This window comes from Solanum stenotomum, chromosome 12 (assembly GCF_019186545.1).
Source record: "Solanum stenotomum isolate F172 chromosome 12, ASM1918654v1, whole genome shotgun sequence".
Classification (NCBI taxonomy): Eukaryota; Viridiplantae; Streptophyta; class Magnoliopsida; order Solanales; family Solanaceae; genus Solanum; species Solanum stenotomum.
Genome location: NC_064293.1, coordinates 44426244 through 44569439, shown reverse-complemented (window position 1 = coordinate 44569439; position 143196 = coordinate 44426244). Strand labels below are relative to the sequence as shown.

Here is a 143196-nt window from a genome sequence, read left to right as displayed (position 1 = left end):
TTTTTCTTTTTAATACGCACTATAGTATGCCATTTGAAACTTGAAAGGTCCTCTTTTGCATTAATCATTACAAAAGATTCCTCAATTCTTGTTTCTGTAAGCCATTTAACCAATTAAAAATATATACAACTGTTAACTATTCTCTCCGTTTCATAAAGAATTACTTGATTTGACTTGACACGAGTTTAAGTAAATAAATAAGACTTTTGAATCTTGTGATTCTAAATTAAAGTTATGTCAAATGTACAAAATTGCCCTTTAATCTTGTGGTCTTAAACATGTCACGTGAAAAACTGAGATTAAAATGTTACCAAAAAAATAAATAAATCATTCTTTTTGAAACATATTAAAAAAATAATAATAATTTGCAATACTTCTTGTTAAAAGGGACAAAAAAAAAATATGTTTGACAAGTTCTGGTCAACACTTTTTGTGAACGGCAGATAAAGAAATGATGTGTGCACATGGAATTTTTGTGATAAATTAAGAGATAAAAGGTCCAAGCAAAAGATTTTTCAATGGAGAAAAAAAGAATATAAAGAAAACAGAGTTCCAACTCTACAGCAAAAAGGGCTAGCTGATACTCTAGATTTCAGATCTTCTACTATGATAATGGAGATTCAACACTCCAATTTTCCTATGATTATTGCCTTCTTTCTCTTTGTAGCTATAGCTCTGAAGCTATGGAAAAAATCCAAGATTCATTATAAACACCCTCCAGGTCCTAGAAAACTTCCACTTATTGGGAATTTGCATCAGTTATCTAGCTCATTACCTCACCATACTTTCAAGAATTTGTCAAACAAATATGGTCCCATGATGCACCTACAACTTGGTGAAGTTTCTGCTGTTATAGTATCATCACCACAAGTGGCAAAAGAGGTACTGAAGACTCATGACTTAATCTTTGCTAATAGGCCACAACTTCTTTCTGTACAGATTCTAAGCAACAGCAGCCCCACCCTTTCATTCTCTCCTTATGGTGCTAATTGGAGACAGCTTAGAAAAGTATGTGTCTTGGAGCTTTTAAGTGCAAAGCGCGTTCAATCATTTGAGTCAATCAGGGAAGAGGAAGTTGAGAATCTTATTGAAGCAATTTCATTTATACAGCCACAAGTTCCTATTGATATTAGTGAAATGATATTCTCGATGACGAATAACATAACTGCCAGGGCAGCCTTTGGTAAGAAATGCAAACACAAAGATGAGTTTATTAAAGCTATGAAAACAATTACAGAGCTATCAGGAGGTTTTGATATACCAGATTTATTTCCTTCCTTAAAAATTTTCCACTCATTAAGTGGAGTGAGGTCTGCACTTGAGAAAGTACACCAAAATGTAGATAAAATCTTTGAGGATATAATACAAGAGCACAAGGCAAATAAGAGAGACATGTTGTATAAGGAAGATTTGGTTGATGTTTTACTTAGGGTTCAAGAAAGTGGTGATTTAGAAATCCCCATATCAAGAAACACTCTCAAATCTGTCATTTTGGTATGCTCTTTCAACCTTATAATCCCCTTTTCTAAAACAAGAAGTGCTTTAGTTTTCAAAAAACCTTTTTTGGAACATCATATTATGTTTGTCTCTACTCAAATCACACAGAAAAATATCTGCTCACTACAAGGAAATCATACATGAGGACTATTACTTTACAATTGAATGCTTGATATGTCAAAATTATTATATTGATGTATCTATATGTTGCCTACTTATCATAGAGCATAGAGAAAATGTTTTTTATCATTTTGCCTAATTCTAAATAACTGCTGAGTGACTAACATCACCTCAATTCATTTGAACTAAAAGTTTGTCATATGGCTGTACACATTCAGGAAATGTTCATAGGGGGAACAGACACATCATCCACAGTTTTAGAGTGGGCTATTTCAGAAATGATGAAGAATCCACAAGTGATGGAAAAAGCACAAGCTGAGGTGAGACGGGTTTTCAAAGGGAAAAGTAAAATTACAGAATCGGAAATTCAAAAGTTGGATTATATGAAATTGGTTATCAAAGAGACACTACGAATGCATCCACCATTACCGTTGCTACTACCAAGAGAAACTATAGAAAAATGTGATATTGGTGGCTATGAAATACCTGCCAAAACCAAAGTCATCATCAATGCATGGGCAATAGGTAGACATCCAGAGCACTGGAAAAATGCTGAATGCTTTGAACCAGAAAGATTCCAAGATTCAGACTTGGATTTCATTGGGACTAATCTAGAGTACATACCATTTGGAGGTGGCAGAAGGATATGTCCAGGGACATTATTTGGAATTGCGAATGTTGAACTTCCACTTGCCAAATTACTATTTCATTTCGACTGGAAACTCCCTGATGGAATTGAAGCAAGTGACCTTGACATGACAGAGACTTTTGGTGCAACAGTAGGGAGGAAGAATGATTTGTATTTGGTTGCAAAACCTTATATTTCCAAATCCCAAAACTGATGACTTATGCACATGAAATAAGGTTTCTTCTATTCTTTTCTCTGTTATTTCACACTGTTATTGACTGTAACAGAATGAAAGCATCCCCGCAAATACATCTAAGTATCCATATTTCATAATATGCCCAAACAGATAGAAAAAAACTCTTGTCTAGTCTCAGCCTACTGCATGTGCTAAATCAAATCATAATATGATACTAATAAGTTGTCTATCTGCAGGAAAATTAATGTTGAACTAGTTTCTGAACGAGTCTTTGTGTACTAGGCAATGGTACCATTGCTAGTAAAAAAGGCTTTTACATTTTAATAACATGTTCTAAAACTGGGGAATTTAACTGCTGTTCGAAGCGTAGATCAAAATATTGCTCTAACATGAATTGAACAATCAAAACAGAATATGTAATATTGTCTAAAGGTCAACATATTTTTTAACACCATTTTCTTGAAATCAACCAATTTATTCAACAGAAGGAAGATGAACAATCAAGTTAGAGGAACTGATAGACATAAAACTATCTGACCTCGAAAATACTGCACCCGAAATAATGCACTATATATGCCAAAAGAATACTCGATCCAAACTCAACAAGAAATCGTAGTTAAGCTAATTTGTGAAAGCTAGACAAAGAACTTCAGTAGTCTCACACAAAAGCTGGAAAATCAGTAATAGAATCAAATGTTAAGAGCAAAAGTTAAGTCTCTATTGGATCATTTCAGCAGCTTACTATCTAAATCCATGGTCAAAGTAGGAAAGTAAAATACTATTTCCTGTAACTTTACCTTCTATTAGGCCTACTACATAGAGCATACAGATTAAGAATACTAAATTGAGACGCAAATGATTCATTATAATTCATAAGTAATACTTACTAGCTCCAAATTTACCAGAGTGTAAATCAATACATATTTTGTGTTAAATAGGAATATAACTTAGAACTCACAAGTTCTTTTCTTCTTTAGAGAGTGCAATAGACAGAAATGTAATTCACTTCCAAACCAGCTACCAAACGACCCCTTAAAACCCTAGGCTCTCTGCTCTGCCCCTCCTTCTTTTCAACCATTTTTCTTCATTTATCAGTCTTCTCCTCTATTTTGTTAATGATAAGATGGAACTTGAGGATGAATTGAAGAAGATGAAAAAAAAATTGAACACCCATAAATTTTTACAATAACCAGTTTCTTATTTTTATCCGAAAATATTACTTCCTTGATTTTTAACCTAATAATATTTAAATTCTACCATGGTGGGATTATTTTCTAGATCTCATTTTCAAATTAAAAAAAACAAGTGTGGTATGTGTACTAAGATATAAGTTGAGGTATATTTCAATAAATATTAATGATAGTTCAAATAGAAAAAATAAAACGAAACTCGGAAAAAAGTGTTGTGTTTTTTTGTATTATTACAAATCTACTACTTCTCTGTTATTAGCGTAAACATTATTGGCTTTTTGCTAGATGCACTTTGCTTTGTTAATACTTACAAAATTACAAATCAGTCAAGTTGGTTGTTAGCACGTGTGCAGTGTGTTTGATACCATTTGTCACTATTTTCATGTTTTTCTTGATATTAATTTTTTTTTTTTAGAGACGAGCAAAATTCAATAAGGATGAGTAAAAGTGAAGGAAGGGAGTAGCAGTCATTTCTTTTTTTTCTTTTATAGCTTGTGATCACATCTCGTTCTGTATTAACGAATAGAAGACAAGTTATAACTATGTGTTGGTGTTACGCAAATGCCAAGACATAAAGAACCCAATTTATGTTTCTATATTTTGAATATTATATTGGAGTATGAGTTACATAGTTAATAAATCTCTTTTAGATGGAATATCCTATCATAACCCCTAAAATTATGTATTTTAAAATCAAAATCCATATAATTCCCTCTAACTACTTAATTAGCTAAAACCAGAAAAAAGGATGTGGTATACTGATCAAATTGGGTTATAAAAGTAAAATGGGGTTATTTTAAGTTTATAGTAGCAAATGTGGGTCGCTAATTGAGTTAATTGGTCATTAATTTTTGACCCAGTATGAAATCAATTTGAATGACCGCATAGGAATTTACTGTTGAAGTTGCCCAACTAGTTGATAGCTTTTGCGAATGGAAACAAATGATAATTATAGGTAAGCTAAGACCAGTATGGTAATTATTTTAATTACGTGAAACTTGAAAATAAGCAGGTACTAAGTAGATGCAATTCTTCAGAGCGAATCCGTCAAACATTCATCTCCATTGTAGTACTTTTCTAAACTAATTACTAGTAGCTCGGGACAATTGAGTTGCTATCTTTTCTTATCCCTTTTGGAAAAGGTTTAGCCATGGTAGCTAGGGAAGTGTAGACGTGCTTTATGGTGGGTATAGGTCAAGTTCCAATCTCTGCAATACTCTGTAAGGCTGGTTTCCATTGCCCCCCACCACCATGATGTCTTCCCATACTTCTTTGCCCACTGCTGCTACTGCTACTGCTACTGCTACTGCTTCCATGTTGATAAGTTTCATGTTCCATCTGAACAAAAAAGTGCACAAAAGATGCATGAATATTGAGCTGCAGAAACACCAATAGTAGTAAAAAGCAATTGGATAAAAACGATTAGTCATCATGCTTTGAACAGAATCTCTCTCGTCACGACTTTGTCAGACGCACCATTACTACTTTTACTTTATCAAACAAATGATCTAATCACCCAAATTTCATCGCAATATTCCTTAACCTTGCAAAGTCAAAGGATTTGAAAATATTAGTAATTTTCATTATCTCCTTAAGTAATCAATCCTTTCGTTCACGCGACTAACGACAGTTTCTGATTAGGACTCTGGAACTAAAAAACGCTTGGAGATGGAGAAAAATCAGATTCAGTGTCTCTTCGCTATTTTAAAAAATCTTATACTGTACTACTAAACAATTAATCAGCATTAACAATTATTAACAACCACTTGATATTCTGGTAAACTCTTGTTTAATTCTTTAATTTCTGTTTCAACTCCCAAAATGAATAGGAAATACCCATGTGATTCCCTTTATGATCGACAGAGATAAAGCCCGCATAATTGGGAAATGGAATTAAAAACATATGCTATAATGATCAAGAGAGAGATTCTCATTACACATTTTAATGGCTTCTTATAGAGATTCCACTATACCTTTCCATAATTAACCAAGGAAAAGCACATGGTTTCCATTATTCATTTAACAAAACCAAGCAAGTAAATAATTGAAAAAAAAAACATAATTCTAGCCAGCCTTTCTCCGTATCCTTTTGATCTTTGCCGACCCTAATGTTGTCCCACTAATATTATACGTTGACAAATTTAACATCACAAGATTCAAAGTCTCTCTTTATTTTATAAATTTCTAACTAGCTTAATTATTGTACAGAAAAGATGGAAAAGGTTCATCCGCCCTAATTGATAGATCAATACATATTCCTTAAAAAGTGCACCAATAACAACCTCAATGTAATAGTATATTCAGAAAATAATTGACTAACGGAAAATAAAATAAGGAACCATTTTTTGGATGGTTACCTAACAAATTATTTACCCTGTTTATATATAAAGACAATTATTTCAGGGATATGTAAAATAATGTAGTTAAGACAAATAATACTAACAACCAAATATGTCATTTATTCCTATCAAATCTTCAGATAATCATGGCCTCATAGGTGCAATAATAATCTCACTTGCCATCATATGGAAAATAGACACACTTGAAAGCAGGCCCAATATCACTATCCGAGGTATTAAAGACGTCTCTGTTTATTACTTACTCCCTCCATCCCATACATCGTACACTTGTTGGTTGGATTCACGTCCATTAAGAAATCATGAAATGGATAGTTTTGCTAATTTATCTTTTATTCACTCTTGTAAAAATAATTTATTTTGGAAGTTATAAGCTTGCTTAGGCTTTTAAAAAATATTAATTGTAAGGGTGAAATTGGGAAGTTTTAATTAATTAATTTGAAATAACTATTTATAGTAAGGTGGACAATAATATGAGAAGGTGAAAGTATTTATAAGTTATAAGCTTCTTCTTCTTTTTTATGCACTCATCTTTTCGGAAGGGAAAGATGCTTTATAAGTTATCAAGATATCATCAAATCAACATAGATCAAATACAAAAGAATCCTTAATTGCAAGCCAATTTTTTACTTCAAAAATTTGAATAACAGAATCTTATAGCAGTAGTAGCCTTCAAAATGAATGCAAAAGAAGTGAAAAAAAATCCAAACAGTAATTTAAGTTTGTATTCAGTTGGCCGTTGGGTATATTTAAAAGGGTGAAAGTGACTTAACTTAGACCCGAGAATTTAAAACACATCTAAATCAAAAATGGTCCTAAAAGGATTTGTTGTAAAAATTAATTACCTTAGCTGGGATTCCATTCACCATTTTGGGCTTGTTTTTCACTGCTGAAGAATCGACGGAGATTTTCTTTGAATCGAGAACAAGGCCTCCACTTTCCCTGAGTAACTTGCCAAGTTTCACACACTTTTTTGCAGCAAACTCTTTTAGTACATCTGGAAAAAAAAAATGATCGATCAGATTAATGAACGAAAAATAAATTGAGATATTATTTTTTTTACCTTCGAAGCTGATGAGTCGATAAACTTGTCCAAGAAGCAAAGTATCACCGGGGCGGAGAAGCTTAAGCTGCCTGACGGGCGAACCATTGTGTGTTCTCTCAGTTGGAGAAGTGATAACAAGGGCGACGTAGTGGCCAGGATTCGAACTCATGACTTCATGTGCACTTATAGACCAATAAATCCTCTCAATTTTATTGCCTGGATGTTGAATCACTACTGTTGCTGCCTCTGCCGCTTGGCAATTCCCCATCTTAAACTCAGACACCCGCCGGTCGGTCGATCGATTGATAATACAGAGTGCAAACTAAATCAAAAAGCACAAAATTTAGTTTCAATTTTCTGCGTGAAGTTAAAGATGAATAGAAGAAGATGATTGATTACTCCAAAACTGACTTGTCAAGCAATAATAAAGGAATGAAAACAGAGAGAACTCTGACAGTCTACACACTCACCGATGCAGAAGATTCCACAGAGAAATTCAATCACCAATATGGGAAGAAAAATTGCGTACGCACGGTTTTCAGTTGTGTAATTTTTTTTGGAGTTTAAATGGGCTAAAGAAGTAGTAGTAACAGGGGAGAATAATGATGTAAGGAAGCGTGGCAGAAAATGAAGTAAATTTGGTGGTAAATGAAATTAAAGGGAGCGTGTGAAGAAAGCATGAGCGAGGGATTGTAGCTTTAAATAGAGAGACGTAAGAAAAAAGTATAGATCTGCCAAACCCACCCTCACCCCCCCACCCCCCGCACAACCTGAGCTTATATGGCCTATTGTTGTTTTGTCATACTACAAAACAGCGGTAATATGTATTATTTGATCTATGTTGATTTAATATGTTTTTAAAAGAATTTAATCAAAGATATCTATTATTGAATTAAATTTATTAATTATATTTTAAAATATTAAATTTAATTATTATTTTATATATTTATTTAATATTAAAGTAATATGAATTAATGAATTATTGTTTAATTTGCAAAAGAAATGAACCAATAAAATAAAACATCTACGCACGTCTGCAGGTGAGAGACTGAAAGTCAGAGAGTGGCATGTGGACCCTTCTTTTTGAGACTCTAATTTTTAACCTACAATTTTTCTTTTAAATTTGTCAATAAATTAATTTAGTGTATATATTTTGTTAGTACTATATTTTATGTTTATAAATTATAATAAAAATATGTTAAAATAAATATTATTTTATATGAAGATCATCACAGAAATCTTTAAAAAGAATAATTATGCTATTAGAAATCAAAAAATAAAATATGGACTTCTTTTATGCCAAATTTTAGGCCATGCTATTATGGGAAAATTCCTAATTTCCCCTGATATGATTCTATTTTGCTTTTCTATCTTTTGTGATGCATTTTAGAACTTCTTAATTATTAATTTTTTTAATATCTCTTATCATACATTTTCCTATTACTGTATTTTTAGGACTCCTTGTTTTTCCTCTTGTCATATAATTTTAGAATTCCTTGATTTTAGATAATATGAAGATAATTAAATAATGATTTGAGGAAAATAGTATCTGTCAATTTTTGTCTATTATAAACTCTTTTAATAAAAAAACAAAAAGTCCAATCAACATTTTTAAAGGATTTTTATGCTTTTAAAGTAATATAGATAGATTTTATTTAGACACTTAAATAATTATCAAAACACATGATAAAATATTTCTATTAGACATTTTCGATTCAAAATCTTCTTACAAATTTGGGCATGTTCTCATACACTCATTACGTAGATACATCAATCACTTAAAATATATCACTTTTTTAGTTGTCCTCAATAAGTTGTAAATAATCATATTTATTTCAATTGATGTTATTATGTATAATTAAAGAATGATATATAGCTTATGTGATTAACTTATATGGATGCTTAAAAACATGCACAATAATTTATTTTAAAAATTATGAATAAAAAGTGTCTAATAAGATTAATTTATCTAGTGTTTAAAGTGCTCAAATAAAATATATCATAATTAGAGCGTCCTAAATTATAAATTCATTGTCAAATTTTAAGAAAATTGTTGTTGCATTCCGTCATTTTTAATTCACGTGTACACTATAATTTAGCATGAAGTGAAGAAAAAAAAATCATAAATATTTATATTTATATAATTTTATTTTTTTAGGATAAAAAAAGTATTAAAATTAAATTATTTATAAATATAAAAAGTAGTATTCTCTTTCAAAAGCAAAATTAAAAACCGTCGTGCGTGTGCCTCAGCATCTCCGTCCATTACCTCTACAGTTCAACTGCTACGTTGTTAAAATATCACTTCTTTCGTTTTTTGGAATATGAATGTTCTTATTCTACGCAAAAATATGATCAAACACAATTTTATATTTAATTCTAATTTCACAATTTTAAAGTGAAAGATGTACTGTCAAACACCTAATAATTAAGTATAAGAGAAAAAGTATTTAGGAAGAATCAAACATTGTATTTCAAGCAAGGCGTTAATTTAATTTGATTTGGCGGAGGAGAAATAAATAAACTTATTCTTCAGAGTCCTAAAATATGGAGAGCCAAAGATGCTAAACAAAGACATTTTACTCCCTCCGATATAATAATTTATAGAACATAGCCTGATTTAATATGAGATTTTACAAAATAACTTTAGTACGAGACGTAACAATATTTAATTTTAAAATTGTAAACATCCAACTAATATTACATGTATTATTTTCTCTCATACCCTAAACGATATGTAGCTCCAAGAGTTAATCTTAATTAAGCTTGGATTTTGAACAAACTAGAAGCCTTATCGATAGTTTTTTTTTAATTGAAAAAACCTACGATCACTATTTTGTGAGTGCGCACAGGGTAAAAAAAACTCACTCCTATAGCCTTATCGAGTGCTAGGTAGTCTAGGACTTTATATTATGATGTGAATATATTAGTCAATGGCAAATTAAACTGGTGCATGTGATAGATTCATTTCAAATGGATGCTCCAGTAAGGGATTCCTATTTGCCTCCAAGTTCGTTAACCAACATTTATGTTTTGCCATGCTTAATAATGTACAAGTGTAACAAGTGTGATGAATTAAAGGGTCTATATGTTTTGTTTTTTTTTTTAATTTCTGAAAACGAGGGGCGTTAGCGCATGCGATGGTTAGTTAGTTGGTGACCATACTCTTCTCTTAATTTGGTACCACAAAAGATATGAGTAAAAAAATTTAAGTAGAAGAAGATAGAGCAGACTCCCAAGAGTCAAAAAGTTCCAGTATAGAGGAAAAAAACAAAAATAAAAATTAACTAGTGCAACTTGTGAGTTAACGTGGCGGCTCAATAAATCATACTAAAAGTAATGTTTTTATTGATATGGGACCAAACGCATAAAAATATATGTAAAGCATCTTTAAAACATGGTATTAAAATTTCAAAAATATCCTGTTATGAACTAAACATATGGACAAAGAAACTTGAAATTTCAAAAATACCCGCGATATAAATAAGACAAATCAATAAAAAGGTGAGTGCTTCTAGCGTCTTATTAGTATTAACGATGACAAAAAAAAAACTTTTTCTACCGAACATCATCCTTAGAAAAAAAGAAGGAAAAATATTTATTTATTTTTTTGTTCCTATTTGATGACCTTTGTGAATTTTAGTCTATCGTCTAATGTCTATTGTGACTCATCATGTATATATCTTTGGAAATCCACTTGCCTTAAATGGACTTCTCTGTATATATGTATGTCGTTCCACTTTTTACTTTGACCGATCGAGTGGAAGTGCTAAAACACACCGTTTACCAGCCACAAGTTGTTGTCATTTGTTGGCATGATGGCTAACTTTTCTGTTGTCAATAAGTAATTAACAATTAATATACTTTTCTTGTACTCCATATCTTTTAATTCTTTGTTTTTAAAATCTTAAGTGCAGATTAATTAAATTAAACTAATAGTGCTTGTGCTGTTTTCCAAAAGTAAAATAATGTCAAAACATCTCTTTTAGTATGATTTGGAGCTATGTGGCAGTAAGGGATTCAATCGAAATTCATTAGATGGAAAAGTACCTACATAATTCAAAATTAAAATTACTTGCTATGTATATATATATAATAATAGATGTCATCATCTTATCTTCTTTGGTACTTTACTTCTTTAAATAGAATAAATCTCTTTAGTGAAAATTCTGACTCTATCACAAGCCAGTGGAGTCCACGGATGAAGATTAGCGTAGTCAAACCATCCTCAAATTGCAATTAGCTAGTGTCCCTATTCTTAGTTCTCTGTATGTAAGCACTTCCGTGTAGTGGTCAGGTCAAACGAATTGGCCAAATTAATCACCAGATTTAATGTGATTTACTGTTAGGGTTTTGCCCTGATTTTCTTACCATAATTTAAGATTTATTTTTTCTTAAAGAAAAGACAAAACATTACCATAAATGTTTTTACTTTTCTTGAAAAGAAAAAATAATATTCTTTCATATTTGGTTTGTTCTCTCCTTTTAGGACTCCTTTTCTAGTAGGAAAGGTTTTAGAACTCTATAAATATAGGTTTCTTTCTTCTAACACAAAAATAATAACATCCACAATGTAGTCGTTTAAGAATCTTGTTTATGGGAAGATTTATTCTCTTTAAAGTTTCAATGTTTTTCTTTATATTAGTTTTGATATAATAATATTTTGATTTTTAGTATAAGTTTTTGATATCTGATTTATCAACTATATGATTTGCAAATAGTAAGCTTCCGCCTGACGCCCAATCACCCTTCAGAACCCAACAAGTGGTATCAGAGCACATAGTCCAACGATCCCATGGTCCGATGATCCTATGGTTCAACAAGATTGAAGAAAGGTTCAAGCTCGTGATTCTTCAAGGCACTCCACCACGTTGGTACTTCATGCTCCCACAATTGCACTCTGAATTGAGAAAAGGCCGTTTTGTGCTCTGTTTCTTTTTGTAGATTTTAACACACAAATTTGAAGTGCATGACTAATACGTAAATCTAATTCACATAATTAAAGGTATGACAAAAAAAAAGACCTTTCATTACTAAATTGATATTTTTACCCCCTCTATTTGATATTTTTCTTTGTATAGTTATTTGGACATGACAAAATTCAAATTTCGCACTAAATTGAGATTAATATTCTCTATGTCCCTAATTACTTGTCCATTTTGACAAATCAAGAAAGGATAAAAAAATTTTACCTAGTATATCCTCAATTAATTACTTTGAAAAAAGTAGAACTTCTTTTTAATTCATCACTTCATAATTAATATGTGTAAAATAGTAAACTCACTATGTCAATTATTGCTTTCTTAAAAGGTGTGTCAATTCAAAAGTGGACAAGTAATTAGGGACAAAGGAAATATGATTTATGAACTAATTACGTAGAAAATACTTTTTCCATTCATTTTATACGATACTATTGGACCTTACATATCAACTAAATGCATTGCACGATACTTGATAAATTGATCGTGATTTTACATGCACTCAAGATAATTACTTTACTACTGGAAAATACGAGATATTTGTTAGCTCTTTAGAATTCCGTGTGCCTATAATCTTCCAAGATATTTTAAGTGATTTTTGTACCAAATTTTGTTAAAGATGTCAATTTTTTCCCAAAAACAAAATAATTTTTCATGGCTCTAGAATTTTCACTTTTATGCAAGGCTCTTACATGGCAAAATATGTGACAAATGACATGATACGTGGTTGTTCATGACAATTAGGTCCAAAAGAATAATAAATCAACTGGGCTTGGAATATGCCAAGTTCCAATAACACATGGCCCATCATAAGGTTTGCAACTCTCAATCTTTGCTTATACTAATATCTTTCTCTCTCTTTTTTTTTTTTTTTTTGGTCTTGACTTTGCATATATAACCACTAATCGACTGTATATGCAACAATTTCAGATCCGTCAAAAAATAAAAAGTTATAAGAATCAGAATAATAGTATTTCAAAAGGTAAAAACAGTTTTACAGCAACAATGTTTAAAAGTTTCTTGAATTATTTTACAATAAACCCTTTGATTCATCATATTTATTAGAGTAAATTTTGGATTTAGCAAACATAAAAATCATATTTGTATGTTATAATTATAGTTTGCATAATTGCGCTCCATAGCAAATTTTATGTTTGCTATGGAACATCAGATTTGTATAAAAATCGCATGCAACTTTGATTTATATAAAATCACAGACATCTGATTTGTATAATCGCATCAATTTGTATAAATCGGGCGTCTATGTCTATGGAAATTGTGTTTGTATATATGTTTATGTTCTTTATGTTTGTATATCTGCATAAAATTTGAATGTATACACTTGAATCGAAATAAAATATTTGTATATCAAATCTCTCTCTCGCTTTATACAACACAAATTATACATAGTAATTAGTTTGAGTTGATGAGGTCACTCCTCAAATACCACTATACCAGTTTAGGTAATGAGGTGGGATGCTCTTAGATTGAAAGTTTTTTCTTGTTGGTTGATGAAAATATTCACATTGGTTGTCAATTTGTATAAAGCGAGAAAGAGAGAAATGCAAAAGAGAACTGATAGCGGAAGATCTGTTTTTGTATAATTATAAGTGTATAAGACGAAAATATATGTATTTGTATTTGTATATACAGTTTTCTCTCGTTTTGTACAAACAAAAACACAATTTATACATTTGTGTTTGTATAAAGTGAGAGAGTCGAGGGAGAGTGGCGAGCGAGATCTAGGAGAGTGACGAGCGAGATTTCTGGGGAGAGAAGCGATGACAAAGTGTTTGCTACATATTATAATAAAATGAAACTGTGGTTATAACATTTGATTTGAATTAATAGTTTGTTATTTTATACAATTTTTTCATTTTAATATCTAGATTTTATTTATATGAAGTTTATTTTCATAAATTTAATAATGAAAGATATTCAAATTTATTCTAAAAATTAAATGTGTTCCTTAATATTGCAAGCTCTAATAATACTTTTAGTACGTGAAATTATTTTTATTTGTTAAATAAAATGTCCAAATAAATCGCTATATAAAATAAAAGGAAAGGTGTATTTACCATTTGCTTAATGTAATCAAATTATATTAATTTATTATAAAAGTAATTAAATACTTAAATAACATGTGAATATACTAATTAGTTACAGTTAAATAATAATAATAATATAATAATAATAATAATAATAATAAAACTGTGTAGAACATGCAATATGCCATGCAATTTGTAAGCACCAAAAGACAAATAAATTTTGTAAGTATATGTTTGACAAATCTGGCATTGGCGCAATCGTGCCAAAACCACCAACAAACAAAATCACCTCAGCATCTCCGCATCTATTTTCAATCAAGGCATCTTATTGACTAGTGGCGAAGACATAATTTTTAATAAGGGATTCAAAAACTCTAGAAATAAAAATACAAAGTAGTCAAAGGGGGTTAATATTACTATATATATAAAAAAAAAAAATTATTTCAATCATGTATAAATAATATAATTTTCCGCCGAATGAGATTCGGATGAACCCCTTTACTAAGGTGGCTCCCCTAACGTCATCAGCCCCAACCTAATTTATGTATTTTCATAAGTGAGATCTAAAAAAGATAAAAAATTGATTTTAAAGAAAATTCGAAGCATTTTAGTCTTAATGGTTTTCTTAATGAAATTTTTAGTAGTTTAATTATTTAAGTATTTGAACTTTTATTTTAATTTATTGATGACAAAAAAATGTGATGAGTCGTTTTATCAATTTACTGTCCGCCTTTTGCGTCTTGTATATGTTGCACTTGCATCGACCACGTCGAAGTTTCTTGTGAAATTAAATTCCACCTAAATTTGGTTACATAAGAGCTTTTCTTCTCTTCTTCTTCTTCATGTCAAGAATCCCATCCCCTAATTTCGTCCAAAGATTAAGGGTTAGGGTTCTACGATCAAGAAACACGTCATCATCTCTGTTGGGTTCTTGAATTGTGTGTTGTATTAGCAACTTCTCTACGAAATTCTCATTTTGTTATTGTTAGGACTCGGATCTGTTTGTTTATTCACCTTAATCAGGATTTTGTGTTGACAGATAACGAATTGAATGTGAAGATGGATAAGGGCAAAGAGAAATTGACTGGTAATGAGGATAATCAATTATTGTCTCCTTCCAAGGAAGGGAAAGGAAAGAGATTATGGAAGAAAGTGAAGTACCAGCTTGTGGAGTATCATTCATTGCCTGGGTATTTGAAAGACAACGAATACATTCTGGGTCATTACAGGGCCGAATGGCCATTGAAGCAAGCATTGCTCAGCATCTTCACAATTCACAATGAGACCCTAAATGTTTGGACGTAAGAGTTACCGTTCTTCACTTTTAACAATCCTCTTATTACTCTGCTTTCATTTTTCATAGAGTAAAGTTCGACTTGATTCTTTTCTTTCTGTTACCTTCTTTGTTTAATTGGCTTGATTTTATGGTACTATAGATTAGAAAGGATGCTATGCTCTGCGATAACTTTTTTCCTTATAGAGGTTTGGATTAATTGAATTTTGGACTCAAAGTTCTTTTAACTTTCATTGTTGAGGGCAGTATTAGCCACTCTGCAGTCTAAGGTCCTTCAAGTTTTGTTGCAAAGAGGGTCAATCAGTCATTTAGCTGCTGTCTTAAGATGAGGATCTTTACAGGCTGAAAATGTACCATTTATTGTTCTTTGTTTGAAAGGGTTATTGGATCGATTACTATGATTAATAGAAATTTGATGATAATTACATCAAGTGTTTTATGAGTGCTACCGCGCGATCTGACCAAGGATAAGAATGCTTTTCTGGCTCAGGAAAACTGATCTATGCAATTGCCACAAAATTAAGAAATAACTTGCATCCTTGAGAAAATAATGAGAAATACTAGGTAAGTCATAATCAAATAGTAAACTATGCATTCTATGATTGTGCCTTAGAAGGTGTTTAGGTACTAGGCTGACCACTTGGTTTTACTCTTTGAATTTCCTTACTAAACCTTTACTGAAGCGGCAACTGCTGTCGTAGCACGTGAACAAATATACTACCTTCAGATCTTATTTCATGTTATTGCTGGTTCCTTTATGTTATTGGTTCATTGCTTTGCTAAATGTTCTGTCTATGTTATCCTGATCCTGACATTCTGATTGAGAAAAAGAAGCTATAAAAGATTACTGAACAGGATCTTGATTTTCCTACTTGTTATAGGCATTTGATAGGGTTCTTCCTCTTCCTTGCGCTGACCATTTATACTGCAACCAAAGTTCCCAAGGTTGTAGATTTACATTCCTTACAAAATCTGCCTGATGTGCTGAGGAAGGCTGATTTGCACAAATTACAAGCAGAACTTTTAACTTGTCTTCCTTCTTTGCCGCATATGCCTGATTTGCACAAACTTCGAGATGGTTTGCTACGTTCCCCCTCTAATTGGCATATTATTGACCTCCTGAACAACTGCCTGCCTGAGCGATTTTCCCACAGCAACCATACAGATGTCTGTGTACTGGTAAGAATGCCTTATTCAACTACTGGTTACTGTCTTCTTAGGCTGCACATGTATGAGTGATAACCATAACTATTCAGACACATTGTATTGCTTGTTTAGTTCGATTTCATCTTATTGTGATACCTATTCGATCTGTAATAAATGCCATCAAGATGAATTTGCTTGGCTAGGAATTCACAAGTCCATTATGGGGTGTGTATCTCATGGACCTGTTATGTATCCTTAGAAAAAGAAAGAAAAAGAGGACATGAAGCTGTTAGAAAGTTGGAGTTACTACTGATGCTTAAATATAAGAATTCTTCCAAATAATATTACTGCTTTTAATACTTCACCCTGTAAAATGTAAATCTAAAGTTTTCCTTGCTCTGATAATTATCGATAAGATTGTCTTTGGTTTGAGGTTTACTTCTACTCTTTCTGGGGATGTGTTTGTGGTATTTATAATTTATTTATTTTTTTCTTATGGGGCTGGGCTGGTTGCTACCCCACTCATTTTTCATATTACAGGAAGGTAAATGACCTCATCATAACTGAAAACATAGTAATGTAGTAATTCTTTTATTATTATAATTGACATAGTTAAGTAGTAATACTGTTAAGTCTAATGTGGTTCTTTCCACTAAGCCATAGCATATGAACTAGCTACTCTTAGGCTGCCTCTTAGTAAACTGATATTTCACTGTTGTTCAATTTTTGCAGCGGAGTGTAAAGGAAGATGTGGCAAATATATTAGCACCATTGCTGGTGAGACCAATAACGCGCTGGCCATTCTATGCCTTCCTTGGTGGGGCAATGCTTTGTTTGTTAGCAAGCAGCACATGTCATTTACTTTCTTGCCATTCAGAGCGTTTATCATACATCATGCTGAGGTTCGACTATGCCGGTATCGCTGCCCTGATATCAACTTCATTTTACCCTCCGGTCTATTATTCCTTCATGTGTTACCCCTTCTTTTGCAATTTGTATCTGGGATTTATTACCCTCCTGGGAATTGGCACAATCTTGGGTTCCCTACTTCCTGTGTTCCAGACTCCAGAATATCGAGTTATTCGAGCATCTCTATTTTTCGGAATGGGCCTGTCAGGTGCGGTACCTATTCTACACAAGCTGGTTTTGTTTTGGCACCAACCTGAGGCGCATCATACGACTGGATATGAACTTTTGATGGGCATATTTTACGGCATTGGAGCGCTGATATATGCCATGAGAGTTCCAGAAAGATGGATGCCTGGGAAGTTTGACATTGCTGGCCACAGCCACCAACTATTTCATGTACTCGTGGTGGCAGGGGCTTATACTCATTACCAGGCTGGATTGGTTTATCTGAGGTGGCGGGACCTGCAAGGGTGCTAAGAACCACTCAAGAACTGAAAAGTCAGTCAGAATCCTTAGTTCAATTGTATGTAAACGTAGAGAAGATGTTTCGTTTGCCCAGAATGGTTTACAAAAAAGGGCCTGAATTATCTTCGTTAATAAATGTAACATTTAGAAAGATTGATTCTCTAATATAGTATATGATCAGGCTCAATATGTACTAGTGTATTATGTTTGTTGGTATAATCTGTATTTAAGTATCTTAAAAAAAAAAGAGTTAAAAAGGAGTTGCGTTTTACGTACCTTATTTTAGCAAATCTGATCACTAAAAAATTGTTTTGCTTTGCTCTCGTTGAGAGTCGAACTCAAGACCTCCCGCTTACTAAACGGGTGCTCTAACCAACTGAGCTACGAGAGCTTGATGACTATGTTCTCTTGGATATTTAAATTGTCAAATTAAATTTTCTGCCAAGAAATACCTTAACGAAAATCACAAAGGAAAGGGAAGGGAGAAATTTTATTTTGTAATCTTTTATAAGCTTAGTTTTAGTTTTATGTATCTTGTTACAAGAAATTTTCATTTTTACATATAAAAGATTTTGGAGAATATTTCGGCTATTCAATTATTAGAGATAATTTTTGCCAAAGAAAATTTATTTTTAGTCAAATAAAAACGATCTAACACCTCACGCACTACCACGTGATGAACCAACTCTAGCTAAAATTAATCAAAAGAAAAGTATTATTCATGTTTGCGTATGCATTTAATTTATTTATTTTTCAAAAAGAGAGAAATTGTGGGTGGAGAATATTTACTTATATAATTGGTCAAAAATCACTTTACAACTATTCAAAATTTCTTTCAAATAATCAGTCCAACATATAACAAATTAATTTTTTTTTCTAATGGAAAAGAAATTCATATCCAATTGAATCTCTTATATATATAAATAATTTTTTCTTTATTAAAATAATAATAATAAAATATTTAAAAAGTTACAAAAAATCACATCTCCTCAACTATGCCTTTTGCGTCAAACTAAATTATGTGCCTAAGACCTTATTTAAGCAAACAAGCAGCTACATGTACATACATCATTTTCTTTAAGATATGAAGCAACAAAAGGTAAGGTATTTTACCATTGTTACGTTAAAACAACAAAGAATAAAAGGAAAGGCTTAGCCTCAAATATATATGCCTTCGAAATTACAAAACTGGTCATTCAATTCTCTGGATATAGAAATAACAGAATACCCGAAATTAGTACTTTAATTTGGATGAACAAAATTTTGAAAAAAATGAATTGAAGAAGATGAAAAAGATGTGGGAGGAATTTCTGACACAACATAAGAAGTCACATGGAAAATTAAAGGGAAGCCGGAAATAAATATGTAGGCCTTGAGTTTCCTCTCCTATCGAAACAAAGATCTACAGAGTATTAATGGAGTAGTACTTATTTTTAGCTGATACAATTATAAATGGGATTTTTTTTTTTTCCTTTTTCACTTAATTTTCTATACTCATATTAAAGCCCGATTATATCTTAATGAATATGCGACATACTTTTCCACTTTCCCAATTATAGGTAGGAAAGTTATTTTGAATATATAAATGTTAATCAACTAACTTATCGATACATATTTTATAAATTAATTTTTACGATAGTATAAGTTATCAAAAAGTTCACTTATACAAACATCTATATATTTAATTTACCCTCCTCACCCTTTGGACATATTTGCAACATGGAGTACATAGTTTTCGCTGAGTTACACAACATCGTCACCCATGTTAATCACTTATTTTTTTGGCAAGTCTTTTTATAATTTGCTTAATGTACATGAAGGTAATCGAATAATAACAATGTTTATACCACAAAATCAAAGCTAGTTAATGTGAACATCATTGAAATTCACCGTGAAGTAGTAAGTTTTTTTGTCAATCCACTAAACTCTCTTAGTTTATTTGGACTTGAAACACATTAATACAGATGAGGCTCGTAAAAGAAGCTAAAAAAATAAAATCAAATAATATTGATTTTTGTTTTACAATTAAACATTTTGATAGAGTGAGAGATAAGAGGTGGTTGGTGGTATTGTAGGTGAAAGGATGTGAATTTCACGGTTGAAGAAGTTAAAGGTTAGGGTTTTAGGAACTAATAAAAGAGGATCGATATGCTTCTGTCACGTTCCTATGTGAGATTCAACTAGAGGATTATAGTCTATTTAGATTAATTAATCAAAGCCAATTTAATATCAAAATCACTAGGTGGAAGTAAAAACAAATTCAAACCAATTTTAGAACCCTGTTTGGTATTGTCGTTGGGAGGTCAAAAATACTTTTTTGTTAAAAAAAAATCAATTGTTTGGTAACTTTACTCTTAAAAGCATTTTAAAAAAAATATTGATACTCATCATTTTTCGTAACTTTACTCTCAAAAATATATATTTTTTAAAATTAGTCAAACATAATTTATTTATCAAAAAACACTTTTCAAATGAATTAGTCAAATATATATTGTTTTTTTTCAAATGCACTTTTCTAAAAAGTCATTTAAAAAAATACTTTTAGAAATAAACAACATAATATATCAAGTAAAGTTTGAAAATAATAAAATGTACTAAGATATTATCTTTACTTTTAACACTCAGCCAGCTCAAGTGAAATCTATTATAATGAAACGGTAAAATGAAATGGTTAAAACACCAGACTCAATCTATGGTGGAAAAGATGTTCTTCCCTAATGTGGCTATTAACATCATTACTGTTGGAAAAAAGTGATTAAAGTTGGAATCAAAAGTAGTAAGTAGACCTGATTTGCGATAAAAGCCGACAATTACTCGGAATTAACGGGAAACTTTCCATTACCCCCAGAAGTATCGAGCATCATCCCCGTTCCATATTAATGCAATTTAATTAATAATTAATCAAAAAAAACCTAAAGTGTCGGTACATTTTCCACGTGTCACCTCTTTTTAGCACACCTCAAACAACAGAAACACCACATAAAGCCAATATTTGGGCCCCAAAAGGAAGAAAACCCCATTAAAAGGCGCACCAAACCGACTGAGGTCCAGTCAATGGCACCACAAAACAGCAAGTTTAGTGAGGTGATAAACACTTGCTTCAGCCATTGTTTCTAGTCACTACACTTCACCGACACTCATCTTCATATCTACTTTTCTATCGTCACCAAATTCACATTTTCCTATCTACATTAAAACGGAATTTGTATGCTAGCTTTCTTAGTTACTGCCAAAATTGCTCTTCTAACTATCTTAAACACACACAACCAAAGCTGGACACAATGTCCAGTAGATGGTGACAACTTTCTTATTGCTACTAGACGAAAAGCCAGCTTGCCTGGGTAACGTATGCACTCCCTCATAAAATGGTAACGCCTCAGTTGCCCCAAACTCATACATCTTACACATTAATGGCTAAGCAAAATTGTAGAAGTAAAATTTCTTCTATTTTCTCTGATGGATTTCTCTTTGCTGGTGCAAGTATTGTGGCTTTGCTAGTGGTCTGGGCCTTTTGGTCCTTTATGAGCACTAGTCCAAATGCCGACCCCAGTTTTTTAACCACTTCCGCCGACCAGAACTCCGCCTTGAAAACTCCGGTAGACCCGGTTTCATTAGGCTTCAATTTACGGTACGACCCCCCCGACCCGACTTTCTATGACGACCCGGATTTGAGTTACACTATGGAGAAGCCGATTAAGAAGTGGGACGAGAAACGAAGGCAATGGCTGAATTTGCACCCCTCATTCATCCCCGGAGCAGAGGAACGGATTCTGATGGTTTCCGGTTCACAGTCGACGCCGTGTAAGAACCCAATAGGCGACCATTTGCTGCTGAGGTTCTTCAAGAACAAAGTAGACTACTGCAGAATCCACGGGTACGATATTTTTTACAATAACATTTTACTTCAGCCTAAGATGTGGTCATTTTGGGCAAAAATGCCGGCGATTAAAGCTGCCATGATAGCTCATCCTGAAACTGAGTGGATCTGGTGGGTCGATTCAGATGCTGCCTTCACCGACATGGACTTCAAACTTCCATTGGATCGTTACAAAGACCATAATTTCGTTGTTCATGGTTGGGAAAAGTTATTATACGAGCAACAAAGCTGGACAAGCATCAATGCCGGAGTTTTCTTGATTCGGAACTGTCAATGGTCCATGGACTTAATGGAAGCTTGGGCCAAAATGGGGCCACAGTCACCGGAGTACGATAAATGGGGTGAAATCTTACGTACAACTTTTAAAGACAAGATATTCCAGGAATCCGATGACCAATCAGGTCTAGCATATCTACTGTTGAAGGAAAAGGAAAAATGGGGTAATAAAATATACGTCGAAGGCGGATATTACTTCGAGGGGTATTGGGTTGAAATCGTCGGAACGTATGATAACATCACCGACAAGTATTTAGCAATAGAGAAAAGTGAAGGGAGGTTAAGAAGAAGACACGCAGAGAGGGTGAGTGAGAGTTATGCTAGTGTATGGGAAGAACACCTTAAGGAGGCTGGGTATGGTAGATACAGTTGGAGAAGACCGTTCATCACACATTTCACAGGGTGTCAGCCATGTAGTGGAGATCATAATCAGATGTATTCTGGTGAAACTTGCTTTGATGCTATGCAGAAGGCATTGAATTTTGCTGATAATCAGGTGTTGAGGAAGTATGGGTATATGCATAAGGATCTGCTTGATTCTTCCTCTGTTTTTCCTGTTCCTTTTAACTTTCCTGCCTAATACTTCTTTCTTTATATAAGTTCTATGTATACACTGTATGTATGTACTTATTTTGTACTAGTTTGCTTTCGTATTTTTATGGTGCAAAATGCAATGTTGTAATATTGACCTAGTTGTAATATGGAGTTTTAACTTATATATAGTCACCACTTTAAGAATTTTTTACTTTTAAAACAGTGTATTAGTTTAATTTTTTTTCAGATTGTTAGGACAGAAGATTATTTTTTATTTTACACAAGAACTGCTCTATAAGAGAATGAGTGTAAGTTCATGAAGGACAAAAATGCACCGGTTGAAAGCAACTTGTATTGATAAAGGACATTGTCACATGTCTTTCCATTTAGAATTAGAAGTAGTGTGTTTTGTAGCATGGATCTGTTCATGAAATCAACACATTGTGATTGAAGAGTTTACGATCAGAGTGACTCCTTTTTTTCGTTTACCTGTTTGGTAGCAGTATTGGAATATGATTAATTTGAATTTGGACGGTGTATCTCACATTTGAGGAAATGCTCAGCTTCACAACAATCCTTTTCGTGGTAGAGCCGAGACTTACGGGTGTACATGATCGGATTGGTTTGGGTTTTTTAAATATTAAACCAAATCATCTGTGTCGAATTTTTAAATTTATAAATCAAATCAAACCAATAAAACTCGTATTTTTCAACCTTGAGTTTTTTCCGGTTTTTTTGATAAAGTATTCATACAAACATATAATTTACTTATACTTCAAATATTTCTTTGGTCCTATCAAAATACAACTATCTAAGGTGTTTGTTAAGAAAATAACGCAAAATATGATATGATTAATGACAATAAAATATCCAACAAAAAATATAATAATGAAATCGCGTAAAACAAATATTGCAAATTAACAAGTCATAATGAAAATGATCATAATTTAAAAGTACTAAATCATGCTAAAATAAGTTTAATAAGTATTAATTAAATAATTAAATATTAAAGGAAATTAAAATTAGATTATGTATTTTAATTGTCTAAACAAATGTAAAACGAAAGAGCAAATATTCAATATTATTGTCATTCTTAGTGTTGAATTGATTTTGTTTTTGCATTAGTATTAATTTGATTTTGATTTAAGCTTTATTATAATTACCAACATTTGTGAACCATAATCTTTATTGATCCATTCAGAATTCTGACCAATTTAAACTTGAAATACTATATTAAAAGATAAAAACAATGAAAAAGTATAAGAAATATTTAAAAAATATATCAAAAGTAAATATTTTTATGTATAAAATAAAATTTTAAAATTATATATATAATGTCGGGTTAGTTTTTTTTAGTTAAAACCAAATCAACCCAAATATAATCGTGTTTTTTTTCCCAATACCAAATCAAATCAAACCAAACCACTAGTCGAGTTTTTTTTCCGTTTTGACTCGATTTGCTATTTGATTCAATTTTCGATTCGATTTTATAGGCCCTAAGCCGAGTCCACATGAAATGGACACATTGTGATATTTTCTTCTTAACTTAATTTTCTGATTTAGTGAAGTATTCGTCTTATGTTCTTTTCTAATTAAAAAAACAAAAGCAAGAGGGACGATACGAAAAACGTGTTTTTTCCTTTATAATAATGAAGATAGAGAAATCCTTGTGTCTGGAAAACGAATCTTTTAGTGAGATCCGGCATGGTTATGTGTTGTTCGTTGGATAGAATACTTGCATTGTCATTTGTCTGTTTGCACTTCTGATTCATAAATCATAATAGTGTTCAGAATCAAAGAAACAAAATTATTACAACCCCACTCACTATTCCATATTATAATTATAAATCTGTGTAAACGACAAATCAACAAATGCTTTCAATCAAGAATCCCCTCTATAAGAAACAAGATGTGTGTATAATTTATATCTACTTCCTCCATTTCACTAAGCAATACATCCTACTTGATTAGACACAAGTTAAATTAACGTACTTTAGAACCTCATATAAAATTAGTTGAGATATGATTCAACGGTTGAATAACACTCATCATCAAAAAGTGATTTATCATTCCACCTTCTCAGAATCTAAAATCAATGTAACCAGAATCTTTTTTTTTTTTTTTCAAAACTGAATTTAAACACAATAGTCGGTCGGATGTAGCATAGTTGATGAGTTGTCCGCACCTTCACTCTAGTGACGAGAATTCAAATCCCACTAAATCCCCGTACAATATGGCACGTGTGAGAAAAATAATTAATGAGCAATAATATAAGGGTTGAAAGCAACTTGTATTGGTAAGAACATATCCACAAGGTGGCATGTGGTATTATGCTCAGAAACGTAACGCCAGCTGCTTAATCATGATGACCAATTTTATTGTGTAATACTACTAGATTAGGATGATTAAATTTATTAATTGATAATTATTGGTTACGATTATAAGATATGGGTCATCTTTAAAGCCACATTTTGACTAATACCCAATTAAAGAAATGGAGAATGGGGGAGGGGACCATAAACGTTATGAAATAAAATAGACAAAATTATCTGAGGAAAAATCAGACTCATTATTTTATTGAAACATAAAGGCATATAACTGCTCTAATCTCACAATTTTCTTACTAGCGATGTGCTTGAAATAGTATGGCTCTAATCAAACATTGGAATATATGTGATGAAGCAAACGTAAATAATAATAACAATATGTAACAATTGCGAGTACACAATTTTAGTTATATGTACGCATACTTTAGTCCTATCTGACTATCTTTGTGGGAGATGAGACACGGTTTTCCATAGATTCTCGACTCAAAAAGTGAAGTTATATGAGAAAGAATTACAAGAGAAAAAAAAATGACGCTAAAATGTCAAGCTGAGATAATAATACCAAAAAAAATATTCTTGCAAATGATTAAGGTAACAGTACGTTAAACAAATCTAGTTATTAAAAAGTTCCATAACTAGCATTTCTATTTTGTGGTTTATAATGCAATATACCCCATTTGTAGCACAACGGGCCTGTCCAACCACTAAAGGGCCATTTGGTTTGGGTTGGAGGAGGTATAATCTCCGCATAAAAAGTAGGGAAAATTATATGAAATAACAAACTATTAATTCAAATTAAATGTTATAATCATAGTTTATTTTATTTGTAATTCGCAGCAAACATTCAATTTTTTTTGCCATCTGATTCGGTATATAATTAGTCCTTTTGGGTATACAATTAGCCATTTTATTCATTTCGGTATAAAATGTTTGTATAAAGCGAGAGAAAAATGTATATACAAATATAAATATATATATTTTTTCGTCCCGTACACTTATAATTATACAAATACAGATCTTATTATACAAATTACAATGTATAAATGAATTTAAACAAAACTGAACAATTTTTATAAAATTGGATGTATCTAGCGAATTATACAAATCAAAAGCTCCATAACAAACATAAAATTTGCTATGGAGCGCAATTATGCAAACTATAGTTATAACATACAAATATGATTTTTATGTTTGCTATATGTGAAAGTTGCTCAAAAAAGTATAACTTACATAAATCTCATATAAAGAGTAAATTACATTTTATCCCCACTCCTTTTCTAATTACAATAATCCCTTAAAATTTGTACCTTCCGGATACATAAGTCACCATCCGGATACATTAATTCTAATACAAGAAGAATCTTTTTGTTGCGCTAAAAAGGGAATAAAATATGAAAATTTATTAAATCCCGTAAATTACGCTTGTGTTTCTTCTTACTCTCAATCATACATAGGAAAATCCTAACAGAATGAAGAAATTCAAAATTTCAAATTGCTCCCCCCATTCAACGAAGAAACCTTTCAGATTTGATTCAAAAACTTTTGTCGAAATTTTGGGTGAGCGAGATGAGTTATAAAGGATACAAAAGTGATGGAATTGTTGTTGGACAAACGATTTCCTTTTGAATCTTCAAGTTCATCGAAGATACTTTCAATTTTGATTCAAGATTGTCAAAAAAATTGAGATTCAAGATTCTTTCTTCTCCCGGTCCATCGAAGATCCTTTTAATTTTGATTCAAAATTGTTGAAAAATTTAACATTCAAATTTTTTCTCTCCTAGCTTATTGAACATCCTTTCAATTTTGATTCAAAATTGTCAAAATTTTTAAGAAGACACATCATGAATATCTTTTCTACTTAGCATTTTACTATTTATGTATTTTGTTTAAATTGATAAGTATTGTATTTATACTAGAAACATTAAAAAAAAAAAATTGTTGCTCATAAGACGCTAGATTTGAGATCGATACATTACCATGTGATAGTTGCTATGTAATTGATACATTTAATATTAATTCGAATTTACGTATCATATCTACAAAATTAGTGCATAGACATTACTATTTATGTATCTCGTTTAAATTGATAAGTATTGTATTTATATTAGATACATTAAATAAGTAATTATTGCCCATAAGATGTTAGATTTGAGATCGATACATTACCGTGTGGCAGTTGCTATGTAATTGATACATTTAATATAAATTCGAATTTACGTATCATATCTAAAAAAAATAGTGCATGATACATTAACTATTTATGTATCTCGTTTAAATGGATAAGTATTGTATTGTTACGGGATACATTAAACATGTAATTGTTGCTTATAAGTTGTTTGGTTTGAGATCAATACATGTAGTATAAATTAGTATTTATGTATCATGCCCATATAATTTGACGTAGCTATGTATCATATACAAAAAAAATAATTATGAATATGATAAAACAATGATTTAGTTATAAAATAGTACTGCACATACATAATAAACATATGATACATATATAGTCAATAAATTGAGACTACTGTTCGTGTTTTCCTATAAAAAAGAATTGGAAAGAAAAAAATAAATGAAGAACTATCTCTTGATTAACTTTAAATCATTAACTAGAGAGAGAAAACTATTTAAATTTCAAAATAAAGGAGTAATGAAGGTAACTGGTGATATAGTGGAGTGATTGTAGGCATGAAAAATGGAGAAAACAGTGGAGTTGGAAGATTGAAAATTATGTATCTGAAAATAAGAGAATTTGAGAGAAAAGAGGGATTTTGTAATTTTTTAAAATGGTAAGGAATAATAGAAAATAAGGTAAAAAAGGATGTGTAGTTAGATAATTTTTCCTAAATTCTTCCTAAAATTCATCATAAAATTGTATTACCTTGTTTTGAGGTAATTTAAATCAACATTAAGTTATATGATATTTGGTTGGTAGTTTTTATTTTTTCATAAATAATACATATATAAGTTATGATGAAATTAATGTATTATTTTATTTGCGGTAAAGTGAGTGGTATTAACAATAGATGAATTAACATCTAAAATGACATAACTAACTCTCACAATAGCTTGTAGTTTTTTTAAAAATAAGTAATTGCTTAAACTATACATTATATACTAATTTGTCATATAAAAATTATTGGACGATGAATAATCTCTGAATTACTAATAACTACATTACAACCTCATATTACTAATTCTCGTATTACCAATCACTGCATTTTCAAGCCAACTGCCACATTGGGGATGTGAAAGTGGGTTGCCCAATTCTATAAATCGGACTTGGGTAAAAGTTCGCCAGAACAAGGCCCAACTATGTCCTCTTCATGTGCAATCAATAGAATATGAGAGAATCCAAATGAAAATATGATGATTGATGCAAATTTTAAAAGTTGGGCTTGGTCAAAGATTTGAACCCACTCTTGTGACAAAAGAACAAGTTTTGTAGAGAGAGACAACAAACAAGCCGATTGATTTGCACAAATTATGGAGTGGACATTTCTTCTATTTTATTTAAGTTTGTTTTATCAAACTCATGAAGTCCAAATGACATTATTTTATAAACATATGTCTAGGTTCTTTCAAATGTATCGCTTTCAAAACAATATGAATGAATTGTCTTGTTTTATGCGTTTGTGTTTTATATCCGTGAAGCATTTCACCTGCTCAAGAAGAAAGAGTTTTATTGCTTCATACTTCAAAAGTATGTCGGTATTCTCCTATTTACTTTTGCAGCCCATTTTGGGAGTCCCAACCCACTTTGAGTCTCGTAATTTCATTCCCAAGGAAGGGTAAATGTGGATCGCTCAGTCAATAAATTTCTGGCGGACACCACAGGCTTCCCTTTTCTTTTTCCAGTTTCCACTCATAAGAAACAGAAAATTGAACTCAAATCTTCAAGCACAAGTATCTTTTTTAAAAATAACTTTTTTATGTTATAATAGACCATGAATTTAAACGATATTTATTCAATCAAATTACTTATAAGATCAATTGCACTTCAAAAAGATTAATATCTTGAAAACTCTATAATCAAATTCTTTTTTGAAGATTGAATGAAACAAAACATTTGTGGTCCTTTAGTTTCGGTCAGTTGTTATCTAGAGAGAGTAACATGACTAAAAAACATTGGCAGAAAAGGCACGAGTGAAGTTGGACTCAAAAAGGGGAAAATCATTTAGGGTTAAACAGCAAAATACAAGCAAACAAATTAGAAAAAAATAATTCCTTTTAAAGATTGGTGGAAGTTTGGTCTAGGTTATGTCACACAACTTTAGCGTGACAATTTTGACAAATCTGTAAAATGAAACACGCCACTAATTAAGGGGAGCTGCTAATCTTCTAATTCTTTTCTATTTATATAAATATAATGACCCTATCTTCCTCGATCCTCAGTCAATCAAGCCACTCTTTTTATATTTTTTGTCAAATGCATCTTTCGTTTGGAACTGGAAAATCATAGGTTGAATGATGACCCAGAAAGCACTGTCCATAAATTCTTAAAATATGAGAGGACTTTTGCCTTTTGAATTATTGGTTGTCTTATAAAGACGGATTAAGACACTTCTATTTTACATCATCAACCACAACATAACAATTGGAATTTCACAAATGAGGTTTGAAGAGGGTAGAATGTACAAGAGCTTTATCATTACATTAAAAATGACAATTACCATGAAAAAAGAAAATGAATGGTAAAAAAACTCCACAGTGACTGACAACTTATCCCATTGTTTTTCTGTATGGGATTATAAAACTTTGTTTACTATTACAATAACTATCAAATACATTGATACTGAATTAAAAAAACATCCAATTTCACAGGACTTGTGTCTAAGTAACCTCATTTTAATGCTACAGTAAAAACATGAGGTTATTCGTTTTTTTTCACACGAATTCTTCACTGTCTTCAGCTGGAAAATCGAAATTTAACGGAGAGACAGGGGAATTACTTTTGATATCATCATGCATGAATCCGAAGTTACGTAGCACCTGATTATCCGCAAAGTTCAACGCTCGTTCCATTCCCACCCAACATGAATCACCCACATACTCCGCCGCGTGGTCCCCACTACATGGCTGACACCCCGTGAAGTGCGTGATAAACGGCCGCCTCCATCCGCCCTTTCCGTCAGCGCCCTCCGCCAACAACGGCTCCCTCGCCGCCGCGTAGCTGTCGCTCACCGCCTCCGCGTGTCTCCTCCGTAACTTCGGTACATCTCTCTCTATCTTCGTGTAATTCTCTGTTATTTTGTCAAATCTGTTTACTATTCCTAGCCAGTAGCCGTGTAGAGAGTAATCAGTGATTGCGTGAATTTTGCTCCGCCATTTTCTTTCTCCTTTCAGTATTAAATAGCTCAGTGCTGATTGGTCGTCGGACTCCGGGAACGTTTTGTCCTTGAAAGTTGTCCGTAAGATTTTGCCCCATTGCTTGTATTCTGGGCTTTTCGGGCCCATATTAGCCCAAACATCTAAGAAATCCATAGACCATTGACAGTTTCGGATAAGAAAAATCCCAGCATTTATAGCGACCCAGCTTTTCTTCTTAAAAATCAAATCAGGCCAGCCATGGACGATGAAATTGTAGTCATTGTATTTGTGTAATGGAATTTTGAAATCCATATCAGTGAAAATTGCATCTGAATCAATCCATAGAATCCACTCGGATTCAGGATGAGCCAGCATGGCGGCCCGAACAAGCGGTATTTTGGCCCAATAAGAACGCATTTTAGGGTGAAAAAACGTGTTTCCGTAGAAAATATCGTAGCCATGGATTCTACAGTAATCAACTTTGTTTTTGAAAAACCTTAAGAGTAAATGATCACCTCTAGGGTTTTTGCATGGAGTGGGCTGTGATCCTGAGAGGAGGAGCACACGGTTAACTCTTCCGGCGGCGAACGAAGGATGAAGCTTCAGCCACTGAACTCTCTTTTCGTCCCAATTTTTGATTGGTTTGTTAATAGTGTAACTGAGTTCCGGTTCATCGTAGAATGTTTTCTCCGGCGGGTCGGAACTCCGGTCAACCGCTTCTCGTCCCGGTGGGCAATAATCCGGTGAACTAATACTCTGACTGTATAACAAACCTGATAAATTAGGCAAAGGATCAGTAAATGACCAAATAGCACAGACAAGTAAAACCGCAACTATGGCCGCCGCGAACAGAGATTTGTCTCTCGGAGAAGACGATTGCTGTTTGGCCCGAAACACGTTATGGGCCATGGCCCGTGTAAATGAAAAAGAAAGATACTGAAAATATGGTATGTGAGTGAGAGAGTGAGAAAGTCTCAAAGTCACAAGGAATGCAATGTGTGCTTTAAATGCTTTGTGAAATTTAATGTATGACTAGTAGTAGAAGAAATAACAATATGGAGGTAGTATTGTAAGTATATTAGTGAGCTGGATGAATCTGACTGGTCATTTAATTTAGGGGGTTGGGTAAGGAAAGTTACTGAAAATAAAAATATGGCAGAATCAAAGAGAAGGAATAATATTTAGTAATATAATAAAGTTGGGCCTAGCATCTCATAAGGAAGCTAAGATCTGTAATTAATTCCCTCATTTGCTTTGCTTATAAAAAAAATAAAAATTGACAAAATGGGCAGGGACTGATTGAATAAGAAGATTTTTAATGCCAAGAGGATAAGTAGGAGTTTTTAATCTATCTAGGGGTTGAGATTTGTGAACTGCTGAGACTGTTTCCATGTGCAACATGAATTTGTACGGGGAAGAGGAATTTTAGTAATATAGTTTCTAAATTCTTCCATTTTATGACTTTGGGTTGAGCAAATTGAGGAAGGAGACTTGATTCTCACGCCAATCTTTTTTTAAGAAATATTTTTCTTGTGATTTTCGAATATGTTGTTGCATATAAGTAAAAGATTGTGTGAGTAACTCAATCATACAAGCGAAAATCTTGTGAACAATATTTTTTCACGGTACTTTAATACCGCTATAATTATTGAGTCGTTTTATGTGATAGGCAGTGAAAATGAATTTTAGTGTTGAGCTAGACTACTTATTATGATATCATATTTAGGAGACTCTCATATTCAGACTCATCTCAATTATTAATCTATTGAGTGATGGACATTTTTTCACTTCTAAAACATTTGTACAAATTACAATATTCATACTTTTTCCTTTTCTAGATATAATCCTTTGAACAGACCAAGCAATTGTATCCCCNCCCCCCCCCCCCCCCCCCTGTTTTGTGTTTTTTCTTTATTACTACTATAATATGTTATTATTATCACTATTTTTACCTATAATTTTGCTCCTTATTGTTGACAATTTTTCTTGATAATTTGAAAAAGTGGTAGTTTCCACTTTCCACAAGAGCAATAGTGCATATATTACCTTAATACGGTGCAACTTTTCTTGTGGCGGCTAGCGATAGTAGGAACAATATGTTAATATTATTGACTAATGATAAGTAATAGAGCATTGATTTTTGGGGATAAGAAGAAAAACAATCTTAAATGGGTGCACACCCCACCTCTTAGTACAAAATAACAAGAAAAGGATCTGCCTCAGCAGTTTACGCCATACCTTACGCTAATCTAAGATCCTTAATTCCTGGAGTTGACTTCCTCTCTTGTGGAACTGCTTATCAACTATCCAAAAATAGTTATCTTTATCACTTAATATGATTTTGTGATAAAAAAATAAATATATGCAAGCATTTATTCGAAAATCACAATTTTGGCCTGTTTGGGCATCAAAGTTTAATTTCGATATTTTTAAATACAAGTTTAGTAATATTGAAATTAAGTTGTGAACTAGTGTGAGAAGCATTTAAGAGAAATTAATACTTTCAGTAGGCAGCTGCTCCTTTGGTGGAAAGATAAGGAACCAGTGAGGGTTGTGATGATGAATAAAATCCCTTCATTCTTAATTAGAAGATTTTATTTTGAGTCCTACAGATGGAAAAAATCCTATTACGATATGTTTCTCCTTTAAATGAACCTCACGCGGTCGAATTTGGATTAGCTAAAGCCACAAGTGGAGCTAGTAAGGGCCCATGGTTCATCCAAACCTGATGTTGAGGCCCCTTTGACTTCTTTGTATGTCTACCTTTTCATATTTTAAACCCCTTCAATGAAAAAATTCTGACTCCACCACTGATGGGTTTCCGATGAAGATAGCGGACAGTAGATAGAAATCCTAAAACCAGATAAGGAACAGTGGAGATCAATCCTCACAAATCTTACGAGTGGCTTTCCGTTTACACCCACCAAACAAACTGTCCCATTTACAGGCGGGGCGAATTGTGTCTGGACAAGGTTCTTCAATCACAATTCACAGCCCAGATAAATGCCCAATAGCCCAAACTAAGAGTGCATAATGTAATCCATGATAAGTTTTCATGATCAGCGGATCAGAAGTTCCCAACCTTCTTTATGGAGTAAAATTATTAGTTCGACTAACAACGTTTTCATACTTACAAATATTGAAATCCATGCTTCTTTTCTGTTTCCCGTCCTTCTAATGTTTTTGCCTCCAATAACATTTTGAACCTGAGGCCACGTGATTCTCAATCCGCTTCATTGAGTATCTGACCACACACATGTTGTCTTCAAACTCTGAAAATTCTTAAAACAAGATTTCTCCAACATTCATTAAGCTATATGTCATCAAAATAATATGAATATAAGTTAATTACAGTACTAGAAGATAACAAATCATTAAATTAACTACTATTAAGCGAACATTTGCAACTATATATAAGTATCCTAAACATGAACACACAGTTCAAAAAAAAAAAAAAAAACATGCCTCAGAGTTATGAAAAAATAACACAACCTCTTAAAATTTTTGTCAGCAGTTGTATCAAATCCGATTTCAAAATTTTCGCTTTGCAATGACCCTTCTTTAAGCAGTCAATCAAGTTTTCTTATCCCTCGGCAAAAGAAATGGAGCTTTCAAGTCTTGTTGCCATCCCCAGTTGACTTTGAGGTGCCACCAACCAACCGTTTAGCCATTCTTCTTTGTTTTTGTTTGTTTTGTTTCAAGCAAGAATCTGCATCATCTGAACAATGGACAACCACAATTATTGCTGCACTTCACTAGCTAAAAGTTCTATACATAGACGGTTAAAGTACACTAACAGGTGTAAAATTTTATTTCCACTTCCATTTAGTGGCAGAGCCAGGAATTCAAAAAAAATGTTCTCCTGTCAAGGAGATTCAACTACTTTCATATATATGCAAAAAAATCATTTTTTCCCTCTCTACATTGTGTAATTTTTCAACCAAGGGGAGGGGGTGTTCAATTGACCGCTTGCACCCCTCTGGCTCCACCCCTGCTTCAAATAGATATAAGTTACTATATTCAAAGTGAAATATAAGGAGCTAGACAAGAAAACTATAGCTATTGAGATTATTTTTATCTAACTCCTCAAAGCCTACCTGTCTCATTGGCATTTTGTCGAACACCTTGTGGTGGCGTACTCACATTTACATCCTCACGATCAATCTCTTCAGTAGGCAACAACGGCCCTATTATATTCTGGCGGCGTGAGGAGGCTTCCTTAAGTTTCTTCCGTCGAATCTTCTTCCTCTGTGCCCTTGTGAGCTTCTCAGGCCCATGATCAGTCTCCTCCTGGTTGCCAGAGGAGGAAGAACCACTATCCTTTTCCAGTTGATCTGCACATAATACCCAATTACTTCAAATACATTTGCCAATCAAAATTATACTCATGTTAGCAAGAAAACCTGGAATTGGATCGCCTTGTTCGAGAATGTCAAATGGTTCGTCGTCACTGTTTTCTTCCTACAATTGTAATACTAGAGTCAACTAGTATGAAAAAAAAGAAAAGAGTAAAGATGGAGAAAATTAATTACTTGGGAAGGAGGTGATGGTGGAGGAGGATAGAGCATCCTAAAGAGCCCTTCATGGAGCTTTTGCCGTTTCTCTTCTCTCTTCATACCTTTGCTAAATTTGGTTTTCGCACTTTTAATTTGTTCTTCACTTCCCAATTCAAATACTTATTCCTATATCCCAATAGAGACTCTTTTCTCTTCACAAAATTATACAAATATTAGAACTTGATACAATTAGATTCATTGATATATTTACATAATAATTATACATATACAATTATGTTGTAGATATACAAATATAATTTGTCTCACTCCTTTCTCTGCCCTCTCTTGTTGCTCGCCTCTCTCAATCTCGTTCATCTCTCTCCCTTTTAAACATATAGCTACGAATTGTAATTAAATAAATTATAGTTATTTTACCTGATTATATTTTTAGTCTTTAACGATTTTTGAAATCTTTATACTTGTTACAATTAAAGACCAACACAAAAAAGGAAGGGAATAGAAGTCCAAATGGACCCCTTTCCGTCAAATGAAGAAGCCCATTTCGTAGTCACTAGGGAGTACGAGTGCTTCATTCAGCCCATAAAAATTGATCGACCGTGTCCAACAAGATGTTCAAACAGTATAATCATAATTCATAAGATACTTCACCAAAAAGGAGATTGCTAAAATGCTTGTTGGATTAGTAAGGTTAAGGGGCTAACGATTATAAACTTAGACAATGTTGACAGTTGATATAATGCTAAGAGTAATCTTTTCTTACTTTTGCATTATAAGTTATTTCACGGAGAATGTCTTATATCTTTATGTACACGTTGAAATGTAACATGAAAACTTAGCAAGTATGCGTTTATTTATCTTTCATTTGGAAGTATGAATTTGAACTTTTGACCCCAAAGGACTCCTGATCCCGAAACAAAGAGTGTCCGGCTATCTTTTTTCGCTCATTCAGATGAAGAAATTCTATGAAGACGATGAGAGATGCCACCTACTCTTTCCGTTCCTTCTCTTTCGGAGTGGAGCACTCCTCTTTGTTATGTTCCTTTCTAATAAAAGTTTGGTACGTATTTTGAGCGAGCCTTCACGCGAGGTGACCGGTACCTGTGAAGTGGAATCTATTTGTCTTGGCTTCCAACTCATTAACTCACATAATTTTAACTTTTATGCATTAATCAATAACATAAATTTTAAAACTAACATGCCCTCATCGTTCACTATAAGTGAAATTAGTAATTTTAAAAAATAATATAAATGACATGTTTAATAGATATGTCTAATTTTTTTAAAAATAATTAAATTTATTGTTTTTTCGAGAAAAGACATAAAGTCACCACTGAAGTTGTCTCAAATTTTCAAAAAAACACTTTAACTTTGCGGACGTCTTATTACCTCATAAAAGTATTGAAATATTATTAATTTAGAATTAAAATATTATATTACATTTAAAAAGAATTACGAATATTAGAGATTTAATTCATGGCCTTCTATGAAAAATAATATGTTGATTACAAAATAATAGAAATAATAATAAAATAATGAAAAAGTGAAATAGAGAGTCATTATGATTTGCTGAATTACTTAGCTAATGCTGCAGTTAATATAGCAATTAAATGTGTCATGATTATATCAACCACAATACTTTTTATTTTAAAAGAACGGTTGTGCCCACAGCATATTGCGGCTGAGCAATTAACAAAATTAAATAAGAATATCATCAAAGCCTTCATTCTTAAATATTTTTTTTCCTCACTCGAAGTCTCATGTCCGCATCGAAGGTCCAACAATATTAGGGTCATGCACTACTCTTATTAAGAGTAGAGTAGTTTTACCATTGCATCAAATTCATATTGCCGTCTTTCTTGATTATTGTCTTCTATCATTATTAGATGATCATAACTGTCACATTTCGAGCCTACACCCTGGAAGGAACTGGCACTCGAGAATCATTGATGGTTCCAAGAGAACCCTTTGCCTGACTTACTTACTCAACGGAAAACTTAAACACAAGAAATAGTCTTAAATAATGAACTTATGAAATAAACTTAGAATGTCTTTAAAAAAAAATTCAAACTAGCCAAGATGGCTACTCAAGTCTCAAAACATAAGCCAATAATAAAGTAGTGACAAATGAACTAATTGACTGACTATCTATTAAGCCTCTAATAATTGAGATGGATGTCGGGACAAGACCCACGACATCCTAATGTACTAAATACTGAAAGCAATAAAAGGGATCATCCGGAAGCAAGGAGGCTCACCAACAACTCTGGAGCTCAACAAAAAAATGCGCTGGATGCTGATCCTGGTTACCTGTATCTGTATCATTAAAATGACATCAATACATTGAATGTACGAGTATGCAAGGGAAATTCTAAAATAAGACATACGCTTGAAAGGAACTAAAGAACAAACCTGGTCTCAACTGAACTCATTTCAATATAAAAGCAATAATAAACAAGTGCAATATAAAAAAATATTTTTTAAAACATGGATAACAACTCTGTGAATTTAGAAATACAATAGTGACTCTGTATGTATAGAAAGATACAATATAAACTCTGAAATGTATATAAAAATACAAAATATTGTTGTGGGATTTTCTCTAACCGACAACCATCACTTAAGAGCTATTGTGATGATACAACGTTTTGCCTCATGCTGCCAGGGTCGTCCTATACCTTGCCGAGGGTATAGAACCTTATTACTAAGTGGATCCACTAGTCTATGCTAAAAAACACTAAGGAATCATCTAAAAAAGTATGACCCTTTTTTACCCATGATGGCTACATAGTTTATGGGGGCAGGGAGTTGTCTGAACTCTCCCTCATATCGGTGTTCAGTACTACTCCCAAAATATATTACTAGCTCTTATGTTTAAAAACATATTTCTTTCTGTGGTTTGAGATAATTGCTCAAAACTTAGCTTAAAGGTTGTCTTAGAAAACAAAGTTTCCTCTCTTGCTTAATTGTGAATGCAATTACTTTTTTCTGAAAACTAGCTCAAATGTTCTTTGGAAATCTCAATTTCCTTTCTTATTTAAATGTGAAAACATTTTAAACTCTTTGAGAATACATAGTCCCCATATACTCTTTGAAGAAATGAACTTCAATCTTTACTCTTTACTCAACTTAAGTCTTAAAACAAAGTTGAAACGTTTGTAAAAGACTTTTGGAAGACTCTAAGAACTTCTCTTGACTTGACTCTTAACTTTCCTTGAAATGAATTATGGATTCAAGGTTCATGATCTCATGTTATGGATGATTTCATGTTTTTAAGACGTACCTTAAAGTGTAGAATTCAACTAGAAACATAGGTACGTTTCTAGGGAACTAGTACGGAAAGAAATGAGAAGAAGTAGAAGACTTGGCATCCCTGGCGCGGAACACCAGACCCAAACTTCAGAATTGAAGTTGGGGTGCGCTGGCTGGCGTGACGCCCCAGGATCAAAATTTCAGAGAACTTTGTGGGGCGCTCTGAGTGGCGCAGTGCCCCACCCCTCTGCTCAGGTGTTTGACGATTTTTCTTGCTTGTTTTTCAACTCTAAACCCTCTAAACTCAATTGGGTCTTTCCCCAAACACTTAGATTCGACTACATAATCAAAATATGCAAGAATCTACTTAAAACGACACCTAATTTCATGAATCAAAATCAAGAACTTCTCAACAACTCCAAAAATCAAAAACCTAATAAAACTTCAAACAAATCCATCAAGAACTCAATTTCTAACCTTTAAGAATCTAAATTCGCTAAAATAAATCATGATTGGCGCGTGGGTGAACTAACCCAACGCTATGTGATCTCACATACCTCCTAGGGATCACCCCTTGACGAAATCCATAAGCAATTCTTCAAGAACTTGGTGATTCCTTGCTTCTTCTTCTCTTCTTTTCTCTTCTCTCAAAACCCTAACTTGTTTTTCAAAAGCATAAACTGAATCCAATCAGTTTAGACCCCAACTTAATTAGCGAAAATGAAATTAATTAATTGGGTGGTGAAAAGACCATATTGCCCTTCAAAAATCCGGTTTTGACTTTCCTTATCTAGACAACCCAACTTCAAATGGGCATATCTCACTCATATGAACTCAAAACTGAGCAAACTCGGCGGCATTGGAAAGATAATTCAAAGATATTTTCTACGGTATCTTGTGGCACACCTAACTCATCCTGAGCTAGGGGTTATGGTCGTTTGAAGTGTACCCAAAACTCATTCTTAACTTAACTTTGTCAAATTTCCAGATTTTCATTATTTCCAAAAAATCACTCTTTCTAATTCTAGCTCTTTCTAGTTGATGTTACAACAACAAACTTGTTTTAGTAGGCCTTTCATGACAATAGAATTCAAATATTTTTCGTTTTATTTAAAATTTATAAAATTAAAGTCGAAAATAAAGTTATATTTAATTATAACTTTTTTTTTTCTTGCTAAAGAGAGAATATAGTAACACTTTATTTGAAATCTATAAAAATGGAGTTGGAAAGCTAGTGTAAAGCACTTTCTAAAAATTTCTCGAAGATTATAAAAATCACAATGAAATGAAAAAACATTCTAAAAGAAGGTGAATTAATTCTCATTTCTCTTGGCGCGACGGCACGTCAATCTATTATTTTCTCAAAGATTATAAATTAATTCGATTAATATTTAAAAATAGAATTAAGTCACCTAACAAGAGGTAGGCAAAAGTTTTTAAGCCAAGACATCAACTTGCCATACGTGGGACAACTGACAAGTACAAATCACTATTTTTCAAATTTCTCGTTAAAAAATATTTGATGGTTATTTTCATAAATATTTTAATTGATGAATTAATAAGAAGAAAATAGTAATATTTTCATACGAAAAATTAGAAAGCTTTTTAGTATTTCAGCGAATTTTTTTCCACCGTATTTTTTTCAATGACCTAGTTCAATGACAAATAAATAGAATAGTTATATTTTATGATACAAATTTTCTATTAATTTACGGTTGAGAAAACCACTGTTTCTATTTTAGTAGTGACAATACCTTATAGAATTTATTTTTTAAAAATAAAAAATCGGTTGGTTGGTTTAGCCCTGACGATTGAAGTGGACAACTAAAATCATTACTGTAATTTAAGAGAGGTTATTTGCACATAATTAAACTCGAACCACTTTTCACCTGTCACAATTTATTATGCTTACCTCCTCTCGTACCAAGTGGTTTAACTAATTTAACATTTTTTAATATCCACATTAACTATCCTTAAATCCTAATATCTATGTAAAACTTCATTGCCTGCTGGGTTTTTGTCAACATCACTTAAGATTGCCCTTGATTATCTTATTTAATTTAACTATAGTAATAAATGAGGAAATATAGTCCAACAAACATTTTTGAGGGGATTAACATAGTTCAAATTTCTTTACTACAATTCTCTGTGTCACAACATTGCTTAACACCTCCCAAATATTTCTTTCTTAAGTAAATGGCAATGGAGTACGAATTAAAAGGAAAAGATAATAGTACCAAACGAAATTAAACTTTGTTTGTTTAATCAAATATTGAGAAAAATTAAATCAACATTATATAGGCTCGGTTGGGAATGACATACTTATTCTTTTTTAATGATTCAAATAGAGTACTATAGTTTTTACACACACATTTTAAAAAAAATAATTAAGAACTGACATTTTAAAGGGAGTCTTAGAGTAACTAGTAAAGTTGTTGTCTTCCTTGCAGATACCGTCGCATAGTGACTACAGCTCAACAACAGTAAAAGTGCCTTAAGCATCATCCAAGAGTCAATGGATCATTTATTCATCGGGTGCTCTATGTTAATTTATACAAATACCTCTTAATTTCTACTTAGATATATATATTTCGAGACGAGATTAATGGGTGCTTGAGCACCCGACCGACTCTATGTAGGTCTGCCCCTAGCGACCATTTTAGTGCACCAGACTGCCCTTGTCATTAAGAACTTTTTGATAAGAAAACAGGAGAACATGAAAAAGAAGATTCATTACATTATCCGAATTAATTTCTGAGATAGTTATTCAACTAATAGTTTTTATCTCATAAATTCACTTTTTTTATTAAAGAAATTAAAATGAAGAAAAAAGTGAATTTGTGAGATACTAAAAATTGTATTAGTTGAGTAACCAACCGAGAAACCAAAGCCAACATTATACACAGAGAATTGAGTGCGAAGTGAAGATGTATATGCAACAACAGCGAAAGAGAAACCATAACAAAAACAATCCAAAGAAACAGTGTAGCAGATACTTAACAACAGCAAGCCTTGTTTCCTTCTTCCAAATTCTCTTCCTCTGTTTCAGAACAACCCTGTTTTTCTAGAAGAAACAGCACAGCTTCTACTTCTCAGAAACAAATCTGTATTCACTTTCACATCGTCACCAAAATCACACGGCTTATCTTCATCGATTCTTCCAAATGCAACAGATCGACTCCGAGGCACCAAATCAACATTCTTTGCAATTGATTTTTGCCTCAGAAACTCTGTTTCCATTTTGTTTACCAGACTTTTTCTGGAAGCAATTCGCACCAGCTCCCTGAAATCTTCGTCCCTACTACTTGATACAGATGAATTGACACTGAAACTTCTCGGCAAAGCAGAGATTTGTGGAACACCCATAACACTGCCATACCCAATTTTTCCAGAACAATCCATCAAGCTATGGACGTAACAGTCTCTTGCTTTAATTAAAACTCTAATTGGTGCTTTTATGCACCTCTTAATTCTGCTCTCTTTGTTACCCTTATTTGTGCTCATTTTCAAAATTTGATAAAGAAAATTTGAACCGTCGAATGTTGAGTATTATTGGCAGATATGCAAGAAAAAAGGACTGATAAGAAGAAAATAAACAAGTGGGGAGAAAACAGTTTAAAGCTTTAATGAATGAAGAGACTATACTGGTGCGAGTATTTATAATTTGTTCGTTGGCTATTAAAAGGGGTTCGAAAGGGGATTGGGCTGATAGAAAATATATAAAGATTAAGATACGACTACTTACCAACAAAGTGAAAGTTCAGATAATTAATTAAATAAGTTACTAAAATTTTCTTACTAAGATGATATATTTTACTCGAAATAAACAGGTTATGTGGGACGTGATGGCCAAAGAATTCATAATGACTAAGCGGAAAGGAAGAATAAAATTATGGCTGAAGTATGGACCATGTCAAATACAGTTTAATGTTCAATATATATTTAAAAAAGATACACGCCGTAATCGAGATGGCAATGATGATTAATTTAAGTAAATATTTTGTTAAACAGTACACGCATAGGTTGAATTTTCGTATTACTAATAATGTCAATGACGATTGACGACGGAGAGAGGAACATTATATAATACTAATAAGCAGACTTGGAATTGGATTTGCAAAATGAAAAAAACAAAACAATTTTCCTTTTTTCAAACTTCCCTTGTCAATGTGTGAAGAATACGTCTATTTCATATTTTCTTTAAGCTCACAATAGATAATAAAAATTAAAAGAAGATAATCATAACCATTTCTTGAGTGAGTTGTCGTTTAAATTTGGAAATCGACATTTTTGTTTTCTCACGTTGCTATTAGTAATAGTTTTGGACAAATTCTTGTAATTAGTTGTAGGATGGAGAGACAAGATTTTCTATTAGATAATTTTTCAAATATTATTTTTCACTTTTAAAATAAAGAACTTCTTTTAAAATTAAATTTTACAATAAAACACGATCAAACGCCCATGTCACTTAGGTCAAATATTCCAAGTGGCAAATTGATACAACTAGATATATGTGATGGAGAACTAGTTACTACAACTTAATCCATATTTAAATGTTGATGATTTTTGGTCATTTCTGGTGGATGATCTATGCAAATGACACATGGAGAACTAGTTACTACGACTTAATCCATAATCACCTTTGTTTTCATCCTTAATAATTGACTAATAATTGCGCAGCCAGATAAATACAAACCGGGCATGCTATTTACATGTCATTATATATGAAAAATAACTTAGTAATTTTGTAGTTGGCAAGTCTAACCTTAAAATATGAATGAAAAAAATTAACTTCACTTTGACCTGGCTAACTCTTCTTAATATTTTGTATAGCTCTAAATTATTTGTTTTAGAACTTTTTTTTTTTGTAAGTTCATATGTGGAGGTGTAACTCTTCTCTCTCCCTTTTCATTTTCTTGATAAGCTAGGGTGTAAAAATGAATTTCTCCTTCCTAGTTTTGTAGTGCAGAGGTCTAAAGTCAAACATAGCTCAATGCTCATGGCCTATTTATGAAATTTGGAAACTTTAATTTAACTAAAAAGTAGAAATATGTGAAAGCAACTAATTATGTAATGTATAAAAAAAATAGATGTTTTGATACAACTTGGAATAGCCTTATATAAATTGTAATTTAGCTTAGATTGAAAAGAAATGTTGATTGCTTCTTGATATGTGTTGTTATAAACTCATACATGATCTCTATGAATGAATTACAAATTCAGTTGGAGTATTCATTTGTAGTTTTCTAAAAAAAAATTTGCATAAAAAACATATGAAATGATTGACAGTGGGCTGGCCAACTCTGTCGAGATTTATTTAATTAGAAAGAGGACCAATATAATTAAGAGGAAAAGGGATCGCTTTCTAACTAATTGCTATTTATTTAAGGACATTCCAAAAAATTATTACTAGAGGCCTGGTAGACCTTAACTTAGCAGCGCAAGGCAAAGTCAGCAATCTTTGAAAATTAAACAATTTATATCTTTTAAATTTAATCGTGGTGGCTATTTGAACAATAGAGTAACATATATATATGTATGAATACGACATATATAATGTAAGAAGGGGTGAAGGGGTGTCCATGGAAAATCTCGATAAGTCAAATCCAATAGAATTTAATTGATTTTTTTTATAAAAAAAAATCATAAATTTTAACCAACAAGATTCAATTCAAATCGATTACTCAAATAGTACTAAATAAAAAATTATAATTTTACATATGCTCACACATCTAGTAAGTAGAGGCATATATTTGTTTTGTTCCTATTATTACTGGCAAGAAATTGTTAACTCATTTGTTCAATTGTGACATTTAATAATTAGAGATGTATATTGAAGTCATTTTATTGCAAAAGTTTGATGTTGAAAAAAAAAGTTTATTTGATTGGCATAGGTTTTTTATTTTGATATGTAGATTCTTTTATTTACAATTTAATCTCCTGTTTTAAAATGAGATCACTCCACAATTAAAAATTTCCTAAGAGATCGATCACATCATTATTTAATAAATTAATCAATCTTATTAAAAGAATCCGATAAACACAAAAATTGAAAGAAAAAAAGGGATAGAATTTGACTCAATAAAAAAAATAATTGTTGCATTTAAAAACCAACCTAATTGATTGGTCATAATTTAAATAAAATAGACTCCAACCAAATCATAAAACCCCCCATATAGGTGTAATAGAAGAATTAACATATTTATTCCCACGAAAACTGACCGAAAGATATATTATTACGGAGTAATAAAATTGTTACTTGTATCAATGAAATTTGATTTTAGGGCAAACTACATAAATCCCACTAGTTTAGGTCTTAATTACTAAGATTTCGGATAGTTTCAAATATTACTTTCTCTACCATATTTCATACTTAGGATATATGAGTTTGAATCCGCGAGATACATGTATCTGCCAAATTTTAAAACCGAGATACATATTTTATCTGTTTAAATTAATTAGTTGTAACTGATTTCCTTAATTAGAGGAGTAATTGAGGATTTTCATTACATGGACAATCAATTCTAGAAATTTAAATTAATCAAATCTCTTAATATAAGGCGGAAAGCAATGAGTGTATATATGTTTAATTAATTTTATTTTATTATTCTTTGAAATAATAAATTCATCAATATTATTAATAAAAGACGAAAACATGTATATCTTGATCATTTAACTTGATTAATCTCATTTTATTACTCTTAAAATAATAAATTCATTAATATGATGTCTCTATTATCAATATATGATGTATCCAACAAACTAAACACTTAGATACATGAGTATCATATAAGTACATTCATATGTATCATAGAAGTATCTAATATCAATTTCGTGTTTGTATTATATGTGTCTAGTATTAACTTAATGTATCTGTTTATATGATCTAATATTATTTTCATGTATTTGTTTATATGATCTAATTTTAATTTCATGTATCTTTATATGTATCTAGTATTAATTTGATATATCAAGTATTAGTTTCATACATTGTATTAAAAAATATGTATCTAGGATGCATAGTAAGCATATACATATACTTATGTGTATCTAAATATGTAATGTAATTGAAACACACAAATTTGGCATCTGAAATTATTTCTCATAGATACATATATTTTTAACTCAGATACATGAAGTCTTAACTAGATAAATATACACCTGATATGTATTCAACGTTGTTGCACTCGATGTGTATCTAATGATGTATTTGTTCTGTTAATTAAAGCTTGGCGAAATTCTTCCATCTTGATTAGATCGTTCCTATATTTAGATCTATTCTCGACTTAAATATTGGCGGATGAAGAGTCAGTCCCTGCAATGAGAAATTCATGAGTGAAAATAAACAAATAAAAGTTGTTTAATTTAGTATAGTATTGATAATGTGCAGTACCTTTAACAAGAATCATTCGATTTCAAGAATGTCTAGCCACAAAAGTGTTTGAGAAACAACAAAATTAAAAAATATAAAACTTAATTTGTAAAACTATTTAAAATTGAATTTCAGAGCGTTATGAACTTTAACTTAGATACAAAACCAAGATAAATGAGAATAATAAAATAATAGAAACAAACCTATATGTATAATGCTAATTTGAACATGCAAACATGTATTAAGAGAACGAGGGAAGAAAGAGAGAGAAGATAGAGGAATAAAGAGGGCTAGGTGGGGGGCAACGACACATGAAATGAAGAGGGAGAAGAAATTGGGGTGGGGGGCTACGGCAGATGGAAGAAAGAGGGAGTAAAAAAAAGGGTTGGTGGACTTTTGACAGGGGTGGGGGGATTTGAATTGTTAATGTATCATTAATTAAGAAGTTTAAATTTAAGATAATTATGAAATATCATATTTAAGGGATTTATGTATCTGATTAAATATTTCAAAATATATGGTATAAATATTAAAAGTGATAGTATGTGTAATTGTTTTAAACTAGAGGTAAATATAGTATATATGGTAGGAATGTATGTGTAGTTAAGTAGTTTTTCCTTGATTTTATCCCCACTTCGCCATCTCATATGCCAGGCTTGAAGTTAAAAGTCCAATAAACAAATTCTTAAATTAATTTTAATTTTATTTTGACATTTTAATTCACTTATTTTAATTAGATTTCTTAATTCATTTCAAAATGTATTACTTGGCTATTCTTGACTAATTAGTAAACAAAATAAAGTGTGTTATCTCCGCTCACAATAATTTAGCTAAAACATCTAATAAAATATGACACAAATTTGTGTTTCATCCTTAATTATTGACAACCTTAAAAATACATCTATGTTTGACTAACTGAACTTAAATACACTCTCGATTTGCAAAAAGATATAGCAAATGGTCTCAATCTTTTGTATGACATGTAACTCGTAATATAAAATCGAGGGGAGTGTTGACACCCCTAAACTTGGCGAGAATTTAAAAGTATATTTCACTCATGTTGTAAGATCGGGGTGTATTTAAGTTAAGTTATTCAAATAAAAAGGTGTTTTTAAGACTACCAATAGTTTGATGATGAAATTAATAATTCCATGTTTTCAAATACTTCTTCCAAAAAATATCTAGCCTCTTCCGTCACTTTCCTTCTCTAATTAAAAGGTGGCACATGACTCTATTATTTACTCTCCCACCCACTCTTTTTTTCTTTTTCTTGAAGTCTTCATATTTTTTAGGGATGGACATCGATAGTTTTAATTTTCATTTACTTATTTTGATTTAATTTTTCGATCGATAAAGGAGAGAATCAAAATTAAAACTTTTATGTTTTCTTTTGAAAATTTATTTTACTATTTCAATGAGTGTAGGTGTTAATTAATGTGATATTTAAGTGGATAGAGAGTATTATAGACACGCACTTTATGATTAATAAAAGAGTACTAAAGTTGCCTTTCTTAATTCTTATGATATACTTATGAGGGTGTATTTTAATTGTTGGACCTAGAAATCCTAAACAATTTAAATACCGAGATCCCAAAGTATTAAAATACTCTTAACCCGTTTAGTTTTAGAAAGATTAAGATGAAATCATAATTAGATATTTAAATAAATCAACATAATCAATAAATAAATGTATATCTACCAAATATTAATTTAATTGGGATTGTAAAGATTGTTTGTTTATCAACTACCTCTAAAAGTTTGCGACAGTGACAGTTGACAATTGACAATAGTGGTGATTAATGATGATAATTAAAAGGTAATGGATGATGGTGATCGTGATTGGTGAATCAAATTGATGACAATAGTTGTGAAATGGTGGATGCATTGAGTTGCAAGAGAGTTCAATTAAACCTTTTTATTAAAAAAATAAATTTGATGTATATAAGATAAAAATGAACCATTTCTTATCTACACAAGTTGTTGAATTTCCTTACTTAAATTTTTGGTTCCGTTACTGTTTGATGGTGATAGTTGACAATCAAAATTGTGCTATGAAGGCTAGCTAGTGGTGATAGATCATCAAATCAACATTAGTATATATATCGTAAGCATTAACATTTTGTCTTAACCTTGATTAATATTTTCTCCAAGATTATTATCAATAAAATTTACCTCCATGTAGAAAAATGAACATTAAGAGGAAGGGTAACCAGAGAATGAAAGAAGCAGTATATTACCTGGAGAACTGACGGCGCTAATTAATTGAACATGTTTATGCAAAAACAGATGACAACAACGGAAGAGAGAACACAAATTACAATCCAGGTGATTGAACAACTGATGCCAAGAGAAATTTTAATAGTTTAGTTGGTCGACTACTGCACTCTTCACCTTACCTTATTAGTGAGGATACGTTCCCATTGTAATCCCCTTCCCCTTCCCCTTCCCCTTCCCCCAATTAAAAAAACGATGCCAAATATTTTGATTTTTTTTTTACTTTGGATTCTGTTTCAAATTGACATCGTTGTCCATCCTGAAGAAACAGCATAACTTCTACTTTTTGGATAAACATCTGTGCTCACTCTGACTTCCTCACCAAAATCACAGGGCTCTTCTTCATCAATTCTTCCAATGGCAACGTAACGAGTCCGAGGCATAACATTCATCCCTTTTTTATCGATGGATTTTTGCCTCACGCTCTCCAATTCCACGTGATTTTTTCTCGAAGAAATTCGCATCAGCTCCCTGAAATCATCATCACCACTAGACGCAGATAAATTAGCACTGAAACTTCTGGGCGAAGAGGAGATTTGTGTAAAAGCAGGACATGAGCCAATGGCACTTCCGTAGCCCATTCTGCCTGAACAATTCGTCAGGCTCCGGACGTAGCAATCCCTGGCTTTAATTAGAATTCGGATTGGTGCTTTTATACACTTCTTAATTCTACTTTCTTTGTTGACCTTCGTGCTCATTTTCACGCTTATAACAATTGAGCCCTTATGAACAACGATATAATCAGAAGATGAACAAAATTTTACAAGTCAACTTGTGGATAAGTACAAAATTAGTATGTACGGAAAGAAATAGGTAAGTGGGGAGCAACTAATTAAAGATTATGGACATTGTCAAAAGTGGAATTAAGTTAATCAATTAGTACTCCCTCAATTTATAAAATAAAATGATTTACTTTCTTTTTAAGTCTGTTTAAAAAATAATGGTTATTTTCTTTTTCTGATAATATTTTAATTTCAATTTTCACGTGACATATTTAAAATTATAAGATTAAATGATATTTTGGTACATTTGATATAATTTTAATTTAGGATCATAAAATTAAAAAAAAATAATATATATTTTCATAAACTTCGTATCAAATTAAACTAGATCATTTTTTTCGAAACTATTGAATATTGAAGAGATTAATGTTGATGAAGTATTTATAATTTTCTTATTGAGGAAAAAAGAAAGGGCTCCAAAAGGATTGGGCTGACATAGGATATTTTCTGCAAGACCCACAAAAGGAAAAAAATTTATTGATAGAGAGTTATTTTTGTTCCTTATGAACTCAACATGGACAAAAAAATTTTTAATCAGGTAAGTGAATTTTTCCAATTTTTTTAAAAAAGAAAATAGAAAGGAAGGCATGAACAATGTACATACTCCATATACTGTATATACAACGAACTGTTCAATACATGATTATAAAAAAAATATGTCGTAATCGAGATGACAAAGGATAATCTATACTATTTCTCAAGTGTATATTTTTATTGGATTTAAATACTGAAAAATATTAGACACCAGTTTTGAATTCTCTTTTGTTTTACTAATATCTTAATTAGGGCTAACCCATCGGTGACCCCCTAAAGTCGGCATCAATTTTCACTTAGACATCTTAACTAGGTTTTGTTCATTTTAGACACCTCATGTAAGACCCTGATATGTCATTTTGACACTTTTTTTACATTCTGCAAAAATATGATGGTGAGTGTGTTCCACTCGCGGATGATGTGTAAAGTGTCAAATTAAATGAGGACACTTGTCATTTTGTTCAAAATAATTCATAAATAATAAACTATCAATTATTTTTAAAAAAAGATAGCCAATGGATCGATAACATGTGGCAATTTTTTTTCCAAATAATAACAAAAAAAGGATTAAATCACCTTAAAAATCTTTAGGAGAAGCATCTCCCACCCCACCCCACCCCATCGTCTTCTCCAACGTTGGAGAAACAAGCACAGTAGCACACACCCCTTAATCTTCAACCATATACCCGGAATTTTCTCTATCTCTTTTACTTAACTATTGTTCAATCCTTCTATGGTATAACTTTAGTGAACTTGTGTAACTCAATTTTTTTTCAAATAAATGCAGCTCCACAAATTTTATTTCTAAAAGAAAACTCTACAGATTTTATTGTTAAAAAATAATAATCTAAGATCCAATGAACTTTTAAAATACAAATGTGTACGTGTTCATATCACATTGTTGAGTTTCTTTTAATGGGATTATCTCATTTTTTTAGTGACTTTTTATTCATCTCCAACTTTTCATTTTTTTCCTTCAAATTTCAGTATTTTTTTCTCAAATTAAATTGAGGAAGAAAGGCATCATCCTTGGGAAAAGCTCTGACGTTTTGAATTAGATTCCTCGTTTGTGGTATCAACGAATATATTTCACCATGGAAGAAGTTCAAGTTTAAGAAAATGGTGGTTGAAAAAATGGGGAAGAAGAAGGAAATATAAAATAAAAGCTAAAAAAGAGCCTGACGCGCAATTAATGAGTGGGTCACACTCACTATGCCATATCAATAAAAAAATATCAAAATGACACATTAGGACCTTACATGAGGTGTCTAAAATGAATAAAGTCTAGTTCAGGTGTCTAAGTAAAAGTTGATGCCAACTTTAAGGGGCCATCGATTGGGACATAATAGGGAGTCTTGTCAATTTAATTGTATGGTATAAAGGATAAACACAAAACATAATCCGTACATTACTAATTTATGCATTACTAATTCTTACATTACTAATCCCTGCACTATTGATCTTTATACCAAACGGACCCTAAGTGTTTTTCATTTGAGAAGTGGGGATAAATTTGTTGTGGCTTGACAGGAAAACTGAGGCATCAGCCTTGTTGAATTACAAAAATGATCCATTCATTGAATTAGAAATTTGTTTCAAATCCTTGAGTACATGGGGCGCCTTGTATTCTCGCAAAGTAAAGATACTCAGATCCATTTTAGATTACTTGTCTATATTATTTAAAATGAGTAATCCTTATTGTGGAAGTAGATTTTGTCATTCTTCTCCTTCAATGCTAGTGGATAAGTACACTAGGGCTGGAATGTCCAGGATATGCAGTCCGAAACATTTCCATTATGTTACCTAGCCAAACCTGCCAGCTTATGTCCTAATGTAAAATGGTTGTTCTTTTTTCTCCACTTTTTTTTTTTTTTTTACATATGCGGCGGCGGGTTACCAGAGAAGGAGGGACAACTCCTTTCTCATTTGCATTGCTCAATCTTCCTTTTCTGATTGAAAGTAGCAAGTCACTTTACTATTGGTACAAAGGTCAGATAGAAGGTTGCTCATCCAACCCGAATTCAGCAGAGTGGGTTTTGACTTGCCCCTTTTCTATCTAATTAGTCAAACCTAAACATACTTATTTCAAAAACAACGCTAACACCCTATCTATAGTAAGAGGCCAACTAACCATTACTGGTGAAAAACGCAGGTCATCAGAACTTAGGTGCATCTAAACACATACACCCTTATGGTAAAATTCTAGAAATAGGAGGGTGGTCAGGAGGTAGCTTGTAGTTAGAGGATTGGTTGTCCTCTACTACAAACACTCAAGTGAAATCATTTTTTACTTGTTACAAGTATTTCGCCTTACTTCTCTAGTTATATTAGCTATCGTTATATTTTTTGACTCGTGGAAAGTGGAAAGGCAGCATTAGGTAGTTAGTCAAGGTGGAAGGACCATTCGATTCATTAAGGGGCATAACGACGCCCTCGTCCGACGCCATTTTCGGACCTAGCAGCAGACGAGCGGGTCGTGCCTGAATTCAAACCGGACCAAACTCTTCTTTGTTTGAGCTGCTCACAAGCTACCACTCTCTTCTTTGATGTGCGCTATATTATTATGTCTTGTTCCTTAAGGAGTGATCCGGGATTAAGCCACATGACGATACCCGCCAAAAGAAAGGGGACCTTGAGTACTCAAATGCGTACGAGGAAAGGACAATTATTTAGCGCACTTATATCTCAAATTGTTTGTTAATTTATATAATTAAGATAGAATTAATTAAAATGTTCTCATTTTGCACTTAAAGTTAATTTATTTAAAAATATAAATATCGTAAGATTCCAAGAAAGTTTTTTTTATTAATCTTGATATTGATAAATAACACATAAACAAGATACATTAAGGAAAACAAAAAATAAATAATAAATTAGAAAAAAATATTCTTCTTATTTATAATTTTGTAAGAGATGTAAAAAGGAAAATAGACCGGTAATATAAAATGGAGTGATTCAAAAGGTATGTAAAATAAGTTCATTATTTATATTAAATAAGAAATGTATGATATGTGTTTGAGTGTACATAATTATCACTTAATAATAGGAACTTGAATTGATATGATGTAAAACACCCCTACCGGTAATTATCAACTAGGTAGTTTGTTTTAAATTTTTTTGAAGAAAAGTTTTTGCAAAAGATGAAAAACAATGGTATTTTGCAAAAAGTATTTTTCAATCAAACGAAGAACATCTCATTCTAGAAAATTTACAGAGAAGTTTTGAAGCAACAAACACCAATTATTAGGCGTCCTCGAAACGACGACGTAGCTTTGTCTTGCTCGTCTGTCCTTGAGCTCATATTTGCTTGTCGATTGCGAAGTTCCCAACTGTCTTAACCAAATTAGTCTTCGCCGGCGAACTGTGAAACCTCCATCTTTTCTGTCACCGTCATCTTACAATGTCATGGTTTGCTCGATCCATTGCCAATACTCTCAGACTCGACGACGACGATAGGGACGATGACGTTTCAAGCAATCACGATCACTCTACTGAAAAACCTACTACGGAGAAGCAACAAACAGATGATGATGATTCACCGCCAGTATCACCATCACGCGGCGTCAAGGATGACTTCTCAGAGCTCACCAAAACCCTAACCCGTCAATTTTGGGGAGTGGCCTCTTTCCTGGCTCCACCACCCCAATCCGAGCCTGATAAGCTTTTACTGGATCCGAATTCAGGACCAGCTCGAGTTTCGGATGACGAAGAGTCTGATCCTGTGGGGATCGCGGGTTTGCGGAGCGATATTGCTGAAATTGGGGGCAGATTCAAGAGTGGGATATCTAAGCTTTCGAAGAATATTCCCGTGTCCGAAATCACCAAAATGGCGTCCAACCTACTGCAACTGGGACCAGAGGAGGAGGACGACGAAGAGGGTAAGAGGTTTGATTCCGGTAGAGGTGCAGTTGGTGTTACTGAGGAAGTAGTGGCTTTTGTGAGGGACATTGCTATGCATCCTGAGACTTGGTTGGATTTCCCTTTGTTTGATGATGAAGACGACGAAGGTGTCTTTTTATTGTTAATTTTACATGTTCACCTAATTTTGAGCCTGCACTGTGCTTTCATTTCGATTTTTCTTATTCATATCAATACTCACTACTTGTGCAAAAATGATTTTGGTTATTAGAATGATCAATAATGAACCTTTGAGATCAATATAATAGTTTGGACTGCTCAGTGCTTAGGCGCCACACAACATGACTTGAACATGAGAAGATTTTCCTCTCTTAACCGAGATGATATGAAACTAACTGTTGGATAACAAGCAGATTTCAAAGGTTAAATATACTCTTAGAGATTTGTAGCTTGGAAAAGATCACTCATCAATCCATAGTCCACACTGGCCTTAAACTGAAAGCACTTTAATTACTAGGTAGCAGCTTCAAAGATAGAAAAGATGGAAGCTTTATTTAGGTTTCAATTTGACTAATGTAGAATTCAAGGTAAAGAGTGAAATGCTTGTTTTGGATACTTGAAAGTAGAGGGGTAAAAGTTTCCAACTTTGTGCATATATCTTTTGAATGTGCAGAGTCAAACAGATGCTTGTTTATGTGCATTTCATGGTGAAATATAAACCTTTGGATGTTTCCGTCCCTTTTATTTACCGATGACTTAGTTCATATATGTAATTGTTCACCCTGAAGTGGATGAACAAGATGCTGAACTTCTATTAATATTCCTTTTTTGGGTTGTTGTAAGTTTTATTAATACTCCCATTAAGATGGTGACATGGAAATATGCCAACTCCCTTTATTTCTTATCTGTGTCCTGTTTTTCTGGATGATCTCGAAACCCTTACATAAACTATTGGTTATCATACATGACTGTAACTCTTTCTCACATATGTTACTATCACAACTTTATTGTGTAATGTATGCTTTGTGACACGTATATTTAAGGACGGAATATCTAACATTTAGCTCTATCTATTACAGTAGATTTTGACTTGTCTGATGCACAACAAGAGCATGCATTAGCTGTCGAGCGTCTTGCTCCAAGACTGGCTGCTTTGAGGATTGAGCTCTGCCCAGGTTACATGAGTGAGGCTCGCTTTTGGGAGATTTACTTTGTTCTTCTGCACCCTAGACTGGATAAACAAGATGTTGAACTTTTATCCACACCCCAGGTAAGGCAGTGCATGTAATGCTAGAAATGGTTCCATTTCTCATTCACATTCTATTTAGCACTTTAAACCAAGCTCTTTTTTTCTCCTTTATAAATGAAAAAAATGCTTTGTCTGCAAAAGTAGTAAAAGACAGTCCCTGCATAACTTGCTGTTTTTTGACTCATTAGCTCTGACAACAATTGGCACTATCTACTGGTTCCTAATGAGTAGAATGTAGTTTAATGAATATGTTGTTGGACCTGGAGAAAGGCTGATTAGGATTTAATGAATGGAAGGTCACTTGCTAAATCTTTCTTTTTTCAAGCTAGTCAAATCTTTCACGTCTTCTTTTTCTCCTTGATAAGGTTGCAATTCACTCATATAATCCCCATCAAGGTTATCTTTTGTCTGGGCTGATTATGAAATAAGTATTGAAGTTCTTTTATAGTAGAAGTGGGACTAAGATGTTCACAACTCTTACTGTAAAGTAGCTCTTGTGTAGTTGTATTACTATTTTTAACGGTTTATTGAGTAAGTATCAAAGAGCACAGGGAGAAATATCCTTATGAAAAATGGATACAGATGGGGCTATTCTAAACAGAAAAGTTAATGTGTGATTGAAAGAACACTACCAATCATAGTTATTTATGGGGTTTAGAGAATTGGTCTGGCCTATTCTGATTCTAGGGGAACAACTCTTAAACAGAAATGATTTTCTTTTTGGTCCGTGGAAGTAGTTCTCCTAATATGTATGAGTCAGAATAACTTGTTCGAGTGAGAAGCTTTTAAGCTTATTGTTATTTTTTGCTAAACCAATGCCAGTATTGCTGGAGCTAGTATTTGAACAAGCCATCAGAGCTTAGAGATTTTTCATTAACCCATTTCTGACTCATTGCTATTCTTGGGACTTCGCTCCTGTACATGTTCAGTATATTGATGCCATATTGGCACTTGGCTATTCAGGGGAGCTAGTCAAAACATCTTCCTACCTGTCTTTTTGCGACAAATCCTTCCATCCTTTTTTGTTTTGCTGCTTATGTTGCTACTTGGAAATTCTTCTTCTCCTCTATCATCTCCTCTCTTTGGCAGTTGAAAGCTTCAAGGTTGTATTTTTTATTGCATTACTTTTGGTTCACAATTTTTCTGGTGAGCGTTCTATGATATTTTTGGGCTTCTTATTAACCCCCTGGACCCCTAATGTGTGCCGTAAACGTGTACTATTCAGTAGTTGTGCGTGTGGATGAGTAGGGAGGGAAACTATAATCTAGCCATCTATATATAATGAGTACGAAACCTATAGTAAAACAGAGTGATTGCTCATACTTGGTTAGTTAGCATATGAACAAAGCATGCCTTTGTTAAAAAGTAGTCTACAGTTCACTAATCCTTTATTCCTTGTACTAGAGAATAGTTATTGGTAACCTTTGGTGCTGAAAATGCTAATCCTGTGTGCAGGTAGTCAAGGCCAGGGCATCATTGGCGCAAGAGTTACATAAACTAACCAAGCCAATAGAAGGAGATTGGTCAAAGGAGGAGACTTTTAAATCAACTGACATGGGTGGTTTTCAACAGGAGGAGATGCTTGCTGTCCCGTCCGCTGCTCTCTCTGCGGTTGTGGTTCAAGACATGTCTAGTGTGGATGTTGGCACTTCATCTATAGTAGCTAGCTGTGGTACCAATGTGCACCCTGTCATTAGTGAAAATCAAACAGTTGATAAACTTGTGGTTGAAGAAAGACCTACTACCCTAAGCAAAGATGAAAAATTGCAATCTGCATCGGCGACTAAGTTAGAGGAGAGTGACGAAGAGGATGCTGATGATTGGTTGAAGGAAGAAAACACGGAAATTACAGGTACCAGTAAAACCAGCATGTCCTTTGAGGATGATGAGGATGTGTCTTTCAGTGATCTTGAAGAGGATGATTCAGATACGTCTGCAAAATCAAAACTGGCAATTCACAGTTCTGATAAGGACTCACAAGATTGGGTCCAGTTGAGGAAAAGCTCCACTGACTTGTCTAGAGATACCAGCTCCGTCAATCAGATTGGTTCTGTTAAGGAAAATGTGCAGAATCCTGATAGCAAAGAATCAAATGATTGGCTGGATATTGATGACCTTGAGGTGGCATGAACTTATGTAAGATTTAAATATAGTTGTCGTTCCGCGCATTTCTTGTGAATAGCTATTCCTTATCCTCCAGTCTGTGCTCTCCGCTGAGAACTCCTAAACTGTATTGTTTGTACATAGAACGCATAATGAAAAACAATTGGGTTGCAATATTGTGTTCATGCTATTAATTGATGGTAACTTCCTACTTGTGTCACTATATGAGCATAACTCGAAGAGGATCCAATTCAAAATATAAGTCACTATATGAGCATAACTCATCCAATTCAAAATATAATTGTCAAGCTTAATAAATGTAAAGCTTTATACCGATGATAAATGAAGTTTATGAGATGTCACTTTCCCTTTCATCAGTTCCCTATTTAGATTATAGTTGATAGATTCATACGCCACCCATTAAACTTTGGAACTTCCAATGGTTTTACTCTGCAAAGATATGTACATTGTACCATGCCTCTATCATTATTTACCACTGTTGCTAATTATTTACAGATGGAAGTTGCTAAATATTTACAATCAACATGGCCTAAACACAGTAGGGTCTTCAGATCACCACTTGGAATCTTAGGATTTTATAGGTCTGAAATTGCTGGAAAGCCACTCAAGCTGAGACCAAAACATGCTTCCTAATGAGAAACCAGGCTTGTTGTCTTGCTTGCCATTGCTACTGCTACTGCTACTGCTAGTGCTTATGCTAGGGCTTGTATTTGACAAATTTGTTGGTTGAGAAGATGGCCTCTCTGAGGATTTATTTGCCACCAGGACAGTACCTCCAATTTCTCGTCTTACTATCTCCAAGGTTTCTGAAGTCACAGCTTGCCCTGAAGTATCTTTTACATAGAATGTGCCAACTGCTTGCTCTCCCTGTACCCCAACCTCAGTCCTGCTTATGGATAATCCGTTCTCCCGAAACACTCTTGTGACATCTGCTAACAGTCCTACCCTGTTTTGAGTAGTAACATTCAGCCTCAATTCCTGTACAGATCATATAGTCACTTAATATATCTCATTAGAGCACTTTGTTATAGGGAGGGGGAAAGTAGATTATAAAGATACAGTAAACGGTGTGCTAGTTAATCCATTTTGAAAACGTACATGAGATACTCTCCTCTCAGTAGCAGCCATCAGATTTTGGATCATTCTCCGTCTCTCACTTTCTGAATCCAAAGTCCATCCATTCTTGTGTCTCACATAGTATTCCTGTGTTTTTTCATGCATACGTAGAGAGTTAAAAACAAAAATTGAGTGTTTTTTTGGTACTGTCTGGACCTGAACCACTATGACTTTGCGGGAGCAGTTAGATAAAGAGGGCAAAAGTAAAAGATTACCTGAAAGGCAATGGATTCAAAAGAACTAATGGAGGCGTGGAACACAACATATTGCAAGTCTGTCAAGGTGCAGATAGTGTCAAATAGCAATTTGGGTCTGTCCATACTCCTCACAGTAACAATGGAGTAACCCTTCTCCTTGCAATTTTCTATCTTCACTTCTGTGCTATTAGATCCCTTCTTCTGCCTGTGAGCTACATCATCTCCACTTGAGTCATAACCACAGGAACAACATTGTTCATAGTCTCTGTCAGCAGCCATCAACTGATGAAGCCGTCTTTCGGTATGGGTCTGGCTAGCTGCAGGGGCTGCCAACCTCACACTCCGTCGCTCCCCTTCATAATGGTGGGCCTCAACAACATTCTCCAGCTGGGCCTGTATTTGTGCCACTCTATAGGGGTCCATGATTGGCCCATGCTTCAGATCATCTTCCATGTAAACAATGCAGGCTGCTCGCTTGTTATGTGTCCATGCCACGGCACCAGAGACATGGCATCCTAACTCAGTCAGCACAGCAGATATCTCGGACATTAACCCTGGTCTATCTGTTGCTGTCATCTCCATAGCTGTGTGCTCCATCGAGACATGCCTGGGCCTTACATTTCTACCAACACATGTTTGGACTTCCCTGGACCCTCTTCTACTTGCACAAATAGCCTGTCAGCATTAAGCTTGTATTTTTTAGTTTAATGTTAATTTGAAAAACGAAAAAGAAAAACATATTTTTGGATAACAGCTGCCAGCACCTAAAACCCACAAAATGGGTTTCTTGAAAGTACTAGTATAATTCAAGTGAATAAAGCATAGACTAACCTGTTCGATGTAGTGGATGAGGCTTTCGTCAGTGATTTTGTTCCCAAGTTGGTCAGTTACGTGGAAAACTGGAAAAAGAAATCTTATAGTTGTGAATGACTCAGCTATGGATCAGAAAGTTGTTACTTGCATCTTTTTTATATTGGATTAAACCAGCTGTAAGTGATTGGTGAGATAAGAAAAGGCATAGTTAAAAAAGAGAACTAACCATCCATTAACCAGCCACCATCAGAGCATATGTATGATCTTAGAATCAGTAGGTCCAGATCCGTCAGAACTTGGACCATCTCCAGCAATATACCATGTTTGTTCGCACTATCAACCTGTGGTCCAAAAAATAACAATAACTACACACTTCATGTTTGCACAATTTAAACATCTCAGTTCAATATTGCACAACAGAAATTGCAGCTTGCAGAGTTGAAACTGAGCAGAAATTAAATTCCAGTTTTCTCAATCATTTTCTGTTTAGCTTTTTGGTTACACAAGAATTGGGTAAGAATACTTAATGATAGTGGACCCTATTACAAGTATAATTAGCATTTTAATTAACAATCAATAAACAGCTGCAGTATTGTAATCTGATTTTTGTAAGTGGAAAGTAGGCATTCATAAACTTTTCCTGTGGTTCTCCGAAATTCCTTGTCACTACTAATACGAATTTAGTATGATTGTTTATCTTTTAAGAAATTGTTCAACTATATCAGCACATGGATTCATCTTAAAGAAAAATATATAAAATTATCGCCTAACTAAATTGATTACCGCCTAACTAAATGATGGTAATGCAGGTCTTTTTAGGCTAATATTCCTGTAAGTATATACTGTTGGAATCTAAGAGGGAATCCATTAACTGGTTAGGTACTCAAAACTTAAACCAAAACAAATCAAAGTCATTATCTAACTCATCGAAATCAGTATTTATAATTTGAAGGAAACATAAGAAAATGATAACGATTCTTCCTACCTTCACAATAGTACAGTTTCGGCAAGTATCATTATCAATGCACACCCTGAAAAGCCATAGCCAAAAACAAATTAAAAGAAGGGTTTAAATTCTATGCAGTATAAAAGTTACTTACACAATCGATTGGTATATATAACTTAAATCCAACAAGGTGGGTGTATCAATCAAAATTGTAAAAAAAAATTAGATAGTAGTATTGAAAAATTGAAGTTAAAACTAAACCTGGGAGGGTGAATTCTTTCAATGAGTGATTGAAATTCATGATCACCATAGGGTTTGTAAACAGCAATCTCCATTTGCTTTCTGTTCTGTGATTGATAAATGTACAACAACATGTGAGAAAAATCCACATTTATTTATAGTATACAAATATAATACAGCTGGCAGTTGTCTGTTCTGTTTTTGAATCAACAAGTTTGAAAAAGAACAAATTTTACTACTATTATCTGATTTCTTGGTTGTCAATCGATACAAGTTTTCTGTATTTTTAAGAAACACACGACAAGTAGTTCAAAAGAAGTAGTAATCCTCCTATAATAAGATTACTAAAAGTAGAAACCCATTACTTTCTTCGGAAAGCAAAAAAAAGCAGCAAAACGGCCAGTTAGGTTGAATGCAAATCAAGATTTTGACCAAGAATTGATCCATGGATGGATATAGAAAAATTTACCTGAGAAAAGTGGAATCTTGAAATTTCAATGTAAAATTCAGATTTTGATGAAAGAAAACAGATATATATATATATATATATATATATATATATATATAAAGGGATGGAGAGTAGGAGACAGAGTCAAAAGAGGGATCAAAAACTGGATGAGAGAGTTGTAAGTATATATGTGGCTCTCCTAAGTATATACAAATAGGGGAGAGAAATCCGTACTTACTCTTTCTTTTTTTCTTTTCCATCCACAAGAAAACTCCCTTTTTTCACATTTTTCTCATTTTCTTTTACCTTTTCTCTCACTAATAAATTTCTCTTTTATTTATTGGAAATATTTATTTACTCTATTTCTCTAATTTTCTGTTTTATTTATTGGAAACATTTTGTTTACTCCATTTCTCCGATTTATATGACGTAGTTTTAATTTAGAGAGTCAAATTTCTTTATTTTGACGGTAGATTCAGAGGATTTTAATACACGATTTTTAAGATTCTTGAAATATAATTTATATATTTAAAAATTACGTAAAAATATTATAAATCACAAAAAATAGTAATTAAAATATATGAATAAATTATGATAATTTTTTTATCTGACTTTTGGGTAAAACTTACCCGCACCGAATGTATACACCAAGTCAATACATGCATGTTATGTGTTTAAATTTATAGTTCAGTTTACCTAATCATAATTAATTAACATGTGTTTTACTTTATTAAATCACGTAATAATAAAAATTGCATTAATTTGATAAATACACCCGATACAAATAAGTTTTTTCCGACTTTTAAATTCAAAATATAAACTATAAATTCGCAAGAGGGAGTAATTCATTTTGGTAGTGCTTGTAGTTGTTGAGGAAGTGTACTAGGAAGTCACGACTCACCAATATGATTTATAATTGTGTGCTGAGATAGTAAACTCTTTTTTTCTTTTTTTTTTTTGGTTTTTCACCTCGTGTTCGGAGTCTACATTGGAGCTTCAACTAAATTCGGATCGCACTCTACAAGGCATATTTGGGGGTGGCGCTCCCAACAGGACTTTCTCCATACCCAATGCTCGAACCCGAGACTTCTGGTTAAGGGTGAAACACTCCCACCAGTGCACTACAACCCATGTTGACCCCTTAATATTATAAAATCAAAATTATCAGTAAAAATTTAAACTTCGATTTTGCTGAGATAGTAAACTGATAATTTTGATTTTATAGTATTAAGGGGTCGTTTGGTACGAAAATTGATAATGCATGGATTAGTAATGCATGAATTAGCAATGCAGGGATTAGTAGTGCAAGGATTAGTAATGCATGATTTATATTTATCAACTGTTTGGTTCATTATTTTCCACCTCATTTTGTGTTTGGATTAAAACTCTATAAAAAGATTCTTTCCAATTATACCCTTGAATTATTATGTAATTGGGTCAAGGTAAATAATTGTCGGACAATATTATTTTTTAATGGTCTTCTAACTAGCTATGAGAAGAACAATTTTATTGTCATGTTTGTATTTTTTTCAATTGAATTATTTGAGGATAAATAATTGTCATCTTAATAAGTTGATCACTCACAAAATGTCAATTTTCAAATTTTAAAAAAACAAATCAACTACTTTTAAAATTGAAAAGACGATCAACAATGACAAAATTATATAAACCATCTATATTTACACATAAAAATTGAAAGTTGTATTTTTAATTAGAAAGTTGTATTATTTATTTATATATATAGCCGTTGTTAAGACTACTCATATTTTGCTTCAATGGCATTCAGGTCTTCGGTAAGTAAAGTTAATTTATTAGTTTCTGGAGTTACATCTTCATTGTTCAAATGTGTGTGTTAAAACAGTCGGTGGAAATTTTTGTTTAACCTTAATGTAGAGTTTGTGGAAATCTATGGCTACTCGAGTTGGGCGTAAATTCTGCTTTTGCAAAATCAAACATTACCAGGTCATATGCTACTTGCTAGTGTGTATATATATATATATATATATATATATTCAATTAAGATCACAAACGTCATGTAGTGATATATATATTTGTCTTTTTAATTAGTAAATGTTAAATAACTCTCATTTCAAATTTGTATTGAATTTATTTAGGAGTAACTAACAACTCATAATGATTTGAGGGATATTATTAAAATGATTTGAGGGATATTATTGTCTTTACATAGACTTATCACATGATATTATATCCTATGTATTACTAATACCTCCAAATGGAAGGTATTAGTAATACATCATATAATACCATGTAGGATATATAACTAATCCATAGGTCCAAATTCCTACTAAACATAGTACTAAATAATACCATACATAATACATGGATTATTTATTCTAATGCGGCCTACCAAACGACCCCTAATTGTTTTCCTTTTTAGTTTTAATCACTTAATGAATCTGAATAATTTTTTTTAAAATACTCGATATAATGTTATGTATTACTAGTAAGAAGTTATTAGAAGATTTTGATAAAAATCGATCTTCATTATTAGAACTTTGGTCACGATTACCATCAACTATTTCATCATTATATAATCATCACTATGAGAAATAACGACAAATTATTTTTGCTATCAAAATTATCATTGTCGTTATTATAACACGTTTCCTTCACCATTATAGTTATTATCATAGTAAATTAATACTGCTATCAATATCATTACTATTACCAAGAACCAACATATTTACTAGCATTACTAGTGTACGTTAAGATCACAATAATCTCATTATCAATCACCATTATTACATGATCACCACGAGCCCACGACAATAAACCATCTCTAGCTATTATCACCAAATATATTTGTCATCAGGATATGATTACCGAAAACTATTGCAGTTGCCACCTCCCATAACAACTATTATTATCAGTTACCATGACAAAATCGCATCATTGATTCTACTTTATAATTTAAGAATTTGTTGATACAATACCCCCATTAATTTTAATATATGTAAACCTAATTTTCTAAAAAGACTATTAAAAAACATCATATCCCTTTTTCTAATTATTGAAATTATGCGATTTAATTTTTTTTATTCCTAATAATTATTTTTTTACTATTTTATAGATGTTAATAACATATTTAATATAACATGTCTCTACATATGTAAAAAGAATGACCTCTATCTAAGAACTTTAAATAACTTTTCATTTTATTTTTAGTGAAGAGTTTTTATATCCTTATAAATTTAACAACGTGTTTAAAATCATCCATTTTAAAGAAAGTTATCATTATATAAATATTATGACAGATTTAAATTTAAAGTTTGTGAATTCATTTCTTCGATGAAAATTATCATTGTTGTTATCATAACATGTTTCCTTCACCATTATAGCTATTATCATAGTAAACTATTACTGCTATCTACCAATAGCTAACACAAACACTAACATTATTACTATCAGTTACGATCACAACAATCTCATTATCAATATATCATCATTCTTGTATAATCGCCATAACGATAAATCATCTCCAACTACTATCACCAAATATATTTAACATCATCCCACAATTACTAACAACTATTGTTGTCAACACTCCTCTCCCATAACAACTATTAGCATCGACTATCATGACAAAATCACATCATTGATTCTACTTCATAATTTAAGAATTTGTTTATATAATATTCCCATGAATTTTAATATACTTGTTTAGAGTCCATGCGTTGCACGTGTGTTGTCAGGTCAATATTATTAACTTCAATATTTTTAATCTTTTTTTTTTTTGTAATAACTTGAATATTATAAATGTTAGTTAAGAATTTTTATATAATGTTACATTTTATTAAAAATTATTAGAAGATTTTTATTAAAAAAAATCATTATTAGTACTCTGCTCACAAAGTAATTTCCCTAGATAGTCACTCATATTTGGGAAATTACCTAGGAATATCACTTATGTTTGTTTTAGGACTATAATATCACCCAACTTTACCTATTTTCCTCAAAATATACTTGACACAATAAATACATTATCTCTTTCCTACTAGGATGCCATGTCATATTATTTCTTTTTTATTATTATTAACAATTTTTTTAAAAAAATTAGACAATCCATATATTATACCCAATAAAAAAAAATACATAAGGAACTCTAATATGAGCTCCTCCGATTCTTCAAGAAAATATGTGGCTTTCTCAGGTTCTTCAAGGAAGAAATTAACGAATTTACATTAGGAACTGTCTCTTGAGCCGATGTATACCTTTGATGACCAAAGAAATCGTCACGAGGTAAAATTCAAGTTTTCTTCTGATTCTTTTATTTTTGAAGTGTAAATTGTGAAATAATTTGAATACTTAACATGATATTGGAGTAATTTTCTTAAAATTTAGTTTTTGAATCGGATATTTCTATTGTTTGAATCTGCCTAAGCTTTGAACAAATGTTTATAGTTTGTGTAAAAATCTTTTTTTTTTACCATGAACAAGAAACCTTTGATTTTTTTACCATGAACAAGCAACGGATGTTTATAATTTGTGTAAAAATCAATGTTCCTAATATCTAGTTTATCTCTAAATATCCAACTAAATTTATTGTTTCCTCATCAGCTTCAAGTGACTAGTTTAATTTTTTCCTCGACAGCAAAACTAAATTTTTGTATGGATATAACAGCAAATACTCGTAAATGAAACATAGGATAAAGATTTTCGCTATAAAATTGAAGTAACTAGATTTTCATAGAGAATGGATTAATGCTCTCTTATAGATACATTAAACAAGCTGTCATTTAAAGAATTAAAAATATATTATTAATAAATCAAAAAATGTGACATGGCATCCTAGTAGGAGAGAGATAATGTATTTTTCGTGTCAAGTATATTTTGAGTAAAATAGGCAAAGTTCGGTGATATATTATAGTCCTAAAAAAACATAAGTGATATTCCTAAGTAATTTCCCAAATATGGGTAACTATCTAGGGAAATTACTCCTGCTCACAGTTATCATCAACGATTTAATCATTGTATAATTATCACTATTAATAATAACGATAAATCATCTCTGCTATCAAAATTATCACTGTCGTTATTAATAAGACATTTTCTTCACCATTACACCAATCATCATAGTAAACTAGTACCACCATCAATACCATTACTATTACCAACATCTAACATAATCACTAGCATTATTACTGTCAAGTACGATCACAACAATTTCATTCTTTATCACTATTAGTGTATGACTGCCACGACGATAAGCCATCTCCAACTACTATAACCAAATATATTTGTTATCATCCCACAATTATTGACAATTATTGTTGGACGTTTTAATTTTTTTTTTTTGCTTATTATTTTTGAAAAAAATTTACTATTTTTTTTTTGATCGAGTATTTTATTTCAAAAGATGATTCTGTGTGAAGCGGATCTTTCAAATGAAGGACAAAAAGTTTAAACAACATTATTAAGGACCTTCATGCTTTTAATATAATATATAGAGGTAAACCTAATTTTCTTAGTCGGTTTTAAAAACATCATATTCCTTTTCTAATTATTGAAATTATGCGATTTAATTTTTTTATTTTATTCTTAATAAAAAAGTTTTTACAATTTTATAGATGTTATAATCTCATATATTTAATATCACATGTCTCTACGTATGTAAAAAGAATGACCTCTATCTAATATTATTAACTTTGAAGTAAAAAGTTTTTATATCATTATAAATATTAAGACAGGTTTAAAATTGTAAATTTCAAAAAAAATTATTACTACTATATAAATATTATGACAAATTTAAATTCTATTTTTTCTTCCAAATTTTTATAAAATAATTCACGAATTGAAACCGATATGCATATATATTATTATCATTATTTTATTTTCATAAGAGTAAGAGCGAAGGAATTAGGAAATACATGAAAAAAAAGAAGGTAACGCTGGGGAGACATATGTGACACGGCACGAGTAGAGTCAAATATGGCGTGGCAAACTTATAGATCAACCGCGGCGGCTCAGGTCGTAGGTGTCAATTCGTAGCTGCCAAGCATAAATTGTAGCCGCGAACTTCTTTCTTTTATAGTTATGGGTCATGTGATCCTTTTTTCCCGGCTCTTACTAAAAAAACAACACAAGGACTGTAGTTGCATCACGTCACCTACTAATTAACTTTACTTTCGGAAAATATAATTGGCAAGACAGATTTTTTGAGCAACAAAAATCAGGTATTTTCGTAATTTTGGTGAAAAGTTAAAGGCATTTGAATAAATTCACTTATTTCGTGTATCTAAATTACCCTCAAAAGTAAAATTACTTTATTTTGCCAGGTGGAAATCGGGTTCCACTAAAAAGAAGCTACAAGGCTCTATTGCTTTATAATTTTTCTTCAATTCCATATCTTCTTCTTCTTTTCCGTTTCTTTTTGTAATTTTATTATTTTTCGTATTCATTAGTTTATTTGTCAAATGCTGAAATTTAATTATTTTTAGTAGAATTAGCCGTGATTTAGTTTGGATAATTTTTTTATTAAATAAATTAATTTGATTTTTGAAATGTTGAAATTAAGTCGATTTTTTATCACTTTATTTTTATTTTTTTTTCTATTTGGTTTTGGTCGATAATTTGATTTTTTCAACGTTGAAATTAAGTCAATTTTTTTATCACTTTAATTTTTTCATTTTTTTTTCTATTTGGTTTTGGTCGATTAGAATATATATGATAATGTAAGAAATTGATCTAATTATATATAGGATCCTTCAAAAAATGTATGCATTATCTAAGAATTTAATTATTTCTAAGAAATATGATAAATTCGTTTCAACGATTTTATTTTTTTTACAAAAATTTAAAAATTTAGTTGCGATATACTATGTCTTGATGATGCTTGATTTAAATAAAAATAATCAATTAAAAAGACATAAGTTATTTTGAACATGAAAATTCATTCTTGACATTCTTAAAATAAAAATATAAATTAAAATACGAAGTAAATGCAAATAACTTGATTGTTATAAAGAGAAATACATGAATAGAACAAAGAATTTTAAAAAAAATATATTTATAACATTTTTTTAATTTTAAAAAAATTTATATATGATGAAAAAAGTTATATTAAAAAATCAATGTATAATCTTTTATAAACAAACACAAAACAAAATATCTAAATTCTCATATTTCGTATATATCATTCTATAAAATACGTATAGAAAAATAAAAGGTTCAAGAAATTAATAGGCAAAATTTTACGATTTTTTTATTTGTAATTTCATTACCTTCAATTTCTTCCATTTCATTCAAAAATTAATTCGAAATTTTCTCGCCACATTCACTTTATTTTTTCTCTCAAATAAATAATACCGTAAAATATGCATATTAGACATTATGGGCAAGTCTTAAAAATTCTTTATAACTCTGACAAATGAAGTAACGTAGAGGAGGAAAAAAGAAAGTCGAAGGAATTTTTTTAAAAATGAATGAAAAAGAGTAAGAAGATGAAAGAAAATGAAATAGTTAGGGTATGGGTCCATTCGTACATTTGACAGCCAACAAAAGCCTCATACAAGTGGTTTTCTTTTTTGGAAGGAAATACAAGTGGTTTTGGAGTCAAAGAGACATTTTTGTCATTTACCCGTGTCTTGGCAATTCGTGCCAAAATTCTGTCTTGCCAATTAGCACTACTAATTAACTTTTTAGTATTACTACTACACAATGATTAATAAGTTGATTAAACAAAACAATTATTATTGTGAAAAGCCGTCATTCACATTTGTCTAATCTGAAAATCAAATGATCAGCTAGCTAATGACGAAACCTTGGCTATAATTGAATTACTAATCAAAATGCTCTTCATTTAGAGGCTTGTCGTTATGTTTTAGCTGGCATGTAGTGAGAAAGGATTCAGTTAAGTTTTATATGATTATGAGAGTATTCAACGATTACTCAACAAAAATAATAGTATATAATACATATTAATTATGTATTCCGAGCGTGTGTTTTTTTGTAGTTGCTATTTTTTAAACATGTAATGTGTAAATTTGCTCTTATACACTTTTAAATCACACAGAATATATAAATTACATTAAACAATGTAATGCGACGAGCTCTATGGAAGCAAACCGAATCAGAGCATTCTATTTCTAATAAATCATCTTTCCTCCGAGATTGTATGGGTTCACATCTGATATAGGTTGCAAGGTACGTACTGTTATAATGAAAAGAAGTTCGGTTGTAGACTTGTCGTTTTTATTGGCTTTAAATCTCTTATATCAAAACGGAATACGTCTTTAGTCTTATGTATATCATGTATGTATGGTGGGTGATTATTCTTTTGTATCATAATTAATCACATTAGCGTAATTACTATTTTTCATCCATGCATTTTGAAGGAGCTAGTACGTGTTATTATATGAGAGAATCTTTCAACTTTAGAAAAATTCATCTAATTAAGGGGTTGTTTGATATCTCAGATAAGATGGTATATCTCAGAATTAAATTTGAAATATCATCTATTAAACGTAATATAAATTTAATTCCATAATTAATCATGATTATCCATCTCCTAAAGGGGATAAATATAATTCTAGGACCATAATAACAGGATAATTTATTCTGCATATCAAACTACTCCTAAAAATATTTATACTTCTTCTATACGTATGATTGTTGTTGGGCTTTTCCCAAACTTTTTGAAGGCAATTGCCAAACATAATCCAATTCCTTTAGTTGTGAATTGGACTTCTTTGGTCCTAATTATCTATAGTATAAATTATAGGAACCACATATTATAAGTACTAAATAACATCATATTCCTTCTAGTTTTCCATTTACCAAAAATCCCTTAAAAATGATGTTTGCGGGATACATAGCGTTGTGCACGGGATACATTTCACATAGCAGATACATAGCGTTGTGCACGGGATACATTAGGTTTGATACATTCCACATATCGGGATACATAGCATTGTGCACGGGATACATGTGGGATACATAGCGTTGTGCACGGGATACATAGCGTTTGATACATTCCACATAGCGGGATACATAGCGTTGTGCATGGGATACATGCGGGATACATAGGTAAATAAGAGATTTTTGAAATTTTTGAAATAAGTAGGGATAAATGGATATTAAGGTAAGTAAAGGAGTGTAGTTAAGTAATTTGTCCTTATCTATATTTCTGTTGGGTAACCCAGGCCTGCATCGGCAAGGCAAACAATCTTATACAGGTCATTTGCACTTTTTGCTGATCTTAAATTTATGTTCCAAAGAGTAATATTATTTTTGAGGTATACATTTATATGAAGATATCCCACAAGTTATGTCATATACGATTTCAGTAAAAAAAACTTAAATCCCACTGGGCATAAATTTGATTGCTAAAGAGCAAAAATTAAAGATTAATCTTAAATTAACGCATGTTTCAAGCTTACCTGATCAGTTTTAATAATCAAAAAGATAAATATACGACTCTGATTTGCATAAACTTCAATTTGTCGAGCTCAACATGAAGCATAAATAACGATATGTCTTTGTTAATTTTTAAAAAAGTTGTCGTTCAAATGCTATCACAAAATCGAATAAGACCCTTACCTTACTTTAGAAAAAGTATATGGAGTTTTTTAGTAACAAAAATAACAAATTGAAACGGAGGAAATAATAAATACTCGGACCACGAGGAGCCAGTTGGTTGCAAACACTTGGCAAGAGAAGACAAAGCCAGGTCATCAAAGTTAGTAGCTAATTATGTACACCGCTTTTTGACTGTGGACCATCTCTAAAGATAACAGTGGGTCCGGTCCATAAACTTCCATCATCTATATCCTTTCCAATATCATTTTTCTTGCATTTAACAGAATACCTAACTTATTAATTTCCAGAATTCTCCTTATACGAAGTTATATCCATATCCATTTAGCCCCACACAATTATCATTCAATCATATTATATAAAAAATAAAAATATCTATGAAATAACAATAAATAAATAAATGCAGACAACAACGACCTAGCGTGAAAGCTGAAATTGAGTAGGCCTAGTTATAGCTGTCCTATTTTAAGTCGTTCTTATCAGTTTACTATTCATAATTTATACAGTATTTCTATAGTGGATCAGCTTCTTTTTTTTGTTTCCCCATTTTTTCTTCTCCTTTTTTCTCTGTTGCTGATGCCCAACTGCACCAGAATCTAGATAGTCAAAAACTGATTCTACGTCAGCCTTGAGCATTTTCAAGTTGGTATACATCTTTCCACCTTAACTCTATAAGCAAATTGCCTGAATTTTGGATGTATTGAATATTTTCTAAAACCCCTTTTGAGAATTGAAGTCCAGAATCCCAGATTTTTGGAGATTTATGGCTTTGAATTATGCGGATTTAAAGCTATTAAGTAAGGGTTTGGATTATACTCGGAGAAATAGGAACTGGGTTGTTGCTTTAGGAGCTCTTGGTGTTACTGGTTATGGCGCTTATAGGGCTTATTACTCACCCTCTATGGTTAGAAAGAGGAAAAGATTTTTGAAGCTTATAAGTGCTTTTGTTTCTTTAGCTGAGATGGTGGCTGATTCTGCTGATGTAATTGGGATTGTTTCGAAAGATCTGAAGGAATTCATTTCCTCCGACTCTGATCAAATTCCTAGAAGTTTGAAACAGATTTCTAAGATTGCTAAATCAGATGAGTTTTCACAATCTATTGTTAAGGTCACTAGTGCGTTGACCGTAGGAGTTGTGCGAGGCTACCAGCAAGAAACTGCGGAAAATGGTGTTTCTGGGGCTGCAAATTCTGGGCTTTTTGACCAGGTCTTAGATAAACTGTTTACTGATGCAGGGTCTGGTTTTGCTTCTGTAATTGTTGGGAGCTTCGCGAGGAATTTGGTTCTTGCTTATTGTTCGGACAAAAAAGGCAATGCTACTGATTCTGATATTGAACACTCTGTTCCAGGATGGGCTGATGTTCTATGCCAGGACAAGTGCAGAGAACTTATAGGAAATTGTATACAATTGTTTGTGAGCACTGCAGTTGCTGTTTATCTTGACAGAACAATGAACATCAACACCTACAATGAAATCTTTTCTGGGTTGACTAATCCCAAGCATGAAACCAAAATGAGAGATATGTTAGTAGCCATATGTAGTGGTGCCATTGGAACTTTTGTTAAAACTTCTCATCAAGTTTTGACAAATAGTGATATGGATACAACTTCGGAAATGTATTCTTCTTTGCCACTTAGTTTCAAAGCCAAGAAATTTTTGGACGAAGACGAGAACATGTACACCGGGTGGACCAATAGAGTATCTTCTACTTTGGCAGTGCCAAGAAATAGGAGGTTTATTCTTGATTTGACTGGGAGGGTCACCTTTGAGAGTGTTAGATCTTTCTTGGAGTTTCTGCTGGAAAAGTTGTACGAGTGTGTGCGAAAAAGCATAGATGTCGTCCAGGAGGAAGTTGTGACTCTGAGAAGAAGTGTAGATGTTATACAAGAGGAAGTGGTTGATAGGAGTAGTGAAGCTTGCAGGTATGTGAGTGGGAAATCTTCTACTGCTGTTAGTGTATGCCTCGCTTTGTGTTTGCACATACTTAATGGTCCTTGGATCTTGGTTCCAAATTAGGAAGTTTTGAATAGAATCTGGGGAAGATAACTTTTTATTTGTTAAGCTTCCTAGTGTATTACATTCTTTTCCCAAGGCAATCTTGGATAGTACACAACTGTATATGATTTGTCTGTTCTTGTTGAATGTTTGTATTTCAATTCAAGTTTGTCAAAGTGAATGTAATTATGCCTGTAATTTTTCTCTGTCTCCTGGCAACGGTTCTTTTGCTTTTCTTCATTCAGTTGAGGTGATTATAGTTCTAGTAAGTAAAGAAAATATTAAAAGCTATGTGATCAATGATTAACAGTTGAAGTTCTTGAACTCGAGTCAGGTGTTTCGTAAGGGCATTTGTTGTATGAGCCAGTGGTAAAAAGGACTATCAGAATAGCTTGTGATAATGGCATGTTCCATTATCAACAAGAAAATTGGCAAAAACAGAGTCTTACGAGGTACTGAATTTATTTTTGTAAAAAAGCATAATTAGCTAATAGGAACCACTCAAAAAGCACCAAGATGCAGTAAGGAGAGAAAGGGAAAAAAAATTAAGAGAGACGTAAAGTAACATGGGCACAATTTTATTCCAATTGACATATGATATTGCCCTGAACCCTAATGCCACAGTGGTTGCTTTTGCGTGTCTATTTTCAACCAGAAAAAAACCAGATAATTTTGATGGGCAATCTCATACAAGCAACTGAAGGATGAAATTTCCAAATCATCCATGGCGTAAACTATTTGGATGAGGATGCGTCTGCAGAAAGCATTTCTAAAGAGTAACTGCCAACAGAAAAACACTAGCATGATATTAGGCTCAGATATGCATCTGATCGTTCTATGAGGTGCTTAAATCATTTTCTTTTGCGGCTGGTTTCTCCTGAAGTTTCTTCTTCCAATATTCATCAAGTGGTTGTGCAAATATAGCTTTCCCAGATACAACTCCAATTCTACAGATTGGCCAAGTAAAAGATCAAGCAAATGGAAATAAAAACACAATGCTAGTATACGTATTAATTATTGACTGAGGTCTAGAGGATGTAAGTTGTAACTTCTGAACTGTAGAGAATAAACATGCAGATGTCAATGCCGTGTCAGCAACTGCTCTGGTCAAGAAAGAAATGAAGCTGGTATACTGGAAAAATACAATATATCTAATCTCCCATAATTGTTACTTCTACTATGAACTATATACTCTAGAGATTTAACTTAGGTTACAACAAATTCAGCGCATACACATTCTGTTCATCTGCATAGTAATTTTTAATTAACTAGGCTAATTATGCCTCACAAACACCAAGCTGAAGAAAGGTGACAAGTTTATCAAAGGTAATGATTGAAGAAAAGGCAGGCTAGCAATATTTTCAAGAGATCAGAATGACAAGAAGTATCAGTAAAGCAATTACTTAACAGGAAGAAGAGGAATAGAAAGGGCATATGCAGCAGTTATTTGTTAGTGCTACAAGAGAGTACTACAAATGCACTCTTAAGTATCTTGAAGGGCTAAAAGAGGCAGCAATCACTCTTAAGAAACATAAGACAGCCTTCTCTTTAACAAGGCAACTCACAATCAAAATGTTGGCAAAGAAAAAGAGGAAAATGAAACACGGTGTTTGACAAATTAAAGGATCTCTATTCAGGTTGAGCATACGAGCAGCTTGGCTTTCTTAGAGTAATGTTCATTGATAGTTCAACAGAAAAGAGTGAAAATACTACCGGGATTATACACTGAGTGTCTATGTGAAAGCGGATTTTCCTACTCTTCCCTTGAAGAAAAGAGGAATCCATCTGCCTTTTAATATTTCACCTGAACCTAAGTTTAACAAACCACTGTTCCAAACTAAGCAACCCGACCCCCTCCTACCTGCATGCATGCGCCATAACACACAGCGCCTATTAGTGATTCTTCTAATTTTTTCTTTGATAAACCCCTTCTCTTATCTCTAGCTTGTCATTATGTCAAAATGCACGCCCCCAAGGCCTAGCTCAAGTGGCAAAAGGGGAAGGATTTGTGGCTTAGGTCGCAGGTTCAAGCCCCACACCATGCAAAGCGAAGCCCGGTATTTAAGTGGAGAAGGGTAGAGGGGCGGGCCAATTATCCACCGAGTTTAGAAGGCTGTGATTGGTCCAGAGGGCGTCTCACAGATGGATTTCTCGATTATCAAAAAAAAATATGCCAAAATGCACAAAAGTGAATGCACCATGGATGGCACAAAAAATGGATAATTTGCAACCATACACCAAATATAACAAAAGGTGCATCATTGCATTGTCTGATAACCATAGCAGCAGAAACATGTCAAAAGATACATATAGCAGAAGCTAGGAAGACAAAGGGGTAAATGAGAGAAGGAAAATAGGTCATTTTTTTGCTTTTTGTCTTTTTAACTCTCTATTTTGTTGGTGAGGAGCTTGAGATCGAGGATGTTCTCCAACTCACTTTCAGCCAATGGTCAAAGGAAATCCATTGATCCACTGGTTGTGGCCATCTGCTTATAGGGAAGGAGGAGCTAGATGTTAAATTAGGTCTTAGGCCTAACTCACACTCCAAAAGCTAGATCAAAGGGAGGAGGATTGCCCAAGCTTTATAAGGAGTCCACCCATCTCATTAACCACAGATGTGGGACTTTTGTCATTCTTTAACACCCTACCTCACGCCCAGTGCTTAGCATCTGGTGCATGGACAATTTTTATTTTGGGGGCCCCAACATCGAGTGAGACGGGCCCTGCTCTGATACCATGTTAAATTAGGTCTTAGGCCTAACTCACACCCCAAAAACTAGCTCAAAGGGAGGAGGATTGCCCAAACCTTATAAGGAGTCCACCCATCTCATCAACCACCAATGTGGGACTTTTATCATTCTTTAACACTAGATCTAATGGATTGTCTCATACTCCTTACTTTCCCGAGGAAAAAATTGGTAGTCGGATCAGTATTGATCCCCAAAAGTGCTTAGATACTTCACTGAGGTTTTAGGCTCAGTTTTAGTTGCTATACAGGGTAGATTGTGCACACAGAGTTGCCTATCAAATTGTAGTATCTTCAGGAAGTCCAAAATTTTGTCTAGGCAGGTGAAACAAGCTTAAACAGAGGCTTCATTGTTGGAGAACAATAGGAACCACAGAAATCAAGAGAAAACAAACAGCAAGCTAGATTTAGGACAAGTCAAGGATGGTGTCTACAATTTTTGAGACTTGAACCTATACCATAATAACAGAACATAAATAATTGAAGGACTAATCAAAGAAATTTCATTCTCTTAATCATTAGGTTAACGGGAACTTCTAGTCTATCTCGCGCTAAATGAAACCATTATTACTACATTACTTTGATCAATTCCTCTTCAATTGATGACTTAGGAGAGGGGAAGAGGGCGGTTCATTTGGGCATTCCTTCAAACACCTTTGCTCCAATTCATGATTAATTTTTTAAAAACCTAGATTACGCAGTATAATGGGTTCTTTTCTGGTTTTCCTCTTTGCTGTTTGGGGACTGCGATAGGTCAGTAATGAATCCAAACTGAAGCATATCATATGTTAATCTTGAGCAACACTAGTATGGAGGAATGGTAATAAGGAACTTACATAACTGCGCCAATTACCAGCGGAAACGACAAAAATCTTCTCCTGAACATCTTCCCTGTATCTTCTTCTAATCTTCTCTCAGTTCAGTAGTTCCCGTCTTGAGAAGCAAAGAGATCGGCGCTTCCGGGCATCGGCTGTGGAGCTAATGTTTTGATCAATCACATTCACGTCTCCTATTCCTTAAGAAAATTACACAACTCCCCTTCTACTTTTGGAAATTACATTCAACTACCATCCAATTTAGTATACTCCTATATAAGTTTCATTAAGTTATCTTAATTTCTTTGTATTGAATATGATTAATGGCATGAAACCACTTTTACACACTTAATGTAATTTGATCTGTTCCATTAGGTTATTCACTATACTTCTGAAGTTACCAACTCATGATTGGTTATACATTTAACTACAATTAGCTTTTACATTAACATATTTGTACAACGGCAAAAGACATAAACTCAAAACAATAAACATGGAGGTGTTTGAAAAGATTAAAAATTATTTTTAAATAATTATATTTAGATCAAAATAGATTTAAAATAAATCAAAAGTCAAAAGTAAGGTACTCTCTACTTATGACATTTAACTTTGACTTATACATTATTTTTATAAATCCATCCAAACAGGCCCTTTGTCATCCAATTTGTTAGGTGATGGTACTACAATGGAATTATGGGGAAGTGTCTATGTTGGTCGATTGTACACTTATGAATTGGTACATGCATATTAGAGTTCCTACAAGATGCAACGAATTATGTACAATGATTAATAATAACATATGTATTGGTTATCTTATGAATAATAATAATGATAAATATACATATATATGAATTTAGCATACTATAGTCAAGAATCAGCTTAACCTTTGTCATACTGAAACAAAAAAAAAATCTAATGGTGGTGTACTAGAAATACATCCACCTTGAGATACAACCGATTCAACTGACTGACAATTGTCAAAGATGGTAAGTCTTACTATTATCTTTAAGATGAGGCAAGAAAAGGCTACTCCCTCCGTTTCAAGAAGAATGACCTAGTTTGACTTGTAACAGAATTTTAAAAATAAAAGAAATTTTTTAATCTTGTGATTCTAAATTAAAGTTGTGTCAAATGTACCAAAATATTCTTTAATCTTATGGCCTTAAACATGCCACGTGGAAAGTTGAAGTTAAAATATTATATAAAAAAAGGGGTTAGTTTTTTTAAAACAGATTAAAAAGGAAAACTAGGTCATTCTTTTAAAACGAAGGGAGTATTTTATGAGCAACTTTCACATATAACAAACATAAAAATCATATTTGTATGTTATAACTATAGTTTGTATTGTGTAGCTTTTGATTTGTATAATTCACTACAAACATTCAACTTTATACAAATTGTTCAGTTTCGTATAAATTCATTTATACATTGTAATTTGTATAATAAGATATGTATTTGTATAATTATAAGTGTATATGACGGAAATATATGTATTTGTATTTGTATATACACTTTTCTCTCATTTTATACAAACACAAACACATTTTATACATAAAATAACTAATTATATACCGAATCAGATGACAAAAAAAAGGATATTTGCTGCGAATTATAATTAAAATAAACTATAACAAAAAAATTTAATTTAAATTAATAATTTGCTATTTCATACAATTTTCACGTATTTTATTGATTAGATAGATGTATTACAATTTAACACGGCTCGTTTCGCAATTACATAGCCGACCTTGTGCTGTTAAAGCGTCAACGACCCACGTCATCAGATCAGCTGGTTCAATAACATTTTATACTCTGCCGTTTTTCCATGTTTTTTTCTTGGTTTCAATTCTCTTCTCAGCTATCCTATTAGAATTCGACTAAATTACCTGCAACGTAATTTTTTTTTAAAATCTGTTATATTAGAACTCAACTAATTTATTTTCAGTATGATTCTTTTTTTATTTTTAAAACCTAAACACAAGATCTTTATGATAAAAATATCTCAACTATTTTCATGTTAAGCTACTACTACTAGGTCTCTATATTGTTCTCCATGTAGCAAAACATTTTTAAAAATTCTAGCAGTTATTTTAATTTTTTAAATTTGAGGTATCAATTTGTCCCTCGGTTTTCTCATTTTATAGGATATTATGGGGAAAAAATGACGGAGTACTATTTTTTGTATATTGAAAAACTCCTTAATTTTATACTCTTGATAAGATTCTCTTATAAATGTCACAAATATGTTTAAAATCACAAATTCTAAAAATACTTATATAGAAAGCAAAACAGAATCTAGGATGGAAGAAGAAAATTTGTATGCGATTAATTCATTTTAAGGTACAGGAAAAATCAACCGGACAGATGTACAGTAAGCTAATTTTAATGTGTGATATATATAGCTGTCTCGTCTACTTTCAATGTACCAAATAGCAAACTAGTTCACGGGTTCTGATTTTGGGTATAGATATAGTCAAGGTGAGCAGCCAAATTCCTTCTTTCTAAACATTCTTCATCCTGCCCTCCGTTGCAGCTCTCTTCATTTGCAACTTGTTTTGATTCAACAACATGATCCTGTAACGTAATAATATAACAAAATTTTAGATCATCGTCTAATGTTTAATCATAAAATTTATCGAAAAGAAAGTGAAAATTTCACGACATATTGAATTTTGGTTACCTGGTGGTGATCAATGTTGAGGGTGGCCTCGTGAAAAGCTGGGCCAGGGCGAGAAGCATAGGACAGGGAAAAACAGAGGAGAAGTATAATGAAGAAAAAACTGGTATTGGCTTTAGACATGGTTAATTGGTTGTTAATTTAATGTAATATAATACTTGTTTCGAGTAATATTGCTATGTAACTCCAGCTCTATATGAAGCATGTGTTATGTGGTGGCATGTATTTATACTGCAAAATGGAGGGCATTGAGTCTGAACTAGGATGAGTTAAATGGGTGACTTTAAAGATATTTGGGTAATGGAGAATCAAGAAATTAATTGTTTTCTCAATTTGGACCAGGATATAAGTATGTACAAATTAAAGTCTTTTATTTTAACAATAAAGGGCAGAAGAAGAAGGAATCTTCGGAGTATTAATTAACGGTGACCACGAGAATTATTAATCAATGAAAGGAAAGTTCATAGCTACGTACATAACGCCATTGATAAATGGTTGTTACGTTTCCTAACTATTGCAACTAGTATTCATCTTTTTTCAATTAGAAAGGCATTTATGCTTTGCTGACCCAATATATTTGCTAAAATTGGGGTGCGACTTCTTTTGTGATGAGTGTAATTAAAGGGAGAATTAATTTTGTATGCCACTTATCATCTTTATTTTTACACATAAGAGATCTGAAAAGGGTCATTTCCTTCTACTCGATTCATAAGTGGTCAAAATGTTTCATTTCCTCCAATTGACTCCCCTTGAACAAGGATAACTATCGGGAAAAGGCCTTTCCCCGACTTGTACAGCATGAAGGAATTGGAAAGAACAATAGAACAGTAGTTCAGGAGTATTATTCTCAAACAGATAATGAATAATCAAAATTCTGAGAATGAGATGCAAGTTTGAGTATTCGATTTACGCATTGGTCTAAAGAGATTTTCATGATACCAGGGCGTTTTATTTTTCTACCTGGCCCAAGCTAAGCATTTTTCCACACGTGTAATGGTCCACACATTCTAGAATAAAATAGAAATTAAAATTTAATCCTAGTCTTCTTGTTATAGTATATTATTATTATTTTGGTTTTATACTTGTATATTCTTGTGGATATTCTGGAGGAAAACGAAATATGGGGACAATATGCATGCATCTCTAATTTGCTACTGCAGCTCTTTGGAAAACTCTAAATATGTAGTTGACAGAAATAGAATAGTCGTCTTGGTCGAAGCACATTTAGTACAGCAGCTTGACATTCTTTTATTTTTCTTCTTAACGATAACATATTTGTATTGATATAGTGCCACTTTGTAATCAACATGATCATGACTATGGACGAGGAACGTCCCCAATTGAAAATATTAGTCCAAAACTCCAGGACGGAGCCAGGTAGGGTCAAAGGGTTCATCCAAACCTCCTTTGGTGGAAATTACATTTTTTATACATGGTTAAAATTATTTTTGAATATATATTTAGTAGATGTTGAACCACCTATAGCTTCTTCTTCTTCTTCTTCATATGTTTACTTCTTCATATTTTAAATCTTCTAGAAAATTAGGGTTCAGTCACCTAGTACAGTTATGGACTTATGGTGGACGGATAAATTTGATATCTTGTACTATATTATATTACCAGCCGAAGATGAAAAATATCTCTGGATAAAACCAAATATATGTCAACTTTTAAGTCGTCATTCTTATTGGTACTTACTTGAATTCATGATAATATATTAATCACTACTCCATATATATTAGGATTTAGCCAAAAATAAGCATAGTACATACAAGTCCAACGCTCTCCTTTTATTAATTCAACAATTAACTACCGGTCTTCTCTTGTCTCCGTGGTCGAAATGCTGCGCTAACGTTGACGTGGAGTATTGCAATAAGTTTGATTATTTATCTTGGTACATACTTCTTTCATTAAAGATAGGTTTTCTCAGCAATTGTTTTTCAACTACTAGTAAGAAGTAAAAAAACTATATAGTGAACTTGCTCTACTAATGGATCAACTTGCATACAAGAAATCAAGTACATAAATTAAGTAATCGATCAACTTACATACACTAGGAACTTGATTTTGGATTTATTAGCGTACAGGAAAAATCAACATGAAACACACCAAAAGCAATACTATATAATATATGTGATAACTCACTCGTTCTATCACTACTTTAGTGAAACATAAATTAACGGAAAACTTAGGTCAATTAATCATTGTAAATCAAATCAACTGATCATTTTCGTCCTTGGGAATAGTACTTTCTTCAAGGGTTCTGATTTTGGGTATAGATATAGTCAAGATGAGCAGCCAAAGTCCTCCTTTCTAAACATTCTTCTTCCTGGACTCCTTTGCAACTCTCTTCCTTACCAACTTCCTTTGGTTCAACAACATCCTGAAATAATTCAAATTATTTTATACTAATACGAGACTAAATTATTTGTGAATAATAATAACGTTATATATTTAACAAAAATGTAACTAAGTATTTTAGATAAGATAATTACACAATTCAACAATCAGATTACGTACCTGGTGTTGAATATTGTTGAGAGTAGCCTCGTGAAATAGTGGCTGAGGGCGAGCAGCATAGGACAGGGCAAAACAGAGGAGAAGGATGATGAAGAAAAAGCTAGCAGATGCTTTAGACATGACTTATTATTTAGCTTTAGCTAGATGCTTAATTTTTTAGTACTATGCAGGAAGAGATGAAGAGGAATATATATCTTGTCTATAGCTCAATAAACTCTGTGTTGTGTGGTGGCATCAATTTATAATGAAATTGAGAGAATGACAATCACAAACTTCTAGTGTGAACTTGAATGAGTGAAAGGGAGACTTTTAACATATATCCATGTCAGGGAAATGACGATATTTTATCTTTAAGTGGACTACAATGTATGTAAAATACGTACCGAAGTTTTTTTCAGAATTAAAAAATGACCAGAGAAAGACATATACATCTGCAAAGGTAAAATTAATTTACTGGTAGATAAATAGATACGGAGTAATACCTATTTGTTTAATATATAGTCGTATTCCGATTGAAAGTAGCAGTATTTATATTTAATGATAATTGAAAATGGCATTGTATTGCTAAGAGTTTTAAGTATTGGGCTACCATGCCTTCTGGGGTCCGTTAAACGTGAATTATTGTTTTTATTTTCAAGTTGTTAAAGGGAATAGGAAAATCTGAATGAACACCATTAACTCGGAGATTGACATTTGAATTTGTTTCTCTCACTCAATTTTGTGACCTCTCCTCATCCATAATTATGACCCCTTCTTGTGGCCTAGGTTGAAGGAGTCTCAAAATAACGATAAATTATCTCTGTGAAATTAGTCCCTAATATTTGTGTCATGATAGATTGCAACATTCTTTTCCCAAGAACGTATGTAAGCGCGAGATGCTCCTTTCTCCCCTACTATAATTTGTAGGAACAGAATAATCCAAGAGTAATTCCAAACAAATTTATTAGTAGAAATCAAATTTCCAAGAGTGAGATGCAAGTTCGAGTATTAATATTCGATATAGACGTGAAGCAACGTACGTATGATATAATCAAGGTTTCTATATTTTAATGCATATATGATAGACATTCATTTATCTAGAACAGCCAAGAATGTTCTTTTATCGGTTTTCTTCATGATCAACCGTCTTCTTTTTATTACTTGTTCTTTTTTTAGGTGGTTGGGAATTTAAATTTTTTTTGTGTAGTCTTCTTGTTATGATTATTTAATTTGTGGTGCCGTGGGTTGTACGTAGTGTTATGGGGATATCTGGAGGACAGTGAAATATGGGGACCTGGCATGGGAATTTATTTCATGAACTTGTTATGGATACAGAGCTCTGAAAATGCTATAGAGTAGGTTACGTTGCAGAATCGCCGTTTAAAATGAAGAATATCTAGTAAAAGTTGACATTTTTGTTTCACATACTTAATGATGAATGAATAGTTCTTACATATTTATTGTGATATGTATAGGCCAATTTTCTTATCTGTCTCTTGATTATCATGGTCCCATATGATATGTTACTTATATTAAAAAATGAAAACGATCATTGTTAGGCTTGCATACCATTATATTAAGATGTTCTTAAAACAAAATAATCATCAGATAAAATTACCATACAGTTATAACTTCTTTTTTAAAAAATGAAGTTGCATGTGGTGGTGCATGGAAATTGGACATAATTTTTAATTTCAGCATTTCTGTTTAATCTCAACTTGATAAAGAGAGAAGCCGCTCCTTACGGAAAATTATATTATTTTTATATGAAAATAAAATAAAAATATATATAGTAGATATTGAATCTCGGCGTCTTTGGCTTCTTTGTTTATTTACTTTTTTATATTTAGAACATCGTTAATGAAAATCTTGACCCCGCCACTAACCCAATCAAACAACAAAGGTTACGTGCATTGAAGAGGTGCTAAGCTTTAGGCATAGCCAATTTGTAAAGGTGGTGATGGATACAAGAAAATATACCAGTGGTGCCTTATTTTAATTCAATTCAACTCAATCCACTCCACTCCACGGTCTTCTCCAACCGCAAAGGGTAGCTGCTTTAACATAAAGCGGACTAAGTAATGTGTTTAATTAACTTAATTAAGAAATTATAAATCATTATTCTAATGATCATGAGATGACCATCAAAAGAAGTACAACTTGATGGAAAGCTTTGAATATTCAAATACAATACGCTAACTGAATTAATAACTAAAAACGCACTTAATTAAATAGAGTTTTGGAGAAAAATAATAACCTAAATATGTCCTAATTACCAAAGTTGACCAAACGCGGAAGGCCATATATCTAAAAGTCATGTTTTCATATATACTTTTGCTTTAAAGAAATGGGATGTGACTTTAAAAAAACCAAAGTGAAAAGAATGTTTGAAGTTAAAAAGGGAAATATTCGACCAGTCAAAATCTCTGATCCGTTAAGCGCTTTCGGCCGCTAAAGCACAAATGCCTTCTTACAAATTGCTTAATTCCTACCTTTTGTATATTTTTCTTGCTTAAGCAAACAATGCTGTGTTTTATTATATATGCTGCATGCCAAAGAAACAAACAAAGAATTTAAGAATAAATTAAAATGTTTTAACAAGATCTTCTAAGATTGTGATTCAGCGTTTTTTTGACAACTTTAGTGTGACAACCATATGAGCTGACTAAGAGAAAGATTAATATGGGCAGGAAAAAGAGAAAGATTGATTTACTTTTGTATATAGGCCGACAAATTTCTGAAAAAATGGTTGCATATTACACTTTTGGCGAATAGTACATTGAAATGATAATGAAAAATGAAAGAGTTTAAGAAGTCATAACATAAGTTTACATGCGATGCACGTTTTTGCATTGGATGATATATATATTATGAAATGCAAATCCAAGAGCCAAGAGGTCTGTCTATTAGGCTAAAGCAGACAAGACAATACGTGTCATAAGCTTAGATTGCGACATTTAAAATCTGATGCGAAGTTAAACTTTCAGCATTCAAATAAATGCACGTATCCAAGACTCCAAGTATCCTGCTAGTTTAGAAGAGTGGATTGATTGAAGTGTGTTTACTGCATGTTTACTGTTTAATTATCAGCAATAGGAAAATACTTGTTAGCATTTATTTACATTAACTCAAACAATTTGATCTTAAGCGCTATAAATTAAAGTGGAAAATATATACCGATGATCAAATGATAAAAAAACATATAATATATATATATATATATATGATGTTCAAGACACGCATTTTGATGTTTGACTATCGATACAAAAGCTTCAAAGATGTTTTGAATACAATTCGTTTGCCTCCTAACAGTCAAACAAAAAAATGGCATAGCAAAACCTCATAATCATTTTATGTTTGACAATCCAGGGTGGCCACTATATCTATTTCAGAACAATTTGTCGTAAAGTATCTCTTTTTTTGTTCACTTTCTTTTTTCTGAAATTCTGCAGATAGGCATGATAAAAATGATGACTTGCTTGCTTTAGCTATTGGTCTTGCATCTATTAATGTGCAAATTGACATTTGGTGCCAATATTCAAAGTGCGACTAGAGAAATGGAAAGGTTCAAAATAAAATAAAGAGGTCGATCATGAATTGCTTGTCAATTGTTATCATGAATGCCACTATATATAATGCTTGTACTATGGAGGAAATTTTTACCCCATACAAGGAATTTTAGTTCTCAATTAACATTTAAAATGAGACATATTTGCTTCCTCAAATTCCTGCAATAAATGCATTTGATAAGTTGTTAAATTTAAGTTGCTCTTATTATCACTAACCTAATGTTCCAACTCGAAATTAATTAGCCCCTGAAGCTAGCGTCTTAATTTACAAAAGAAATTATCGATATATCAATTATAATTCTCAAGTCTTTTAACGCTAGCTAACAAATTACAATTGTACAGCTACTTTTTATCAGTATTTTTCAAATGGAACTGATAAGGAAAAGTAAGCTATATTCAGAATTCACATGCACATGGCATCAATATAAAACCAAAAATATAAATAAATGAAAATGGATTATATATATTAGGCCCATGTCATTATAAGATCTTTGATCATCCATTAATTAAAGTAGAAATGAGGGATGTGCGCTATCCTTGATGTATGAACACTTAAAATCATATGTTGTTGAATGACGATTAATAGTAATTATCACAAAACGTGATTGTTAACTATTGTGGACTTAAAAAGGAAACCTTTGAAAGTTTGAATTGTTATTTTATTATTCCCACCATAACTCCATCAGTAATCTATGTACAAGTCTGGTCCCCATAAATTTTAAAATAATTGAATACTTCAAATTAAATAATTTGTTATGTATTGGGTTAGTTTGGTTGGTCAGAATTGTGGATTATATACGACAGTTTAATTATAACCATTGAACTATCTCAAGTGTTACATTGATGTTGCTGAGAGAGATATCACCAACAGGCTCCCTATTCGGGTTGTAATAGAAAATGTAGCCGTCTTATATTTTCGAGCTCAAGTTTTCTCTACTTTAAACACTATTATTATAAATTAACAAATGTGAAATCATTTGGCCAAGATCTGGAACAACAAAATCAAGATTCAGTGAAGTTATATCATCCACCACCTTTAGCATCAATTGTTTTTTGCGGACATTAATTACTCACTTCGTATATGCCTGATATATACATGAATAATGCAGTAGAAACCAAACATATTATGAAATTGTAATATTTCTAGAAATATTATAATAATATTGAAATATCATTTTGCTAATGTGTTGCTATTTAAGTTGATCAATTGTGACTTGCAATTAAGCCAATGTTCTAAATTCAAATTAGTCCCTAAACTATCTTAATTACAAGATATTTTTCCAACCATGGTATAAATTATTACATGTTGGTAAAATTTATCATGTACTTTATAGTATAAATATAATTTGTTGCAAAGTTAGATTATAGTTACAGTATTATTTATGATATAGATTTATGGGATAAATATACATGATAAAATTTATTACATCAAAAGAATTTTTTTTTTTTGTAAGAGAAACGTTTATTAAAAATGTATATATATTTGTTGTATATGAATTAGGAAATATTTTTCCATCATATCAAAGTTCAAACACATCCGTACTCTATTCCTCTTTCTTTTGAGTTGATTCAGGTCACAGTTCATAAAGAAATAGCCCAATCGAATTTGTGAAACTTTATCCTGCAAAATATAATGGCCCAACTAAGTCCAATTGGACTCGTCATATATCCATACCGGACTTATTAGTCGTGACCCAATTCTTTGTTGCTCATTTTTTTCATAATAGATGCCCTTAATATTGGGAAAATTGTATAAAATAACAAACTATTAATTCAAATTAAATGATATAACCACAGTTTGATTTAATTGTAACCCATAGCATATTGTTGTCATTCGTCTCTCTCCCTGAAATTCTCGCTCGTCACTCTCGTTTTTCGCTGGCTCCCTCGCCTCTCTCACTTTTATACAAACACAAATATATAAAATGTGTTTGTATTTGTATAAAGTGAGAGAAAACTGTATATATACATATCTTTTCGTTCACATCTCTCACTCAAAGAAGTTGCTCGCCACTTTCCTAGATCTCGCTCTCCACTCTCACTCACCTCTCTCACTTTATACAAACACAAATGTATAAATTGCGTTTGTGTTTGTATAAAGCGAGAGAAAATTGTATATACAAATACAAATATATATATTTTCGTCCTATACACTTATAATTATACAAATACAGGTCTTTCCCTGCCCAGTTTTCTTTTGTCTTTCTCTCTTCCTCGCTTTATACAAACACAAATTATACAATTGATTATTTTGTATATGTATACCGAAACAAATTATACAATTGATTTTTTTATATGTATACCAAAATATACATATTAATAGTCATAGCAAACATATAGAATACAAATATGATTTTTATGTTTGGTAAACCTAAAATTTACTCCCTAATATTTTTGTTTTTCTTTTCCTCGCATAATTTGCTGGAATTAATTAAGACATCAGAATCAGGAGACTTGTGAAATACTGCAATTCGAATTAGTTGTTTTGATAACTGTGCTATATATCTTTTGATCAAATTAGAAGAAGAAGAAGAAGAAAAAAGAATGTTTTCAGGGGTAGCTGGTAATCTCTAATTGGACAAAAGAATGTTGGTCTGGTCTCACCAACTCTTGAGACTTGGAATAAAGTTTAGAGCAACTTTCAAATATAGTAAATAAAAAAATAATATTTATATGATATAACAAAGTTTGTATAATTGTGTTCCATAGCAAATATATATATGAATATTCGCTATACATATACAATTGAAAGCTATGTCTATTTCGCTATACATATATACAAAAAAGAAGCAATTGTATAATTTGTTGGCTCCTCTTCAGATTTGTATAATTTTACTGGCAGGTCATTTGTATAAATTGTTGTTAGCCTCTTGTTTGTATAAATCGTTGACAAAAATATTTGTATATCAAAAATCGCTCTCTTTCGCTTTATACAAACATAAATTATACATTATACAAACATAAATTATACATTATATTTGTATAATCTGTGTTTGTATAAAATGAGAAAGAGAGAAAGGCAAAAGAGAACTAGGCAGGGGAATATTTTTATTGTATAATTATAAGTGTTTAAGACGAATATATATGTATTTGCATGTGTATATACAATTTTCTTTCGTTTTATACAAACAGAAACACAATTTATACATTTATGTTGTATAAAGCGAGAGAGGCGAGCGACAGAGAGAGCGAGCGAGAGTTTGAGGGAAAGAGGCGACTGGCAAACAATTTGTTATAGGGCACAATTAAATTAAAATGTGATTATACCATTTAATTTGAATTAATAGTTTGTCATTATGTACAATTTTCCCTAAAGTTTATGGGTTTAACTTTTAAATACTGAATCATTTGTATTTTGCAATTTTTAATCATGATCCATTAAATTCAGATAAATTTAAAACTTAATAATAACATCCGCCCCTAAAGTATTACAAGTAACAATTAATCTGAGGAAAAACAAATGATGACCTAAGCACATATCAAGTCTTCACTTCTTTTTAGTATTAACACTGGATAAATATAACGGCAAACTTCATAAATCCCACCAGTTTAGGTTCTAATTATTAAGATTTTTGATAGTTTCAAATATTATTTTCTTTATCATATTTTATGCTTACGATACATGAGTTTGAATCCACGAGATACATGTATCTGCAGGATGGATAATTATGAAAATATAAATTAATCAAATTCCTTAATATAAGACGAAAATCAAGGAATGTATCTATGTATAACTAATTTCATTTTATCATTATTTGAAATAATAAATTCAATAATATTATTAATAAAAAAACAAAAACATGTATATGCTAGTCATGTAATTTGATTAATTTCATTTTATTACTCTTAAAATAATAAATTTATTTATTTGATGTATCTATTATTAGTATATGATGTATCCCAAAAACTAAACACTTAGATACATGAGTATCATACAAGTATACTCATATGTATCATAGAAGTATGTAGTATTAATTTTGTGTATTTGTTATATGTGGTCTAGTCTTAATTTCATGTATCTATTTATATGATGTAATATTAATTTCATGTATCTTTTATATTTGTCTAGTATTAATTTGATGTATCAAGTATCAATTTCATACATTATATTCAAAACATGTATCTCGGATACATAGTAAACATATACATATAATTATGTGTATCTAAATATGGAATGTAACTGAAATGCATGAATTTAGGAACAAATCACGACGGTAGATCAATATCTGTGTTATCATTAATCAAAAAAAAATCATTCTCTTTTTAGCATATGACATTTTTTTCTCATAGATATATATGATTTCTTAACTCGGATACACAAACTCTTAACTAAATACATGTACACCTGATGTGCATCCAACATTGTTGCACTTGATGTGTACTTAATGATGTATTTATTCTGTTATCTTAAGCCTGACGTAATTCTTCCATCTTGATTTACGTCTTTCCTATACTTAGATCTATTCCCAGCTTGAATGTTGGCAGATGAAGAGACAATCCCTTCAACGAAAAATTCATGAATGAAAATAAATAAAGTTGTTTGATTTAGTATAATATTGTTCATGTGCAATACCTTTGACAAAAATCATCCAATTTTAGGATGGTCGGCTATTAAAGTGTTTGAGAAACAACAAAATCAACAAATATAAAACCTAATTTGAAAAACTTTTTAAAATTGTACTTCAGATTATTGTAAACTTTAACTCATTACAAAACTAAGATACATGAGAATAATAAAACGATAGAAACAACCTATATGTATAATGTTGATTTGAACATATAAACATGTATTGAGAGGATGAAGGAAGAAAGAAAGAGAAGATGAAGAAAGAAAGAGGGTTGATGGACGTGGGGTGGGGGGGGGGGGGGGGNNNNAGAAACACTAGATGTAGTAGAAGTATTTTGACTTATTAATGAATCATTAATTAAGGAGTTTAAGTTTAGGATATTATTCAATATCATATATTAAGAATTTTGTGTATCTGATTAAATTTTTAAAAATATATGATATAAATATTAAAAGTGGTAGCATGTATAATTATTTTAAACTAGAGGTAAATATAGTATGTATGATTGTAATGTATGTATAGTTAAGTAGTTTTTATTAAATATAATGGCCAGAGAATGGGTAGTCCATCGCTTTCTTAAAAACTTTATTACTCTCTCCATCTCAATTTACTTAGTATATTATTTTTCTACCAGTTATCATTAAAAGATATATATTACCATCTTTTTAAAATTAAAATAATTTAATTTTAAAATTCCTTTTATTATCTTTATTAAAATGAGTTATATTCACACTAATTTCTAAGGTCTAAGACCACGAATTAAATTTTAAAATGTTTTTCTTTCTAAATTTAATAACTTGTTAAATAATGTCAGGTAAACTAAGACTGAACCGTATCAATTTCAGCTCATCAGCAAAGCCGGAGCCGAGCCACGTAAGCACCTTTTCAAATTATTGGCTCCTCACGCGCACAACTCAAATCAAATATGACACGTAGGCAACGTGTCCCCACCCCAGTGGGGAGTGACATAAAATAAAATTTAAAAATTAAATTTGAAAAGATTTTTTTTTTGAAGGGTAGGGTAGAGATAGTAGGGGTTGGGTGAGGTAAAAATAAATCAAAGAATTTGAAACATTTTTCAAATGTAATTTTTAAATTTTTTATTTTTTTGTTTGATAGGGGGGGGGGGGGGGGNTTAAAATATCTCCAGATGTTCAACTGTTAAATTGTTTTGAATATAATATAATAATAGTAATTTATAAAATTTTAAAATATTTATATATAAATAATAAAGTAAGCAAAAAAAACTTATTCAAGGCGAACGAGACGGGTTTATTTGGGACGGGGCAAGAGAGATTGAAAATAGAAAAAAATGTTATGCGAGACGATACAGAGCAGGTTGAAAATTTTATAAATTTGACAAAACCCGCCCCGCACGCGGCCCATTGCCATCCATAGTCCCACTTTTTTTGCTCCTTCGTGACTAAGCTGAATTGTTGGGTCCCAAGTACTTGTGTCACCAAAAGTCTACTTTTAAATGGACCCCACGTACTAGTGCCACATTACTCAAAAGTTTTAGCAAATTACAAAAATATCCCTGGTGGAACACACCCTACTCTTTCCCGTTTCCCAATAAATACTAAACTCGTGACATTACTACTTCACTTTTCTCCTCCTAACTACCCACCCCCCTTAGAAGCGATTTTCCGACCATGTTGTCCACTTTGCCGGCCACTGCTCTGTCCGCCGATGGACTTTTCCACAATACATCTCCGGCTTTTGATGGCGGGTTCACCCCTAGGGAATGTATCGAACCGGCTATTCTATTCCCACAAGAAGTGGAAGAAGAAGAACCGGTTGTTTCGCCAAAGGTTATTTTAAACTCCGATTCAGGGTCTGATGACTCCAAACTGAATTCTGTTCACTCTAGTTCCAGTTCAGATGACCCGGACCGGAATAATAACAAGTCGAACCGGTGTTCTGACGAGAGAAAGCGGCAGCGCACGACATCGAACCGGGAATCAGCAAGGCGGTCCCGCATGATAAAGAAAATGCATCTGGAGATCCTGCGGAACCAAGCGAACCGGCTTTAAGTAGGGAAACGGTTACGATTAATTACTCACCAGAGTGAGAACGATATATATATTTGCATCCTTAAATTCCTGCAATGATAAGTTGCTCTTGCAATCATTAACCTAATGTTCCAACTCCAAATTAATTATCCCCTAAAGCTAGACTAATATATTCCCAAGTCTTTTTATGCTTATAAATTACAAATTCAACTACTCCCCTTTTATCAGTATTTTTTCAAATGGAACTGCTAAGGAAAAGCTCCTTTACTGTTACGCTACATAAAAACTGTAGTCAGAATTCACATTCATATGGCATCAATGCAAAATAAATAAATAAATAAATGAAAAATGGATTATATTAGTCCCATGCATATCATTATAAAATCTTTGATGATCCATTAATTAAAGTAGAAATGAAGGGAGGCGCGATCCTTGATGTATATATGAACACTTAAAATCATATGTTGCATGACGATTAATAGTAATTATTCACAAAATGTGATGATTAACTATTGTGGACTAAAAAGGAGACCTTTGATAGTTTGAATTGTTATTTTATTATTCCCACCCTCAGTAATCTATATACAAATCTGGTCCCCATTAATTTCAAAATATTTGAATACTTCAAATAATTTGTTGGCTTAATTAGGTTTGTCAGAATTGTGGATTATATACGACAGTTTAATTATAACCATTGAACTATCTCAAGTGATACGTTGATGTTGCTGAGAGAGATATCACCAACAGGCTCCCTATTCGGTTTGTAATAGGAATTGTAGCCGGCTTATATTTTCGAGCTAAAGATTTCTCCACTTCAAACATTATGATAAATTAACAATTGTGAAGTTATTTGGCCAAGTTCTGGAAAAACAAAATCAAGATTCAGTGAATTTATATCATCCACCACATTTAGCATCAATTGTTTCTTGCGGATATTACTCATATCGTATATGCTTGATATATACTTGAATAATGCAATGTAATGTAGAAACCAAACATATTACGAAATTGTAATATTTCTAGAAAAAGTTAAAAGAATATAATAGGATGGAAATATCATTTTGCTAGTGTGTTGGTATTTAAGTTGATCAGTTGTAACTTGCAATTAGTAAGCCAATGTTCTGATTTCAAATTAGTCCCTAAACCATCTTAATTACAAGATGTCCAACCATGGTATAGATTATTATGTTGGTAAAATATACCATGTATTTTTATTGTATAAATGTAATTTGTTGCAAAGTCAGATTATTGTTATATTTATGATATAGATTTATGGGATAAATATTCATGATAAAATCTATTATATTTATTTTTTTGTAAAAAAAAACGCTTATTAAAATTTTACACATATATTTGTTGTGTATATCAAAGTTCAAACACATCCGTACACTACCGTACGAAATAGCCCAATCGAATTTCTGAGACTTTATTCTGCAAAATATAAAGGCCCAACTTAGTCTAATTGGACTCGTCATATATCCTTACCGGACTTATTAGTCGTGACCCAATTCTTTGTTGCGCATTTATTGGGCTCGGAAAATCAATTTTTCATAAAAGATGCCCTTAATCTTTTCCTCTCATAATTGAATGGAATTAGTATAGTTAAGATAAAGATCAATCAGACAACAGAAGCATATGAAATACTGTAATTCGAATTACATCTTTCGACAATTGTGCTAAATATCTTGTGGATTACAAATTCCATGTCTAATCAGACAAAAGAATATTGGTTTGGTCTCATCAACTTTTGAGACTTGGAGTATTTGATAGTTCTCGTCTTTAATTTACTTCATTCCATAGGTTATCCCTTAATTACCAGTTGCCCCTAAAAACATTCTTCTTTTCTTCTTCTAATTTGATCAATACGATAGTTAATTTCCTGTAGAAAGTGCATCTAATTATCATACTTATTACCTGACCTAAAAGAAAAGAGTTGCACAATTTTTTCACATGTTAACTCGACTAATCGCTTTTATCTCTCATTTAACACAACTAATTAAGCAATGAGTTAACTAAAATAAAGAGATTTATTTTTTCAAAATAACTTTTAAAAATTTCTTCGTCAGCAATATCTATCGGAAATATCATGACTTTGTATGTGAAGTAGTGATAGTTGAGTGAATTTTCTATTACAAAACAAACTAAAGTTGAGCGGCCTTTTAAGGTAATTATCATTAATTGAGTGATTTTTGTGTCATAAAACAAAGTTGCATGACTTGTTGAAATAAAAATTGTTAGTTGAGTGACTCTATGGTAAATTACAGATGGTTTAATAAATTATTGATATAAGTATATACATTTAATCACCCCTAATGATATTTTGAGTCGTAATAAACACACAGGCCTGCACAATTTAAATCATGACACTTTGATGAGAAGAAATTCTTGGTGTTGTTTACATGAGGAAGTAAATAATATCCTAATGGCACGCCAATAATCATATACTTAAATTCTACTTGATTATAAAAAGCTTAGCGTAAAAATTGTAAAACCTCAATTGATCATTTTACAACAAATTTAAAATTACAATTAGAATTAGAATGAAGAAAGCGCTTACGTGCGGCGTGGACCTCCTTTGGTGTCAAAAAAGTTCGATGGTTACACCAAGAGAAGTGCCAGAAAAATCAATCAAAAGTTGTGGGACAGTGGTCTCCAAGAGGGTTGATGGCGTTGCGACTCGGCTTATTAGCGGAGTCGCCGCGGCATTTTTTGTATCATTGGAACGTTGTTCGTGCGTTTATATTGATACTAAACATGATTCCGATGATGTAGGAGAGAGTTGTACATTGATGATCACTGAGGTTAATGTTGGGCAGCTCAAAAATATTGCTAATCCATTATTTACCCAGGAAGAAGAACATAAACATGATCAAGGTTAATGGAATTTATTATAACATACACTGCTAGGGTTGGCAAAATGGGTAAAATATATATATATATATATATATATATTGTTATCCGCTCGATTCCACCTCTATTCACGGCCAATATACAATAACGTCGAATAATGTTCTTATTTGATGCAGCTTGGGAATCTTTTTAGATGTTTACCTTAGTTAAGAAAATTTGGCGAGGATTTATATTGTACGTTGTTTAATTAGAGTAAGTATTATAATTCTTATCATGTGTTGTATATGTACAGAGCGTTGAATGATTAATTTCAGTTACTTAAATGGTTTATAGACATCTCAATTTAATTTGTTTTTATGATTGTGGTGTCAAGGTCAACTTTCATGTACCTCGACTAATTCTACAAAATACCTGCCACCTCCTACCAGCAACAGGTATCAAGTAACTTTGCCCACCAAGAATAGAACAGATGGAAAGAATCACCAAGTGTTTTTTATTTATGCTGAATTTTGAATCTATTAGACATTTCACTTTTCTTGGTGAAGTGCATTTAAAATTTGGATTAAGTTCAAAATTCAGGAAAATTTGGTCCAAATGTAAAATAAATAGTATTAGCTAATTTAAGTCGGCAGATATATACATGGATTTGATTGATTTAAGTCAGACCGTCTAGCTAAACCTAATTACGAGCTTAATTACTTTATAATCTAATATCTATTAGGATATTATCACTTATTGAGATTTGAGACTAGTGTGACGTCCTATATATCGTCCTTCATTAAACATCTAAAAAAGAAGAATATGTGGGTGCAATGTACCAAATCAACTTGGAGAGAAGCTTTTTACTGTTAAGATATGGTGCTTTGGTAAGACCTAGCTATAAACTTTTCTAAATGTTGAATTAATGGTGCTTTGCTACGATTTAATTGGATTAGGAAGTTGGGACCAATAGTAAAGAAGACATAAAGATACACAACAAGTCTCTAATCTAAATTACTAGAAAGCAACAAATAGTACATGCATTCCCTTTTATTCAACATCAAATAAAAGAAAGCAAACCACGTATAAGATTTAAGGACTGAAATCATGTTTAAATGGAATATCTAGTACGTACTCCTTAGAAAAAGAAAAATTATATATCTGTAAAGTAAATCCAATAGTGAATCTTTTGTACAAGAGTTTTAATTCGAGAATAATGGCTTTTGACGCACAGGAAAAGACGCTTCGTGTTTCCAAAGGTGTCTCGTTTCAAATTTTTGTCTTCAATTTATAATTTGTTTAAAAAAAAAATCAAGGGGAATAGCCAAATAGCTTAGATTGCCCATCTATAATAAGTTTAACATTTGCTTATATGACAAAACTTATGATTAGTTGAGCAAGTTTACTATGTTGAAATATTTAGAACTTCTGTCTTATAGGTAAAATTAATTTATGTCAATTGTGCAACAAAACTTTTGCGTAGCGAATTTTCTAAAGAAGAGGCTATTTTTTAAGGTCATTTGAACTAATTAACCCTTTGACGTAAGTGTCTTTTTTGAAACTAATTTAATTCAACTGAATATCAGCCAGCCGTCTGGATGTGAGGGATTGGATAAGTTAATTGATTGGTTAGTTTCTTTTCACTTTTATACAATTCCTTTGAAGAGTTTTACATTGACTAAAATTCATCCAACTAGCTGCAAAGCGTGTTTTTTCCCTTCAGATTTTGATTGAAATACATACGTCCAAATACAACTTCAACTATTAAATATTATTCTTTTCGTTTTAATTTATCTTTTTCAGTCCATTAAAATGAGAATACATATGACAATTCTTTAATTCAAACTTTCTACATAGCATATTTAAGATCATAAGATTAAAATACTGTATCTTTAATTTAAGACCACAAAATTTTCAAAAATCTTTGCTACTTAACTTCTTCTTTTTCAGATTATAATCAAAAACGTATTCAAACACAATCTTAATTAGATTCATATCTTTTTATTCCTTATTGCATGACACACGTTAAAACTGAAGAGGGTGCAGTGTTAACAAAGAGAAGAAGTTTCTACAAAGAATTAAGCAGATGAGAGTAGTTTGTTGTTGATTGTCTGAAGAAAAGTATATATTGTAGTTAGAAAAGGTCTTTCAATTTAAAGTAGTGTCAGCTTTTTTTTTTTCCAGAATAGTGCATGTGTAGAACATGCTTGGTCTAAAGTGAACTCCTAATTAACAGCCGCCCATGCACTCTCTTTGATTTTCAAACCCACATGCATCAACTTTCTCCTAAAAAAAAAACGCGATACTCCAATACTCTATCTTTGCCTTTTTATTATACTCCCCTCATTCTACTCTGTTGTGATGCATATTTCATTTGGATAAACAAAATTCTAAAGAAGAAAGAATTAATCAATAATCAATTATGATCTACGATAAGTCATATGTATTTATATGATTACAAACAAATATTTTGTCATAATTATATATATATTTTAAATATAAGCATCATTTTTTGAAACAGAATAAAATTTTGAAAAATTTATCAAAATGTATAGTTTGGTCAAACTTATTTATCCATATAGATGTTCATACAAATAGGCGGACAAATTTATTGTTTATTCTTTTCGTCGATATACATAAATTATATAATAATTATACACAATTATACAAATATTATGCATATATTACGCATCTGTCGATTATTTTAAAGTTAATTAATTGAGTGAACGACGGCTATATACAAGTCAATTCTCCAATATAATATAAAATTTATGTACTGATTATGTATATTATATATAGAAATATGCATATATATTATACATTTAATTTGCTGACTATTTTGTAAATTAAACTAGATCATCCAAATCCAAAGACATTCAAACGGTTACTCAAAAAAAATAAAAAATTATGGCAAACACCGGACAGAGGTTCGGTAACACTTTGTAATTTAACTAACAATATAATATACAAGAGTTTGCTTTCACAGCCGGCCGCTAATTACTTGCCATACACTTTTCTGTATGTCATATTGTAACAAGTACCTTCTTCTGATCATATTTTATAAAGTCGGCATACTTAGCTAATTAAGTTTCATTGTCTATGTGATGCTTTATTATGTCCTTCCCATTAATATTTTAATATTGAGTAGTATACTACAAGATTGAATCAACCACATATATATATAGTTCTTTTTAGTGCACCTGAGCTCTCATGTCCACTTTTGGATTTCAATTTTTTTTTCCCTTCTTAATTACTCACATACTTAACCTAGTCAGTGATATTAAATTGAGCTTGTGAGATTTACGTTAGTTAACCTGATTAAGTGATTATTAATGATATTTGAACTTGTGATAGAATTGTCAACCTTTTAGCCATTTGATTGTTTCCTTAAAAAATAATAAAATCTCCTATAGATATTTGCGCCGTTTAACGTACTTTCTCAAGGTAACGCTGGAGGATAATTAATGACTATATAGTTCCGTATATATTACACACTACACGAAATAAGATTTAATAACTCAAAAAACTACTCAATTTTGAGAATTTATTTAGAAAAAATAAATTTTGTTTTGTATCAATAAAATCACTCAACTTAGACTTTTGTATCAAAAAAATCATTCATGTAAATTTATCATTAACTAAATATTAACATGATAAAATAAATTATATTTTATTCTCAAAATTAAATGATCTTTTAAGATATTAACTTTTAAATAAATAATTTAATTTAATAGTTGCTTCTCCTTGGCAACTGTTGACCCTCTCTTTCCTTTCTCACCCCAAAATAAAATATAGTACTCATTAATTAGGTTTATTAGCACACCTCTAACTGTATTCGGCCCATGTCCAGTGCCTTTATCATCCAGTTGGTCCAGTCCTCCTTTAATCTGCTGCCATTTGTCACATAATGATCTAAGGGTCAATAATTATTTAACCAAAACAACCTCTTAAATTATGATTAAGCTACAGTAGTTGAGAGTAAATGGGTAGAAGCTATTTGCACTTAGTAGTTGAGAAACAATAATTTCCTGCTCTTGGTTAACTGAGAAAAACTAAGTTACTATATAGTTTTTCATCTCATATTAACGAACACCTATATAATAATCGAAGAAATTTCTTGCTCTCTCTTAACCGTCTGATGGTAAGAAACAAGAACAATAATGTTATTTAGCTTTAGAAATTTCTTGTGGCCATTGTAATACACTTCAATTTTATTAAGAAGTTGAATGTATAGAGAAATCTAGGAAGAGTTATTAAATAATATGAAAATAATGGAGTTTTTAGTTTGAAAGAAATTGGGTTTGTGATGGAAATTAAATGATTTTCGGAAAGAACGTGAAAAAAAAATGAAAAAAGGAAAACAAAGCAGTGATTGATCAAAAAGATCCTCTCCTATATACATGTAGTTAATATGAAACAAAAAGAAATTAAAAAAGATAATGTAGCTTAACCATGATTTAAAAGATTGTTTTGGTTAAATAATTATTGACCCTTAGATCATTATGTGACAAATGGCAGCAGATTAAAGGGGGACTGGACCAACTGGATGGTAAAGGCACTGAACGAGCCGCATCCCCTCTGGATTAACTAAAATATGTATTCTAAATAACATAACGTCTAGAAAACCTCACGCTATGTTATCCCCATTTTTTAACAGGATTAAAATCGCCTAGTGGTTAGCAAAGGATTGTTGTGAATCATACCGCTATACAAATATTCAAAAGATATGAAGCTATTTATTTGCGAAATTCAAATAAAATAGATTTTGAAACATCATAGACAACTGAAAAATGAGAATAATTTCATATATGAACATTTAAGTTAATCCGCAAAACATATTTTATTTTATTTATTTATTTTAGGAGTTAATATTATTCAATTTTAGGAATAAAAAATAATTTATTTTGTCATGACAAATTTTATTTAATGAGAAATTCAGTTGAATGATTTTACGGATACAAGGATTTAACTTGAGTGATTTTATTGATACAAAACAAAGTTCAATGACTTTTTTAAATAAATTTTCAAATTTGAGTGACCATTTGAGATATTAACCCCGCGAAATAAGGAGTCAGCTACGATTTTTTTTTTATGAAACAACAAAAATCTCATGTTAATCCCATTTAGCTAAGAATTAGCGATGAATTTTACGAAAATGAAAATCTAATTAGCTAGGAGCTCTTTTGCAACATATTAGCAAGGAATTACAGATAAATTTCTTAGTGATCAATTCCATATTTTTCTAATGCTGGTAGTACTAGGAAATTATACGATAGAAGAGTTATATACGTATCCAATCCTTTTCGGTGCGACCAGATGTGCGATGCTCTTTTGGTGCATAAATAAGGAATTTCCAAAGTGAAAGTGAGAGAATATTTTATAAACATCAAAATAAGAGATGGAACAAAACAAAAGAATTAAAACCTTATCATGATGAATTGAACTAGTAGACAACGTACGTGTCTGTTCTTCATACCCTGAAGTCCATTTCATGTCCTATTAAAGAATAAAGTTCCCTTGACTTTGGAGGCACTCTCTGTTTAATGGAACCAAATTAAAGAAATTAATTGCTTTTTATTTTATATACGTGTTGTAATATGTGATTGAGGACAAAAAAAGAGCTTTGAATGTCAGCCTCAGGAATATTAAATGGATTCCCTCTCCTTAATTATTGATTTTTGAAAAAGAAATTGTTTTGGATTTCATATTTGGAGCGTTCCCTAATGTTAGCTAGTCTTTGTTTAGGCTTGGACTTTAGAAAAATAGGTGCAATTAATATCTTATTATATGAAGATGAAATTGAAAGACAAAAACATGTTGGTTTTTCGTTATATTCCGAGAATCGGCCCAATTGTTAATGATGCCTCTAAAGACAATGACGTGTTAAGAATAATTGAATATATGCAGGTTCTTTATTAATTCATTATTGTGGAAAAGGGAAACAATCATAAACTCCNCCCCCCCCCCCCATAATTTACAATAAATTATACTACTTTACAAATTAAATAAAAAATTAAATTTAGAATCTGTACTAATTAACTATAATTTAACAATAAGAAGTTAACTTAAAATCATATATATTTATATATATATATATATATATATATATATATTGAAAGAGTTAAAGTTTTATTGCATATATATATATATTAAGAGTGCAATGATATGCGTATTTATTACATTGTTGTATTTATTATTGCAAAAACATTTCAATCGAGGTATGATTTAAGTTAAGTTTGTATCTTTGGGATCTCCTCAATCAACATATATATGACAGTTTGAATAGGATGGTGCCAAAGTTATTGAAGAGTAGAGAAGGGAAACTATAACATTATAAGTTTAAGTTTAATTACGCGTTTGGCCATGCGATATTATATCACGATTTGAGATAAAATTAGTGTTTGGACATGCGATTTTATGCAGATTTCATCTCCTGATTTGAAATCACGAGATGGAATACCATATTCTCCAAAAATCATGATATGAGAATTCTATAATCATGATTTGAGATTTTTTTAAATACAAAAGTTGACCCACAAATTTATATTTTGTGAAAACAACCCACATTATATTTACTAAACATTTATTTCATATGTAAATCAAATTAATAATCACATCATTACTTTTTAAAATTTATTATACTCACCAAACATAAAATTTATTATTGCTTTCAATTTGGTGAATGTAAATGATAAAGTAAGATTTGATTTGGTGAATATAAATACAAACATAGGGAGTAATATTGTTTTGTTTTTTCATAAAATAAAATAAAATCTCTTTTGACTACATATGAAAATGTTTAAAGCAATTTAATATGAAAAAGGATAAAATTGATGATGTATGTTCGATAATCACTACTTCCAATATGTTTGATTTTAGCACGAAATTAATGCATTGAAAAGATTGAACCAACAAATGGCTCAAAGTAACAATGTTGGTTTGTATTCTCGGTCATATGATAGAGAAATGCAAGTTCAACGTGAGAAGATTGTTCGTATTGTGTGGGAGAATTATATTAAAGACTAATACACTACAATTTATGTTATTGAATTAAAGTTTGATCAATTAAAGTTAGATGAAATAATTAATTAAGTGGAGAACAGATAGCTTTGTAATACTCTATTATGCAATTTTATAAATTTTTATTTATTTGATAAGATTGAATAAAGAATTGGAGCTATTTTAATAGTTTTACAACTTATGCAATTTTTATGTTTATGAGAAAATATACAACACAAAAATTTCTTATCGCATGTTCAAACAAAACTTCAATTTTATCTCATAATTCCATATTATAATATCATATCATAATTCTATATCGCATGGCCAAACTACCCTAAAAGTCTTTGACCTAACCATGAGTCCTCCCATTACAGGTTCATATCATAGGTGCACAATTTGTCAAATTCATGACAATATATAAAGTAATTCAGGCTCTATAAAGGAGTTGTCATAATTTTATTTTATTTTATCATAAATAATTGCCAACAAGAACAGTACTAGTTACTAAGTCCTTCCATCAAATCCTCGAAAAAACAAGGACGCAATAATAACGATTGGGATAAAGCTTTACGCACAAGCCCTACACATTATTACTGTTTTTTTATTTTGTTTTTATTACCTACAGACTACAGTAGTCCAGTGAGATTTTATCACGCATCCACAGTTGCGCACACCATAAAATAGATAAGGTCAAAGAGTTTATAATATAATATAATATGTTGTTTTTAATTACAGCAGATAGAAAAAATCAAGTTGACTACTAATAAATGGAGATGAGGGCACTTTCAAAAATGTCATTCATTCCTCTATCTCCACTATGTTATTTGTGGTCCAAACAACAGACTAGTGATATTTTTGCACTTGCTAGTAATATCAGCACTCAACACCATTTTAGTGTGTTTATTATATACTACTAGTTCCGTAAGCAAATACGGATTTAGGATTAAAGTTTATGGATTTAACTTTTAAACTTTTAAATACTAAATCATTTATATTTTACAATTATTAATCATGATCCATTAAATTCAGATAAATTCAAAACTATATAATAACATCGTCCCCTAAATATTGCAAGTAACAATTAATCTTGAGGAAAAACAAATGATGACCTAAACACATATCAAGTACTTCGCTTCTTCCTAGTATTAACACTGGATAAACATAATTGCCAGAGAGTCCATCACTCTCTTAAAAACTCTCAATTTACCTAGAATATTACTTCGTTTTTAATTAAAAGATGTACATTATCATCTTTTTAAAATTAGAAATTATTTTATTTATTTATTTTTATTACAACGAGTTATATTCACACAAATTCCAAGGTCTACCACTATCTACTAAATTTTAAAATGCTATTCTTTCTTAAATTTGATATTAAATTAAATAATATCACATAAATTTAGATTCAACGGTATCAATTTCAGCTCATCAGCAAAGCCGGAACCGAGCTAAGAACGTGCTTCCACGTAAGCACCTTTTCAAATTATTGGCTCCTCACACGCTCAGCTCAAACCAAATACGACACGTAGGCAAACTGTGTCCCCACTTCTTTTCCTTCGTGACTAAGCTGAATTGTTGGGTCCCAGCCCACCCCAACCCAAGCTTATGTCACAAAAAAATCTACTTTTAAAAGCCAACTAAATGGACCCCACGCACTATTGCCACCTGACTCAAAAGTTTTGTCGAATTACAAAAATATCCCTGGTGGGAACATACCCTACTCCTTTCCGTTTGTCAATAAATACTACACTCCTGACCTTACTACTTCCCTTTTCTCCTCCTAATTACCCACCCCCCTTTAGAAGCGATTTTCCGGCCATGTTGTCCACTTTTCCGGCCACTACTCTGTCCGCTGATGGACTTTTTCCCTATTTATTTCCGGCTTTTGATGGCGGGTTCACTCCTTGGGAATGTATCGAACCGGCTTTTCTATTCCCACAAGAAGTGGAAGAAGAAGAACCGGTTGTTTCACCCAAGGAATCCCCACCCCCTGAACCGGTTATTTTGAACTCCGATTCAGGTTCTGATGACTCCAAACCGAATTCTGTTCACTCTAGTTCCGGTTCAGATGACCCGAACCGGAATAATAACAATAATAATAACACGAACCGCTGTCCTGACGAGAGGAAGCGGCAGCGCACGACATCGAACCGTGACATAGATGAGAGGAAGCGTCGGCGTATGGTATCGAACCGGGAATCAGCAAGGCGGTCCCGCATGCGAAAGCAAAAGCATCTGGAGAACCTGCGGAACCAAGCGAACCGGCTTAAAGTAGGGAACCGGGAAATAATGAACCGATTACGGTTGATTACTCACCAGTGCCGAGTGGTCCAGTGTGAGAACGAGCGGGTCAGGACCGAATCGGCTATCCTTCGGCAAAGACTTGAGGGTATACGTCAAATATTGATCACCCGGCAACTTGAGCAGCAATTTAATTCTTATTCTGCATGGGCATGCAATAATATGGAACAAAGACCTCATTAATTAATCACTTGGACCTATAATAAATCATCATTAAACGTGTTTCTTCCTCTAATTAGCACCACTATATAACTATCTTATTACTTAAGATGAAATGAAGTCACAAGAGGATTTTCTCTCTCTCACTCTCTATTTCTTGTAAATTAAATTAAAAGGTGCGTATAATAGTGGTAAAGAGATATAGTAATGTATGTAGCTACTAGCTAGGAGCTTTGAGGTTGGGACCAAATGGTGGTTTTATTTTAAGCAAAACCAGGCTATCATTATGGTGTAAATGACACAATCGTGCAATGTTTGGCTTATTAGTTAAATGGAACTATTTTCTTTTTGCCTTTCTACCGTTTAGTAAGTATTATATTGCTAGTACGTTCATTGCCATAATTGTTTTTTCATGACTTTTCAATCTCTAAATGGTGGACCCCGTACGTAACATTTGTCGTCATTGGCGCTAATCCAACGGTCATTAAGAGTATTAATTATCTCCGTGATTTGATTATTAGACTTAATCAGGAATAATGCTGATTAATTAAGTGGCGTCTCACAAAAGGGAACCGCGCTGAAAGAGAATTCTTTATTTCTTAGCTAGGTTAATACACTAACTGATTGTTGATGGTTCACTTTACCATCTGATTTAATTTATGTTCACATGCATCTATCTACACGCATGCAGGAATATCAACAAATAAAAAAGGAGAGAATATATAATTGTGTCTTGACAAAAATAAATTATTAACCAAAGGACGGGGAATATGTTGCTTTCAATATATGATGTACATTTATGCTCTTTTCCTTTACTAAACTTTGGGGGTATTTGGATCAAGTACGAAAGCAGATGGAAGCTTTATATTATAGTAATAATCAAGATATACAGATGACGTCGTTATGTACTTGTATAGTTATCCTAATTAACGGATTAAGATAAATTCTAAACATCTTGCTCTTTAGAATCATAAAATTTCATGATTTCCATGATGAATTACTTTGTAAGAATATTTAATATCAAGCAAATATAGGTGAATTGCATGTGCCTTTCTAGATATGGCGCCATAAGAGAAAATTGCTTCAATTCTTCAGCCATGACAAAATGTTCTCTTCTCCTTTCATCCATCTTTCTCTCACACTCTTGAAGGAAATGATAATACCAATATTATGCTTTCGTTTAAGATAAATTAGGGTCAATTTTCTAAATCCTCATTGACAATATTTCTAACTTCATTAATGATACTTCTTCATTTATTCTCAACTCGTGTAAAGGATGTCATGATTCAACAAGTTTTACATAATCATTCTACTGAAACCAGTGACGACTCCTATTTTTTATGTGTGTTCTTTTTAATCTATATATTGTAATTCCACTAAATAAAATTCTTGGCTTCATCATTGACCACAACCCTCATCTTTTATTTGGATTGGCAATGCGAGCTCATTCATGTTATTTCTTGTTCAAGATCACACTTAACTGTTATTTCTTTAATAAAAAAAAAACCCTCTAGATTATCAATTAAACTTTTTATTAAACAAGTTTTAATAGATCAGATTAGGATAACTGCAGTCCAACAAAAAATATCTCCTGGACCACTTTTTTTTTTGCTTTTATGCATTTGACCCGTGAAGTTTTTATCTGAATTGAAACCTATTCCATTAAACCCATAACAAAAAAAGTTGCATATGTCATCCCCATTTTCATTTTCCCTTTCACCAAAAGTAGTGTGGATCTACTTATAACAATAAACACAATTTAATTTTCTAGTGCGCAAGTTGAGTGAATATTTTATGTTAGGTGCCACGGATATTCCCCACGTAAATGTACAAAACTAATAAACCACCATGGATAAAGAATTAAAGCGATTAAAGAAAAGTTTGTTTGAACAAGTAAAACTTGTTTCTTTTTATTCATTTATTTTTCTGTTTCCTTTCCTTTTGAAAAGGTGAATGATTTGAAAAGCATCTCCGTTAAAACATACTCCCTCCGTCCCTATTTACTTGTCCATATTTCCTTTTTTGGTTGTCCCTATTTAGTTGTCCATTTTGACAAATCAAGAAAGGACAACAAATTTTTTCCTATTATACCCTTATTTACACTTCTTGAAAATTGTAAAAGTGTATGTTGTTTCCCTCCAATTTATTTCACTTTAATTCAAATAAGTGATTGTAATTTTGAAGTGAAAAGTTGTTATAAGGGTAAAATTGTAACTTCACTGTGCTAATCATTGTTGCCTTAATCTGTGTGCCATTTCTAAAGTGGACAACTAAAAAGGGACGGAGGGAGTAAATAATAGTTATGTTTGTCTTTTTATATTTTACTTCCACTTTATATTTTTTTTTGTCGACCCTTTAGATCAATATATCGGATTTAATATTGATCAATTTGCAAGGTTGATATTTATATCCAGGGTATAAATGACGTGTCCTAATATGTATATTTTAACATCATTATATCAAAAGTATGCTAACATAGCTATAGTTTGAAGAAATTACTTTATAACTATATTTACGTGGACCACGTTCGTATAATTCGCTCGTAATTATATATATTCAGAATTTGTATAATTCAATTTCTAGTTGTATAAATACAAAATTTATATATGTTTACCCTAGCTTGTATATAATTAATTATGTTGTTGATACATTTGATCTATATAAATTCTGAAATTTCTAAATGTATAGATACAAAATTTATATATACTTACCATGTTTGTATATTGACAAGTGAATTATATAAACGGAAATATCCATAGCAAAAGAAACTGCTATGGAGAGTAATTAGGCAAATTGTAGCTAAGGAGACTTATTAAGTTAATCTCTTTGCTATTTGCTATTTATGAAATTTCCTAAAATTAGAATTGACTAACATTTACCTAAACTACTGCATTTGTCACAATTAAATGGCTGTAATTTTATTTTGGTCAACAAAAATATTTGCAAAATACTAATACTAACAAGTGTAAAGAACAAATTTCCCCGCTGATAAAAATACGGACATATTTCTAGAACTCCTTACTAGTTTAGTTGCCACCAATTCTTTTTATTTCTTTTAGTTAACATCCTTTTCTTTAATTCACTCTTGGTGGGGTAAGATTATTAGTATAGTAAAGTAATTATTGTCGAAATCAATTGATGCAAATAGAATACAGGTGAACAACCAAAGATCGTGATATGGAGAAGTTTAATTACATTATTTAGAATACTATGTTGTCAAAGATTTAAGGTTAGTCTTCTCTATTAAAATTTAATTAATTTAAAGTAACTGGTAGGTCACTTCCTCATAAAGAAAAAATGTAAGAGTACCAATTAAGGGTTTCGAAGTGTGCATGCTTTTTTAATAAAAATAACATATTTGTTTCCTTTCTTCACCTCTAAGTTAATTAAGATGAGAGAAAGGCATAAGTATTTGTAATTCGTACTTACTATTTTTCATGGTTAGCTTTATTTTTCCAACCAGAGAGGAGTCCCATCATATTAATATTTTGAGAAGTACGTATATAAGTCTGGCATCCAAATTTTCCACTCAAGAATATTGAGTTTTCAAATTTGGGAAGATATTAGTTTATGAAGAACGTCTACTAAGATTGGATTTGAGTAACTAATCATCCACATATAAAACGTGCAAACAAGAGAGAACCTAATAATATCCGCGTTTATACTGAAAATAACTACCATAAAGTACTCTTAATTATACTTGGTTTTGTAGTATTACCTTCTTTTGTAATTTGAAATAGTCTTTACTTTTTTTTTTTAACAAGATTGGGTTGAGATAATCATGTTTCTATAATATTCCAAAATTATCCTTAAAACGTTTTTAATGATTGGATGTGATAACAACATTTCTACCTTCATAAGGTGGGAGTAGCCCACCACCCTCCTCAAACTCCACTCGTAGGATTACATACTACTTTTGCAAAACCAAGGGCTTGTTGGAAATTAGTGCCTATCTTTATATGTAGTGCTGGTTATAGAATTATAAGGAAACAGAGTATCAAAAGCGGGGGCTCCACTTGTTCTTTCTTTCCCTTATCCAGCAAGGAAAAAGGAAAACAAACAAAATCAGAGGGAAGAATTGTATTGTGCCCTTGCTAAGAGGGCAATCATCCAAGCTATATCCACCAGGACCCAGGGATGATCATTTTTCATAAAGCAGAATCAGTGAGAGATCTTTGGGAAAATGATAAAATTAGGATAAGGAGCCGAAGGACTTACTGTGCCTTGCACTTTTGTCAGTAGTTGGTAGGAACTAGGAAATGTCTGCAATATGTCACTATCTTTTCCCAACTAATCTCTGCATTATTGCATTTGCAGTGAATTAAAAGAAAAAAACATCAGTCCAATTGAGAATGGCTCCATGTCGTCAACGTTACAAACCTACAGCACAAACAGAAATTGGGAAATGATTATAAGCCGATCCTCCTGTTATCAAGTATTTCAATGTAAAGCTTGAAAGCATAATGATTTTACACAGCTTACAAGTTTTTCCCAATATTTGGGGAGAAATGAAGAAGGTGTTGAACCAAGCCGTACATTCATACAGGAACATTTAGCCAAAAACCACAATGATTGAACACTTACTTCCCAGAGAGCGGTCAAAATTAAGCTGAAACTACAAAATTGTACCTATAAAGACTAGAGAAAATTTCAACATAAGATCACATATAAATCATAAGCTTCTAGTTTCTAACTCCAGCACCTTATATAGCCACCAGATTGTCTTGGCAAGGAAAGGAAGACGGAGAATCAACTTTTAAATGGCTTTGATTTTTTTTGCCACATCTAGTGCACTATAATTTGGTGTCAGCATAACATATGCTTTCTTCGTCCCGTCAGGCATGATTGATGTATTTACTTTCTTCATTTCAATCTTAAACAGCTTCTTTACAGCATCCCTTATGCTCTTCTTGTCAGCATCTTTGTGAACAACAAAAACCAAAGTATTATGACGTAATATATTCCCCATAGTAGACTCAGTTTTCAGAGGATATTGGATGACCTGGTAATATTCAATTTTGTTCCTCTGTGATGCACTATTGTTGAGACGCTTGGGATTTCTTTCCATTTTCAACATCTTCCTCCGTTCAGATGAGACTGATTTTTGGATATCTAATACTTGCATATTGGTTGATTCATCCGATTTCACTTTACTGGCATATGCTAGCCTTTGTTTCTTGGCATCTCCCTCTTTGCGACCGTCAACTTCGCAAGATACAGGACATAGAAACTGAGAACCTCTAGCACCAAAGCTTGTCAGCAATTCCTGATATAAAAACAGGATCAGAAAACCAATTTTCTTTATAATGCAACTTCTGCTGGAAATTAAACCTGTTTTCTAGTCCTTGAAAGTGATGCTGGCAACATTAAAATGAGGGATTGTATAACAATAGATCAAAGGCCATTTCCATCAGCAAAACTCATTTGTAGAACATAATTTTCCATTTGCAGTTTGCCTTTATTTGTTACCTTAGGTGAAAAAGAGGGAAGGGCCACACAAATCATGAGAGAAATCTCAATAAACTTCAAGCACCTTGTCACATTTCCTTATAGACGAATATGCATGTTTAGACTTCGCAGACAATTTGAAAAGCCTTGAAGTATCTTATTCATGTAATGCAACAACAGGAGTAAACTAATGAGAATTTTTATTTTTTTAAAAATAAGGATATATGGTCCCAGTAACAATAGAAAATAGGCAGTATTAAATGTAAACCTTTGGTTGCTTTGGGGCGGGTGTGAGGACATTTAAGTGTAGACCTAATTACGTTACGTATCCTCTTATACTCTATCCTTGTAAAGTCGGATACATTTTTATCAGCTTAAATCTTTTGGTCTATTATCCTAACGATGAGGCGTCTGTCACCAACAAACAAGATGCCAATACAACATCTAATTTAACAATGTACACTAGATGATCAAACTATGATAGTGTGAAGACCTCTAAATAAACTTAATCAGAACCACATTTTAGATCCACCAGCTCCACCTAAACCAAAAATAAAAAGGAAGTAGGGCATAAACCTACATCTGAGGATAAGCCTTTATGAATTTCAGAAATCTACCAACAAAAAATCATACTCCATCCGTGTCAACGTAGATGACACTTTTTCTGTTATGGGACGTCCCAAAATGTTTAAACCATTCAATTAAAAATAGGGAAAAAGGACAAATATACCCCCGAACTTTCAAAAATGGTATACGAATACCCTTCGTTATACTATTGAGACACTAGAGCCCCTGCCGTCCAAAAAGTGGAGCACTTATATCCTTCACACTAACGGATGGACACGTGGCGTCATCCTATGCCTCTACCCGATTTTAACCCAAAAATAAAGAACCCACCCGAATTAATGAAAAACCCACCCAAATATTCTATACCCACCCACTTACTAACATCCTAATAATATACCCAAATCAAAATCTCCCAAATTCTCGATCAATTCTATGGCACCTTTGCCGCTAGTGACAGCGACGTAATTAGTATGAAGAACATCATCATCTAATCAAATACTAAACTTCAGTTTCCTCTTCTTCTTCCAAACAAAAAAATATCGTTTCTTCTAGTTTCCAACTTCAGATCCGCTTGCTCAAGTGCTTATTCAATTCATTACATACTCACCCTCTTCTTCTACAAATATACATTGTAAGCACACACAAATAATTCGAGAGTGGGACGACAAAATCGAAAAGCCCATCTAAAACATCTATGACGTACACCTCTACTTCTATTTAGTAAACCTCATATTTTAGGGCTTCTATCCTACAATGGCTTCTGTAGTTCAGTAGCAATAATATGCGTAAGATGAAGTTGAAGAGTTTGTTAAATTTGTAGGAAAGGGAAAGGGGATGAGTGTTTCAAAGAGCTTTCCGATGGCTTCTGGTCATTTCTCCATTTCTTTTTTTTTCTTCCAATTGTGTAATGAGTTTCTTAGTATGGCATCTGATTTGAGCTCTAAATGATCTTGTTGAAATTTTCTTATGTGCTGTAGTATTGAGGCTTTAATTTTGATATGTGGTGATTGATTGATAAAGAGTTTTTGTGACATGTTTATGTGTAAAGGTTTTATATTTTCAGCTTATTTAGTGTAAATTTGAAAATAAATTTGATAGATAGTGTAATGGGTTTCTCTAGCAAATGAATTTTCCATCATGGATGAGATCTTGATTATTGAGAATGGAGAAGAGATGATGACGGGATTGAGGGATTTGCTTCAGAAATGTACTCCACAGATGTTTTAGATTGGGTCGGAATTTTTAATTCGGGTCAGGTAAATAGATAGTTGAGTGGGCTTTTAGTTTTGTAGGTGAAAGTTAAAACAAAATAAAATAGGGTAAATTTTTAAGATATCGCCACGTGTCTCTCCGTTTAGTGTAAGGATATACATGATCCAAAAATATGACGGTAAGGGTATATATAACCTCAAATTATAACGAAGGGTATTTGTATACCATTTTTGAAAGTTCGGGGGTATATTTGTCCTTTTTCCCTTAAAAATATTAATCTACACAACTGTCGGTAAACAAAATTCATTTTGGTATCCAAATCTTATCTTTGATGTAGTGTTTTTTCCCATAAATATAACTTTTCAACTATTATCTTGATATACATTTTTTACGAAGACTAATATATTATAGAAGCCAAGTTATCATCTTCAACATTTTGTCAAGTCCAACACCATCATATAAACGAAACAAAGAGAGTAAAACAATCTCCAATAAACACTTTTTCAACAGAAACTCACATAGGATACTAAAAACTTCAATAAACATTTTTGCAACAGAAGTTCACAATGAAAAAAGAAAAATTAGGACATCATTCACCGTATGCAAATATGATAACACACACCTTATGAACTTCACAGTGACTCAGTAGTAAGGTTACTTAGGACTTTGGCATAATGCAAACTCTGCTACCAAACATCTAAGAAAAATGTCTGCCCAAACAACACATTATCTTGGGAGAGCAAGTATTCCACATAGGCATACATGTCAAAAATATGTAGCAATCACTGATAAAATAATCATGCCAATTTGGATAATCTTGGGTATAATCCCACATCTAAAGTCAATAAAGCACAGAAGCAGATGTCCTTTAAACAATCAATTGTCAAAGCAAGCATTTTAAACCTGAATTGCAAATTTTGCTTTCTCCCGATATAAAGCAGGAGATAGAAGTTAACAGTGATAGCTACTCTTCTCATCCTTTCTGAATTTCAAATCACTTTCTAATCTTGACTCATACTAAAGGATATATGTATTGTGCTCTGGTGATTTATGAAACGATGAGAATGTCAATTATTAGTGAAGGGAAAATCAAGTTGGGGAGAAAAGGGACATTTCTAGGTGATCATCCAAAAAGGAAGAAAAGAATTGTCCAAGGCATGCAGCAGACACAATTTTTGACGAATAACAAAACTTTGATCTTCCCTTTTGACAAAAGTGCCGGGTCCAAACACATTTTCGATGATACATTCAGAAAACAAGGTCAATAATTTTGAAGATTTGTATAGTGAGCACCATGGAAAAATGAGAGCATAGCTAAATTCAACACTGCGAAATCAAAAAGAGAGGAGATGACATGAAAGATAGATAGTTATTTGAGCTCAATATAATTGACCACATGAATAGAAATCTTAAGATCATGGAAAAAGAGTTGCTGAATGATACCCAATTCTTTAAGCATTTCATTTAGCACTTCTCTTATTTCAAGACTTTTCTCTTCGGGACAAACATAAGATATTTGAGTTGAGCTAGAATAACCGTAAATTATTCCTATTGGAAGAAGGAAAAGAATAAATGAACAAATGAACTTGAACTTATGACATATTACGATTTTATGCAATGATGATTCCCAGTTGTTAAGTCATTCTTGATATTTGAAGGTTATATCATGTCCCTTTTTTAAGTTCTTTTAACAATAAGAACGTGATGATTCTCTTTTATCTCTGGAAACCAAGCCATAAAGATTGAGTGTTCTTAAGACCCGAACCAGAACAACTCTTTACTTCTAGGTATCTATGTCTAGTCAACGTTGTGCCTCCACCATTTGGTAAACTTGTATAAATCCTACTAGCTGTTTTCCATAAAATAAAGAGCAATGCAACATTCCATGTTAAAGCGCTAGGGCGTAAGTCATTGGAATAACATTAGTCTCAAGGGAGATCCTAAATCCAATCAATATGTATTATATTATAATTGAAGAAAGCACTACAGTTGAGCAAAATGTAAAGCCAAACTTGGAGGCTTGGAGCTAGTTCTTACATCGCAGAGAGTGGAAATTGCTGTTTCAACCTTGAGTATTCCCAATTCAAAATTGAGTTTACACGCAGTGATTCAACAATTAGAAGATAACAATACAATATATTTATAGTCAATTAAACATCATCCAAATAAACATCTAGAAATTAGACATAACCAGTTGCGTAAAATATAACATGTATAAATGTCTGATTGGAATTGCAAGGAAAAACAACTCACATCGCTGGTCTGACGGAAATTGCCGAGAAAAGAACAGAGGTTTATAGAAGAAGACGACTTGTGAAAGGGAACAAAAGCGAAAGAAAACGTAGCCCTGGTGATTGATACTGAGTAACTGAATATTTGATCCTTACGCCGGCGGGAACAAACAATAGCCGCCGGAGTGGTTATTGCAGCAGCCATTAGAATTGGGCGGCGCCACCAACTATAGGGTAACAAGAAAATCCAGAATATTCAAAAAAATTAGGGTTTCGGAGAGGATGAATGGCGAAGGAAACAGGCCATCTCGTTGACGGAAGCTGAACATTTCACGCGGCACTCCGCAAGCGAGAGGGTGATTCGCAAATATTGTGCTTTAAATTTTATTGCATTTTGGTCCCTGTATCTATGTGTTAATAGTTTTTGTTTTTCTAAAATAAATTAAAATAGAAAAAGAAATGATTCCTCTTGGTTTAGTTAGTTTGTTGTATTATTGCAGCGCGAAGAAATAATACACCATCAAGTAGCCCTGATGTCGATTACACATATATACCATAATGTAAAACAAATAATGCATATACTAAGAATTAATCAGCAAAATGGACGTAACGGCTACAACTTAATTCATGATAAATCTAATTACGTGCATATAGAAATGAAATTATAAGATGCACTGATCACATTTAACTTATGACACAATATAGTTTTGATATAGAAATCAATCGTCGTCCACAATACTCAAAGCTCTATATCTCCCTCTAGATCTAGGTCTAGGAATAGGGGGAAGATTTGATAATTTCACAAAGTTCCCAACTTTCACTTCATCTAAAGACTGCTTGCACGAAAAGATCATACAGAAATAGCTGCTCTTCTTTGATCCCTTAGACGATCCATTATTATCAATAGAAGCCTTTTTGCTATTTCCTAGAGTAGTACTTTTTGTGCACTCAATTAACGCTGTAATAAAAGGGTCATCACGTAGCAAAGAACTTTTCCCAATTATTGGAGGCCGAAAGGCTGCACACGGAGGAGGCGGCGGAATCTTTTCGCCGTTGAAATGATAATTAGAGGAAGAGAAATTTTGGTGGCGCATGAAATATTTAGATACGCCAGGTGAATCTTCCCATGAAAATGCTATACTACTACTTCTTCGTATATCAACTATTCCAGCACTCATTTTTTTCTGTGTGTTTGGCATTAACTGATCATCTTTGCTTTTAATTTTAGCATCCATTTTTTCATTTATATTCAGCAGTATAACTTGGCTATTACACTAAGATCGAGTTCCTTGTCACGGCCAGCAATTGAAACGACGTTAAGACAAAAAAAAAAAAAAAGACTATTTTGCTTGCAGACGAATTTAAGAGGTTAATTTGTTGCCTACTTCCCTTTGTTATTTGCTTTACTTCTACTTAATACCCCTTATGATCAAGAAAAGAGTCTTAAATTAAACTATTCTCCGTCCCAATTTATACGACATAAATGGAATTTTGAGAGTCAATCGAGTTTTTTTTATCGAAATACTTTTATATATCTCTTAATTATTTTAAGTTATTTGTTATTATAGTACTTTTTAAGTTTTCAAATATATAAATTTTATTTTAAAAAACTTTAAGTTTCTATGTTCACATTCATGGTCAAAGTTAAAAAATTTGAATCTCAAAATTCTATTCTACCTGTTCTACATAAATTGAGATAACGAGAGTGAATTTTTTGGTCAAATCTATTTGTGCAGTAAAAAATAATACTGTATTTTTCTTGACATGGACCATCTCTGTATCGTTCAATGATTACTTATTGGCAACATGATCTGCATCCAAAGAAACAGATTAAGGTAAAATGTCACCATCTTTTTTGTTTCTTCGATATGTATGATCACCTTTGATCAAGACATCTTTAGGTAAGAATTAAGATGGATGATGTTCTTCATTGAAATGTTCTTGTAATAATAGTTACTGTACTCTAAACTATTATGGTCACAAACCAGAAAGAGTACTTCGATACGGCTGTAACACTAACTTAATTTTCAGTAAAAATCTGACATAATACTATGAACAGAACTAGGAGTGTACAAGGCAAACCGTAAAATCAAATCGAATCGATGAATCAAATCAAATCGAAAAAAACTGATTCGTGGTTTGGTTTGGTTGGTTGGTTTGGCATTGAAAAAAACCCGACCAATCTTGGTTTGGTATTAGAAGATAAAAAGTCAAACCAAACCGACATAATATATTATAATTTTATTTTATTTATAGATAAAAAATATTATTTATAATCTACTTTGTTAATATATTATTAGTTACTTTATAGTTTTCAATGTTTAGATATATTATTTCAAATTTGGGCTTGTAAAATTTTGTAAATATTTTATTTTGTATTAAGATCAGAAGTTAATTATATTGTTATAGTTTTTCAAATTTGAAGATAACTTTACTTTGTAATTTTTTTTGTTTTGTATTCAGTTTGACTGTAGCCTTTAATCTTATTAATTTAACATAATGAACGTTGATGTTTCAATAAAAATATTTTGTAATCATGTGAATTTTACCGTCTTTTCGAAGATTTCTATTCCTTTAATATTTTTAAAGTTTAGCTTATCACACAAGTAAGTGAAAATATATTTGATCTCTTTTTCAAACACCGTATAATTGTAAAAAACTGAAAAACCCAAAAAATCGAAAAAGACCGAAAGAACCGACTAAAGTAAAAACCGAATAATCCAACTTTATGTGGTTTGATTTGGTTTTTAGATTTAACAAACTGCGACATAATTGGCTTAGGGTTTTTTTTAATGAAAAAACAAACCAAACCTACCTATGTACACCCCTAAACAGAAGTATTTACTCCCTCTATTTATTTGAATTAGAACATGTAGTTTTCGAACTTTTAAAAATCAAATTTATATGTTCGAAAACTATATATAAAAAATTATGAATCAAAATAGTTGATAATTCAAGACATTAAAAATACTTAAAGAAAACTGTGATCTTTACAAACCTCTTTGACTCTCCAACTGATAAATCCGTCAAATAAAATGGAAGGATTACAATTTGTTGTATTAAAAGCATTTAAGAATGTGAAGAGAAATCGTAATGGAATAAAAAATTATCTGATGCATGAACAAAAAAAGTCATGTAAAATGCGAGTGAGGGAGTATTGGATGTTTGTTATTTCAAATCACATATCCTTACATTTTTTCTTTTTGTTTAAGCATTTGATACCAAAAAAATGTTAGCTCAATTAATTAAAATTTGTATAGAAAAGGCTCATTAAAAATAAAGAATAAAAAATTTCATACCAAAAGCTAAAACTCAAGATCTTTATTAAAGGAGAATGAATTAAAAATAAAAAGTTAAATTGTTGATTTGCGATCAAGTTGTTTTATAGAAAACAGAGAATGATATTTTACCCTCTTAATTGACATCATCTAATTAATTTAAGTAGAGAATTGTTAATCTTGTTAGAATTGAGGCTTCACTAGAGTTGGTGAATTGTTAATCTTGTTTTTATCCGCTAACATTATAACTGCTTTTGTGATTTTATTCTTAAAGATAAGGTTTGGTAAAACTACTCCAGCAGTGAAATCATTATATAGAAATAAAAACATGTATGTGAAAGGCGATGGTTAAACTGACAACCGTATGTTAAATTGCGCCATATGCAAGCATGTTGGTTGGAGGTACCAAGTCGAAGATATTAACTTGGTCCGTAAAATGAATTTTGGTACCACCATCAAACAAAATGTCCTGCATACCGCTTTTTCTTTTTTTTTAATCAATAAAGAGCTTTATGACATAGTGTTATCATGATCTTCTGACGTGAATCAAAAATTTTAAATTTATGGATTAGTCTTATATTAAAAATAAAATAACTATAGTATTCTGAATAAACTATTTATATACATTTAGTAAATTTCTTAATACAAATCATGAACGCAACAAAGGCTTTTCTCGAATGAATTTATAACTTAGATTGATTGTGGTTTGCACATTATATTGGAGAAGATGCATGGAATATATATATGCAGCGCACAAAATTTAACTTTACGTTTCATTTAAATTATACGTACGATAAGTTATTAATTTGCACCCTCTATATCTAAATGCTAAAATGCTTATACTATGGTTTATCATTTATTAGTTATATATATTGTTGAGATTAATTATGTTAGTTAGTTAACAGTTAACTTCACAGAGTTAGTCAATTAACAGTAAAGTTTCACAGAGTTAGTTAGTTAACAGATTTTGTTAGTTAGTTAGATTTCCGTTTATTCTTTGATTAGGAACTTTCTAGATTCTATCAAGTTGTATAAATGTGACACATTGTATGCAGTTTACAGTTGATTTTATCATTCAGAAATGAGAAAACTGACTGAATCAGTATGTTCTAGAATCCACCATTAATGGTGGATCTTCATGCTCAATATTGAGTTTTTATCATGGTATCAAAGCAAGGAATCGCTCATCCCTGATTTTCTCATCTCTTTGTTGAAGAATCGCTGCTCCAGTTGTTTCAAGTTCCTCCGATCGCATCAATTTTTTTTCCTCTCTTGTTGTTGTTCGTCGCCTTCTTCACTATTCGCTTCTTCAATTTTTTTTCCTGATCTGCTACAATGGTGGAAGTCATTGATCTAGGGGTTACTAAAACGATTGAAGTAGGTAGTGTTTTGTACCTACATCCATCTGATAGTCCAGGTGCTTCTCTCGTACCAGTTCCTTTCGATGGGATTGGATATCGATCCTGGAGAAGAGGCATACTTAGATCATTATCTGTAAAAAATAAGCTAGGGTTCATAAATGACAAATCTAACAAACCACCTTCTAATGATCCAGAGTATAGGCAATGGGAATGATGTGATGACATGGTTACGTCTTGGATCCTTAACTCCATAAGCAGAGATATTGCTGATAGTGTCGAATACGTAGACAATGCTTTGAAACTATGGAATGACTTGGAAGATCGTTATGATTAGACTAATGGTGCTAAGTTATATCAGATTCAAAAGGAAATCAATGATCTCGTTCAAGGCGTTTTGGATATCACAACTTACTACACTAGGATGAAGAAACTTTGGGAGGAATTGAGCAGTTTATGCATAAAGAGTCATTGCAAATGTGCATGTACTTGTGGAGCAAAGGATCTTATGCACAAAGTCGAACAGGATAGGAGGTTAATTCAATTTCTCATGGGATTAAACGAAGTTTACACAATAATCAGAGAAAACATATTAATGATGAATCATCTTCCATCAATGGCACAAGCTTTCGCCTTATTGATTCAGGAAGAGAAACAACGAGAGTTTAAGCCAAATAATCAATTGTTTGCTGAATCCAGTTCTCTTCATGCTAGTACTTCAGGAACATCGTCAGGAGGCATTTTTGCTGCTAATACTTCAGGAAGTAAGGATTTCAAACCCAATTACTCTTCTTCTTCTTCTCACAGAGGCAGACCTTTCTGTGATCACTGTAAGAGACCAGGTCACATCAAAGAAAAATGTTATAAGCTTCATGGATACCCACAGAATTCCTACAATAGGAACAATAGATCTCAAAGACCATAGAACTATGGACAACCAGATTACAATCAATCCCACAGGCAACAAAATTATGGGCAAGCAAATAATGGTTACAGGTACAACAACAAAGGTAAAAGTGTGGCAATTAACTCTGCAGGATTATCTTGTGGTCTCAATATGGAACAGGGGAATGGATCTGAAAATCAAGTCAACAATTAAGACAGCTCAAGTATTGGCATCTCTAACTTGCTTATCTACTCCATCAGTTTCAAACACTCAATACAACAGAGAACTCTAGCAATATGACTAATTCAACGGTGAACTTTGCAGGTATCACTGCTTGTACCTCTTCTGTAACTTTTGACAAACTCTCATATGAATGTTATAAAATAAAACCTGACCTGTGGATTATAGATTCAGGGGCATCACACCATATGACCTTTATCAAGCATCACCTCACCAATGTGTTTACACTACCATATCCCTTATTAGTTAGACTACCTAATGGATACAAGGTTAAGGTCACAGAAGTTGGAAATGTGCAACTGACACCACAGATCACACTGTACAATGATTTGTTCATCCCTTCTATCCAATATAACTTGATTTCAGTCAACTCTCTAACAGTGCACCTCAAGTGTATTGCTTTTTTCACTAACACCTCTTGTCTTCTGCAGGCCCCTTCACTGAAGAGGCCTCTAGAAGTTGGTAAAGAGCATAATGGTTTGTATCTCTTGTGCTCCAACTGTCTCCAAAAGAGCAGTCATCCTACCTCAACAAAGGATCCTGTTTCTTGTTTTTCCCTTTATAGACATGATAAAATGTGTTGCAAATGTAATTCCCATTCTTGTTCACTTCATCAAAATGTATTAAACTCTTTATCTGATAATAAGAATAATGTTAATGCCCTTATGAGTTGTTATATAACCAGAAGCCTCTTTACTCACACCTGAGAAGTTTTGGATGCCTATGTTACCCAACCATCCCTAAATCACAAATCTAAGTTCGACCATAGGACATCTCCACATGTTTTTGTTGGATACCCCTTTGGCACAAAATGATACAAGGTAATGAGTCTGGCCACTAAGAAGTTGTATGTCTCCAGAGATATGACCTTTTATGAAACAATTTTCCCTTTTGCTTTATCTGCAGATCCTACTTCTTTTCCTTCTTCTCCTATTCAATCTTCATTTTTTGTTGACCCCGCTTCTTACTCCTCATCTAATTCTCCTGTCCAGTGTGATATAAGCATGTCATGTAACACAAATCCTCTAATGTCTCCTGAACCTCCATGTTCATCTCTCCATTCTCTCATTGACACTCCCACATCTTCTCAACCTACCACACTTTCACCTCCACAACGGGTCCAACAACACAATATTAAAACCAGAAAATCTAATAGAGCACATAAATTGCTTTCATATCTATTTGATTATGTTTGCACTGCACCTAACACAAAACAATCCACATTAAATCCTTGTTCCCTAACTGCCTGTTTTTCTCTAAATCACCACACATCTCCTGAAGATCTAAATCCTGACAGTCAGGTTTTTGCTTTAAATATCACTAATGATTGTGAGCCATCCAGTTATGAAGAGGCAACTCTTGATCCTGCTTGGCAAACAGCTATGACCCAAGAGTTTACTGCCCTACATGATAATAACACTTGGTCTCGCATGCCTCTGCCCATTGGTAAGAAATCTGTTAGTTGTAGGTGGGTTTATAAAGTTAAGCATAAGGCTGATCGAAGTGTAGAAAAGTATAAGGCAAGGCTAGTGGTAAAAGGGTACACTCAACATCATGACATAGATTATACAGAAACATTCTCTCCAGTCGTTAAGATGACAACTATACGGGCTTTGATTGCCATTGCTGCTAAGAAACAGTGGAGCATATACCAACTTGATGTGAATAATGCTTTCCTCCATGGAGATTTAAATGAGGAAGTCTATATGGATGTACCTCCAGGTCTTGATGTGCCACATACAGGTTTGGTTTGCAAGCTCAATAAGTCACTCTATGGATTGAAACAAGCAAGCCGACAATGGTATGAGAAATTGACTGCAGCTCTCAACTCAAGGGGTTATACTCATTCACTACATGATTACTCTTTATTTTTTAGAAAAAAAGGGCACTCTATTGTTTTCCTGGGATCTATGTGGATGACATTCTTATAACAAGAACAGATACTGACGAAATCACTAGTCTCAAAAAATTCCTCAATGATCAGTTCAAAATCAAGGACCTTGGTAAACTGCACTATTTTCTACGATTAGAAATTCTGTACAAGAATGATGGAATACTCATATCCCAAAGGAAATTTGTTCAGGACCTCCTTAAAGAATTTCATGTTAGTGGTCTCACTCCTGTAACATCTCCCCTGGATCATACCGTTAAACTCAAAGCTCATGAAGGAGAACCTTTGCCTGATCCCATTTTGTATAGAAAATTGGTTGGAAAGTTAAATTTTCTTACTCATACTAGACTTGATATCACATATGGGGTACAACACTTGAGTCAATACATGCAAGACCCAAGGGAACCTCACCTCAAAGTTGCATTTCATATGTTAAGATATCTTCAGAAAGACCCTACTTTGGGTATTTTTATGTCTACTTCTCCTGATTTTGGTATACAGGCTTTCTGTGATTCTGATGGGACGTCTTGCCCTGATTCTAGGAGGTCTGTTAGTGGCTATATTATTTTACTGGGCACCAGTCCTATCAGCTGGAAATCCAAAAAACAGGACACCATATCATTGTCATCAGCAGAAGCTGAGTACAGGTCACTAAGAAAAGTGGTTGGCGAACTAGTTTGGCTGCATCGATTGTTTACTGAGTTAACTGTTCCTCCTATTGGTCCTTCCCCTGTGTATTGTGATAGCCAGGTTGCTCTCCATATTGCCAAGAACCCCGTGTTCCACGAGAGGACCAAACACATTAAAGTGGATTGCCATTTTGTCAGATTCAAGCTCCAAGAAGGTTTAATTTCACTTCATCACATCAACACTTGTGATCAGTTGGCCGACATTCTCACAAAAGATTTAACTGGAATCAAACATACTGCTATGCTGAACAAGTTGGCTGTGATTACCTCACTTCCAACTTGAGGGGGGGTGTTGAGATTAATTATGCTAGTTAGTTAACAGTTAACTTCACAGAGTTAGTCAATTAACAGTAAAGTTTCACAGAGTTAGTTAGTTAACAAATTTTGTTAGTTAGTTAGATTTCCGTTTATGCTTTGATTAGGAACTTTCTAGATTCTATCAAGTTGTATAAATGTGACACATTGTATGCAGTTTACAATTGATTTTATCATTTAGAAATGAGAAAAGTCTATCTTCTCAATTGATCCTCTCTAACTGACTGAATCAGTATGTTCTAGAATCCACCATTAATGGTGGATCTTCATGCTCAATATGGAGTTTTATCGTATATCATAATACCAATAAAGTGTACATAACTAATACATTTATTAAATATACACCAGTGAAAAGTGTATAACTAAAGTATTAGTAATACATAAAATTAATATACGTATTATTTTTTTTTAATGTATCCTTCCAAACGACCCCTCCATCCTCTCCGTTTTGGATATAATAATTTTTCAATATTTGTTACTACGATTTTTATTTTTTTCAAAAATAAATAAATATAGAGGATTGTAAGAATATTTCAATGAAGTGATATTTTTCTACTTTTCTTTCCAAGCAAAATCAATATAAAAAAAAAACAATTATTTCAAACTTCAAATTCATACTCTCTCTCTCTTCCCTCTTCGGCCAAATATTGCCCATACACGAAGTAAAGAGAAGAATAACATAAATACCTTAATGGTAGGAGTAGGTCTAAAATGATTCTTTAACAATACTTTTGTCCAACTATACTTTTGTCGGATTTACTTCCTTAACTATTCTAAAACTTATCAGTTTTGATCCCTTAACTATACACTTATCGGTTTAGTTCTTTAAGTATTCAAGAATTTATCAGTTTTGATCCATTAATTACATGCTTATCGGTTTTTAAATATTCAAAAACTTATCAGGTTTGGTCTTTGTCCATTTTTTGATGCAAATAATTTAGGTTTATATTAACAGAATTCTTCATAAAATTAATTTTTTAACCCATTTCTAAGTTGTTTCTCTATCCCCGCTACTTTTCTTCAAATTACTCTTATAACAATAACATCACGATTCAATATAAAATTAATAAGGAAAGAAGATATAAGTTCTAATTTTATTTAATGGAGGATAAAATGAAGCATTTAACTATTACTAATGGCTAGAATATGATATGTCTCCTTCTTTGGCGGGTAACGGCTCCTAATCAGCACAATCTTTTTAAATTTTATTTTTCATACAAAAGAAAAATAAGACATTTAATCTTATTACTCAAATTTTTCTACGTAAAATAAAATGAATGGAATAATAAAATCAATCTATTTAAAAAAAAGTTACAAATCTATCATTTTATAAATTTCAACTGCTAAAAAAATAAAACAATTTTTTTGTCAATAAAGTTGTTGGAGTACAAATTTTTAATTCAACAGATAATATTTTTTTTCTTTTTATAATAAAGTTTAGCATATTCAAGTCATTAGTAGCAATAGTATGCTTCATTTTATCGTCCGTTGAATAAAATTATGACTTATATTTATTTTGAATCGTTGAGGTTAAAGTTCTTTGCATAGGGGTAATTTGAAGTAAAAATAGCGTGGAGAGAGAAACAACTGAAAAAATGGCTAAAGGATTGAACTTTTTCGAGACATGAATTCTGTTAATATAAACCCAAGTTATGTGTATAAAAAATGTACAAAGATTAAACCTAATAATTTTTTAAAATACTTGAAGGACTAAAATCGATAAATACATAGTTAAAAGACTAAAACTGATAAATGTATAGTTAAAGAACCAAAATCGAATTTTGAATAGTTGAAGATCTAAAACCCACAAAAATAAAGATAAGGGGCTATTTTAGACCATTCCCTATAGTTAAGGCACTATTTTTGACATTTTCTCACGAAATAAACCCAGTTTACAACTTTGTATCTGGTCCAAAGCATTGGCATTGTAAAGCCCAACTGATCAAATTCCATGTCATGTTGAAGCCCAAACACGGTCCACCTTCTTAGATTTGGAGGTTAGGGTTTTCTGTGTGTATAAAGTGTTTTTCTTCTATCTCAGATGGTAGTTTGAGGCGGTGAAGACAAAAATGCATTCCTGAGATAATTGTAATGCTACAATTTTCATCCATTTGATGACTCCTGTGCGTGTCGTCTGAGCCTCTCTTTTTAGCTTTCGTATCATTTTTTTTTTTGAAGAGGCCATGAAGAAATCAATCATTTCTCGATGCTGATATATAACTATATCAAAGTTATATACTTTTTTGATGACCTATTTGTGCGTGTCTGAGCCTTTTTTTGTTTTAGCTTTCATCAATTTTACTTTTTGCTGTAACTGTTCTATGGCAGGGAGGACATAATATCATGGTAAAAACAATGAAGAATTCCTTTGGTTTTGGTTAGAATGTTGTTAATAATGGCTTCACAAAAAGAGTCTGCAGCAGGTGCCGTTTAATGGTAACCCGTCTGCCGCATGAAGCCTAAATGAATCCAAGATGAAGATCCATTAGAGTTTGTTGTACTCTCTTGACACAATATGTTGGATATATTTATACATTATTGCTCTTCAAGGGCATATCTCAGACAACGGGTATTTTCTTCTTATTTCAATGAGAAATTACCTTTTGCACGGTGCCTATATAATGCTACTTGTCACGATTGGAGGATGTTCTTGTTTATCCCTAGCATTCCTTCAAATTAAAAGTAGCCAAATTATATCAAGCAGTGATGAGATAGCTAACATGTAAGGAGATCTATTTTAAGCTTGGATCAGCTTGGATCTTCGATGAAATTTTCTTGTTACGCTTGGCTTCTGAGCTTTAATTTCCTAAATTTATTTGTTACATAACCTGATGAAAAAAGCAGGGACCTATTGCCTTTTTTTGTGAATGGGTCTCTCGTAAACTTCAGGGATATCAAAAATTACATTGTTATTGGGTGAACCACTTGACTTAATTCATGATGGAATGGTTCAGTAAACGATGATACATTATGTTTTTCTAGATCAAAATTGAAATATAGAATTTTGTACTAATCCCATTGTGTTAAAGGAGCTAATTATGAATCAAACGTTTTTCAAACCTGATGAAAAAAGCAGGGATAGATTGCCTTTAGTGAATTGATCTCTCGTAAACTTCAGGGACATCAAAAATTGCATTGTTCTTGGGTGAACCACTTGATTTGTTTTTGATGGCTTGGTTCAGTAAACGATGATAAATCTTTTGCTACTAATTTATTCTAGCATCATTCATTTTACATTGAATAATTATTTCGTGTTGATGTTGTATTATTTATGGTCGATTTTATTTATATTTCCGTTTATTTGTTGCAATACTAACCATCTCGACAGAATATAAAGAGGATCACAAGCTTGTGTAAACACCCAATGAACTCATGTGGACACTCTTCAGCCCAAGGACGACTGCGGACTCAAATTGATGCTCTAATTTTCTATCTTGTAACCTAGCTTTGATATTTTGATGTAATATGGATTGGTTCCAGATTTAATATTATGTTTCCATTTCCGAGTATATTTACACTAGTGAAATATGAAATATTTATAAGGTAATAATATGTACTCCCTCTATCCCTATTTACTTGTCTATTTTTTCTTTTATAGCTATTCTTAATTACTTGTCTATTTTGACAAATCAAGAAATGACAATTTTGTTTACCTATTATACCCTTAATTAAATGATTAATTACTTTGAAAAATGTAGAACTTTTCATCCATATCATAATTAATAGGAGTAAAATGATGAACTCACTATTTTATTAATTATTTTCTTAATAGATGTGTCAATTCAAAAGCGAACAAGTAATTAGGAACAGTTTTATATTAAAATATTCATCGTGGTGAAGTAAATGGAATAAGAGGTAGTATGTTGAAATAACAATATATTGTATTACGTTGAAAATATTTTATCTCTATCTTTTGTAGGAGTATTAATTTTCTATACAAACTCTGAATTCGTAAAAACAAAATTGAATAACATTTATTTATTATAATTTTTTAAATATTAATTAAGTATTTATAAGAATTATGAAAAATGAAACATACAAAAGTTATGAATAATATTTAATATTAGAAGTTACAAGTAAGATGAAGAGACATGAGTTATAAGTAATTCAAATGTATAATTTTATTAGACATTAAATGTATTATCAATTATGCATTGATTTTATTTGTAAAATAAATAAATAAAAATAAGGGGTGAAAATACAAAAATTGAACAAAAAAGATATAATAATCGATGACTGCCTAAAAATTATAAATACATTTCAAATCAAAAGGAACGGTGACGAGAATAGATTGTTACATACGCAAAAAATATGGCATCATGAAACTAATATTTTATTTTTGAATAACTTTTTTGCAAGTATAATAAAAATGAAAGTCCTAATCATCATAATTTTTTGGGAAAAAAAGTTTGAAAAATACTCCAACTTTGGTCGAAATTATTGTTACGATACCAAACTTTATGAATGACCTTTTACCCCTCTGCACTATTCAATAGTGTATTTTAAAGGTATATATGTGTCCACCTGGACATCATAAATATTACATCATTATAAATAGTAACGTGTCCACGTGGGCACATATATACCTTTAAAATACACTATTAAATAATGCAGTGGTAAAAGGCCCTCCATAAAGTTTGATATCGTAACATCAATTTGGCCAAAGTTATAGTATTATTTAGACCCTTTTCCCTAATTTTTGTTGTTGAAATGGGATAATTATATTAATTTTGCTTCATAATAAAGAAAAAATAAAATAGTAAAGGATCAAATGATTACCGTTGACAATACATTTAGCTAAATTATTTATACAAATCAAAATTCAAAAAATTATAGCAAAAGTAACTAAGTTATTAATACAAGTCAAAGTGAAAAACAAATCTAGCAAACATAATCTCTAATTATGCTTCTTCTTTTTTTCCTTCTACCATCTTCCTTTGCAAGTGCATTCGCCACCATATTTTGCTCCATATGTCAAACTCTTCATTATATGCAACCAACTGAATTTAAAATATCATATACCAATTAAAATTAATTATATCAAAAGAATGAATGAAATTTAAACTATATGTAATATATTTGTATATTTTTTTTCAATAGTACTAATAATACTAAATAATAATCATTTCTTGAAATCTAACAAATATTATAATCAAACTATATTATATCCGAAAAACTAACTATTAGAAAGAACAATTGCATACGAACAACACATTGTTAAGAATTACAAAGACATTTTTTTTTAATCATACTTATTTGGTGAATGATAATACAAACATAAATAAAATATTAAGAATGCATGCTAAGTACATAAAAATAAAAATAAAGACTTGAGAATGAAATATAACTTCATGTACTTCTTTTTTGTTATATGTTAGTTAATTCACAAACAAGTATGATGAAGAAGAGAAATTATAATTTTGTATGTGAACCTTCATGAAAGTAAATATGAATTTATATAAACAAATTAAAAAGAGGAAAGAAAAAAAATAAGAACTTGAGAATGAAATATTTATTAACTTCGTGTACTTTTTTTTGTTACATGTTAGTTTCATTCACAAACCAAATATGAATTTATATAGACAAAATAGAGGAAATGAAAAAATAAAGATTTGCAATGAAATATTTCTTACCTTCATGTACTTCTTTTTTGGTACAAACCAAACCAATATGATGAAAAAGAGAAAGGATTATTTTGAATGTGAATCTTCATGAAACTAATATAAATTTATAGGCAAAATAGAGGAATACCATAAGATATCATAAACTTATAAATTTAAGTTTGGAGGTTATGGACATAAAAAGTATGAGAGTTTGAATATTATTAAAAGTTAAAATTAAAGAGGGGCAAGTCATGGGTAATAATTCCTTGTGAATAGATTAAAAAATAAAGAGAAAAATACTTACAATATAAAAATTATTATTATCATTTCATGATTAGAAGTGAGACAAACAATTAGAAAAAAAAAGGGAAGAGTTTTTTGTTGTAAAGTTCCTACATTAATAAAATATTTATTTGTAATAAATTAAGTGATTTACTTTTACAATACAATAATTAATTTGAATTAAAAAAAAGTGAAAGAGAAAGAAAAAAGATAAATTATGTTTCTCCTTTATTATAAGTGAGACAAACAAATAAAAAAAAGAATGTGAAGAGTTTTTGTTGTAAATGTTGCTCCATTAATAAAATATTTATTTGTAATAAATTTAGTAATTTAATTTTACAATACAATAAGTAATTTTTTTTTAAAGTAAAAAAAAAAAGAGAAAAAAAATACAAATGGAGGTCATAGAGAGGTATCACATCACCTTGTTTATGTTTCTTCTTTATTATATTACTATATTACAGAAGACTCTAGGAATGACTATCGTTGTGCCAATAAGATCACTACTAATGTCCAATATATTTATAAACTATACAAGTGGGCCCCATCACCTTCCACTTAAATACTACATATTATATATTATTAATTACTATACTATAAATCACTACTAATATCCAATATATTTATCAAACTATACATGTGGGCCCCACCACCTTCCACTTAAATACTACGTATTATATATTAATTACTATACTATAAATGACTTAAATACTCCATATTATCTATTACAATAATTAACAATTATTTGACACTTTAAATTCTATCAATGCCATATAAATTAGGATAAAAAACCTAAGATATAATATTTAAATATATTTAAAAATAATATAAGTAATACTATACATTACAATAATTAACAGCTTAATTATTTAAAACTTATATACAAAATTTAATTGACTCTCTAAATTCTATTGGTACCACATAAAATGGATTATATGATAAACATATATTGTTTGAAATTGACGAAAAAGAAACAATAAATTACAATAATTAATAAAATAAATAGTCGACGAAATTGACGAAAAACAAATTATAAATTACAATAATTAACAAATAAATCTCTTGACTCCAACAAATCTATCAATTAATGCCACATAAATTGGGACATGGCAAATAACATATATTATTAAAAAATTATGTTCAAAATGTACTATAAAATAAATAATTAACAACTTAATATATTAAAGAGACATATAAAAAAGGGTTAATATTTGAAATTCTGCGTCTGCCACATAAATTAGAACAAATAGAGTAATAAATATTATTTTCAAAAGTATGTTAAAAAAAAGTACTACAAATCACAATAGCTAAAAATGTAAAATATTTTTAAAATCATATAAAAATTTCAATAACTTCTCAACCGTGCCCAATCAAATGTTGCCACATAAAATGGGACGGAGGGAGTAATAAATAGTACAATATTTCAACTACTTTAAAAGTATTATAAATTGTAATAAATAATACAACAATTTAAATTACTTAAAATTTAACGACTTAAAAATATTTTTTTAAATGTATTAAAATTTTGGTTAATTGTCAAAACTTTACATGTGCCACATAAATTGGGACATGGAGAGTCACACATATTTTTTAAAAAATAAATTACATTAAAAGTATTCTATCAATTAACAACATATATTGTTTGAAATTGACCGAAAAAAAACTATAAATTACAATAATTAACAAAATAAATCTCTCGACTCCAACAAATCTATCAATTAATGCCACATAAATTGGGACATGGCAAATAACATATATTATTAAAAAATTAGGTTCAAAATGTACTATAAAATACAATAATTAACAACTTAATATATTAAAGAGACATATAAAAAAAGGGTTAATATTTGAAATTTTGCGTGTGCCATATAAATTAGAACAAACAGAGTAATAAATATTATTTTCAAAATTATGTTAAAAAAAGTACTATAAATCACAATAGCTAAAAATTTAAAATATTATCATATAAAAATTTCAATAACTTCTCAAATTCCATAATATGATATAAATTAAAATAAAATATATATATATATTGGGCCCCGTGCTGGCACGGGGTCCTATATCTAGTACTCCATATAGGAGTCTGGAGCCAAAAGGACAACTTTTTTCTTTCAAAAAACTAAAACGGCACATCAAAATATTTTTTAACCAAAAGGGCAAAATCGCTCCGTCCTTCTGACAAAAGTTGACGTCGTCCGTTAAAAAAAAAAAATCTTTAAGAATTTTTTAAAAAAGATTTTTTTAAAACCGCTATACTTCCAGCGATTTTGATAAAATTAAAAAAAAATCAAGAATTTTTTTTTGATGTGTTTAATCTTGCCCCTTTTGAAGTTTTTTTTTTTAATTCAATATTCTTTTATTATTATTTATGATATATAATTCAATTTTCCTAATGCTTCAACAATTTTATTGAGTATACTGTCCATCTTGTTTATCATTTTTATATTAATTAACAATAGGCATGAAAATAATAGCACATTAACAATAGGCATGAAAAACGCTACCCCTGTAGCGATGTAAGAAAAAAAATCAACTTAAAATTGTTGTTGTGGCAGCGATTTTTAATTAAAAAAAAAAGAAATTTTTTTTTGGACAAAATCGCAATTTTTAGTCATTGTGTCCAAGGGAAATCGCTTCGTCAGGAGCGATTTTGCCCTTCTGGTTTTAAAAAAATTTGATGTGCCCTTTTGGAATTTTTGACAATTTTTCTTGCCCTTTTGACTCCGGACTCCTCCATATAGATTGGTAGCAAATCTCTTAAAGACTTCTATATTGAATTTTAAAAGTTCCCACATTATATGTATGAATAACTACATCACAAAGATTGTATAGGTTGTGGACTTGTGGTCATATATTTTCATATTTATAGAGGGAGTACTATTTTATTGGCATTATAACACTTGAAAAAAGAAGCACACTGTATAGCATGTAGCACGGCAACCTTAATCAAGTATACAATGAATAAAAATTTGTTTTCGTGGTATTAATTAATTAAAAGCCATGCCTTCCATTTATAGAGGAGCAATAATCAGATTAGTTTTGCTAATAGAGACTGTCAAGAGTAGAAGCGTCGGTTGGAGACTATTAAAACTTGGCAGCCAAAATACATCTATCCAATAATAGTAAGTATTTGGCAATCAAAGCAGCAGATGAGTAATTACAATCACTGTTCTTTTTCAAAGTTTAATGGTATATTTGAACCTTCTCTTTCGTGTAAACAATCTACCCTACACTATTAGAACCATGGTATATTTGATTCTTTTCGTGTAAACAAACTACCTACCTTATACTTTTACAACCATCCGTTTCTTTGTAGAAGAAATCTTTCTGGTAAAGCACGTTCCATAATCCATAGCAGCTCCAGGTTTGGACAAAGATCAATTGTCTATACCTTATTCATTACGCAGTATAAACTAATTACAAATCCCTAGCAAGCTAATTACATACTAAAAGTCTGGAACTGCAATTCCAAATGTGCAAAATAACTTTTTCATTTATATAAACCTCCAATAAGAAAAAACTTAGAAAACGAGAGTTACACATTAATGTTACAGGAAAAAAAACAAGGTAACAATCACAAATACTTTTAGAGTTCTCTGGATGGATAAGCTAACCTCAAATGTCTGTCTTAAGTTACAACAAGACATACTTGTCGAAAGTAACAGCTTTGATTAAAAAAAGCAGACCCTGAAAACTGAGCAAAGGGGAAACGTAAAAATAAGGAGATAATCAACAAGGTAACTTTCTACTGTTCTGGATCTGGCGAGAACACACTGCTAGTGTAATTTGTTCTCAATCAAACACGAGACTTCCATCGAAGGAATACACAAAGAACTCGCCACTGTTGAACCGATCACGTCATCACACATGGCAATACCCTCTTGAACCTTCTTGCTGTCACCTCGTGGACTACTCCCTGAACTACTGTTTGAGAGTGAAACAAAGGTTGTCTTCTGCAGGACACCTGTGGGAGATGATCCAAATGAAGGGCTGTTATTCCAAACCTCGGTTCCCAGGTTCAAAGCTGAGACACTCTTGCCATCTCCGGAATAACCTGCAGTACTATTCAGGACTTCTCCTAATGGACCACCAAGTGAATTTTCCCAGGATACTGGTACCCAATTAGCTGTCTTTTGCATAGGTTCGCCATAGCTACTTGTCATTCCTAAGCCCATTTGGATGGGATCAACATCACGGGATACCCTTAAAGGGGAAAGAGTGAGCTTCTCTTGCCGAGGAGAACTTGAAGATGATGAGAAATCTGAGGCAGTCATGGGAATGGACATGGACAGTTGAGTCCAGTCTTTTAGTTGATCTGGCCAAGATGTAGAGGCGCGTGACGACTGTTCCTTTGCCCATCCATCAATGAAATGGTGAACTGGATGTTGTTCACTTTGTTCATGGTCATTGAAATCTAGGAAAGCAATAGGATTCTTAGGATTTGCAAAGGAATTTCTTTGCGAAGGATTAAGCAGGGAATCCGATGAGACTAGTCCGAAATCAGTCTGCGAGGATAGTTCAACTCCATTATGTTGCTTTTGAACTGCAATAGCTAAGTCCTTTGGCTTCACACAAATTGTTGGAGATATCACAGAGGCACCTCTATGACCTAGCATTCTGTAATATAAATAATTTTTCTATAAGGATTCTGTCATATTCAGACTTATCAATTAGGGCCAAAGAATAATAAATATGTAATGAATTTCTAGTTACTTTTTCCTTTTATTACCAGCAAGGTTTTCCGATGGTAAGATAGTAAAATCAAATGTTGTTGACAATCCTTTTCATAATCAAAATCTTTTCAAATAAATTATTTCAAATTTTTGATTAACGCCTAACGAGAAATAAAGGCATCCATTTCAATATTTAGTACCTGTTGACAAGCTGCTCAGTGGAAGGATTGGCAGCGCTGGGCTGCAAGCTATTAGATTGATGCTGAACAGTACCAAGGCTGTTGGATGCGCCGTCGCTGATGAGGAGGGTGCCGCTGCTGGATATCACCGTCGCTGATGAGGAGGGTGCAACTGATGCCACCTTTGAAGTGGTGGATCCAGAGACAGCATGGTTATTCTGTACTTCCACATGCTTTCTTGAACGATGGCGGCCTCTATTTATGTGTCTTTCACAGTACTTCTGATCAGGGACAGCTTCTCGAGAGCACCGCCATTTCTTTCCATCTGTTCGACGACACCTACCAGGCTCGGGATCAGTGTTGCCAGCGAAACCAAGATGGAAAGTACCCCATCCCCCTACATGTACCACAAAGTAGGCAAAAGATGAACAAACAAACAGAAATGAAAAAAACACACAGAAAAGCAGAAAAAATATAGGAGACTAATATATCACTGGTAAATAACTTTATGGCACGAAAGTAAAAAACTACGCGAATGTCCTCTAACCCTTTGAAAATTGAAAGGTCTGATGTAAATTACCTATGAACATTCTGTAACTCACCTAAAATGTGAGATGCTGAACAAATATCCCAAACGTTAGGAAAACTGAAGTACAAGATGAAGTCCAGAAATACGCCAATTTTTAAGAGATAAAATTACTTCTGAACTGTATGCAGAATATTATTATTTTCAAATCATAAGTCATACGATTGATTCTTTAAAATTGAAAAGAAAAAACAGAAAGTATTGATAGGTAATAACTTTTTTCACAATATTCTTCATGCTTCCTAAAACAATGTATATCTATCACAGAATAAGTAAAGTGTGTATTATTAGAAAATCCTTTATGCGAAAGGACGCCCTAGAATATAACACGAGAAATCACAAATTCAGGTATGGAGATACTTCTAAGCAGATATATAGGATTAAGAAATGGAACTAGATTAGCACTGAACCAAAATCTTTAGAATCCAATATAAGGTTCCAATTGTCTAAGAGACAATAGGGATTTCCCTACAAAGTAACTGAGACAGATAAGCAACAAGGTTTAAGACTCTTCGGAGTTGTTTCATTCATGGCCTTGTTATGAAGCAATAAGTGGCATACATGGGATCTACTGTAAGTGGTGTTAACATTTAAAGAGGTGAATAAATGAAAAAATCACTCTAACAACAGCATATTTTAGAAAAACACAATTCAAGTATAATATTACAACACTCCTCGACAAGTTCTCATTTTTTAAAATGTACCCATAATAGAAACTTTATTTTCTATATAAGACACCAAAAAACCACTCAAAACCTCATTAGATTATGTAAGTCGGTCTTAATCAACTTCATCGTTGAGAAAGCTCTTCCCTATTAGGTAATAGGTAAGGAGTAAAATTAAATGGTAAAACCAGCATTACATGTGCTGGTCCATTTGATTTTGCTTCTCCATTTTGGGGCAGAGTCAAAGAATAAAAAAACTGGTGGCTAAAAAATAACTTTTCGTCAGAAGAAAGCTCAAAACTTCGAACGACTAAAGTCGGTATACGAATAATATGATAATACGAACCCTTGACCTAAATGGTAAAAATGGATGACCTCAACCAACATGTGCTGACCAAAAAAAACAATGTTGTCGTATACTGAAGATCCAACGCCGTACAATGATGAATTCATGTAAATGGATGACCTTAACCAACATGCTGACCAAAAAACAATGTTGTCGTATACCATGATGAATTCATGTACGATAAGTCGATAACCATACCAACACCTAAATGGATAAGGTCAAACGCATGATCTATTTTGGCACAATCAATGTCAAGACTAGGTAGGGCAAATGAAAAATCTTACAATTGGAGGCATAGGGATCAGCTGACAAGCCAGAAAATGCATATGGGTTCAGAGACTTCTTAATAGGAGTAAGCAACTGGTGAGGAACCGGGATATTTGCCACGAAATGCTTGTAGATCAATGCCTGATGTTCCAGTTCCATCCACTGTGAAGGAGTGAATGGACCTCTGAACCTAGAGAAAGAGCCAGGCGTGCTTTCATTTGACCCTCCAGAAGCATAAGCTGTATCAAGAAAAAGCATAGAATTTTTAACCTTTCTAATCAGAACTTGAATAGTATGCTCAACTCCAAATCAAAAAAGTGAACAAAGAGAAAGATCAATTAACCAAAAGTTGACTGTACTTCATAAATATCTGTGACCCAAATATCATCAAGTCTCATTTTTTTCTTTCCTTTTCTCTCTTTTGTTTTACTTCGTGCACCTACTTTATTGCTACATTTACTTTTTTTCCCTTAAATGATGTGCAAAATTTCTCCAAGATGGACAAATAAAACACCAAATCTTCCACCCAATATAGGATATAATTAACGAAGATTCTTCACAAGTTCAATTTTTTTCCTTTTTGGGGTTAAATGAGCTTTTTCTTTTATTGACAAGACAATCAGAATCTACAGTTTTTCTTTCAAAAGACCCATCTCTATCCGTTGTACAGGAAAATAATAAAACAGCTAAACATGATTAAAATAGAACTACGTCATTAACATCTAAATCTCCACACAAAAAGCCTTATTAATTTCCCAGTGATTAATAATCTAAACAGAATCAACCACCCAAATAACTAAGCAGATAACAACATTTGTGATACCTGAAGCAGCTCTGGTGTTGTAGGATCCAGAATCAAACAATGGGAAAGGAAGATTCCTAGCAGAAACATTATTAGTACAAAGAAAAGGGATTTCTTCAGACTTATTAGATGAAAAACTGAGCATAGTAGAGTGACCGCGTCCATCATTTGGGGAATCAGATCTCATAAACAAAGTAGGGCCTTGCTGTTTACAAAAAGCAGACAAGTCATCTGCAGGTTTAGGGACTTTAGAAGGCCTCCAAATGTTGTCATCACAAGCCCCAGATCTCTGTTGTTTCAGTTGCCCAGATCCATTACTAGTCTCAGATTGTTGGGCAGTTGAAGTAATGGCTTCCACTGTCATCAACCCACCAAAATCCATAACTTAGAAAACACCACTGTATGAAAGTTGCACAGAGCATTAGTTTATATAGGGAAATTTCTGAGAAAAAATACAGTAGGCGGAAAAAAATAAGCAGAAAAATGAAACAATGGTTGTTTAACTATTTGGAGTTTGCTTTAAGAGAGATAGAGAGAGGACAAAAGGAGTACAAGAGGCAAAAACCATCTTCTACATTTCAGCTACTGGAAACATGTTAGCACATATATATCTAGTTTTGTTTCCCAAAAACAAGCTTAGTTTTATACTTTTTTTATTGTGCCAAATATACCTAAAATGTTAGTTAAAACTCTTACTATAATTTAACTACTGTATAATAAAAAAGGAAAAACAGAGTTTTGTTACAGTATTATTTTTAGTGCTATACTTGGTATGTGTTAAATAACTAGGAGTATATTATAAAAGTAGTCACTAGTAACATAGTTTGAAGTTTGGTTAAATTAATTAAAATTATAGTTTTGTTAAAGTATTGGCCAAACTTGCCTTCACTATCATTTACATCTCCCAGAATTAGAAAGAAAGTGACGTGTTTTTTTTTCTTTTGACCCCATTGTGAGTTACATACAGAAGTATGGACATTTTTACTTCGCAAAATTAAGAATTATCCAAGCTGTTTAATTTGAATTTTTCAAGAGAACATCTCTAGCAAAACCTTACATCAGCCTAAAGAAAGAAGAGATTAATTAGTATCTAACAATAAAATTAAAATTACAGAGTTAGTTTATTTTTAAAAATATTAATAAAGTATTTCACATATTATTAATATTTTTTTAAGAAAAATATTATAAGGCAAACTAAATAACATTTCCATAAAATTTCTTAGACGACTAACGTCTTTATGGTATGCTACTTGTTTCATAGTCATTTTACACATTGAGTTTGTTATGCTTAGATAGACATTAATCTCGTACATCTTGATATACTTTTTAAAGAAATTCTTAAATTATTTGACGAAATTAATTAAACTTCTCAAAAGACTAACATCTATAACACATATTACTTACTTCATGCACGTTTTACGTATTGAATCGTTGTGTATACCTTAACATATTTTCTTTAATTAAAAGCTCTTCAATTATTTGACCATAACTTGTATAGTATGTTGTTGCCCAACAATTTTTATTATTCAAAAATTTGAACATATAATATTAAACCGACGTAGTTAAATGTATCATAGGTAACCCTTTTTTCTTTAAACTGCGGAGTCTTAATGTCATGTCTTATTATAGGTAAAACAGCATTTACTATAACTAGCTAGCTATTCCTATTAAGGAAGGAAAAGGAATATAATTTGTTTTTATTTTGAGATGAGATAAAAGTGTAATGATGTATTAATATGATATGACGAATGGACAACAATAGTTGATGGAAGAGTAATGATAAGTAATTTGTTTGTTGCTAATCAGTTAGCTATACGACATATAAATAAAGATGCAAAGAAATTGTCATTCAGGAAAAATAATGCGTTACTTTCCTCATGGGTTGAGACTCATGCCGCAGATTAGGTGATAATCTATGCAGAATCCAACTGACGCGTGGCAAACATGCAGATCAAGGCCAATCCGCCACACGACAATTCTACTTGTCTTGTGTAACGCCGTTACTTTACACAAACATTTTTAAATTTTATTCTTTTGAAAAAAAATATTATAATTATAGAGGCTATGTTCTATATGAATAAAAATATTTCCTCATCCATGATAATTCCCTAGGGAAAAGATAACTACCTAGAGTCACATATGACAAAATATAAACTCAAAGATTACTCACATCTCAATTATCAAAATCTGTTCAATTGATTTACAGATGAGGGCGGAGAACAAGCTTAGATAGATACTCACTCTAATTTTAGTATTTTTTGGGGGGATTATAATTAATTCATTTTATTGATTAAAGTAAAATCGCACACTATATAATTAACTAAAATTTTATATTACTCACCCTATGGGTATTTTTCTTTATTTATCAAACAAAGCAATTTTTTTAAAAAAATTATAGTAAAATTAAGAAATTGAAAGGGTACATGTGCACGTCTCCTCCTCTTTTTGTGCAACAACTATCATTTTTAGTACAATTTTTATAAAGATTTATACATATTTTATCAAATATATATATTCAAACAATGAACTTTAAATAAAATTTATATTCTTATATACATATTTCCATATAAAATATATACACGTAAGTGTGAATAAGATTCAAAATTTAATTTTGTTTACTCAATAAAACGCCCTCTACGTTTGATAATCATGGATCTTATTTTATATAATCAAAAAAATTTCCTTCAATTAATATATCAAGCTCTAATTAAAGCCCGAGATTTGAAAAAAAGAATCCAATATAGAAATATTAATTAAGACAGAGAATTGAACAAAACCAATTTCAATTCAAAAATTATTTTCTCCAGTCAAATATAAAATCCAAATAAATCAAATTAATGCTAAGACAAGAAGATTCAAAACTCTTTTTTTTTTCTTCTCCTTTTTGTTTATGCAGTGGTAAAGAGTAATTCGTACGTAAAGCATGTGAATCCAACATACTCCCTCCGTCCCTTTTTAGTTGTCCACTTTAGAAATGACACACAGATTAAGGCAACAATGATTAGCACAGTGAAGTTACAATTTTACCCTTTTGACAACTTTTCACTTCAAAATTACAACCACTTATTTGAATTAAAGTGAAATAAATTGGAGGGAAACAACATACACTTTTACAATTTTCAAGAAGTGTAAATAAGGGTATAATAGGAAAAAATTTGTTGTCCTTTCTTGATTTGTCAAAATGGACAACTAAATAGGGACAACCAAAAAAGGAAATATGGACAAGTAAATAGGGACGGAGGGAGTAACATATAGAGAGGATGTGGGGGGTTAGGATTGAATTAAGGATCAGAACCCAAAGCATATCACCTAGGTAACGTTCCATGCTCCATCACTTTCAAAAATGTCTAAATCTAATAAATAAAAAAGAGCTAGCTGCGTCACTTTTAACATTATTAAATGTTTTGCAGGTTTACATTAACTTACTCAAAATGAAGTGTCCGTTTTTCATCAAGATAGCTAACCATACCCACCATCTATTATTACATTCTACAAGGCCACAACAAGTGGGTGGGGAAATAAATGAGAGAGATTCTCAAGAGCACACATGACCTAGAAGTGTGTGGTGGTCGAATATTAGAGTAGGTCGTTGAATATATTTTTTTCTTTCGATATTAAATACTTATTTTTTAAATTATTTATTTAAATATAATATTAAATATTATTTAATAGAAATAGTGCGGAGTATAATTGAATAAGAGTTGTAAGTCAAAGGAAAAAGATTGACTATCCAAATATAGTAACACTATCATGTAGCTAGCTTTTCAAGTTCCTTAATATCTTTCTTGCCATCGTGGTTTGGTGCTCACTAAAGTTGGCGAAGGATGATGAAATTTCATGTTTAAATATAGGTATTCGACAAATTAAATACATGTAAACTGATAAAATAAAGGGACTGATTTATTTGGAGGAGTGTTTCACATATTTAATTGGATGTGGATGTGACATATATATATATTCATATCTTTGTGTATGGGTGTGCCATTGTAGACCTTCAACTAATTAGTGAAGAGTAATATACATGAAATTAATATTCCAACGACTGAGAGTGTAAAACTTTTTAAATTATCAAATTATATTCAATGTAATTAAACATATTATTCACAATAACACTAACAGATAACATTATAAATTTTTGTACACTTAATTTTCGCAAAAAAATTTCAACATATTTATTTGTTTTGTTATCATAGGAGTCAACTCTAATACCGAGTTTTCACGCTTAATTTTTTTTGGATTGTGTCGTCCAAATCATCAATCATGTGCTAAATATAGCTTTTTACAAGCAAAATGGTGAATTTTTATAACGCTTTGATAATCCAAGGTTGGGATAGTGTTGGTGAGTGTGATATAAGATAAATCGGCCACTGATAGAATTGTGCGCTCGACATTCTGAAGTTAAAGGAAAATGAGGAGACATTTTGGTTCCCATATCTAATAGAGTAGGACCACTTGATGAATTTTCATTTTAGTGCTCTATTCAACGTACCCACCTCCAAATACATTAAAAAGCTTATATTCTAAGTAGATTCTGTATATTGCTCCCATCCACCCAACATATGCCAATCTTTGTTTTTTTCTGCACACCACACACCCTCCATTCCATTTCATCTTCTACCCATATTATCGCATTTATTCACATTTCCACTTGCCCTTACAAATTTATAAGTAGCTTACAGGTAAACTAATAAATACATTTATAATTTAAAATACCAAAAGTATTTTTTTACTACCCCATGTATTAGTCATCACTAGGTAGAGTGGACCACAATGATTATTATATCGGCCTGGCTAGAACTGATTATTCGATGGTTTAATAGTCTCTTTGTATGTAGTATGAAGAATTTGTAGCTGCCTTTTTGTCTGTCAACAAACAAAATCACAAAGGGATTTAAGACAAAATTTCCAAACTCCCACTCTTTATTTCTCCAAAACTTTTGGGGCGAAGGTTTCTATTATATATGCAAATAGGTTAATTATTTGGCATTTAACTAGTTTCGCTAGTAATCACGTCAATCATAATGGAATATTTTCTCATAAAGCAATGAATGTACATCTTAAAATTCACTAACGTCTGTAATACAAGTATGAATGTAAAAAGGTTAACTTGTCAGTGCTTATAATTTAAATGTTGCGCATAGATTTATAGGATATGTTCAAGAAATTGATGTTTTTTCTATTGGATCTTCCTTGTTATTAAAAAATTGATGGCTTCTAATCGATAAGAGAAAATAAAGGAAAAAACTCTTATGCATGTAGCATGATATATAGATATATTAATGTATTAAATAAAGAATATGTTATTATTGAGTGAACTAATTAGTTTGATGAATTACGCTTGAAGGTTGATATTAAATTAGTGCCAATTGATGAGAGTTAGTTTGTAAGCAGGAACATCTAGGTACGTATATTAATATGTGTAGTGGATCGTATCAATTGCTTTTTTAGGTATATTAGTGTGTATAGTAGATCATATTAATTATTTATTTTTCTCCACTGTTTGGTTTTTAATTTTACCTTCTTTGATAAGTAAGAAACAAAATTGGGTGACTTACCTTTTAATTTACTCATTTCCCCTCTCATAATATATTTTCTCAAGTCAATTTCATGAAAGTCAAAATATTTAATTGGGGTACATAGATTTAAAGTCTTCCTTTTATTTTGTTTTCTCATTGATTAGTTTATTTTACTTAGAAATGAAGTCTTTCAAAAATTATTTTGTATGTATTGCTATTAAATGCTTATAAGAGAATTACAAGCAATTATGTCGCTGCACCACCAACAAATCATAACATAGACATTAAGAAGAAGCAAACTTGTGTTACTCTAATTTTCAATTCATACTTATTACAATTGTTTCAATGATATTATGTTAGCCTGTGTTAAGCAGGAAAGGAAAATGTTTTTCGAAAAAAATATTTTATTAGAAAACAAGTGAAGATTTTGAGTATTTAATAAGTAAATAAAAATATATTATCTTAAGAGTCTATGTATGTAATTCTAGCAAAACACTAATGGGAGTGGGGGTTTGGGGATAGTCCAGAGGTGAGGGTAGGGCTGTAGGGGAATTGAGTAGGTGAGAATGAGATAATGAACTTGAAATGTCACTTATGAAACTTATTTTTCTTACTTTCATTAGAAAAGCCATTTTCTTTATTTTTAAGTAACCCATTATTCTCGAGAAAAAGATTTTCAAATATTTGAACTAACCAAATATAAGAAAATTGAAAAATGTTTTCCTCGGTACCAAAACACTCCTTTTTAACTATTTCGTGGTGACGGAGTTTCAATCCATTCTTTGTCGATTGAATATTTTAATATTCTGAATTGCTAACAATTATCAAATTCCAATGAAATAATGGTGTAGTAATAAACATGTTTAACTTCACTAGTAGAGACTAATATTTAGTTACTGAAATATAATCCTTCCGTGAGAAATTATTTTGCAAAAAGGTAAATAAAGTGAAGAAAAGGGTATAGATAGCAACATTATACGTGGGCTTTATGTATTGGGCCTCTTGTAAGAAGATCGTATTTTGGGCTGCCAATTTTACTAGGAACGGACCGAAGCCCTTTTGCTGCTGCTGTGTCTGGCATTCGCCATCATATTTGAATGAATGAGAAAATTTGAGCGGCCCAAAAATCTATTCGTCTAATTTTAACAGCCCAAAAGAATCTTTTGAGTTCACTCATCTGTAGCTTTGAAAAGGTTTGGTGAAATAGTGAATAAAATGCCACTATTTTGCCCATCCCAACCTGGTCAAACTTGGAAAAGATTATATTATCGTTTGAAATTGCACGGCTTGTCTTTAAAATTTTAATTTCTTTAACTAAAAATAAGTTGATCTTTAATTTTAACCTTTTCACATTTGAATTTATGCTTAGGAACTGAATGTGGGGAATTATGTAAAAATATTATAATACAAATTAAATATCTTTTTTCTCAAGCATTTTAACAGTAATAATTTTCGAATTAAATTTCCTCACATAATGACTTACTTTAATTTCTACATTTGATATATTGTATAAAAGAAAAGGCAGAAATGGAGAAAGAAGATAAAGAATAAAAATAAGACTGGGGAATAAGCGATGTTTTGATTCTCTCGTGCTTCTACGATTCTCTTCTGTTGACTCATCTCTGCACAGTTTGAAAAAAAGAAGTAAATTGTTTCCCTTTCTTTTCTTGACTTTATTTCATTTTTTAAGCACGCCATGATCAGGTGATGTGTATTTGTCTTCTTCTGCATAATAGTACTCTATGTTCCTAATTATTTGTCCACTTTTAAATGTAACACACTTAGTAAGAAAACAATGATCGATACAGTGATTTTATCATTTTACCCCTATTATTTATGAAGTAAATTAATTAAAAACCTAAGATTTTTAAGAATATCTACCTTTTTCAAAGTAATTAATTAAAAGTATAATAGATAAAAAAAATTGTCCTTTCTTTATTTGTCAAAATGGTTAAGTAATTAGGAACAACTAAAAAAGAAAAAGTAGACAAATAATTAAAGACGGAGAGAGTAATGCATTAAATATAAAGCACGTTTATTACGACTTTGAAAAAAGAAGCAATTGCATGAGTTTTGGTACTATTTTTCATGACATTCTGAGCAAATACAGACTTTTTTGCCTTCCAGCTTTAACTAATCTATACGTAAAAATAGTTGTTAGTTTTGTTTATTCCTTATGCTATATGGAAACTAATATAAAGTTTCTATAATCCGTTTGCCAGGAAAAAGCAAAAGAAAAGCTAAAGTAGCTACATGACGATCAAATAGTGAAAGGCAGATTGTGGCAGACATTAAATTAAAGGCACCCCTTGTACCCAACAATAAACATGAACAAGAAAATTTGGAATTTTTTTTTTATCCCCCCTTGCTTTATGTAGATAGGTTGGTGAACGAAACATTTTCTAAATTATTAAAGATTACATGTATTGGAGGCGTATGAATTAATAATTGATTTTACGGCTTGAACATATAACATATAAATTGCAACAACTGATCATTGAAAATTACTTTTAGTAGTGCTGTATTTTTTTTCCAGTAAAATAAATTGCTTAGTTTTAGTTAGGATGGATTTACTTTTTGAATTTTAAATTTCTATTACTAATTTTTTTGTTTGTTTAGATATTTTAGTTTTTTTTTTTTTTTTTTTAGGTAGATTTTCTGCAAATTATGTTTTCAAATGAGATATTTCAATCAATTTTAATATTTTTGTTGCTCTAAAACTTTAAAAAATGTGTATTTTGGCTGGATCCTAGAAGTCTAGTAGGCGTTAATGTTAATTTCCTTGATGAGGATACCTTTGAACATGCTACTCTATTTGTGGTTTCTGTTCCATTTCTTGGAGTTTTTCTCTTTTTGTGATTGAATATTTAGGGTGAACTGGCCCTTCTGCAACCCTAATCAATTAAAACTACCCAACTCTTCTTCAATTAACTTGTGAGTAGTGAAATAATACTCCAAAATTGATGCCAGCAATAGCATGTTGCATGCCTAGTATGGCAAAGCCTATAGGAAGAATGAATCAGAATTGAGAAGTCTATTTTTGTAATTTTGTCATCAGCAATTGAAAAATCTAGAGGAGGACTGAAAGCCAATGAGCATAGTGGGTCTAGATAGAGAGAATCTTAGCTGAATATGACATGACACACATGCCTTGGACTATGACATCTCACACACACAAAGATACGTAAGTGTACCGTATACGTTTGTCCATGATGAATACAAATTTTATGATTTTAACTTATAAATTTGTGTCTGTCTTTTAAATTATATAATGATCTTAAACTTGTTAAGATAAAATGTTGGAGTCTGAAAACTCTACTAAATATATATAAAGAGATACTTTTTTGAGATTGACCAAAAAAGAAATATGACACTTAAACTGTGACGGAAGGAATATGTAATTTGTGTGCGCGTGTTGAAGAATACATTAACAACCTTTTATATTTGTTAGTAATAATTTTCTTTTAGACATTTGAATTATGACTTTCTTTTTGGGTTTTTCACCTCTAGATGTTATGTA

At 31.8% G+C, this 143196-nt stretch overlaps 17 protein-coding genes, 1 long non-coding RNA gene and 5 other non-coding genes across 26 annotated transcripts; 11 read left to right on the top strand and 12 right to left on the bottom strand.

The window, feature by feature from the left end:
• Window positions 1-507: 507 nt before the first annotated feature.
• LOC125849181 (desmethyl-deoxy-podophyllotoxin synthase-like) lies at window positions 508-4244 on the top strand. Of its 2 annotated transcripts, XM_049529209.1 has the most exons (3): window positions 508-1494; window positions 1836-2481; window positions 4047-4244. In XM_049529209.1, exons 1-2 carry the CDS (start codon window positions 607-609, stop codon window positions 2457-2459), a joined length of 1512 nt encoding a protein of 503 aa, XP_049385166.1. In that variant the 5' UTR covers window positions 508-606; the 3' UTR covers window positions 2460-2481; window positions 4047-4244. The 2 variants fall into 2 exon arrangements, with proteins under 2 accessions (XP_049385166.1, XP_049385167.1); XM_049529210.1 differs by lacking the exon at window positions 4047-4244 and having other exon boundaries at window positions 1836-2706.
• Window positions 4245-4575: 331 nt separating this feature from the next.
• LOC125848075 (uncharacterized) lies at window positions 4576-7714 on the bottom strand. Its single transcript, XM_049527872.1, has 3 exons — window positions 7052-7714; window positions 6834-6985; window positions 4576-4969 (listed from the first exon to the last, which is right to left on the bottom strand). The coding sequence occupies exons 1-3, from the start codon at window positions 7299-7301 to the stop codon at window positions 4826-4828; spliced, it is 546 nt and encodes a 181-aa protein (XP_049383829.1). The 5' UTR covers window positions 7302-7714; the 3' UTR covers window positions 4576-4825.
• A 7122-nt stretch (window positions 7715-14836) lies between these two features.
• Window positions 14837-17948, top strand: LOC125848785 (heptahelical transmembrane protein 4-like). The gene is made up of 4 exons (XM_049528720.1): window positions 14837-14998; window positions 15100-15361; window positions 16236-16533; window positions 17233-17948. Exons 2-4 carry the CDS (start codon window positions 15120-15122, stop codon window positions 17884-17886), a joined length of 1194 nt encoding a protein of 397 aa, XP_049384677.1. The 5' UTR covers window positions 14837-14998; window positions 15100-15119; the 3' UTR covers window positions 17887-17948.
• Window positions 17949-18191: 243 nt separating this feature from the next.
• Window positions 18192-18265, bottom strand: TRNAT-AGU (transfer RNA threonine (anticodon AGU)). The gene has a single exon. It is a non-coding gene; the product is annotated as a tRNA-Thr (tRNA).
• Window positions 18266-20879: 2614 nt separating this feature from the next.
• Window positions 20880-22774, top strand: LOC125846359 (putative glycosyltransferase 7). Its single transcript, XM_049525760.1, has one exon. It carries the CDS (start codon window positions 21240-21242, stop codon window positions 22605-22607), a length of 1368 nt encoding a protein of 455 aa, XP_049381717.1. The 5' UTR covers window positions 20880-21239; the 3' UTR covers window positions 22608-22774.
• Window positions 22775-29519: 6745 nt separating this feature from the next.
• LOC125846363 (putative glycosyltransferase 7) lies at window positions 29520-31231 on the bottom strand. The gene has a single exon (XM_049525768.1). The coding sequence runs from the start codon at window positions 31102-31104 to the stop codon at window positions 29773-29775; it is 1332 nt and encodes a 443-aa protein (XP_049381725.1). The 5' UTR covers window positions 31105-31231; the 3' UTR covers window positions 29520-29772.
• Window positions 31232-33488: 2257 nt separating this feature from the next.
• Window positions 33489-34866, bottom strand: LOC125846388 (uncharacterized). The gene is made up of 4 exons (XM_049525796.1): window positions 34728-34866; window positions 34599-34656; window positions 34293-34529; window positions 33489-33913 (listed from the first exon to the last, which is right to left on the bottom strand). The coding sequence occupies exons 1-4, from the start codon at window positions 34809-34811 to the stop codon at window positions 33807-33809; spliced, it is 486 nt and encodes a 161-aa protein (XP_049381753.1). The 5' UTR covers window positions 34812-34866; the 3' UTR covers window positions 33489-33806.
• A 6010-nt stretch (window positions 34867-40876) lies between these two features.
• Window positions 40877-41628, bottom strand: LOC125846394 (uncharacterized). Its single transcript, XM_049525801.1, has one exon. The coding sequence runs from the start codon at window positions 41463-41465 to the stop codon at window positions 41007-41009; it is 459 nt and encodes a 152-aa protein (XP_049381758.1). The 5' UTR covers window positions 41466-41628; the 3' UTR covers window positions 40877-41006.
• A 5942-nt stretch (window positions 41629-47570) lies between these two features.
• On the bottom strand, window positions 47571-48412 carry LOC125846389 (uncharacterized). Its single transcript, XM_049525797.1, has one exon. It carries the CDS (start codon window positions 48303-48305, stop codon window positions 47844-47846), a length of 462 nt encoding a protein of 153 aa, XP_049381754.1. The 5' UTR covers window positions 48306-48412; the 3' UTR covers window positions 47571-47843.
• A 3613-nt stretch (window positions 48413-52025) lies between these two features.
• On the top strand, window positions 52026-56307 carry LOC125846357 (uncharacterized). 2 transcript variants are annotated; one of them, XM_049525757.1, is made up of 3 exons: window positions 52026-52930; window positions 53861-54051; window positions 55486-56307. In XM_049525757.1, the coding sequence occupies exons 1-3, from the start codon at window positions 52324-52326 to the stop codon at window positions 56158-56160; spliced, it is 1473 nt and encodes a 490-aa protein (XP_049381714.1). In that variant the 5' UTR covers window positions 52026-52323; the 3' UTR covers window positions 56161-56307. The 2 variants fall into 2 exon arrangements, with proteins under 2 accessions (XP_049381714.1, XP_049381715.1); XM_049525758.1 differs by having other exon boundaries at window positions 52090-52930; window positions 53864-54051.
• Window positions 56308-56387: 80 nt separating this feature from the next.
• Window positions 56388-60059, bottom strand: LOC125846355 (ACT domain-containing protein ACR1-like). The gene is made up of 8 exons (XM_049525755.1): window positions 59936-60059; window positions 59488-59573; window positions 59266-59311; window positions 58507-58621; window positions 58299-58366; window positions 57486-58142; window positions 57253-57357; window positions 56388-57132 (listed from the first exon to the last, which is right to left on the bottom strand). Exons 2-8 carry the CDS (start codon window positions 59559-59561, stop codon window positions 56722-56724), a joined length of 1476 nt encoding a protein of 491 aa, XP_049381712.1. The 5' UTR covers window positions 59562-59573; window positions 59936-60059; the 3' UTR covers window positions 56388-56721.
• Window positions 60060-69897: 9838 nt separating this feature from the next.
• Window positions 69898-71671, top strand: LOC125846367 (protein PHLOEM PROTEIN 2-LIKE A10-like). The gene has a single exon (XM_049525773.1). It carries the CDS (start codon window positions 70233-70235, stop codon window positions 71484-71486), a length of 1254 nt encoding a protein of 417 aa, XP_049381730.1. The 5' UTR covers window positions 69898-70232; the 3' UTR covers window positions 71487-71671.
• Window positions 71672-72022: 351 nt separating this feature from the next.
• On the bottom strand, window positions 72023-75298 carry LOC125846405 (uncharacterized). The gene is made up of 2 exons (XR_007444356.1): window positions 75048-75298; window positions 72023-72412 (listed from the first exon to the last, which is right to left on the bottom strand). It is a non-coding gene; the product is annotated as an uncharacterized LOC125846405 (long non-coding RNA).
• A 2024-nt stretch (window positions 75299-77322) lies between these two features.
• LOC125846401 (phytosulfokines 3-like) lies at window positions 77323-77886 on the bottom strand. The gene is made up of 2 exons (XM_049525809.1): window positions 77707-77886; window positions 77323-77600 (listed from the first exon to the last, which is right to left on the bottom strand). Exons 1-2 carry the CDS (start codon window positions 77824-77826, stop codon window positions 77469-77471), a joined length of 252 nt encoding a protein of 83 aa, XP_049381766.1. The 5' UTR covers window positions 77827-77886; the 3' UTR covers window positions 77323-77468.
• Window positions 77887-79752: 1866 nt separating this feature from the next.
• On the bottom strand, window positions 79753-80455 carry LOC125846402 (phytosulfokines 3-like). The gene is made up of 2 exons (XM_049525810.1): window positions 80224-80455; window positions 79753-80086 (listed from the first exon to the last, which is right to left on the bottom strand). The coding sequence occupies exons 1-2, from the start codon at window positions 80341-80343 to the stop codon at window positions 79958-79960; spliced, it is 249 nt and encodes an 82-aa protein (XP_049381767.1). The 5' UTR covers window positions 80344-80455; the 3' UTR covers window positions 79753-79957.
• A 9493-nt stretch (window positions 80456-89948) lies between these two features.
• On the top strand, window positions 89949-90564 carry LOC125846399 (basic leucine zipper 43-like). The gene has a single exon (XM_049525807.1). The coding sequence runs from the start codon at window positions 89992-89994 to the stop codon at window positions 90370-90372; it is 381 nt and encodes a 126-aa protein (XP_049381764.1). The 5' UTR covers window positions 89949-89991; the 3' UTR covers window positions 90373-90564.
• An 11279-nt stretch (window positions 90565-101843) lies between these two features.
• LOC125846379 (basic leucine zipper 34-like) lies at window positions 101844-102999 on the top strand. Its single transcript, XM_049525785.1, has one exon. It carries the CDS (start codon window positions 102001-102003, stop codon window positions 102664-102666), a length of 666 nt encoding a protein of 221 aa, XP_049381742.1. The 5' UTR covers window positions 101844-102000; the 3' UTR covers window positions 102667-102999.
• A 3642-nt stretch (window positions 103000-106641) lies between these two features.
• Window positions 106642-112457, bottom strand: LOC125846385 (60S ribosomal protein L23a-like). 2 transcript variants are annotated; one of them, XR_007444354.1, is made up of 3 exons: window positions 112123-112457; window positions 107345-107908; window positions 106642-107022 (listed from the first exon to the last, which is right to left on the bottom strand). XR_007444354.1 is itself a non-coding variant. In XM_049525791.1 (2 exons), the coding sequence occupies exons 1-2, from the start codon at window positions 112303-112305 to the stop codon at window positions 107399-107401; spliced, it is 693 nt and encodes a 230-aa protein (XP_049381748.1). In that variant the 5' UTR covers window positions 112306-112456; the 3' UTR covers window positions 107049-107398. The 2 variants fall into 2 exon arrangements, 1 of the variants encoding a protein (XP_049381748.1); XM_049525791.1 differs by lacking the exon at window positions 106642-107022 and having other exon boundaries at window positions 107049-107908; window positions 112123-112456.
• Window positions 112458-122935: 10478 nt separating this feature from the next.
• Window positions 122936-123031, top strand: LOC125849583 (small nucleolar RNA snoR126). The gene has a single exon (XR_007444662.1). It is a non-coding gene; the product is annotated as a small nucleolar RNA snoR126 (small nucleolar RNA).
• Window positions 123032-123454: 423 nt separating this feature from the next.
• LOC125849607 (small nucleolar RNA R24) lies at window positions 123455-123557 on the top strand. The gene has a single exon (XR_007444683.1). It is a non-coding gene; the product is annotated as a small nucleolar RNA R24 (small nucleolar RNA).
• A 34-nt stretch (window positions 123558-123591) lies between these two features.
• On the top strand, window positions 123592-123728 carry LOC125849573 (small nucleolar RNA snoR74). The gene has a single exon (XR_007444653.1). It is a non-coding gene; the product is annotated as a small nucleolar RNA snoR74 (small nucleolar RNA).
• A 95-nt stretch (window positions 123729-123823) lies between these two features.
• Window positions 123824-123956, top strand: LOC125849575 (small nucleolar RNA snoR74). Its single transcript, XR_007444655.1, has one exon. It is a non-coding gene; the product is annotated as a small nucleolar RNA snoR74 (small nucleolar RNA).
• Window positions 123957-130123: 6167 nt separating this feature from the next.
• Window positions 130124-134736, bottom strand: LOC125846349 (growth-regulating factor 1-like). The gene is made up of 4 exons (XM_049525748.1): window positions 134182-134736; window positions 133376-133597; window positions 131516-131891; window positions 130124-131259 (listed from the first exon to the last, which is right to left on the bottom strand). The coding sequence occupies exons 1-4, from the start codon at window positions 134540-134542 to the stop codon at window positions 130419-130421; spliced, it is 1800 nt and encodes a 599-aa protein (XP_049381705.1). The 5' UTR covers window positions 134543-134736; the 3' UTR covers window positions 130124-130418.
• Window positions 134737-143196: the final 8460 nt, after the last annotated feature.

What these genes read in the sequence shown, in the direction of transcription:
- LOC125848785 (XM_049528720.1), top strand. Translation starts at nt 15,120, where the DNA reads ATGGATAAGGGCAAAGAGAAATTGACTGGTAATGAGGATAATCAATTA. An exon ending in GAGACCCTAAATGTTTGGAC is followed by an intron (nt 15,362 to 16,235) that starts GTAAGAGTTACC and finishes TACTTGTTATAG; the next exon opens with GCATTTGATAGGGTTCTTCC. An exon ending in ATACAGATGTCTGTGTACTG is followed by an intron (nt 16,534 to 17,232) that starts GTAAGAATGCCT and finishes CAATTTTTGCAG; the next exon opens with CGGAGTGTAAAGGAAGATGT.
- LOC125846402 (XM_049525810.1), bottom strand. Translation starts at nt 80,343, where the DNA reads ATGTCTAAAGCATCTGCTAGCTTTTTCTTCATCATCCTTCTCCTCTGT. An exon ending in TCAACAATATTCAACACCAG is followed by an intron (nt 80,087 to 80,223) that starts GTACGTAATCTG and finishes GAATTATTTCAG; the next exon opens with GATGTTGTTGAACCAAAGGA.
- LOC125846401 (XM_049525809.1), bottom strand. Translation starts at nt 77,826, where the DNA reads ATGTCTAAAGCCAATACCAGTTTTTTCTTCATTATACTTCTCCTCTGT. An exon ending in TCAACATTGATCACCACCAG is followed by an intron (nt 77,601 to 77,706) that starts GTAACCAAAATT and finishes ATTACGTTACAG; the next exon opens with GATCATGTTGTTGAATCAAA.
- LOC125849181 (XM_049529209.1), top strand. Translation starts at nt 607, where the DNA reads ATGATAATGGAGATTCAACACTCCAATTTTCCTATGATTATTGCCTTC. An exon ending in CTCTCAAATCTGTCATTTTG is followed by an intron (nt 1,495 to 1,835) that starts GTATGCTCTTTC and finishes GTACACATTCAG; the next exon opens with GAAATGTTCATAGGGGGAAC.
- LOC125846388 (XM_049525796.1), bottom strand. Translation starts at nt 34,811, where the DNA reads ATGAAGAGAGAAGAGAAACGGCAAAAGCTCCATGAAGGGCTCTTTAGG. An exon ending in CACCATCACCTCCTTCCCAA is followed by an intron (nt 34,657 to 34,727) that starts GTAATTAATTTT and finishes TTACAATTGTAG; the next exon opens with GAAGAAAACAGTGACGACGA. An exon ending in ACAAGGCGATCCAATTCCAG is followed by an intron (nt 34,530 to 34,598) that starts GTTTTCTTGCTA and finishes TATTATGTGCAG; the next exon opens with ATCAACTGGAAAAGGATAGT.
- LOC125846389 (XM_049525797.1), bottom strand. Translation starts at nt 48,305, where the DNA reads ATGAGCACGAAGGTCAACAAAGAAAGTAGAATTAAGAAGTGTATAAAA.
- LOC125846394 (XM_049525801.1), bottom strand. Translation starts at nt 41,465, where the DNA reads ATGAGCACAAATAAGGGTAACAAAGAGAGCAGAATTAAGAGGTGCATA.
- LOC125846399 (XM_049525807.1), top strand. Translation starts at nt 89,992, where the DNA reads ATGTTGTCCACTTTGCCGGCCACTGCTCTGTCCGCCGATGGACTTTTC.
- LOC125846355 (XM_049525755.1), bottom strand. Translation starts at nt 59,561, where the DNA reads ATGGAGATTGCTGTTTACAAACCCTATGGTGATCATGAATTTCAATCA. An exon ending in TGGTGGCTGGTTAATGGATG is followed by an intron (nt 58,367 to 58,506) that starts GTTAGTTCTCTT and finishes TTCTTTTTCCAG; the next exon opens with TTTTCCACGTAACTGACCAA. An exon ending in CTGAGAGGAGAGTATCTCAT is followed by an intron (nt 57,133 to 57,252) that starts GTACGTTTTCAA and finishes TGATCTGTACAG; the next exon opens with GAATTGAGGCTGAATGTTAC.
- LOC125846359 (XM_049525760.1), top strand. Translation starts at nt 21,240, where the DNA reads ATGGTAACGCCTCAGTTGCCCCAAACTCATACATCTTACACATTAATG.
- LOC125846385 (XM_049525791.1), bottom strand. Translation starts at nt 112,305, where the DNA reads ATGGCTGCTGCAATAACCACTCCGGCGGCTATTGTTTGTTCCCGCCGG. An exon ending in ATTTCCGTCAGACCAGCGAT is followed by an intron (nt 107,909 to 112,122) that starts GTGAGTTGTTTT and finishes TTTTTATATCAG; the next exon opens with GAATTGCTGACAAGCTTTGG.
- LOC125846367 (XM_049525773.1), top strand. Translation starts at nt 70,233, where the DNA reads ATGGCTTTGAATTATGCGGATTTAAAGCTATTAAGTAAGGGTTTGGAT.
- LOC125846379 (XM_049525785.1), top strand. Translation starts at nt 102,001, where the DNA reads ATGTTGTCCACTTTTCCGGCCACTACTCTGTCCGCTGATGGACTTTTT.
- LOC125846357 (XM_049525757.1), top strand. Translation starts at nt 52,324, where the DNA reads ATGTCATGGTTTGCTCGATCCATTGCCAATACTCTCAGACTCGACGAC. An exon ending in TGATGATGAAGACGACGAAG is followed by an intron (nt 52,931 to 53,860) that starts GTGTCTTTTTAT and finishes TATCTATTACAG; the next exon opens with TAGATTTTGACTTGTCTGAT. An exon ending in AACTTTTATCCACACCCCAG is followed by an intron (nt 54,052 to 55,485) that starts GTAAGGCAGTGC and finishes TCCTGTGTGCAG; the next exon opens with GTAGTCAAGGCCAGGGCATC.
- LOC125846349 (XM_049525748.1), bottom strand. Translation starts at nt 134,542, where the DNA reads ATGGATTTTGGTGGGTTGATGACAGTGGAAGCCATTACTTCAACTGCC. An exon ending in TGATCCCTATGCCTCCAATT is followed by an intron (nt 131,892 to 133,375) that starts GTAAGATTTTTC and finishes TGGTACATGTAG; the next exon opens with GGGGATGGGGTACTTTCCAT. An exon ending in ACTGAGCAGCTTGTCAACAG is followed by an intron (nt 131,260 to 131,515) that starts GTACTAAATATT and finishes TTTATATTACAG; the next exon opens with AATGCTAGGTCATAGAGGTG.
- LOC125848075 (XM_049527872.1), bottom strand. Translation starts at nt 7,301, where the DNA reads ATGGGGAATTGCCAAGCGGCAGAGGCAGCAACAGTAGTGATTCAACAT. An exon ending in TCGACTCATCAGCTTCGAAG is followed by an intron (nt 6,986 to 7,051) that starts GTAAAAAAAATA and finishes TTTTTTTTCCAG; the next exon opens with ATGTACTAAAAGAGTTTGCT. An exon ending in TGAATGGAATCCCAGCTAAG is followed by an intron (nt 4,970 to 6,833) that starts GTAATTAATTTT and finishes TTTTTTGTTCAG; the next exon opens with ATGGAACATGAAACTTATCA.
- LOC125846363 (XM_049525768.1), bottom strand. Translation starts at nt 31,104, where the DNA reads ATGGCCCATAACGTGTTTCGGGCCAAACAGCAATCGTCTTCTCCGAGA.